Raw genomic sequence first — 144,179 nt, 5'->3', positions numbered from 1 at the left:
CGTGTCCACTGACTACCAGTTTCTTTCTTGGGGCTACCACTTTTCAAATTCGGTAGCCCAATTGGGCTACCAAAAATCCGGGATGAGACAGTGTTTACTCTAGGATGCGCGATTGCCCGCCTACTACACACACCCTTAAAATATTCTCCGAGGGCAAAAATCACCCTTTTCCTCACTGCCCATTGAATTTTTTTTATCATGGCCTGTGCGTGTATTGGACTGTGACATGCCAACTAGCTTGATGATACAAATAATAATCACCCTCCCATATATTTCGTTTAAAATTGTGCGTCCTTATATTTAAAGAACATTACCTTCTTCGGGTATGTCGGGGTGACGCGTTAAGCAACTTGCCGAAGCAACAATGCATTGTCTTTCCCGTTTGTTGCGTGATTTAATTAATTATTTTGCTCGTCCAATTTTTGATTATTACTCAGTAGTGATTATATTAACATATAAAGAAATAAATTCGTTGAATTGTTATGAAATGCAATATAGTTTCATCGTAAGAGAATGATTCCAAATGCATATTAAACACTTGATGCTGGAGAATATCCGCAATGCTTTGACCTGGGACAGAGTTCTTTGACCTGATAAACGCAAATTAACCAATCAAAATCGTGGATGATGCCAACGTGCTCATAGCTCATTTAAATAAGTTAATGTTATTGAACGCATCACAGAAGAGATTTGCCGATATTGTAGTACGATCTTTTGGCTTGGATTTAGATGGGAAAATCATCTACACAGAGTCTTTAACAAATGAACATTGGTCAACTTTCCAGTACTGAACTGTACGTGTATAGACTAATACATTTTATGCGATGTTTTGACAAACTACAAAGGCTGCCTTCTTTGTGTTGTATTTTGCTATACCATAATTACCTTTGTGTGATGTTATGCAATAAAGGTAAAATAAAAAATTATCAAAACAATATTATGTAATTAATCTATGTAGATGCACGGCAAGTGATTACAATGGATCACATAATTAATTTGCATATATTTTTTTACCAATACCCACAGAATATTATACTAAACAGTATATTTCATCATGTATTGATGCTATGTATTCATGAATTGTGTCTCCTTTCAATGTTTATTTTTATAATCTAGTGTTTCCATAATATGTTTTTCTATGCTGCACATTTATAGAAGCAATCTGCCAGGCTAAAATTAGCCAAATATCTTAAATGGAAGATGGATGAATTTGATGAGGAGCTCAATATGAGAGAATCCATTCTCTTAGATTATTACTATGACAACATAATCTTTGCCGTTAATCAGGGATTTCCATGGAGTCAAGTTTGTGAGATATTTCAACTGTCAAAGGAAATACACAAAGAAACCAAAGGTGAGTATGTATGTTGCATGTGCTAGGCCTATCATAGTTCCTCTACTATAAATGCATCCACTTCTTTGCTAGGCCTGATAAGGACTATCATAGTTTTTCTACTAGAAATGCACAAACTCCTTTGCTAGGCCTGACAATGACTATCATAGATCTTCTACTAGAAATGCACACACTTCTTTGCTAGGCCTGATAAGGACTGTCATAGTTCCTCTACTAAAAATGCACACACTTCTTTGCTAGGCCTGATAAGGACTATAACAGTTCCTCTACTAGAAATGCACACACTTCGTTGCTAGGCCTGATAAGGACTATCATAGTTCCTCTACTAGAAATGCACACACTTCTTTGCTAGGCCTGATAAGGACTGTCATATAGTTCCTCTACTAGAAATGCACACACTTCTTTGCTAGGCCTGATAAGGACTATCATAGTTCCTCTCCTAGAAATGCACACACTTCTTTGCTAGGCCTGATAAGGACTGTCATATAGTTCCTCTACTAGAAATGCACACACTTCTTTGCTAGGCCTGATAAGGACTATCATAGTTCCTCTCCTAGAAATGCACACACTTCTTTGCTAGGCCTGATAAGGACTGTCATAGTTCCTCTACTAGAAATGCACACACTTCTTTGCTAGGCCTGATAAGGACTATCATAATTCCTCTACTAGAAATGCACACACTTCTTTGCTAGGCCTGATAAGGACTGTCATAGTTCCTCTACTAGAAATGCACAAACTTCTTTGCTAGGCCTGATAATGACTGTCACAGTTCCTCTACTAGAAATGCACACACTTCTTTGCTAGGCCTGATAAGGATTATAACAGTTCCTCTACTAGAAATGCACACACTTCTTTGCTAGGCCTGATAAGGACTGTCACAGTTCTTCTACTAGAAATGCACACACTTCTTTGCTAGGCCTGATAAGGACTATCATAGTTCCTCTACTAGAAATGCACACACTGCTTTGCTAGGCCTGACAATGACTATCATAGTTCTTCTACTAGAAATGCACACACTTCTTTGCTAGGCCTGATAAGGACTGTCTTTGATTGGCCTGATAAGGACTATCATAGTTCCTCTACTAGAAATGCACACACTTCTTTGCTCGGCCTGATAAGGACTATCATAGTTCCTCTACTAGAAATGCACACATTTCTTTGCTAGACCTGATAGGGATTATCATAGTTCTTCTACTAGAAATGCACACACTTCGTTGCTAGGCCTGATAAGGACTGTCATAGTTCCTCTACTAGAAATGCACACACTTCTTTGCTAGGTCTGATAAGGACTGTCATAATTCCTCTACTGGAAATGCACACACTTCTTTGCTAGGTCTGATAATGACTGTCACAGTTCTTCTACTAGAAATGCACACACTTCTTTGCTAGGCCTGATAATGACTATAACAGTTCCTCTACTAGAAATGCACACACTTCTTTGCTAGGCCTGATAAGGACTATCATAGTTCCTCTACTAGAAATTCACACACTTCTTTGCTAGGTCTGATAAGGACTGTCATAGTTCCTCTACTAGAAATGCACACACTTCTTTGCTAGGCCTGATAAGGACTGTCACAGTTCCTCTACTAGAAATGCACACACTTCTTTGCTAGGCCTGACAAGGACTGTCATAGTTCCTCTACTAGAAATGCACACACTTCTTTGCTAGGCCTGATAAGGACTGTCATAGTTCCTCTACTAGAAATTCACACACTTCTTTGCTAGGTCTGATAAGGACTGTCATAATTCCTCTACTGGAAATGCACACACTTCTTTGCTAGGCCTGATAAGGACTATCATAGTTCCTCTACTAGAAATGCACACACTTCTTTGCTAGGTCTGATAAGGACTGTCATAGTTCCTCTACTAGAAATGCACACACTTCTTTGCTAGGTCTGATCATGGAAGGTACTAACGGAAGGAGCCACGACGCCAATCAAGTGGCCACTTAAGCCTCTTAACTGGCTTATTTCCTTTTGTTTCAACCCAAATTAATCCTGATAAGGCCATTGTCTAGCTCATCTTTGATGTCCATGATAGTTTGCGATTGTTTACACAAGTAACGAGTTAGCGGAGTATGATACAACCCCGCCATTTTTTTAATGTGACTATAAAATATATGCGCATTATGAAACTACGGTTATCACACATGCGCACTGGGTTTGTTTAGGTGTAAAAGGTCAAAATACGTATTTCACAACCGGAAATTCAACTGATGAATGTTTGACTTCACAAATTTCCCATGTTTTAAATATTAGCAACTGTAACTAGAACAAGATTTCGAGTGCATACAGCAACAATTCCTTAGGACTCCTAAGAAATATTATCACAGAGAAAGTGTCTAGGCATGCTCTTCTTTCGATACTATCTTTTCTGTTGGTGTTCGCCGATGTCCGGTGGTCAAAAATTTTGACAGGTTTGGGCGCCAAACCCACGCACTGACAATGGTACCATTGAATAATGCAATCGTCACAAGCAATCATTGATTAACTCTCATTACCATTACAAATACAAAATTCACGATATTTCATCAGAGTTTCTTCAATCAATGTTATATCTGACAATTTTCCATTAAGTTCGCCATTTTCAATATTGTACATGCAAGGTACGACTATCGCTTCCGAACATGCTCCGAATATTACCGAATGCTCGAGATTAGCATAACCCATTGTACGAAGGTGTTAAAAGCTAACAAGAACAATGTTTGTGAACAAACATTGACAAACGATCATGGGGTAAAGCTAAAACAATAGCGTCGTGGCTCCTTCCGTTAGTACCTTCCATGGTCTGATAATGACTATCATAGTTCCTCTACTAGATATGCACACACTTCTTGAAATTCATCAATTTATGCATTTACTACATGACATGAAAAGAAAGCAGAAATATAAACTTGTATTTTCCTCTTCGCTTACTTCTATACTCTGCTCTGATTCAAATCGCTGACCCATTTCAGTTTAGTTTACTATTTATCTAACAGGGACTCATTTAAGGTAGCGAGACTATTATTTGTGTTGAAAATTACGATTTTCACATTTATTTATTAATTGATGAAATGCACTATAAACTTTCATCTGATCAAGTCATCGTAACCTAGAATGTCATGTAAGTTGGTTAAAATGTTGATTTTCTGAAGGGAAGCAAGGCAACTTCAGTAGTGTTTTCCAAAATCAACAACACAGGTTTAATCTGTGTGCCTATACGCTTCAAAGATTAACTCAAGACAAAGCAATGTTAGGATGTGTTATCAGTAGCTGATTTGAGTGGTTTGTCTCCGCCCCTGTTTATTTCACAGATTAGTCATTTGCATATGAATGAATCAGACACAAGGTCACACAGCCACTGAAAAAAATCATTGATTTTGGTGTTTTCATCTGCCGATTTTATCGAATTGTAGCTATCCCATTCCTTTATTTTTTGGTTTCCAATAGCCTTACACATTTGGATGCCCCCTACACATGTTAAAACAGACCTTGAAGGAAAAACAAATCGTTTGTGCCGATAAACAAGCTTGAAAATCTTTGCTGTGACTTCATGGACGTTTTCTAGGAGTTTATGTTTTTCAAAATACAAGGTCTTTAACAAAAAATAACGTATACTTATTGTCATCGGATTAACACCAAATTTTCACAGCTTTAAGGTGACAATGAGAGGAACTTGAATGTGTCCAGACAAACTATTTCATGGATTATTTACCAATGTGTTGTGGTTTGAGTTGGGGGCAATGCGACTAAAACAGAAATTAAAATTCAGGACACTACTTTTCAAAACGCGCTGCTTGAATAAAACTGACCAGACACATTAAATTTACCAGACTATTGAACAACTAGGAAAAGTGAAAAAAAACCTTCTTATCACCAGCATAAATGCGTAATTATTTTTTTTACAAAAAAAATATTTTTTCACTTTTGATTAAGTAACGCACCGTAGAATGCAGATATGGGCATGGCAAACACATCTTTGAAAAGCTTGAAGTCTGGCGATTCCAAAAATATATACTTTCCTGGGTCTATTTGTAGTCGTTTGGTCATAATTAGAAGATGAAAACAAGTATGCAAATAATAGTTCTGCTACCTTAATTTACTGTTTCCAAGTACAACATATTCTGTCATTTGCCACTCCCACAATTAGATTACCATTTGCGTGGATGTATGTTGGGTTGTAATAGTAAGAAAGCAAAAACAGTGTAGTGTCATATTGTTTACTTAATCGAAAAAAAATTTTCCAATTGCTTAAAATATATAAACAAAATTCCAGATAGCTACAGATTATAATATTTTCTTTCATTTTTAAACATTTCCCTGCTTCTGATAATCAACTTTGCCATAGGAACCATACATGCAAGTGACAGGCTTTATGACCTTCCTGTCACAATAATGGTGTTAACCATTTTCTGTTATTGCCAATTGCCAAAATTATACATAATATTTGTTTTTAATCTCTTTTATAGGACTTGCATTACTAGATGCGATCAAGTTATACACCATCATTTCTCAGAAATACAGTTCTACAGTTGGTGAGAACAACTTGAAAATATTCACCACATATTTCTTCCAAACATTCATGCAACATTACAAATTGTATCAGTTCGTCTTCACCAATGAACGTGAGCCCATGATCACCCAGTACAAGTTACATGTTAACACTCCCTCAGAGTGTCTACCATTCAAGCAAGGAAAAGAATTCCTTGTATGGGACTATGAAAAAAAAATACATGATATGGAGGTGAAGGACAGGGAGAAAAAAGAGGAAATACTCAAGAAACGTGCAGATTTGTTTTCTCTCAAGGATCAAGTTCTGCAGGGTCCATTTCAAGAGGTGGATGCTGATACTACACTGGCAAGAGAGGTAAAATCAGACCCCCACTTGAATCTATTGTTTTATTAGCTCCGCTGTTGACTTTGTCGAGTGGAGCTTATCATATGAGTGATTGTCCATCGTCGTCTGTCGTCCGTCTCAATGTTTTACTTTTTTGACTTCTTCTTGAAAACTATAAGCCTGAATGCTTTGATACTTGGTGTATATGTACCTAGGGTAGACCCCTTTTAGATTTGTTCATTTCATGATGATATCTTCAATTCTCTAATTTTGGTGAATATTTTTGTAATTTTTAGTAAAAAGTGATATTTTCGACTTCTTGTTGAAAACCGCAGGTGCAATGGCTTTGATATTACATATATAGGTACTACATGTGGTCCTCTCTCAGATTTGTTCATTTTGTAATGATATCTGTAATTCTCTAATTTTGGTGAATATTTTTGTCATTTTTGGTAAAAAGTGATATTTTCGACTTCTTGTTGAAAACCGCAAGTGCAATGGCTTTGATATTACATATATAGGTACTACATGTGGTCCTCTCTTAGATTTGTTCAATTCATGATAATATCTTTAATTCTCTAATTTTGATGAATATTTTTGTAATTTTTGGTATAAAGTGATATTTTCGACTTCTTGTTAAAAACCGTAATCCAATTGCTTTGATATTACATATATAGGTACTACATGTGGACCTCTCTCAGATGTGTTCATTTTGTAATGATATCTTTAATTCTCTAATTTTGGTGAATATTTTTGTCATTTTTGGTAAAAAGTGATATTTTCGACTTCTTGTTGAAAACCGCAAGTCCAATTGCTTTGATATTATATATATAGGTACTACATGTGGTCCTCTCTCAGATTTGTTCAATTCATGATGATATCTTCAATCCTCTAATTTTGATGAATATTTTTGGTAAAATGTGATATTTTCGACTTCTTGTAAAAAAGCACAAGTCTGATTGATTTTATATATTACATATATAGGTACTACATGTGGTCCTCTTTTAGATTATTTAATTTTGTGGTGATATCTTCAAATATCTAATTTTGATGATAATTTTTGTCATTTTTGGTGAAAAGTGATATTTTTGAATTCTTGTTAAAAACAGCAAGTCTACATCTTGTTCATTTTCTAATGATATCTTTTGTTATTTAATTGAAATGTGCACTGCTAACAGTGGAGCTATCTCAGCCGACTGGCTGCTTGTATAAACTACCTTCTGTTACATTGATTATTAGAGACCATACCACAATTGCTCTAATACAAGCGAATCTCCCAAAACAATAACTGCATTTTGTACTGGACCATTCATATGCAACTAATTTTGTATAACCTTTCATCAACACATGCATGAATGATGTTATGTTCCAGCATACAATGTATGCAATTTTCAGCAAAAGTGCACTTTTAATAGAGCAAATTCTCTCAGAACCTTGGATTCTATCTCAGGAAATAATGATAATGAGACAGCTGTATCAGATTAGAGATTATCAGAATAAGCATTCGCATCGTACATGCAGTATTAAATCTTGGATAATACCGGTAAATACACTAAATACCGGTACACAAGATTCAACAATTTAAAAACATCCTTTTTCCACCGGACAAGCTCTATGACGGTTGTCACATGAAAATGTAATTGTCCAATAAATTTTAATCTGAGCCAATATTACAAATTACCAGTACTGTTGTATCTACATTAGACTGACAAAGTCAGGAATTCTTTTTTGTTTTACAAAAAAAAAATATAATTAATTGTCAATTTAGCCTTTTTAATGTGTTCGCGAAAACTAGCGTGACTGCAAATCAAATCCCGACTGGACGCATCTGCAGGCGATTCCCTGCGTTGGAGTGAAAACTGGAGTGGAATCACTCCGGTGATTATGCTAATTAAAAGTAGTGCAGCTATCTTATCTATGTTAATGCAGAGGTCTCAGCGATTTTGAAAGACTACTTATACATTTGTTGTATACATTGGACATTTAAATCCACTTGTTTTCAGTAAACATGGATGAAAGTATCGCCTTTGCACTGAGAAAGTTTAAATTATCTATCTGCGATCAAATCGAACCAACCTTTACCATGGAGGTAATGCTTTCACCCACCCACATGAATAATTAATAGCAGTCAAATGCCTGCAGATGCGTCCTGTCGGGATTTCTTTAGCGGTCAGGTTAGTTTTTGCGATCACGCTGAAAGGACTAAAAGAACAATTAATTATTTCTTTTTGTAAAACAAAAAAGAAGTCCTGACTTTGCCAGTCTATATCTACATGTACATCAGGGATTAAGTAGCAGTGTTTAAAACTGAACTTTTTTTCCTAGCAAAATAATACTGCACTACAAATATTGCACATGCATATTGGGTGTGAAAATACCCCAAAAATATGTTTGTGTTTGCCAAATCCAACACTATGTTTTGACATCACAATGCCACTATGACCTTTGTTTGTCCATTGTTTGATTTCATGCATAACACAAGATTTTGCAGTGAACTGAAAATGGTCTACTGGCTGCAAAGGTGGCAATTATAATCAGTGATGCATTCATTGATGCTATTTTGTGATTATCTATATTATATATTACATCAAATTGTAAAATACATTATTTCTTGTTTGTACATGTACGTAGGAGATTGAGAAGCTTATTGATGAAGCAACACTTGCACACTCAATGATAACGCAGAAGAACATAGAAACCAGGATAGAAGAGAAGCATGAATCCTTAGATTACATGTTTGAAAAGATGGCATTGCCACGACCAGCAGCGATGGGTCCTCCTCCAAGAATCAAGTCACCAACTAGGAGTTCTGCCAAGAGTAGGCAGAGTACTCGTGGTGGTAATAAGACAGCCCTGTCCGATAGTGTCAAGTCCCGGGCTCAATCTAAATCATCACTGCGTGGAAAGACACCAAAAACATAGATATAGTTGTGGAACAATGAAGTACATGGTCTTGCTTTTGAAAGCACTACTAAAACATCTGCTGCATGTGCAAATCTTTCTTCTAGCACCATGCTTTCAATAGCTTCTTTAAACTTCCGTGTGCAATTAACTGTAACATCTAAACTCACCATCCTGGTGGATCATCTTTATATTCAATAACTATTATCATGCACTAACAAAAAGACCTTGAATAAGTGCTCCATTGTTCCACAAGTAAGGTGTCTGCCTACTCCTAGGGATTTTCTAGTTTGTGACAAAGTATTTGGAAAAACTTAAGTTTAAGTGTGTGAAAGTCAAGTTATTTAATGAACCATACACTTTTAAAGTTTAATAACACCCATACTTTATGGCCATCTTCACAATATAACTGCTTTTTATAGTAGTCTCTGTTTCAGACAGTCAGAAATCAGGGACTATTACTTTGGTTTCTGTCTGTCCATTCAGACATGCTTCGACCGATCACATTAAAACTTAACACACAAACCATGTATTATGACTTACTTACGCATATCAGTTTTCGTTACCACTTTATCAAGACTGGCTAAATTCTGATACTTGTCTGGGGCTATTCCTTTGAGACAATATCATTTTTTAGCTCCGCTGTCAACGAAGTCGAGCGGAGCTTATAGTATTACTGATTGTCTGTCGTCGCCGTCGCCAACTTTACATTTTCAACTTCTTCTTAAAAACCACAAACTGTATAGCTGTGAAACTTTCTAGGAAGGTACCTTGGGTGGTTCTCTCTCAGATTTGTTCATTTCATGTGGATATGTTCAATTGTCTTATTTAGAGCGAATATTTGTGGTCAAAAATGCTATTTTCGACTTCTTCTTGAAAACCGCTAGACCAAATGCTTTGATACTTGGTATGTAGGTACCCTGGGTGGACCTCTCTCAGATTTGTTCATTTCGTGATGATATCTTCATTTCTCTAATTTTAATGAATATTCTTCACTTATATATCACCTGATTCAGGTGAAAGTTTGCAATATACTAATAGCATAGGTTTTGTATCTTAAATCTTATTTGTCACATTAACTGTCATTTTCTAAAATCCTAGAATAATTTCTCTCAGATGAACAGAGCTCTGTATCAAGATCATACGTACTGAGTTACAGATGCATGTCATTTTTTTTTTTCTGAGATGACTCGACGCATGATTTTGTTCAAACTCATGATTCTACACACTGGATTTTAGTTGCACATTACATTTTTTAGTGATTCAATCAAATATGCACAGCCAATTACAGTACATATTTGCCTGCAACGATTAACTGCATCTATTTAGCCGAGTGCATGTCTTGCACTTCTGGTGATGGAATTTGGCATTAAACACAGAATGAGGACTTTTCGGAATGTGAAATCAAGGCAAGTCATGTCATAGTTGCTCCCTTTTTGATACAATGTGATAGTACATGTAAGTAAACAAGTTTTTAAGGGATATAAAGTTGTGATTCAGTTAATTCACATACATATTGGTTTTTGACCTCACAAACTCTGAACAGCTCGATATGGTCAAATTTGAGGAAAGTCAGAAAATGTTGATAAAAACCAGTTGTAATTTATGTGTAAATAAAAAAAATTGATTTTTTTCTGTACCATTTTCGTGCGATACCAAACACTCTTCCAAGCAAGGTTTGGTTATTTATTGATTAGAAAGCCCAACAAAGAAATGTATTCAAATTAAAGCAACGACTTATGAACAAGAAAATCCCTCTTATCCCCCACCCTTTTAAGGTAGCGAGACTATTATTTGTGTTGAAAATTACGATTTTCACATTTATTTATTAATTGATGAAATGCACTATAAACTTTCATGTGATAAAGTCAACATAACATAGAATGTCATGTAAGTTGGTTAAAATGTAGATTTTCTGAAGGGAAGCAAGGCAGCCTCAGTAGTGTTTTCCAAAATCAACAACACGGGTTTAATCTGTGTGCCTATAAGTTTCAAAGATAAACTCAAGACAATGCAATGTTAGGATGTGTTATCAGTAGCTATCTGACACACAATGAGTGTTTCCAAACATTTGAGTGGTTTGTCTCCGCCCCTGTTTGTTTCACAGATTAGTCATTTGCATGTGAATGTGTCAGACACAAGGTCACACAGCCACTGAAAAAAATCATTGATTTTGGTGTTTTCATATGCCGAATTTATCCAATTATAGCTATCCCATTCCTTTATTTTTTTGGTTTCCAATAGCCTTACACATTTGGATGTCCCTACACATGTTAAAGCAGACCTTGATGGGAAAACAAATTGATTGTGCCGATAAACAAGCTTGAAAATCTTTGCTGTTACTTCATGGACGTTTTCTAGGAGTTTATGTTTTTCAAAATACAAGGTCTTTAACAAAAAATAACGTATACTTATTGTCGTCGGATTAACACCAAATTTTCACAGCTTTAAGGTGACAGTGAGAGGAACTTGAATGTGTCCAGACAAACTATTTCATGGATTATTTACCAATGTGTTGTGGTTTGAGTTGGGGGCAATGCGACTAAAACAGAAATTAAAATTCAGGACACTACTTTTCAAAACGCGCTGCTTGAATAAAACTGACCAGACACATTAAATTTACCAGACTATTGAACAACTAGGAAAAGTGAAAAAAATACTTCTTATCGCCAGCATAAATGCGTAATTATTTTTTTTACAGAAAAAGTAATTTTTCACCTTTGATTAAGTCAGGGGTCATAGAATGCAGATACGGGCATGGCAAACACACCTTTGTAAAGCTTGAAGTCTGGCGATTCTAAAAATATATACTTTCCTGGGTCTATTTGTAGTCATTTGGTCACAATTAGAAGATGAAAACAAGTATGCAAATAATAGTCCCGCTACCTTAAGCAATGCTGTGTTCCACTGCCCTTTTTACCCTGCACCTTCCCAAGGAAGATTATTTTAACCCTTTATGATGCCCCAAATCCTCTCAAATAATGTGATTGTACTGCTTTTGTGATACCCCACACCTTCCCCAGCAATGTTAGGTTGCACCGTCTTTCATACTACCTAATACTTTAAGCAATGTTAGGGTGTACTGCCCTTCATACTATCCATGACAACCTAAGAATTAGGTTACACTGTCCTTTGTGAGAATTTTTTAGATTTTCCCACAACATTGAGACTATAACATTCTCCAATGACACCTATTTTTTATTTCATTGGCATGGATCTATATTATGTGAAAGTAATTTTCAATTTGATTGGAACCATTTTAAAATACTACTTTAGGTGTGGAAATACACCCCTACCCTCTAAACTAGTCTTGGGCCTGCCTGCCTAATTTGCATAAAAATCAGTTGTTTCATTTCAAGCAAATAGCGACCTCACTTGTACAAGTATGACAGTCATTTACTTTTTTACTCCGGTATATACGGTGAAGAATTTTGACTGCTTTGTGAAAACTGTATGGAATTTTGCCTATTTTGTAAGGCACCGAAAATAAAAAATAGGTAAGTTGTTGTTTTTTAGGTTTTCCATTATCATCATGTAGTTTATTTGATCGTAATTTATAATTTATGTGATCGAGCTGTTTCGGAAGTAGATATAATGGTAGATTAGTACATATTAAACAAACAGTAATAATAAAAATAATTACCATCGTTTAAATTACTTGCCTCGGTGAGGTAACTATCAGACTCAGTCGAAATTGCATAGTAATGAACATTTTGGTGGAAACAAGCTTCAAATATCAATCGTGAAGTTATGCCAGCTTTGATTGGCTTGTTTTGAGTTGAGAGACGAAACAGCAGCTAATCAAAAAAAGTTGTTATAAATGAGCAACTTGTTATAAATCAGCCAAATGCAGTCCATTAATTGAAGACCTCATTGAATTAGTGTAGCCTGTGTTATTGGACAATAGTATACAGCAACGGTTGAAAAAAATGACGATTTATCATTAGCAAAATTGTTCGATCACGAGTTGTATAGGTCAACTCCAGTGTGTTGTTTCAGAACTGGAAGTATGCGATGAGTCATACTTTTCAAACATATTCTGCGATCATTTCAATGACAAGCTATGAGTTTGAGCGCAGTTTCTCTGCATTGATAAGGTTGAATACATATATGGGGCAAAAGAGATTAACATCTCTACCCTTACTCCACATTCATCGAGAAATCGATATTGATTGTGTTGTGGATACGTACGCAAAATTACATCAAAGGTGGATAACTTTTATGTATTGTGTGATATGCCAAAGTCTGCGTTATCAAAGTAGTGTGGGTCACCATACCCATATCAATAAAACGCAGAGAAGCTAGTTTGTTTTAGGGCATATTACTAATGTTTTTTATGGCAAGCGTATTTTCCAATATCTCACATTTTTTCTTGGTAACATATGATGAGAAAGAGAGATATATATAGTGCCTGACACGTTTTTGTCTTGGAAAATTGATAATATTTTTAGTGGGTTCATAGAAAGGAAACGTAGTCACTGTAGTCTATAGCGACCGCTGCTAAGATACCATTGAATGCATATTATTTTACCGTCCACCAGCAAACAGATTTACAGTGAACTAAAACATTTACCGGATTCGGCTGATACCCCGCCCTGGGCGATCTCATGGAGGATTTGATTTTTTTAACAAAAATGTGGACCAAAAGATCGCCCGGCCGTTCTTTTGGCAGCTATTACGAGGCCCATCTTGTCTGGGAAAAATACCCCTGCGTTGATAAAAATGGTCTAGAAAAAATAATGTTTCGCGTTGACCAAATATAATCATGCAAAGTATAAATTCAAAGTGTTTTAATACATTGGTGAGAGGTCGCATTTTACGTGAACAAGAACATGCACTAAGAAGGAAAAGCAAGTCAAAGTCGAAACTGGGTGCATCATGGACATGGCACAACACACGCTGCGACAACTGAGTGATCAGCAACATCATTTTGATACGCAGTTCTTCGCGAAACTTGCTGCGCGGCGATGCTGGAATCAAGTGTGTGTTGACCAAAGTTTGACCCCAAGTCACGCGCTGAACTGGCGCGTTACCTTAGCAACCTTTTTCTTTTGTGCTCCGCGCGTCGATCTAGTAAAATTGTTATTATACATCCGACGGTACAGCAATTATGCAACTCTGTACTGGCTTTGAATATATCAACGTCGTTTACTTCTAATTACGCAAATTATGTTTACAATTTTGTACCAGCTCTGAATATTTCAACTTTGTAATGTACTGCTTTCATGATAATTACGCAAATTCAAGTTAATTTTTACTATTGCTGACCCGGGGTATTGGGTCTGTGAATATTTCAATATTACCGACTTGATAATGTGTTGCATTCGTAATAATTACGCAAACATAAACATGGGCGCATTTAAATCATTAAAAATGATAGTAGTCTGGTATCCACGGAAAGTCGAGAAAATATTTTAAATACTTGTGATTCATCGATGTTCCAATGGTGACTTTTTTTTATTTGAAATGAATTGAACATGTAATATAAACCATACCATGCGTCAAATTAAATTTTACTATAATATAATAAACTCTGGACAGCGCAATTCGATCGCAATATTCACGTACATTTCGACTGAACTATAATAACCACGTGCGGCATTGGGCAATGACCTCCAGAGTTCACGCACTGATATTTAAATTCAGGCCATCCAGCTTGACGCAAATCAATATAGTTACTTGTCATGTGTTCAAAAAATCTTTCAACTCTCACAAAAACCATGAACGCGAAGAGTTAACTGAAAGGGAACCTTCTTTTTTGGACAAAAAACACGTCAGTACAAGATTATGTGTACAAGGTTAGCTTTATAGAACGTACACGACCGCTTAACTCTGTTTTTTAATAATCATGTCGTATGTAAAACGCGGGAGACATTTTAGTTTGCCTATTTCTTGTTTATCGCCTTTGTCTGGAATGCGATACAGACAAGGATTAAACATTACTGATAACAACCAAGAGGCTCGAACCAGTAAGGCTTGGATATTTTAAACTTCGTAAATAACATTCTTTTCAAGCGTAGACTTTATTCGAGTGAAATGTATTTTAACGAGTCATAATACGCAACATCAATTCGTAAACAGCATTGGTTTTATTGAAGTTTTAATGCTTTTCGACTTCACAGTGAATTATTTTAGCGTCATATTTGAAATAGCGCGCTCGAGACAAGATGTCGGACGGGAAAATTGGGGTCTGTAAAAATGTTTGTTGGTTCAGTCAGGCAATGTGTGGACCAAAACATCGCCCATGGGCGGGGTTTAGAATGGGCGGGGTATCAGCCGAATCCGGTACATACTATAAGAAAACTTGGTGGTATACTATTGAATAATGCATTTAATTTGTTTGATGCAATCATTGTGCCAGCTATTTGGTATGGTAGCGAGATACTGGGTACGAACATTCGGAGATCATCGAGAGGGTGCAGACAAACTTTTGCAGATATCTACTTGCTGTTAATAGTTTATTTATTTATTTATTTAATACAACCACAACAGCCATACAAGGCCGATTACAGTGGTGTGTTAGTAGACACATTTGTTAAATACAATGCAACAGTAAACAAAATTACAATTAGAAAATAATAGACTTAAGCTTCTGTTTTAAAATAGACAATCCCAGATTAAAAATTTCGCAGTTTATGTTTTATTAAAAAAAAAAACTAGGCAAACTACTTGTGGTTATATTTAAAGTATTGAACATGATTTCATATTGTGTGTTCACGTCCCAGCCAACTTGTCTATATACTAATTTACAAAAATTACACTGGACTCTTTCAATGCGTTTGATGGATACCATTCCATATAACGCTACAATAGTCAAGCCTGTTTCGAATATAAGAAAAATAAATAACCTTTAAGGTGTCAACATTCTTTATATTGTGACAAATACGTTTGATAAACCAGAGCATGTGATTAGAAATTTTTAGAATATTGTTAACGTGACTATGAAATGTTAATCTGGAGTCAATTATTACTCCTAAATCATTCTGCTCATTAATTAACCTTATCTAACTGAGTACTACCAATGGAATACAAAAAAATCATTGTACCACAGTGGTTGTACAAACAATGTAGCTGCGTTGGACGAATGTGGAAGGCTGCAATTACTGATATGGTGTGTTCATTTCAAGTGTTGTATCTCATATTGATTCAAATTGAACTAAAAATCGTGGATACCAGAAAACATGTTATATAATGCTTAAACGATTAGACGAGACCGGCAGACTTGGGCAACCTACATAAAAAAAATCTTCTGTTCAAATATGGTTTCGCATTGTCAGGTTTAAATAACAAGTTGGGAATACTGCAAATTTCTTAGAGATATTTACTTAAAGAATAAAAAATTGTTGTCAGCAAGAATGGCATATACCTCAATTTCACAATCATCCAGGCTGTGTACTTACAGAAAAATCAAAGTTGTATTAGAACCTGAGATACTGTATTAGCAAACAACTAAAGGCAAAGATATATACTGGAAAGTTTTCGCCATTTTTGCCATAAACTTAATATTGAGTTAGACAGACACACACAAATACCGTTAGATCAAATGATTTGTAGTTTTTGAATTTAGAGTGGTAGAAAATGAAATTCACTTTGTTTTTATATGTCCATTATATAATGCTCCAAGGGCTGATCGTTTGTCAAAAACACTATGCAATTATGCAAATACTGACAGTCAAAAGATCGTGTCATTGCTATGTGCGCTAACATCTGAAAAGAACAGAAAAAATCGTGAGAAGCATTCTACATTAAAATGCTTAGACAATAATGCTAAAATACGTCTAATCTTGTCTTTTTGTGTACAACAATTTGCAATTATAGGGTGTGCGTGTGTTTCTCTATGGGTGGGGTGGCTCAGGAACCCCTTTCTCTAAACATAGCAAAACTATTGAAACCTTGCCCGCAAGAGAATAGTTAATAAAACTGGTTAAGTTGAAACCAGGAATTAGCTAAATTCTTGAAATAGATAAATTTTATAACATAATTTTTATTTCTTACTACCAAATATCACTCTAAGCTATACATTTGGGGGAGGGGTGTTGATATTGTGATTTTCTGCTTCCATTGATTTTGTTTAGTTTTCTCTAGAATAGTGGTTGATCATTATGTCCTTCATAACAAGGTATTGTGGTAATACTTGATTGGTCACATTGTTTACAATGTCATAAACTTTGATGCAATGACTACACGAATTTCATGTAATGTTTCTTCACTAAAATAACCATTATGGGAATTTGAAATATACACTGGTTCATTATTACTAGAATGTGTGATGGGAAGTTCTAAAACAACTAAATGGTTCAAGTCTAACATTGTGATATGCACAATGTTTTGATTTATATGTGTTATTATAGATACCCATAAATATACTTTGTAAAGTATGGACTGGCATATTATTACTGTTTACGTCATATTGTAGTCTAAAATGTCAAAAAATAATCACAAGAAACTCATGGGCATCATTTTCCACAAGAGGATTAAATAATTCTGTACTTTAAATGTATTTCTCTAACCATGCTGCACTATTAAAACTGTTACCCAAATACATCTGGATTATAAATGATTCCCATTCAATATAACAAACAAGATGGTGATTTATTTTGTCTGCATTGCTGGGTTTTGGTATTAAGAATGTAGCTTGCAAATGCTTGAGTATGTATTAATACTTGTATAATAACATTTTGATAATATGCAAGTCCAAGGTTTTGTAAACCAGCACCAGGGAGTCCATTTATAACATCTATCGATCCAATCAGTACTCACACTATTCTTTTAACACAGATAAAACTGATTTAGTAATTGCATTACATTTGAATATATTTCACTTTGATGTGTTAGTCTGTCAAGTTTGTTCATAAAATTATCAACTTCATGAGTAACAACATCTGATTCTACATGATTACCTGACTGAGGCAATATTTCACTATTTACTTCAAGGTTTTGTTGTTCACTGTACCGTTGAGGTTGTGACTCGTATGCTCTTATTTCCTGCATGTATTTTATTTTGTGCGCCTTTTAGTCTAAAACTCTTTTCTTAAGTCAACGCATTCTAAATAATGATAATATTGAAACAAAGCATGAATGTCACAGACTCCGTTATTTAAATATAAAATACTCATATTAAAATAATACATGGAACATCTGCAAACAATTGAATTAATATGTACTCTATGTGAGTACAACTCATCATAAAAGGATTTCTCTTAATCTGATAACTTTCATTGACCCAGGTTCAAAATCTCAGAGTACACAAGTGAAACCAAACAACAATCTGAGTAAACCTTGATGTACCTTTAATAACAACTTGACTTCCTTGTTTATTCAGATCTTTGTATATTACCAGGACCTGGACGCAATGATCCCGAGACCCGCCGTAGGCGGCAGTATTTTTTTATGCGAGGTCAATTTTGGATCACCAGGTCATTCCTAAACGCGTAATTAGGCCGGGACTGACACGAGAATCAATTTTGGGTGCCAGAAATCAACCAAAGACGCTTATTTGGGTATAATTTGCGCTGTCAAAACAAAGTTCAGGTTAATAAAATAAAATAAGATTGACGACGTTTTCCCAGGAGAAAAAAGTGAATTATTTGTTGAAAATAGCGGAGAAAAAATTATACGCACAAATCGTGACGTCGACTCTACGCATGCAATACAGCGTCATAGAAATTGTCTACAGTACAGCTGCATATATACAGACAACAAGATATAATATTTTCGGCAATATGACCACTACCAAATTGGTTGTTGGTGGTGATACCTATCATTTTGGTCTTCGGTCAACACTTGTGTGCTTTTGCACCATGAGTCGTTTCATGCACACCATACCAGATTTATTCATGACACTCTGTTGACAACACTAATTTACCTCATTATAATGTTAATGTGCATAACCTGTGTTTATTTTCAATGAGAGGATGCTTGAATGCACGGCAGTGCTTTCAGCATCCTCTCGCCAGTTATTTACAATGTGCCTCAAGATTTAATTATGGAAAGTCCAATCATTTCCAAAGCATTATCTATTTCAACAATGTTCTTCCTATTGAACATTTCTCTTCTCAACACCTTACTCAAATCATTCATTACCTTTATATAATCCTTACCACTTACTTGTTTTTTATTTTCTTCCAGGCGTGATAATTCAACCAGCACCTGTACCTCCTGGTTAAACTTGACAATTATTTTTACTTTATTCTTACTCGAATGTTTTTTTAAACTTGTTGTTTATTGTTGGTTTAAATAAAAAATAAAAACTTTATAATTCCCTTGTTCATTACAGACAATTATTTTATTCACACTATTTTTACATGGTTGTCTTCCAACTAGTCATGCTAGTGATGTCTAATAGCAACTGGCCAAATTACAATCGAGTGGTGGGTCACAGTCAAGTACAAATAAGCCATTCACTGCCAAAGAACAAATATAATCATTCTTTCCGATCAAGTACTTTAACCTCCCCCTCTTGATTCAAATGACATAACCAAAAGACTTAAGACATCACCTACTTCCTATAACACACAACACCATATTCACATAATTGTTCATACATGTATACATTATCACAGCAAAATCAATTCCATAAATTTACCAATGGCTCAAGCAAATCATTTGCCCATATTAACTATAGCCTCTTTTGTAAGCCATCTAATACTTGTGGCTTGTGTTTCAATTACATAACGTTAGTCCCAAAATATCAGCTTCTATTATTTGAACACTCAGGAAAAACAGAATCCCATTCTCAAGGTCACGTTTTTATTGCGCTGGTCAAGCTAACTCTGGTTTCCACTGAGGTTGGTAATGGTATGATCCACCCGGATTAAATTGAATTGAAACAAAGAAGCGTCCGGCGTTGCTTGACCGGGATAGAGAGACAATACTTGTATTTACGGGTAAATACTAGTAAAAGACTTAGCCTCAATGTCCCAAACACTTCGACCTAACCATTTTATTTGTACAGGTAGCAAAAGTTTATTTGCTGATCAGTAATAACGTGATATTAATTTTTTGGTATTTAAACAGTTTTGTAATGAAGTAGGCCCCCGCAAAATCCTCATATATATATACAATTATATATATATATATACAATTATATATTCGTGTTGATGTATTATCTTGGAATTGTAGCAAATTTAACACCTCTCAGAGGTGCGACTACTTTTGAAACCTGCCATTGTTTTCATTTAACCGGCGGTGCGTGACACAAGAATTATGTGACCCTTCTGTGACCACCCGTTTTTACTGACTACAATTATAATTTTATGATTCTTTAATCGGAGACCACGGGTTCATACTAATTTTACCGAAACAAAAAAACATTTTTCACGTGTTATGTGGAGTGTGCTGGCTGGTCATGGCCGTTTATTAAATTATTGTGGTGTCACGTTTCCTGTGCAGTGTGAAAAGCAAAGATCGATTCTATGCAAACGACTGAACGAACTTTTTGATATAACACTTAAATGAATAATAAACAAAAAGCACTACATGTAAATAGTAGTTAAGGCTACTTTCATCAAACTGGCAAATGACTCCACCCCTCGCATACACCAGTTTTCCTGGCCTTTGTATTACCCCTCGCATAGGGCTTTTTTGCTACTCGCAAATGATAATTTTACCACTAGCATATGGCATATTTTACTACTTGCGACTCGCAACTTTGGTACTCGCATATGGCACTTTTTCTAGGTCGTACATACCTCACTAAAACCCTAACATTACAATCTAAGCTAATTATTTATTCTTGTCACACTTTTGGTATTTAATTTAGATTCGTGATTGGGTACACATAACATAGTGGTACATTATACGTGATTGGGCGATGCAAACCAGATGGCGTGTTGCCACTAGCGCATTGATTTTTGGAGCCACTTGGGACTATGGAATTAATTAACGTATTTAAACGTCACACATGCGTATAGTCGGATACTTTTGCCAGAGGTTGTTGTAGAGAGTACATCCTTGCTGTACGATCGTTGCCGTCAGTTTGGGAGTCTAGGTTCGAATCCTAGCAAAGCTGACGTGGAAGAAGTCTCAAAGGAACCGGTATACACGCCGCAACGTCGTCGCTTTATTAATAATTGTGTCGGACAATTATTTGTTATATTGTGAGCTTATTGAAACCAGTAACCAGTCATTTGTTATGTACGCTAGCGATATTGTTAATTTAATGTAACTTAGATCTGTTGAGTTGTGTCGACCACTCATTATATAATAATAATAACTTTATTACACTACTATGTCATCAGAGGGCGCAGTATGGTAAATAAAATACAAATCATAAGAAAAAAATACAGTAGCTAAACTATAAGATAAAATTAGAAATAAATAAAAGATGTTAAAAGCTTAATAGGAAAAACAAATTAATGATAGTTACAGGATTCTCCCTATGTAGAAGGTGATAGCTATCATATACCTGATTTCTGTTTTGCCTTATTTAGAAACTTTGCCAGGGGTATGAAGCACGTCATTATTTTAATAAAATTGTTTTATTTAGTTTATTTTTAATTCCTATTTCTTGAAACAGCTCCCCTCTTTCTTTATCGAGAAATTCACAATCTAGGATAAAATGTTGTTCGTCCTCAACTGAATTTGTATGACATTTTTTACAAAATCGTCATCCGCAGGAATCCGCAGTTGTCTGTCTCTTTCAATTTCTAAATTATGATCACTAAGCCTAAATTTACTCACAATTCTCCGAAGGCTGAAGTTTGTTATTTCCGTCAGGTATGTTTCTATTTTCAAAAACGATTTAAACAATTTATATGTTCTCATTTTATTGCCATCTTTACCATTTTTACTGTGAGGAGAATTTAAGCTTTCTTTCCATAATTTTTCATAATCTTTTGTGAGTTTTATTTTAACAACATTTGAGATTTGATCAATGTTATTCACTTTATGGTTTAATTTTATTGTTTTAAAGTCATTGTGGCCCATTATATTTTCAATGTATTTTATACAGCTAGAATTATTCTTAACTGCTTCATCGATAGCACATTTAAGTATATGGTTATCAGGTACCAATATTTAATTGCCAATGTTGATGCCTTTATTCTTATTGGCGTTCTGCCAAGTTCTCCTTTAATACCGATTACTGATGTAGTTTTACTTACACCAAGTATGAAACGATAAAATTGATTACAGGTTTGTTCAAGATTATTGTCATCTTTTAATAAATCACAAGCCCGGATTTCAGCCCCGTACATTAAAATTGGTGAAATTAGTTGGTCAAATAACTTTAAACACAGTGAAGGGGACACCATTTTGTGATTTAATATGGTTTGTCGTATAGAGAATAAAGCTTTCATTGCTTTGTTTTTAACATTAATAAATTTTCCATTTGGTGTGAATATAGTGCCCAAATAACAGAATTCGCCCACTGCTGTAATATTTTGGTTATTAATTGTGAAACTTTGATTGTTAAGAATTCTGTTGCCAGTATTAATAACCATCACTTTTGTTTTCTTTATGTTTACTACAAGGCTCCATTTTTCACAATAGTTGGCTAGTTTATTTAAACAATTTTGTAGACCTTCGGGAGTCTCAGACACCAATACTAAATCATCTGCATATTGGATACAATTTATATGTTTTTTACCAATCGAGACTGGGTCATCATCCTTTTTACCAAATAAATCGGGTAGGTCATTCAGAAATATATTAAAAAGTGTTGGTGAAATATTGCATCCTTGCTTAACACCACATGTCAAGTAGACTTAAAATTATTTGATACACCATTAGGAAATTTTACTTTGTAGTTTAAACCTGTATACATTGACTTCACAATATTATAAAAATTTCCATTGACCCCTAAGTTTTGCAATTTAAGAAATAATGCATCTCTCCAAACATGATAGAATGCCTTTCTGAAATCTATAAAACAACTGTACAAACGTTTTCGTTTACTGACATTTTCTTTAGTGCATAATGTTTTATTCACTATTGTTTTTAGTAGAAAAATTGCGTCAGTTGTTCTTCTCTGTTTTCTAAATCCAAATTGTAGTTCATTTAATAATTTATTGCTTTCTAAATAGGATGTCAGTCTGTTATTCATAATACTAGTAAATAGTTTTGATAAGCAACTTGATAACGCAATCGCTCTATAATTATTTGGGTCGGATTTGTTGCCAGATTTATGCAAAGAGACCAGTATTGTTGATTTCCAGCTTTCTGGGAATTTACATTGTGTTAAAATGGAATTAAATAACTTCAGTAAACATTGAACTAGCAGTTCATTGCTCACTTTAAGCATTTCATTCGCTATTCCGTCTTCAGCTGTTGATTTGTTATTTTTTAGTTTTTTAATTGCCATTGTTATTTTCTCAGTAATTGTTATTTTTGAATTCAATGTAGAGTTATAATGTTTTTCCTTTTCTTTTTCCAGTAATGTTTCCTCAAGATCTATATTTTTGACATTTATGTTATTATAAAGTTTACTGAAGTTATCTGTCAAAACACTACTTGTTAGAATGGGTTCTGTTTTGTTATTGTTTTGTGGACAACGTAACTTTTTAAGTACTGACCAATATTCATTCTGGTTTGTAACATCGAGCTGTTCCAGATGATTGATCATGGTTTTTTAAATTCTTTTTTCTTATCTCTAATTAATTTAATGTAGTGTTTTTTGGTTTTATGATAGTTCTGTCTAGCAAAATGATTGTTTGGATTTTTTTATAAAGATTTAGAAATATTAATTAGATCTCGTTTAACTTCACAACACGTCTTATCAAACCACTGCTGTTTAGGTCTTTTTGACTTTCTTGTTTTCTTTGTTATTTTTTTTAACAATTTTCAGCTGTATTAATTAATATATTTTTAATTGTTCAGTTGCTGAGTTAATATCTATATTATTCCCATTGTAATTCAAAAAATTCAATAGTTGTGATTTAGTACTTTGGTTTTGTAACTGTTTCTGATATTTAACTTTTGAGTCCTCATTCCAGATGTATTTTGGAGGAAGAGGAGTAAGTTTGTCGTTTTTTGCTTATTTTTTTTTTACATGATTTACTAATAACGAAAATCTGACAGGGCAATGATCTGACAAATAACTGACCTCATTTACTTTGAAACATTCTATTTGTTTATGGCATTCTACTGAGCTGATACAATAATCTACCGTACTTGAACCCATTGGGTGATGGTAAGTATAGTTGCCAATTAAATCACCTATTGTTCTACCATTATTAATTATTATATTATTATTTAAGCACATCTCTGTTAATTGTTTTCCAAATTTGTTAGAAACTTTATCTTGTGTGTGTCTATTTTTGAACTGATCTGGTGTATCTGGCAATGGTATATGAGAATTATCATCGAATGAAACATAATCTCCTAGGTTCCCTGTACGGCTATTGAAATCCCCCATAATTATCACCTCCCCCTGTTGGGAGAATCTTGTAATTTCCTTATCTAGTATGTCAAAGTAATCGTGATCCAAATGGTATACAGAGTTTTCAGGAGGAATATAAATACATCCCAAATAAATATCAAATTGCAGGGAAAAAACTCTTTGTGTAGCTTACACCATAAGAAATCATTAATTTCAGAATTAATTTTACTTAAACCGGCTTTCAATTCATTTTTAAATATTAAAGCCACACCCCCTGAATCCCTTCTTCTTTTTGGTGATTTTCTTTTCCTATCAGATCTAAAATTACTGTATCTATCGATATCCAATACATTACTACTACTACTAACACCTAACCAAGTTTCTTGTAAACATAAAATGTCAAATCTTTTCAAAATTGATAAAAAATCGACTTCTTCAGTCTTATCACCTAACCCATGAATGTTCCAACTACCAAATGTAAGATTGGAACTGCTAATTGGTAGAGTTTTAATTTTCATGCTGATTGTGAATACATAGGGTTGTAGGCCGAAACACAAAACAAATAAATTAGCATAACATTTTTTTTTTGTAAATGTATGTCATAGACATAATTACTACGAATACCATACCATAGTTTTATGTACTTTGAATGTTACTGATACATGTATAAAATAAATTTAGGTTTTTCTGCTATTTTTTTATATTACCATTCCTGTTGATACCGTGGTTGACTATGATATGGTTCCTATTTATACCAGCTATCTTGATGCAGATGAGAATGTTTGTTATATTTATTATCACTGGATCGTCATCATAATATATATTTGGATACTGCATGTCATTGTAATGTTCACTAGGATATCGTCCAGGATATCATTATATAGTATAGAATCATTTAATTTCTCCCTGTTTTAGTCAGGGGTACCCTGGTTAGGACATTGAATGTTTTACGTCCTGAATTTATTGATATGGGACAACGTGTTTGTAGTAGTTTCGTGTGTGTTAACATAGTATTGTGAATATTCAAATACGATAGTTTCATTGCATTTAATTGTATGCTCGTGCACGATTATGGATGGAGTAGCAGGACGAAGGTATTTCTGATCGAGCTTGGCGACAATTCTGAGCATGCTCCGTTGCTCTGTCAGTGCAGTAGGGGGAGGTAATTTAGGATGAAAATCTTGAAAAAGACCCACATAGGATTTTCTGATCTGGAAACAAAAATTACGGGCATATTCGGCAGTTGTTCATCAACCTACCAAGTTTCATCGATATTTGCTGCAGAATTTCTGAGACGTCACAAACGTACGGAAAATTTGAAATAAAAATTAATAGTCCGCCTTTCAGACGACTAATGACACTTATAGAATTGTGTAAAGTTAACTTAATGGTCTGGAAATTAGCAAATACTGCACAGTGAATAACAACTACTATATATGCCAACATGTAGTAGTAATTATTTTATGTGACTTACTAGTAGCTTCGCGGTAAGTGGGTTTCGTATTGGGTGCGTCTTGCGAGGAATAGGGCTTTGTCACAGTAACTGGTCCTTTCATCGTTGTTCATAATTAAAGTTTTATGTTTCTTTAACAACTTGCGCTATTCTGGGAATACCATTCTCAGAAGCTATTAACTTACTTTTATGGTTTGTACAGTTGCTCTGGCAGGAGTTCCAAAAGAAGGCCCATGCTTACATTACATTATCATTATGATCTTATTGGTATAAAATTAATAATCCCCATAACCGTTTTCCAATATAGATAAATTATAGTACGTAACAAATATATAACTCAGTCTATATATATATATATATATATATATATATATATATATCTGTTTAATTCGTTTAAAAGATTCCTCTCATTAGTAAATAGCTCCCTCACTCCACAATATTTAGAATGAGTGGTTGGTCAAAAGTTTGATGAGTCAGGTGCATCTATTGGCTAAGCTTGTTGTACATAGATGCAAATGAGTATAGGAACCATTAATGCTGTAGGGTGTACTGGGAGGGGTGGAGGATTTCATGTTTGAAATGACTGGTTGTAATGTGGTATCTCGTTGTTTTCAAGATGCAGCCTGATATTTGTTGCTTTCTTGGTTGTTCAATTGTGGCTAAAATGTGTGTGGTGGGTGGAAGATGTGTTTATTGTTTGTTGAGTCATTGTTTAGACACCCTGCAGCTTGAAATGGTATGGTCCAAATCCAAATTCGATATGGTGGTGTTGAATATCTGTGCGATATGGCAGTGTCATCTAAAAACCACGCATCAAAATGATTTCTGTTTATTTATTTACTGTTGTAGATCCTGAGAACTAGCCATTGAATATGATGTCGGGAATAAATGGTTTTCTGAACAAGCTTTATTAATTATTGCTGGCAATATTCCAGTATGACTGAATTGGGAGCAAATTGTGACACCAAATCTAGTCGTTGTATTGTTATGCTTCTAAAATATTTTTTTTTTAAATAAAATAAATTAAATAGAAATATTATGTGTATTTTTGTATGTGGAAACATGGCTTGCCCACTAAAAAATATAAAGATCAAAAGCTCTAATATGTAACAATTAAACTTTCTATTTAATTTTAATTAATATGTTAATTTGCGCAGCTTATAATGTATGCTCTTTGGTGCAGTGCATGATTAAACATAAAGCTCCTGATGAGTGAGGTACTTGTACCTTACGAAACAGTGCTGTCGAGTTTCAATATTCATGTAGTTGTGTATTAATTCCTCTATCACCGTATATATAAATTAAAGATACACTAACAAAAATGAAATATTAATTATTTCATTATATAACCTGCACAAAATTAAATCAATATTTTTCCTTGCTAGAATGATGTGTAACTTCATATGGGAATCCTGATAAAATTCACAGCTGGCGATTTAGAAATATCCGTATCAGGGATAGTCAACTTCTTGTGATTGTGATTACATAACGTTTTTATGTTCATGTGCTGCAAGTTACAGAGCACGTACCTAAGCGGCCGTCACTTGGCAAACAATTAAGCCAAGGCAAGGCAATTCTCCGTTTTTAAGCAATCTGGGAATTTCAAATTACTAAATGAAGTACAGGACGACGAAGCTGAACTATCCAAGAACCAACACATACCAAAAATCAAAGTCTCAAAAGTGAATATTCGACAGGTAGGTTGTACCGTCACTGATTGGAAAAAAAATCCTGTCCCAACACTTCCATTGCAACAGCCACAAACTGATTTTTGAATACTTTCGCCCCAAATTTATTACCTCCTACCAGTTTTGTAATAGCAGTGTTCAAATGATCATGCTTTTTATTTTGTCTACTTTGCGCACTGGTAAGAGATCACCGGCGCCGCAGAATACGTCCTACCTAGTAATAAACTAAGTGACTTCTAAAGACTGAATGGTTTTTGCGAACTTCGTATATGGGACCCATTTAGTTATAAACTTACGTTATAGCTTCACGTTCATGCCCTACCATGGAAACAGCCAAAAACACTTACTTGTCAATGTCAGACTGTTATATACAGCCCAGAACACGTCAGAATAGTAAAAAAAAAAAAGTCAGAAAATGTCAGTTGCCCGTGCCTTGAGAGCCGTTGAACCAAAACAATCTGTTACCCTTCGCCGCCCACAGCATCGATATGATTTTATATTGCATAGAAAAGAACACTAAATGCAGCTATCCCGGTCAGCAATCGAATGATCAATCTTCATGATTTATGCAACTGGTATTTCCATATATTTGCTTAATGGTCTGAACTTTAAAATTGTCAAGTTCGAGAATGTGTTTTTACGTACAGTGACGGAACATTCAACAACGTGTTATATGTGATTCGAACTTATTATATTTTATTTACTTTTCAAAAATCTTACTAACTTGTTAAATTTTATTTTATTTTTCTGTATTGATTAATATTCATATTGCTATATACTGAAAGAAATGTATATTTTTAAAGATACAATAAACAATTATTATTATATTATTCAACAACGTGTTGAACAGGAAGTCCATCTTGGGCTAGTGGCATTGTAAAACTTTAGAGAGTACAGGAAATGTTTCAGTAAAGAATTGTTATGCATATGAAAATCCTTTATTGGAACAGAACATGTTATATATTCCCCTAAAACAACGTTGCTATGTTTCTAGGCGTACAACGAATTCGAAACAAAAGAAATCGTCCGATCCAAACGACCTGCGTCCTTGAGAATCTAGTCTTATCGCCTTTGCCTTTCGAGCGAAAAAAGGTCGAGGCCAAAAACAGGATAGGTTATTTACCGTCCAAAGGTGATGTAATTTTATTGGGAGATTTTAATTCCAGAATTGGCAAAACTGATGATCTAATCAATGACAATAATAATAAACATTTACCAATGCCAAACGACTACATTAATGATCATTTTAAAACAAGGAAAAATATGGATATAAACTCTAAATCTAGTGTAAATAAATTTGGCAGGAAATTAATCGATATGTGCATGGAGTGTAATTTAATCATACTCAATGGTCGCACAATTGGAGACTGTTGGCAAATATACTGTTACACACCGAATGGTTGCAGTGCTATTGACTTTGGGATTATTTCAAAACATTTTTATAACTCTGTACAATACTTCAAAGTTCATGAGCTATCTAATATTTCGGATCACTGCCCTATCTCTTTGTCTTTAGCCATAAACCGATTCATCTATAATGCCCTGAAAAAAAATAATAACAAAAATAAATTGGATCCATTACCTGCAAAATATATCTGGGATGTGGATAAAAAAAAAAATTCTTGGCCTCTCTGCATTACAGTGAAACAAATGAAATTACGGAATTTCTCCTAAAACAATATAACAATGACTCGGAAACAGCTTCTTCAGATTTTGAAAAAAATCATATTATCTCTTACAGACCAAAATGTTAAAAAATCACTCCAAAGGGTTTTAAAAAGAAAAACAAAACAATACTAAAAAAGAAAAAATGGTTTGATAATGATTGCTTTGCGTAGAATTAAAAAATATTTCAAAATTACTACAGAAACACCCACTAGACCTGATTATTCATGGTAGATACTTCAAAACAAAAAAGCAATTCAAAAATTTAATCAGGAAAAAGAAACATGCCCTAAAACAGTTAAAACTGAATGAGCTTGAAAAGTCAAAAAGTGATACATCTAAATTTTGGAAAATACTGAATGATTTAAACAATGACAGTATAACACATTCAGATAATGAACCTATTTCACCTGAGGACTGGTTAATTTACTTTAAAAAACTGTTAAATAAAAACAATACTGTTCACTCTAATATGAAAACACATCCAGAGTTAGCGGGACCAGTGCAATACAAACGTGACCTTGATAATAGGATTGTGTTCAAATAATAGAAGCTGACATTTTTGGACTAACATTATGTAATTGAAACACAAAATATAAGTATTAGAGGGATTACAAAAGAGGCTATAGTTAATATGGGCAGATAATTTGCTGGAGCCATTGGTAACTTTATGTAATTGATTTTGCTGTGACAATGTAATACATGTATGAACAATTATGTGAATATGGGTGTTGTGTGTTATAGGAAGTAGGTGATGTCTTAAGTCTTTTGGTTGTCATTTGAATCAAGAGGGGGAGGTTAAAGTACTTGATCGGAAAGAATGATTATATTTGTTCTTTGGCAGTGAATGGCTTATTTGTACTTGACTGTGACCCACCCACCACTCGATTGTAATTTGGCCAGCTGCTATTAGACATCACTCAGCATGACTGGTTGGAAGACAACCATGTAAAAATAGTGTGAATAGAATAAATGTCTGTAATGAACAAGGAAAAAATAAAGTTTTTATTTTTTATCTTAACCATCAATATACAACAAGTTTACAACAAAATTCGAGTAAGAATAAAGTAAAAAGTTGAACCAATAGAAGATCAGGTGATGGTTGAATTATCTCGCCTGGAAGAAAATAAAAAAACAAGTGGTAAGGATTATATATTGTAATGAATGATTTGAGTAAGGTGTTGAGTAGAGGAATGTTCAATAGGAAGAACATTGTTGAAATGATTGGACTCTTGAAATCTTGAGGCACATTGTAAATAACTAGTGAGAGGATGCTGAAAGCACTACCGTTCATTCAAGCATCCTCTCAATGAAAACACAGGTTATGCACATTTACATTATAATGAGGTAAATTAGTGTTGTAAACGGAGTGTCATGATTAAATCTGGTATGATGTGCATGAAACGACTCATGGTGCAAAAGCAGATAAGTGTTGATGGAAGACTCAAATGATAGGTATCACCACAGTCCCTCAACACCTAGTTGGGAAACGCCTTTGTTCTAAGGTGTTAATCCCCCGATCGCTGGTAACAGTTGTGAGGGACTGTGGTATCACCACCGCCCAATTTGGTCATATTGCCGAAAATACTATATCTTGTTGTTTTCAATAAGTATATGTGCAGCAACAATAAACTGTACAAAACCAGTAGTTAACTGTTTACAAGACAGTATTATAGACCCATATCATGCAAAGTTACAGGGAGTTGTACACATATACCCCCTTACTTTTAGGCTATTGTATGTTCATCCAACTGTTCATTCAGAATGAATAAGAAATAAAGTAGGTGCAAAGAGACTATATGGAATGTAATTGTACTTCATAGAGTTATCAATGATGATATCAATTCCATCAGACTGATAGAACCGGTAAAAGTAATGAATTTATCGCATGGCAATGGTAATGTGTCATCTGACATATAACTGGAGTGAATTGACCATGTGCAAAAACAGCATTGTTGGTTTGCATAAGACAGCCCCCACACACATGCTATAAGGAGTAAACTTCTTGTATCACCAATGACAGGGCTGTAAATGAGTCAACATCAAACCAGAAACATAGAATGTAAATACATGGACCTGTTTGTACAGAATCCCAGTTCATCCCTCATTATTTATGTGGACCATGTTAAAAAGATCTCAAACCATTATGAGGCCAATGAAAAACAAATTTGGTGTTTCCAGTATAAGAGTAAAAAATATTGGGTAGTTAGGCAGGGATTTTATTATTTTAGATTTATTTTTTCCCCAACATGTTCAGTCTATATCAAATACAATCATTTTAAACAATTTTTTTTTACATGATATTACTATCAAATTTTGTTTATTTTAGAAAAAGGTAACTCATTTCCATAAAAATAAAATTAATAACAAATGACAACACATGTCATTGTTTAAGGTTGAGGTGAGTGGCATGAACTGTTGATCGGTGGCACCATTTCAAAAATGGCAGCTGGCAACAGAAAAACCTTCACTGATGTACATGTGTATGTAGTGAGCACAAGGAATTGGCCCCTATCAGTTTCTGCCTAATAAATGACAGTTATGTACATTCCTGCTGTGGCCATTTACCTACAATAGCAACATCACAAGCATGATAAAAGCCCCCTGATGTACACATTGCAGCTCTTGCTGTTTCTTGCATGTGACAACAATCCGTCTAAATCACAAGAAACTTGTAGTGAGCCAAACAATGATCATGAAAAAGTAAGAATGAATACAGCCAGCCATGCCAATGTGGTGAATCAAATGCAATTTCTTGCATGACTTTCTGCTCAATATTATACAGTGTGTATAATATATAGCCTATGCCGAATAATCAATGGTGTGGTCACAAATGATCATGAAGATTAATCATGATCACATACTTCATAGACACTATAACATTACATTAAAATGGACAAAGACTATAAATCATATCCATGCCCCTAGACATGGCTACATCCGAGGTCATCATTTTGCCAACGCCATTCTTGCATGTCATTGTTGCTGGTTGCATGGACTAGACTACTAATGTACAAGTATTTACATATATCGGCCTTAATTGGTTTTAGATGCTATTTTATTGAGATGCATAGCGACAACTGTGGCCGTGAAGGACCGGTAGGTTAGGTAATTGTTACTAGTCGCACCGTGCACACTGCACACACATCATATGAGTTCACAGGCCATAGGCCTAGTAAATCGCTGTCATCATTTATATACGATGCAATATTTATTTTTGGTCATTAGTTTCTCTGATTCATGACATCATGTGCCAATAAATCCTAAAAATTGGTTTTGCTAAGCGATGAGTCGTTTAGTACAAAACACTGAATGATCATAGCATGGTGTGCAGAGTTTTAGAGGTAAAGCAATTGTTAAGAATATATTAAAATTTGTGGAAAAGGACAAAGGGTCTTACCTTAGTACAATGTCTGTACGGCGTCCTGGGCTGGCTGGAAAAATAATCACGTCATCGAAAGATGCGTGTACGTGTACTGTAGACAATTTCCATGACGCTGCATTGCTTGCGTAGAGTCAACGTCACGATTTCTGCGTATCAATTTTTCTCCGCGTTTTTCAACAAATAATTCACTTTTTTCTCATGGGAAAACGTCGTTAATCTTATTTTATTAGCCTGAACTTTGTCTTGACAGCGCAAATTATACCCAAATAAACGTCTTTGGATGATTTCTGGCACCCAAAATTGATTCTCGACTCAGTCCTAATTACGCGTTTAGAAATGACCTGGTGATCCAAAATTGACCTCGAATGAAAATACTGCCGCCTACGGCGGGTCCCGGGATCATTGCGTCTAGAAACTTTAGAGAAAAATGTGGACGCAGTCAATACAGAATCTTTAAATGGTCCTATTCAAAAAAATGAAATTAAAAAAGCAATTAGCCAATTAAAAAATAATAAGTCATCAGCAGAAGACAAAATCAGTAATGAGGTTTTTAAATGCGGTGGTTATCACCTGTCAGACGCACTACAGAAACTTTTTAACATAGTGTTCATGTCTGGCAAATTTCCTGATTCTTGGAATACTAGTCTTATTGTACCCTTGCACAAATCTGGGTCAAAATTGAACCCTTCTAATTACAGGGGAATAGCAATTTCAAGTTGTTTAGGTAAATGATTTAATAGTATTTTAAACACAAGACTAGTTTCATATCTAGAAAAAAATAATATCCTCTCGAATAAACAATTTGGATTCAGGAAAAACTGTCGGACAACAGACAATCTGTTTATCCTGAAAACTATTATTAATAAATACCTCCATCAGAACAAGGAGATCATTCATCAAGCAAATGATAAAAATAAATCGAAAACATCAAATAAAATTTATGCCTGCTTTGTAGACCTCAAAAAAGCCTTTGATAGTGTTTGGCATGAAGGTCTTTTTTATAAATTGTTGAAAAATGGTGTAAACGGTAATATGTATGAAATTATAAAAGATATGTATGGTGATGTGAAATATAAGGTAAAAACAAGAAATGGTTTAACAGAATCATTTTGTTCAAATATCGGAGTAAAACAAGGATGCAACCTTAGCCCAAGTCTGTTTAATTTTATTTATTAATGACCTGTCTGATATTTTTGATAATGATCATTGTGACCCCACACTGCTACACAACACACCCATTAATTGCCTTCTTTATGCAGATGATATTGTGATTCTTTCAAAATCCAAAAAGGGATTACAAAACTGTTTGGATAAATTATCAGCCTACACATCAAAATGACAGTTGTCTGTCAACACAGATAAAACAAAAATAATGATATTCAATAAGTGTAACAGACTCCTTAACAAGGAAATGTTCTTTTATGAAGGAAAAGAAATCAATATAGTTAAAGATTTCAATTATCTTGGCTTAACTATGAGCCCAAATGGTAAATTTAAAGATGCCATGAAAAACCTGAAAAGAAAAGGAATAAAAGCTTTATTCTCATTAAAGACCAAAATTGGATCTGGTAATCTGGACGTGTCCATACTACTGTCACTATTTGATAAACTTATCAGACCAGTTATTGTGTATGGGAGTGACATTTGGGGAGAAGAAAGTTCTACAAAATCAATTGTAGAGGATGTTCAGCTTACATACTATCGGTACATTCTTGGTATCTCAAAAAATACACCAATCATGGCAATATATAGTGAATTGGGAAAATTACCTCTTGACTCTTTTATTAAGAAACAAATGATAAAATATGCCAATCGTATTGCAAATTCCACAAATACTCTACTTCAAGAAGCATACTATGTCAATAAAATTATTAAAAGTAAATGGTTTAAAAGACTTGATTTGATATTAAAAAATATAAACCATTCTTATCTTTTAAATGAAACAAATATTATCTCATTATCAAAACTAAAAACAATTGATGAGAAATTAAAAGAAGAGTTTACAACTGAGTGGAAAAATGAAATAAATAATGACAATAGGAAAAAATCAAATTCTAAAAATAAACTAAGAACCTACAAACTTTTTAAAACCAAAATTGAACAAGAAAACTACTTAACAATTATGAAAAACTGTGTGTAATTGTTAAGATAAGGTTCAGGGGTGGATAACAAGAGACGAACTGGTGTACACTATAACAGATGACTTTATTGAAACTCCTGCCGTGATGTGTCAAAACACCCACTTATATACACAAGTTTACATTCCTTGCATTTTGGCGGAAAGTGACTTTGGCCTTGTACATGATTGGGTAATAGGGAAACGAGCTGATAGGTAAATAACTATTAATGAGGTTGTTTTATTGGCTAAAATTAACGTACTATGATTGGCTAAATTATTTGTAAGCAGAATCCTAAATCGACATCAAGCTCGGCTAGTTATATTTCCGATATTTTTCCGGGCCGCGAAATAAAAGATAGCCATGTAAACGAAAATGAACAAAAAGTTGAACAAAGTAAACGATAGTTTGAAGTAAAATACGAAAGTAAATATATGCGAAGATAAAATACAATTCAGGATAGATATCGATTAAATGCGAGTAAATATAAAGTTCGAAAATTCGTAAAATCAACACAGTCACAAACTGTCACAATAAGCTAAGTATAAAATGATCGGTATATTCAGTTCATAGTTCATATGTCATTTATGTTCTGTATGCGTAGTCGGGCAATCGCAGCAGCGGTTGTAGCTGGTGTAAGGCGGGTAATTTCCGGTTTCAGTGGTCCGCGAAGGTTATCGTCGTCAGTAACTTCTTCAATGAAATTCCGCGCTTTGTGGTTCTTAATGATTCCATCATATGTTTGTAACAAATGCGGTGGAAGTTTACGAGTCATAGCGCGAGTGCGTTTCTCTGCAATACGAAAGTTAGTCGGCAGAGGAGAGTGGTCTTGTCTCCACGGTAACCCCGCAGTGTACCGTCCGTTTTCGATTATGAGATGATTATCTCTGTAATGTTCGAAGTCTGTGCTCATTACTGGAGGGTGGGAATTATCAGTGATGCCGATTGTCTCGAGCTTCCAGTAATCCTGGAGTTGATCGTTTACAACAGACGGATTAGTAGCAATGTGTAGAATAGTTGCGTCATTGGCAAATACACTTTTAGGTCTGTATCCTTGAATAGAACCGGAAAGCAAATATCCAAGTATGGACGATACAGCAGTTGGACCGGGTCCACGAACAATGTGGTCTCCCACGAAATTCCAGTAGTAATCTGCGCCAATGAGAATCGATATTTCAAAGGATTCGCTTCCTGAAATGGGGTGGGCTAAGTTCAAATTGCGTAGATGAGGTAATTCCAATAGGGACGAAGTGATCAAGTCCTTTGTGGGAGTGGAGATGTTTGGAACAACGAGTGCGGAAATGTTCTTTTTCTTTCCTGTAATGGTGTGAACTGAAAGCGTAGAGACATTAAACGATCTAGCACGTGAACCATTGTCACCAAACGTTGCTAAGTTAATGACTTCACATTTGTCAGTTTGTGCATTGAGTTTATCGGCGAAGTTTGTAGTTACGAAAGATCGCGTGGCCCCTTCATCGAACAATATCGTAGCCGTTGCAGTTTCGCTACCCGCGAATACTTCAGTTACGGCGGTTTTCAATAAAACTGGTCCATTATGCGATGCGGTATTCGCGGTAGTAGTAAAGTTCACGTGTGTTTGAGTTACTGGAGTAGTGGAGCTCTTGTCGTTACTAGTAGAGGTTCCCTTACATAGAGAAGTGTGATGTTTCCTCCTGCAGGCGCGACAACTGAATTTAGATTGGCAGTCCGTAACTTTGTGTTTACCGAGACAGTTGAAGCATAAACGATCGCGTTTTATTATCTCGAGGCATTTATTGTAGTCAGTCACAACTTTACAATGTATCGACGGATGGGCATCTTTGCAGTACGCACATACGATAGATTTAGTCGGTCTCGCCCGGATCGATTTCCGTGAAGTGACCGGGTCACTTCCCGTGTAGAATGCCGCAGTTACCGGGGTTTCTGTGTACAATTCGCGGTCATGAATATCGGCGGAGAATCCAGCTTGTAGAGCGTCCATCTCGTTATGGATGGCTTGACGAAGTTCGGGTAGATTCCATTCGTTATTTCCATGATCCCGCGCAATCTGTTTTCGTGTATTTGGCGGCAACTTTTCCATGACGATAGGTACGAGTAGATCGCCATAGGATTCTTCGGATTTTCCGAGCGAACTGAGCCCACGAATATAACTTTCTAAGGTGTCGTAAAAGTTTCGTAAGCTGTTGAAATCGCTAGATGGTTTAGGCATATCCCATAAAGCTTTCATGTAGGCACTTATTACTTTGTGTTTCTGTCCATATCTTTGTTCCAGTAGGTCGATTGCGTGATCATAGTTTTCATTTGTTAGTGTCAATCCTTCAATAGTGTGAGCGGCTTCGTCGGACAATTGAGCGTGTAGGTACTGAAACCTTTGAATCTTTTCGAGATTGGGATTGTTGTGAACTGCGGAATAAAATGCATCTCGAAAACTCACCCATTTCAGAACATCTCCGTTGAATGTTGGCAGCGATAACTTTGGTAGGTTTATGGTTCTGTTAGGTTGGGTGGATGAAGCGGCAATGGTGACTGCTGAACTGGTTGATGCAGCAGCGGGGACAGCAGGGCTTGTCGGTGGGCTTGTATCAGCTCGCGACTTTCTTTCGATAAATCGAGATAAAATATGTTTTTTCTCGTATATATCGGTCAGGTAATCGTCAGATTCGGTGATAGTCGCCTCCAAGCTGTTTTCTTCCGTCTGTTCGACTATTTGTTTGTCGAGGTTGATAAGACTTTCGTACTTCGATGAGATCAAGTTATGGATAGCAGTGAGTGAATCTAACGCACCTTCAATGTTGTCTTGGGGGAAAACGTTGACGTTTTCGTCAGCCTTTTTCAGGAGCTTCGTCATCTGTCCACGATGCGCTGAGCGAGTTCCCTTCAGTTTGGAAAGAGTTGGTCGTTCGGTCATCTTGAATCCTGGTCTCGGCACCAAAACAATGTGTGTAATTGTTAAGATAAGGTTCAGGGGTGGATAACAAGAGACGAACTGGTGTACACTATAACAGATGACTTTATTGAAACTCCTGCCGTGATGTGTCAAAACACCCACTTATATACACAAGTTTACATTCCTTGCATTTTGGCGGAAAGTGACTTTGGCCTTGTACATTATTGGGTAATAGGGAAACGAGCTGATAGGGTATAACTATTAATGAGGTTGTTTTATTGGCTAAAATTAACGTACTATGATTGGCTAAATTATTTGTAAGCAGAATTCTAAATCGACATCAAGCTCGGCTAGTTATATTTCCGATAAAAACAATGAACTTCGCAAATCCTTAACAAAATTTAGACTTGGCAACCACTGTCTGAAAATTGAAACAGGCCGGCATATAGGTTTGGATTTTAAAGACAGAGTCTGCAATATGTGCGACAATGGCCATGTTGAAGATGAACAACATTTTGTCATAAATTGTCCTCATTACAACGAAATAAGATCAAAACTTTACATTGTAGCTAATAAATGTATACCAAATTTTGACAAATTTAGTAATGAAAATAAATTCATATCATTACTAAGTAACGAGAAAGTGTCAATTCCTTTAGCGCAATATTTAAAAAACTGTTTTAATACAAGACAGCAGCACCTACATAAACTAAGCCAGTAACACATTCCTCGTATACAAATTTATCTTTCTTTTTTTTAATGCTTTTTTGTTCCCTTACTTTTTATGTAGTTATTTTTCTTTTACTAATATTTGATTTGTAACCCTTTTCATCCCCTCCAGGGGATGTTGTGTGTTAATAAATAAATAATAAAAAAAAAAAATACCAAATCCAAAATTTAGCGTGAATACCTGCTACCTCGATTAGATTAAGTAATCAAAGGTAAACACCGTGTTTATGCTATGAGAAAGTGCAGATCTTGAACGTATACTTTAGTGGAAATACATTTTTGCCTATCACGGTGAACACAATTTAATGCGAGTGAATTTCCCTAGTTGTAAGCGGTGTCCAATATGGCGACCAAGGGGAAAAACATTGTTATGCAAATTAGCTTTAGTTGAAAATTTGTCGGAGTTTTCTCGTCAACAGCTACGGGAATTTGAACAAAAATGTTATCGGCAAGACTCAGAATACGACAGTGACAGCCACTGAAACGTTATTGAAGGCAAATGAACACGCCAGGCAAAAAAAGACTGTTTCGAGTTGTGGCATACAATGGAAGCACATACCATTTTGACTCTTGAGGGGAATGGAAATCAGTTGATTTGAGGGTGTCGCAATAAGCGAGGGATTAAATCGTTTTTATGCTACGAAAAAATAGAAGACCTTGAACGTACTTTTTGTACTTTAGTACAACGTCATTTTTGTTTGATTACCTAACGTTTTTAGGTTCATTTGCTGCAAGTTACAGAGCACATACCTAAGCGATCGTCCCTCAGCAAATAATGAAGCAAAGGTATTTTCGATGTCGAAATCGCGAAACTCTCCCTTTATACGCAAACTGGGAAGTTCGAACAACTAAACGAAGTAAAGGACGACGAAGACGAAATATCCAAGAACCAAATTCCAAATTTCATATTTTGAATTTTGTTCCATTTTGAAGTTAGTCATTTGTGAACTAAACGGTTTGCTATTAGCTTTCAACAATTTTTAAAATAACTTTTCATCAGTGTTGTGGAGTAGAGCTTCGAGTGCCGATCACAATGTCAAAATATAACAGTTCAGTTTAGACATGGCCATACATGGACACCGTTTTTTATTAATGGAACAAGCTGGAACTGGCAAGACTAAAACTCTAATTGAACTAATCAGGAATTTGAGGAAGACCAAAAAAGTTCAAGTTACAGCTAGCACAGGCATGGCTGCAAGTCAGTAATTTTGTATTATCCAAGAAACGTATCGAACGATTTCTTTTATTTCCAATTCGTTGTACGCCTAGAAACATGGCAACATTGTTTTGTGAATATATAACATGTTCTGTTCCAATAAAGGATTTTGATATGCATAAAAATTCCTTACTGAAACATTTTCTGTACAATGCCACTAGCCAAAGATGGACTTCCTGTTCAATACGTTGTTAAATGTTTGAGTGTCACTGTACGTAAAAACACACTCTCGAACTTGACAATTGTAAAGTTCATACCATTGAGCAAATAGATCTAGATGGAAATACCAGTTGCACAAATCATGAAGATTGATGATTCAATTGCTGACCGAGATAGTTGCATTTAGTGTTCTTTTTTATGCAACATAATTAGCCTTATAATTTACTTCACGCATGTGCAGTGGCGTTTAACTTGACATTCAGTCAGTTGGTCACTGAGATTTGCGGCGTGAGCATCGCTTTGAAACCACTGAGGGATGACAACCCATTCAGTATTTCCCATCTACTTTCCACGTTTATGAATTCACTTTCAGTAAGATGATACTAATATTTGAAACGTATTTTGCAGAAAATTTGGTGTAAACATTGTATATTTTGTTAACTGATAAAATACGAATAGGAGCGTGTACGCCACGTGTACCCATTGTTTGTACGAAACAATATTGAAAGCCTATTTCACCTGTTCATCATGGTAATTATTTACTCAGGATACATAAACTTATTATGAATTGTTCATTTTTCTTATTGTATTTGCGTAATATTTATGTATATATTTGTGGAATTGTAGTTGTTTTTCTGAACGAGAACGGGTCCGAGTTTGTGGCAACAAGAAGTCGAAAATATCACTTTCTACCAAAAATGACAAAAATATTCACCAAAATTAGAGAATTGAAGATATCATTACAAAATGAACAAATCTGAGAGAGATCCACATGTAGTACCTATATATATAATATCAAAGCAATTGGACTTGCGGTTTTCAACAAGAAGTCGAAAATATCACATTTTACCAAAAATATTCATCAAAATTAGAGGATTGAAGATATCATCACGAAATGAACAAATCTGAGAAAGGTCTACATGTAGTATCTATATATGTAATATCAAAGCAATTGAACTTTTGGTTTTTAACAAGAAGTCGAAAATATCACTATTTTACCAAAAATTACAAAAATATTCACCAAAATTAGAGATTTGAAGATATTATCACAAAATGAACAAATCTGTGAGAGGTCCACATGTAGTACCTATATATGTAATATCAAAGCAATCAGACTTGCTGTTTTTAACAAGAAGTCGAAAATATCATTTTTTACCAAAAGTGACAAAAATATTCACTAAAATTAGAGAATTGAAGATATCACGAAATGAACAAATCTGAGAATGGTCTACATTTAGTATCTATATATGTAATATCAAAGCAATTGAACTATTGGTTTTTAACAAGAAGTCGAAAATATCACTTTTTACCAAAAATGACAAAAATATTCACCAAAATTAGAGAATTGAAGATATCATCATGAAATGAACAAATCTGAGAGGTCTGCCCAAGGTACATATACACCAAGTATCAAAGCATTCAGGCTTGTAATTTTCAAGAAGAAGTGGAAAAAGTAAAACATTGACACAGACGACGACGGACAATCACTCACATGATAAGTTCTGCTCGACAAAGTCGACAGCGGAGCTAAAAATCCCCAGCACCAGGGGATGTGTCTTTGAATGGATAATATGAAACAAAGAAATAGGCATGTTAGCTGCCAGGTACTTATGTTGCTATGCGTGTATTTAGGTATTACAATCAGATTGACGAAGTATTACTAATATCTAATGGAAACAAGTCATTGTCAATGACACGTCCCCATTCCGTTCATATTTGAGTGACATATACATTCAAAGCAGATCATGACCGAAATGCACCTGCATATGTACAACACATTGTACTAAATCTGAACAAAATCCATCCATGCATAACTGAGATCCGGTTCCGTAATTGTGAAATTACGTGATTTTGATGCATTTTCAGCCTTAAAATGGCCATCATTCAGCTATTGTTAAGCGGATCATGAAACAAATGCACATATCTATTTGTGTGTGAAGTTTGAACTTGATCAATCCAGACATGTCTTGGATACGGATCCAGAACTGAATTTTTTAAAACAAAATGAACGCCAGTCGGCCATTTCGAACTTGATCTGAAAAAAAAAAATGACGTGCATCAAGGTCCTATTATGTTTAATGTATGTACCAAATTTGAACATAATCCGTCCGTGCATAACTGAGATCCGGGTTCGGAATGGTGAAAATGTGTGATTTCAATGCATTTTCGGCCTTAAAGCAGTCGCCATTTGGCTATCGTTAATGAGATCATGAAACAAATGCACATACATATTTGTGACATGATGTACCTTGTGTGTGTGAAGTTTGAACTTGATCAATCCAGACATGTCTCGGATACGGATCCAGAACTGAATTCTTTAAACAAAATGGCTGCCAGTCTGCCATTTCGAACTTGATCCGAAAAAAAAAAAAGACGTGCATCAAGGTCCTATTATGTTTAATGTATGTACCAAATTTGAACAAAATCCATCTATGCATAACTGAGATCCGGGTCCGGAATGGTGAAAATGTGCGATTTCAATGCATTTTCGGCCTTAAAGCGGTCGCCATTTGGCTATCGTTAATGAGATCATGAAACAAATACACATACATATTTGTGACATGATGTACCTTGTGTGTGTGAAGTTTGAACTCGATCAGTCCAAGCATGTCTCAGATACGAATCCAGAACTGAATTCTTTAAAACAAAATGGCCGCCAGTCGGCCATTTCGAACTTGATCCGAAAAAAAAAAAAAGACGTGCATCAAGGTCCTATTATGTTTAATGTATGTACCAAATTTGAACAAAATCCGTCTGTGCATAACTGAGATCCAGGTTCGGAATGGTGAAAATGTGCAATTTCAATGCATTTTCGGCCTTAAAGCGGTCGCCATTTGGCTATCGTTAATGAGATCATGAAACAAATGCACATACATATTTGTGACATGATGTACCTTGTGTGTGTGAAGTTTGAACTTGATCAGTCCAAGCATGTCTCAGATACGAATCCAGAACTGAATTCTTTAAAACAAAATGGCCGCCAGTCGGCCATTTCGAACTTGATCCGGAAAAAAAAAAAGACGTGCATCAAGGTCCTATTATGTTTAATGTATGTACCAAATTTGAACAAAATCCGTCTGTGCATAACTGAGATCCGGGTTCGGAATGGTGAAAATGTGCGATTTCAATGCATTTTCGGCCTTAAAGCGGTCGCCATTTGGCTATCGTTAATGAGATCATGAAACAAATGCACATACATATTTGTGCATGATGTACCTTGTGTGTGTGAAGTTTGAACTCGATCAGTCCAAGCATGTCTCAGATACGAATCCAGAACTGAATTCTTTAAAACAAAATGGCCGCCAGTCGACCATTTCAAACCTGATCCAAAAAAAAAATGACGTGCATCAAGGTCCTATTATGTTTAATGTATGTACCAAATTTGAACGAAATCCGTCCATGCATAACTGAGATCTGGGTTCAGAATGGTGAAAATGTGTTATTTTGATGCATTTTCGGCCTTAAAATGGCCGCTATTCGGCTATCGTTAATCAGATCATGAAAAAAATGCATGTGCATATGTCCCATATAATGAGTGATGTACGAGTGAAGTTTGAACTTAATCGGTCCCTGCATGTTCGAGATACAGGTGATCACGGACGGACGGACGGACGGATGCACACAGGGCAAAACATAAGTCCCCATTTTCGGACTACGTCCGAACGGGGACTAACAAGTAGCCTTTCAGCTGAGATAGCTCTGCTGTTAGCAATGCACGTTTCAAAAAAAAGAACTGAAGATATCAGTAGAAAATTAACAAATCTGAGAGAGGTCTACCTGTAGTATCTATATGTATAATGTCAAAGCAACAATCGGACTTGAGGTTTTATAACAAGAAGTAAAAAATATCACTTTTTTCCAAAAATGATCATCAAAATTAGAGATTGGAAGATATCAGCATGTTATGAACAAATCTGAGAGAGGTCCGCCTGAGATACTTGTATGCTCGTATGTATAATATCAAAGCAATCAGACATGACAACAAGAAGTCAAGAGAGTAAATGTTTACACGGACAATCACTCAAATGTTAAGCTCGGCTCGACAAAGTCAACAGTGGAACTTAAAAGCTACCAAGAAAAAATTTACCAAGCACTTGCGTGTTGCCACTATTGCTATACAAAACTCCAATCTAATTGCTAGTTCTTCCTGAACGTAGGGAGTTTCAGCCACCACCTTGGCGGCCACACAAGTTTTATATTTTATCAATTAAACTCCTGTATTCATAACTCACCATATGGCAGATAGATTGTACAGTGAAGCAATTAGTACCAGGTAGGACACTGCTATTACAAAACTGGTAGGAGGTAATGTATTTGGGGCGAAAGTATTCAAAAATCAGTTTTTGGCTGTTGCAATGGCAGTGGTGGGCCAGGATTTTTTTTTAATTAGTGACGGTACGACCTACCTGTGAAGTATGAACAAAATCAGCCGAGCCAAAAAAATCACAGAGGAGTTAAAAGACGTGAAAACACTGGAAATCACACACACACAGACAAACACACAAAACGACAAAAGTATAAGGGCAATTCTAGCAGAGCAGATTGGCAATAATTAATATTTCATTTTTGTTAGTGTATCTTTAATTTTATTTATTTATTAAAATATGTACACATTATATCTAATTGGGGTGGAAATTGCCAAGCCAATTTATAAAATTATAAACAAATATTTTCGTAAATAACACTGACCGTGAAATACGCCCTTGAGAAGTGTTACTGACGAAATATTTTATATTGCAATTTCTTTCAATTTTAATTAGTTGTATTGCAATGCATTAGTAATAATGTAAATATATATATATACTTTTCTTTATTTCATTGTTGAGACCGAGTTATATATTTGTTACGTACTACAATTTATCTATATTGGAAAACGGTTTTGGGGATTTTTAATTTCAATAAACAATATTCAACTATCCTTTGCAACACCAATAAGATCATAATGATAATGTTGCTTGGTTTTTGAAACTACGGGCATTATCAGAGCATGGGTCTTATTTTAGAACTCCTGCCAGAGCAACTCCACAAATCAAAAGGGCAAATTAATAGCTTCAAAGGATGGTATTCCCAGAATAGCTTTGTTAGAGAAACATAAAAATTTAATTATCAACAAGGATGAAAGAACCAGTTACTGAGACAAAGCCCTACTCCCCGCGAGACCCACCAATACGAAACCCAATTACCACGAAAGCCACTCTATGCGAATCTACTAGTTTATATCATATATAAATTTGAAACTGATCGTGCAAAAATTACTTTAGTTATCACACCCACAACGCCACCAAAATCTTTCCCTTACTGTAACCTTTGTTTACACTACACTACACTACGGGCAAGGCAAAAATGCACGTTTCACATCAAATATCATTGTTTTCGAACCCCACTATTTTTAATTGTTATTTTGTTTGCAAGAAATTAAGAATAAGGATATCCAAGAAATTTCATTCATGCATGCTAACCTCAGCTCTCACACTCAATGATTTACGTTGGTTTAATTCGAATAAAAAAACTGTCAATTACAAATTTTTTCCTTCATGGAATGCTCATCGTAGAGCAAGGGCGGTAGACAAAAGTGTTGGATCAGTGATACATTCATTGAAAATGACACAGTCCCCGTTAAATTAAGTTCTCTTTGTGCTCGTCATATTAAAGCAGAGGGTTGTCGCGAGCGTGTCTTTGAAACTTGAGTTCCAAGTGGTGTATACAAGATTGTTTATTTACATCAAAACACGTGTTCCGTGTAGTAGTAATATGGCCAAAAATAAAAACGGCCGTTATTCGGCAATCTTTGATCTGATTATGAAACACACTGATATGTATGATGTGCCAAATACGAATAAAAATGTTACATAAATTGTGGAAATATAGTAGTAAGGTTAAAAAGTCAGATGGCTGTCAATCGACCATCCTTGACCAGATTTTGAAACAATGACAACTGACAGAGCACGTCCAAGATACAACATTTTCAAAAAACAAGATGGCTGCCAGTCGGCCATTTTGAATCGAATTGCTAAACCACAGCATGTGCATAAGTTCCACATAAGGTACTAGGCAGATGCAAAGAATGAACGGAATTGGCCTACTAGATTCTGAAATACGACTTTGGACAGACTGAGGGACGGACACATGGACAGACTCAGGAACTCGTAGACGGTCAGGGACATGTATCCTAACATGTATGATCTATGTACTAAATTTGAATGAAAACTGACAAAGCATGTTCAAAATAAGACATTTTCAAAAAACAAGATGGTCAGCCATTTTTGATCCAATTGTGAAATAAATCGTCGTGAACATGTATCCTAACATGTTTAATCTATGTACCACGTTTGAATGAAAACTGATAAAGCATGTCCAAAATAGTTGCGCTGCGTAGAAACTAGCTATATCAAGTATTGTTCAGAAATGAAAAAAAATCTATTTTAATACAGCATTCTAACCAAATGCACCATTATGTAATAATTATAAAGGGACGCCCATTTGAAATCATTGAGGATGGCTGAAAAGTTTGTGAAAACAAAAAGTTAAACATTAAATATGAAAATTACATGCAGGTTCTGTAGGGCGACAAGAAAAGAAATTTGGAGAAAAAAATAAGTTGAAAGTTGAGGCTGAAAACAGAAACATCCTTGCAAGATATTATTGGAATTTCTAGATTTATAAATCATTTATAATTTTATTTATTCACAGTCAAATGCAATAAAAATATATCATTTGTTTTTAAAACCCCAATAAATAAACAAGGATGAACTTAATGATTACGCATGTACACTTAATGTGCCATTAAAACACTATGAACACAACATGTACGCTAGGGGGTCATCTTCAACACTGCCCGATTACCTCGTGCAGGGTTCCACAGTCAACAAACTTGTAACAGCAATAGTGCACAAGTCAGACTCACTAAATACTCTGTCACCTCTGCTCAAGGTCCCCTAGGCAAATAGCAAGCCTTCAAACTTATTAGTTTATCAGGACTTTAATATTAGCGAGGCACTGTTACCTTAAATTTTATTCCAAGTAAAACAAAGTACACAGTTGTTGAAATGATATTCTTACTAACTAATATTCTTAATAAAACTCATTGAAATAATAAAAAGTATATTTTTTATTATGCCCTTTTAAACTTCTAGGGCGAAAGTTCAGCTTATCAGGTTGACCATGTTGGAAATGACATGAAAACTAGGCTGATCAACAAATGGTTTTATGCAAATTTGGCAGGCAGGCGCAAGACTGTACAATTTTGCATTCGACGAATCACACACAAAGTTTTGACGTCACTATGGTGCTATGACCTTTGTTTGTCTTGTTTTTACATTTGCAAAACGCAGCATCCCTATAGGACATATTTTGACCACAGACAACGTTTGAACTTTCACACATATATTTTATTCCTGTTATAACAGAGACATTTACTGAATGACAAATGTTACATGGGTCAAGGTAAAAGTTAATAATGAAATATTCATTGTGCAGGGGGGACTAGAAACAAACATTGATGGATGGCCGAAGAATATTCTTGTATACAATGTAAACAGAGAGGAATATTTCCAGTCCCCCCTCCCAACAAAAGAAAAATACTGGTATTCGTACTATGTTGTTGGGATGCAGTAACTGCATCAAGAGTTCAGGAGCTGGGTGATTAAGATGCATGTACTGTATTTGCTAGCAAGGGTTGGGGTTCTGCTATAATCTAAAACTCAACTTCAAAATCAAAATAATGAGGATCAAAATGATGTATTCTAATGTAACCATCTTCACCACCACTGCAAAAACTGAAATAAAAAAAAAAGGAGTTACAGTAAGCAGGTAGCGAATGGAAAGAAGCATTATCACATCAGACAACACAGTAGCGTGGGCTTGTCACAGTACCATGGGCAATGGTGGGATTGTCACAGTAGCTTGGGCATTGGTGGGATTGTCACAGTAGCTTGGGCATTGGTGGGCTTGTCACAGTAGCATGGGCATTGATGGGCTTGTCACAGTAGCATGGGCATTGGGTGGGCTTGTCACGGTACCATGGGCATTGGGTGGGCTTGTCACGGTAGCATGGGCATTGGGTGCGCTTGTCACGGTAGCATGGGCATTGGTGGGCTTGTCACAGTACCATGGGCATTGGTGAGCTTGTCACGGGAGAATTAGCATTGGTGAGCTTGCCACAGTAGCATGGGCATTGGTGAGCTTGTCGAAGTAGCATGGGCATTGATGGGGTTGTCACAGTACCATGGGCATTGGTGAGCTTGCCACAGTACCATGGGCATTGGTGAGCTTGCCACAGTACCATGGGCATTGGTGAGCTTGCCACAGTACCATGGGCATTGGTGGGCTTGTCACAGTAGCATGGGAATTGGTGGGCTTGTCGAAGTAGCATGGGCATTAGTGAGCTTGTCACAGTAGCATGGGCATTGGTGGGCTTGTCACAGTAGCATGGGCATTAGTGAGCTTGTCACAGTAGCATGGGCATTAGTGAGCTTGTCACAGTAGCATGGACATTGGTGAGCTTGCCACAGTACCATGGGCATTGGTAAGCTTGCCACAGTACCATGGGCATTGGTGGGCTTGTCGAAGTAGCATGGGCATTGGTAAACTTGTCGAAGTAGCATGGGCATTGGTGGGCTTGTCGAAGTAGCATGGGCATTGGTGGGCTTGTCACAGTAGCATGGGCATTGGTGGGCTTGTCACAGTAGCATGGGCATTGGTGGGCTTGTCACAGTGGCATTGGCAATGGTGGGCTTGTCACAGTGGCATTGGCAATGGTGGGCTCGTCACAGTAGCATGAGCATTGGTGAACTTGTCACAGTAGCATGGGCATTGGTGAGCTTGTCACAGTAGCATGGGCATTGGTGGGTTTATCACAGTAGCATGGGCATTGGTGAGCTTGTCACAGTAGCATGGGCATTGGTGGGCTTGTCACAGTACCATGGACATTGGTGGGCTTGTCACAGTAGCATGGGCATTGGTGTGCTTGTCACAGTAGCATGGGCATTGGATGAGCTTGTCATAGTAGCATGGGCATTGGTGGGCTTGTCACAGTAGCATGGGAATTGGTGGGCTTGTCACAGTAGCATGGGAATTGGTGGGCATGTCACAGTAGCATGGGAATTGGTGGGCATGTCACAGTAGCATGGGAATTGGTGGGCATGTCACAGTAGCATGGGAATTGGTGGGCATGTCACAGTAGCATGGGAATTGGTGGGCATGTCACAGTAGCATGGGAATTGGTGGGCATGTCATAGTAGCATGGGAATTGGTGGGCATGTCACAGTAGCATGGGAATTGGTGGGCTTGTCACAGTAGCATGGGAATTGGTGAGCCTGTCACAGTAGCATGGGCATTGGTGGGCTTGTCACAGTAGCATGGGAATTGGTGGGCATGTCACAGTAGCATGGGAATTGGTGGGCTTGTCACAGTAGCATGGGAATTGGTGGGCATGTCATAGTAGCATGGGAATTGGTGAGCTTGTCACAGTAGCATGGGCATTGGTGAGCCTGTCACAGTAGCATGGGAATTGGTGAGCTTGTCACAGTAGCATGGGAATTGGTGGGCTTGTCACAGTAGCATGGGAATTGGTGAGCCTGTCACAGTAGCATGGGCTTGTCACAGTAGCATGGGAATTGGTGGGCTTGTCACAGTAGCATGGGAATTGGTGGGCATGTCATAGTAGCATGGGAATTGGTGAGCTTGTCATAGTAGCATGGGCATTGGTGGGCATGTCACAGTAGCATGGGCATTGGTGGGCATGTCATAGTAGCATGGGAATTGGTGGGCATGTCACAGTAGCATGGGAATTGGTGGGCTTGTCACAGTAGCATGGGAATTGGTGAGCTTGTCACAGTAGCATGGGAATTGGTGAGCCTGTCACAGTAGCATGGGTTTGTCACAGTAGCATGGGAATTGGTGGGCTTGTCACAGTAGCATGGGTTTGTCACAGTAGCATGGGAATTGGTGGGCTTGTCACAGTAGCATGGGTTTGTCACAGTAGCATGGGAATTGGTGGGCTTGTCACAGTAGCATGGGAATTGGTGGGCATGTCATAGTAGCATGGGAATTGGTGGGCATGTCATAGTAGCATGGGAATTGGTGGGCATGTCATAGTAGCATGGGAATTGGTGGGCATGTCACAGTAGCATGGGAATTGGTGGGCATGTCACAGTAGCATGGGCATTGGTGGGCTTGTCACAGTAGCATGGGAATTGGTGAGCTTGTCACAGTAGCATGGGAATTGGTGAGCCTGTCACAGTAGCATGGGCTTGTCGCAGTAGCATGGGAATTGGTGGGCTTGTCACAGTAGCATGGGAATTGGTGGGCATGTCATAGTAGCATGGGAATTGGTGAACCTGTCACAGTAGCATGGGCATTGGTGGGCTTGTCACAGTAGCATGGGAATTGGTGGGCTTGTCACAGTAGCATGGGAATTGGTGAGCTTGTCACAGTAGCATGGGCATTGGTGGGCAGGTCACAGTAGCATGGGCATTGGTGAGCCTGTCACAGTAGCATGGGCATTGGTGGGCTTGTCACAGTAGCATGGGCATTGGTGGGCTTGTCACAGTAGCATGGGCATTGGTGGGCTTGTCACAGTAGCATGGGCATTGGTGGGATTGTCACAGTAGCATGGGAATTGGTGGGCTTGTCACAGTAGCATGGGCATTGGGTAAGCTTGTCACAGTAGCATGGGCATTGGTGGGCAGGTCACAGTAGCATGGGAATTGGTGGGCATGTCATAGTAGCATGGGAATTGGTGAACCTGTCACAGTAGCATGGGCATTGGTGGGCTTGTCACAGTAGCATGGGAATTGGTGGGCTTGTCACAGTAGCATGGGAATTGGTGGGCATGTCACAGTAGCATGGGAATTGGTGGGCATGTCACAGTAGCATGGGAATTGGTGAGCTTGTCACAGTAGCATGGGCATTGGTGGGCAGGTCACAGTAGCATGGGCATTGGTGAGCCTGTCACAGTAGCATGGGCATTGGTGGGCTTGTCACAGTAGCATGGGCATTGGTGGGCTTGTCACAGTAGCATGGGCATTGGTGGGCTTGTCACAGTAGCATGGGCATTGGTGGGATTGTCACAGTAGCATGGGAATTGGTGGGCATGTCACAGTAGCATGGGCATTGGTGGGCATGTCACAGTAGCATGGGCATTGGTGGGCTTGTCACAGTAGCATGGGCATTGGTGGGCATGTCATAGTAGCATGGGAATTGGTGGGCTTGTCATAGTAGCATGGGAATTGGTGAGCTTGTCATAGTAGCATGGGAATTGGTGGGCATGTCACAGTAGCATGGGAATTGGTGAGCTTGTCACAGTAGCATGGGCATTGGTGAGCCTGTCACAGTAGCATGGGAATTGGTGAGCCTGTCACAGTAGCATGGGCTTGTCACAGTAGCATGGGAATTGGTGGGCTTGTCACAGTAGCATGGGAATTGGTGAGCTTGTCATAGTAGCATGGGAATTGGTGGGCATGTCACAGTAGCATGGGAATTGGTGAGCTTGTCACAGTAGCATGGGCATTGGTGAGCCTGTCACAGTAGCATGGGAATTGGTGAGCCTGTCACAGTAGCATGGGCTTGTCACAGTAGCATGGGAATTGGTGGGCTTGTCACAGTAGCATGGGAATTGGTGGGCATGTCATAGTAGCATGGGAATTGGTGGGCATGTCATAGTAGCATGGGAATTGGTGGGCATGTCATAGTAGCATGGGAATTGGTGGGCATGTCACATTAGCATGGGAATTGGTGGGCATGTCACAGTAGCATGGGCATTGGTGGGCTTGTCACAGTAGCATGGGAATTGGTGAGCTTGTCACAGTAGCATGGGAATTGGTGAGCCTGTCACAGTAGCATGGGCTTGTCACAGTAGCATGGGAATTGGTGGGCTTGTCACAGTAGCATGGGAATTGGTGGGCATGTCATAGTAGCATGGGAATTGGTGAACCTGTCACAGTAGCATGGGCATTGGTGGGCTTGTCACAGTAGCATGGGAATTGGTGGGCTTGTCACAGTAGCATGGGAATTGGTGGGCATGTCACAGTAGCATGGGAATTGGTGGGCATGTCACAGTAGCATGGGAATTGGTGAGCTTGTCACAGTAGCATGGGCATTGGTGGGCAGGTCACAGTAGCATGGGCATTGGCGAGCCTGTCACAGTAGCATGGGCATTGGTGGGCTTGTCACAGTAGCATGGGCATTGGTGGGCTTGTCACAGTAGCATGGGCATTGGTGGGCTTGTCACAGTAGCATGGGAATTGGTGGGATTGTCACAGTAGCATGGGAATTGGTGGGCTTGTCACAGTAGCATGGGCATTGGGTAAGCTTGTCACAGTAGCATGGGCATTGGTGGGCAGGTCACAGTAGCATGGGAATTGGTGGGCATGTCATAGTAGCATGGGAATTGGTGAACCTGTCACAGTAGCATGGGCATTGGTGGGCTTGTCACAGTAGCATGGGAATTGGTGGGCTTGTCACAGTAGCATGGGAATTGGTGGGCATGTCACAGTAGCATGGGAATTGGTGGGCATGTCACAGTAGCATGGGAATTGGTGAGCTTGTCACAGTAGCATGGGCATTGGTGGGCAGGTCACAGTAGCATGGGCATTGGTGAGCCTGTCACAGTAGCATGGGCATTGGTGGGCTTGTCACAGTAGCATGGGCATTGGTGGGCTTGTCACAGTAGCATGGGCATTGGTGGGCTTGTCACAGTAGCATGGGCATTGGTGGGATTGTCACAGTAGCATGGGAATTGGTGGGCATGTCACAGTAGCATGGGCATTGGTGGGCATGTCACAGTAGCATGGGCATTGGTGGGCTTGTCACAGTAGCATGGGCATTGGTGGGCATGTCATAGTAGCATGGGAATTGGTGGGCTTGTCATAGTAGCATGGGAATTGGTGAGCTTGTCATAGTAGCATGGGAATTGGTGGGCATGTCACAGTAGCATGGGAATTGGTGAGCTTGTCACAGTAGCATGGGCATTGGTGAGCCTGTCACAGTAGCATGGGAATTGGTGAGCCTGTCACAGTAGCATGGGCTTGTCACAGTAGCATGGGAATTGGTGGGCTTGTCACAGTAGCATGGGAATTGGTGAGCTTGTCATAGTAGCATGGGAATTGGTGGGCATGTCACAGTAGCATGGGAATTGGTGAGCTTGTCACAGTAGCATGGGCATTGGTGAGCCTGTCACAGTAGCATGGGAATTGGTGAGCCTGTCACAGTAGCATGGGCTTGTCACAGTAGCATGGGAATTGGTGGGCTTGTCACAGTAGCATGGGAATTGGTGTGCTTGTCACAGTAGCATGGGCATTGGTGGGCTTGTCACAGTAGCATGGGAATTGGTGAGCTTGTCACAGTAGCATGGGAATTGGTGGGCTTGTCACAGTAGCATGGGAATTGGTGTGCTTGTCACAGTAGCATGGGCATTGGTGGGCATGTCATAGTAGCATGGGAATTGGTGTGCTTGTCACAGTAGCATGGGCATTGGTGGGCTTGTCACAGTAGCATGGGAATTGGTGGGCTTGTCACAGTAGCATGGGAATTGGTGGGCTTGTCACAGTAGCATGGGAATTGGTGTGCTTGTCACAGTAGCATGGGAATTGGTGGGCTTGTCATAGTAGCATGGGAATTGGTGGGCATGTCATAGTAGCATGGGAATTGGTGGGCTTGTCACAGTAGCATGGGAATTGGTGGGCATGTCACAGTAGCATGGGAATTGGTGAGCTTGTCATAGTAGCATGGGAATTGGTGAGCTTGTCACAGTAGCATGGGCATTGGTGAGCTTGTCACAGTAGCATGGGCTTGTCACAGTAGCATGGGAATTGGTGAGCCTGTCACAGTAGCATGGGCTTGTCACAGTAGCATGGGAATTGGTGGGCTTGTCACAGTAGCATGGGAATTGGTGGGCATGTCATAGTAGCATGGGAATTGGTGGGCATGTCATAGTAGCATGGGAATTGGTGGGCATGTCACAGTAGCATGGGAATTGGTGGGCTTGTCACAGTAGCATGGGAATTGGTGAGCTTGTCACAGTAGCATGGGAATTGGTGAGCCTGTCACAGTAGCATGGGCTTGTCACAGTAGCATGGGAATTGGTGGGCTTGTCACAGTAGCATGGGAATTGGTGGGCATGTCATAGTAGCATGGGAATTGGTGAACCTGTCACAGTAGCATGGGCATTGGTGGGCTTGTCACAGTAGCATGGGAATTGGTGGGCTTGTCACAGTAGCATGGGAATTGGTGGGCATGTCACAGTAGCATGGGAATTGGTGGGCATGTCACAGTAGCATGGGAATTGGTGAGCTTGTCACAGTAGCATGGGCATTGGTGGGCAGGTCACAGTAGCATGGGCATTGGTGAGCCTGTCACAGTAGCATGGGCATTGGTGGGCTTGTCACAGTAGCATGGGCATTGGTGGGCTTGTCACAGTAGCATGGGCATTGGTGGGCTTGTCACAGTAGCATGGGCATTGGTGGGATTGTCACAGTAGCATGGGAATTGGTGGGCATGTCACAGTAGCATGGGCATTGGTGGGCATGTCACAGTAGCATGGGCATTGGTGGGCTTGTCACAGTAGCATGGGAATTGGTGGGCTTGTCACAGTAGCATGGGCATTGGTGGGCATGTCATAGTAGCATGGGAATTGGTGAGCTTGTCACAGTAGCATGGGCATTGGTGGGCATGTCACAGTAGCATGGGCATTGGTGGGCTTGTCACAGTAGCATGGGCATTGGTGGGCATGTCACAGTAGCATGGGCATTGGTGGGCTTGTCACAGTAGCATGGGAATTGGTGGGCCTGTCACAGTAGCATGGGCATTGGTGGGCATGTCATAGTAGCATGGGAATTGGTGAGCCTGTCACAGTAGCATGGGAATTGGTGAGCCTGTCACAGTAGCATGGGCATTGGTGGGATTGTCACAGTAGCATGGGAATTGGTGAGCTTGTCACAGTAGCATGGGAATTGGTGTGCTTGTCACAGTAGCATGGGCATTGGTGGGCCTGTCACAGTAGCATGGGCATTGGTGGGATTGTCACAGTAGCATGGGCATTGGTGTGCTTGTCACAGTAGCATGGGAATTGGTGGGCATGTCACAGTAGCATGGGCATTGGTGTGCTTGTCACAGTAGCATGGGCATTGGTGTGCTTGTCACAGTAGCATGGGCATTGGTGGGCCTGTCACAGTAGCATGGGCATTGGTGTGCTTGTCACAGTAGCATGGGCATTGGTGGGCTTGTCACAGTAGCATGGGAATTGGTGGGCTTGTCACAGTAGCATGGGAATTGGTGGGCATGTCACAGTAGCATGGGCATTGGTGTGCTTGTCACAGTAGCATGGGCATTGGTGTGCTTTCCACAGTAGCATGGGAATTGGTGGGCATGTCACAGTAGCATGGGCACTGGTGTGCTTTCCACAGTAGCATGGAAATTAGTGAGCTTGTCACAGTAGCATGGGCATTGGTGGGATTGTCACAGTAGCATGGGCATTGGGTAAGCTTGTCACAGTAGCATGGGCATTGGTGGGCTTGTCACAGTAGCATGGGCATTGGTGGGATTGTCACAGTAGCATGGGCATTGGTGGGATTGTCACAGTAGCATGGGCATTGGGTAAGCTTGTCACAGTAGCATGGGCATTGGGTAAGCTTGTCACAGTAGCATGGGCATTGGGTAAGCTTGTCACAGTAGCATGGGCATTGGTGGGCTTGTCACAGTAGCATGGGAATTGGTGGGCTTGTCACAGTAGCATGGGAATTGGTGGGCATGTCACAGTAGCATGGGCATTGGTGAGCTTGTCACAGTAGCATGAGCATTGGTGAGCCTGTCACAGTAGCATGGGCATTGGTGAGCTTGTCACAGTAGCATGGGCATTGGTGGGCATGTCACAGTAGCATGGGAATTGGTGGGCATGTCACAGTAGCATGGGAATTGGTGAGCCTGTCACAGTAGCATGGGCATTGGTGAGCTTGTCACAGTAGCATGGGCATTGGTGGGCATGTCACAGTAGCATGGGCATTGGTGGGCATGTCACAGTAGCATGGGAATTGGTGGGCATGTCATAGTAGCATGGGCATTGCTGGGCAGGTCACAGTAGCATGGGAATTGGTGAGCTTGTCACAGTAGCATGGGCATTGGTGGGCATGTCACAGTAGCATGGGAATTGGTGGGCATGTCACAGTAGCATGGGAATCGGTGTGCTTTCCACAGTAGCATGGGCATTGGTGAGCTTGTCACAGTAGCATGGGCATTGGTGGGCTTGTCACAGTAGCATGGGCTTGTCACAGTAGCATGGGAATTGGTGGGCTTGTCACAGTAGCATGGGAATTGGTGAGCTTGTCATAGTAGCATGGGAATTGGTGGGCATGTCACAGTAGCATGGGAATTGGTGAGCTTGTCACAGTAGCATGGGCATTGGTGAGCCTGTCACAGTAGCATGGGAATTGGTGAGCCTGTCACAGTAGCATGGGCTTGTCACAGTAGCATGGGAATTGGTGGGCTTGTCACAGTAGCATGGGAATTGGTGTGCTTGTCACAGTAGCATGGGCATTGGTGGGCTTGTCACAGTAGCATGGGAATTGGTGAGCTTGTCACAGTAGCATGGGAATTGGTGGGCTTGTCACAGTAGCATGGGAATTGGTGTGCTTGTCACAGTAGCATGGGCATTGGTGGGCATGTCATAGTAGCATGGGAATTGGTGTGCTTGTCACAGTAGCATGGGCATTGGTGGGCTTGTCACAGTAGCATGGGAATTGGTGGGCTTGTCACAGTAGCATGGGAATTGGTGGGCTTGTCACAGTAGCATGGGAATTGGTGTGCTTGTCACAGTAGCATGGGAATTGGTGGGCTTGTCATAGTAGCATGGGAATTGGTGGGCATGTCATAGTAGCATGGGAATTGGTGGGCTTGTCACAGTAGCATGGGAATTGGTGGGCATGTCACAGTAGCATGGGAATTGGTGAGCTTGTCATAGTAGCATGGGAATTGGTGAGCTTGTCACAGTAGCATGGGCATTGGTGAGCTTGTCACAGTAGCATGGGCTTGTCACAGTAGCATGGGAATTGGTGAGCCTGTCACAGTAGCATGGGCTTGTCACAGTAGCATGGGAATTGGTGGGCTTGTCACAGTAGCATGGGAATTGGTGGGCATGTCATAGTAGCATGGGAATTGGTGGGCATGTCATAGTAGCATGGGAATTGGTGGGCATGTCACAGTAGCATGGGAATTGGTGGGCTTGTCACAGTAGCATGGGAATTGGTGAGCTTGTCACAGTAGCATGGGAATTGGTGAGCCTGTCACAGTAGCATGGGCTTGTCACAGTAGCATGGGAATTGGTGGGCTTGTCACAGTAGCATGGGAATTGGTGGGCATGTCATAGTAGCATGGGAATTGGTGAACCTGTCACAGTAGCATGGGCATTGGTGGGCTTGTCACAGTAGCATGGGAATTGGTGGGCTTGTCACAGTAGCATGGGAATTGGTGGGCATGTCACAGTAGCATGGGAATTGGTGGGCATGTCACAGTAGCATGGGAATTGGTGAGCTTGTCACAGTAGCATGGGCATTGGTGGGCAGGTCACAGTAGCATGGGCATTGGTGAGCCTGTCACAGTAGCATGGGCATTGGTGGGCTTGTCACAGTAGCATGGGCATTGGTGGGCTTGTCACAGTAGCATGGGCATTGGTGGGCTTGTCACAGTAGCATGGGCATTGGTGGGATTGTCACAGTAGCATGGGAATTGGTGGGCATGTCACAGTAGCATGGGCATTGGTGGGCATGTCACAGTAGCATGGGCATTGGTGGGCTTGTCACAGTAGCATGGGAATTGGTGGGCTTGTCACAGTAGCATGGGCATTGGTGGGCATGTCATAGTAGCATGGGAATTGGTGAGCTTGTCACAGTAGCATGGGCATTGGTGGGCATGTCACAGTAGCATGGGCATTGGTGGGCTTGTCACAGTAGCATGGGCATTGGTGGGCATGTCACAGTAGCATGGGCATTGGTGGGCTTGTCACAGTAGCATGGGAATTGGTGGGCCTGTCACAGTAGCATGGGCATTGGTGGGCATGTCATAGTAGCATGGGAATTGGTGAGCCTGTCACAGTAGCATGGGAATTGGTGAGCCTGTCACAGTAGCATGGGCATTGGTGGGATTGTCACAGTAGCATGGGAATTGGTGAGCTTGTCACAGTAGCATGGGAATTGGTGTGCTTGTCACAGTAGCATGGGCATTGGTGGGCCTGTCACAGTAGCATGGGCATTGGTGGGATTGTCACAGTAGCATGGGCATTGGTGTGCTTGTCACAGTAGCATGGGAATTGGTGGGCATGTCACAGTAGCATGGGCATTGGTGTGCTTGTCACAGTAGCATGGGCATTGGTGTGCTTGTCACAGTAGCATGGGCATTGGTGGGCCTGTCACAGTAGCATGGGCATTGGTGTGCTTGTCACAGTAGCATGGGCATTGGTGGGCTTGTCACAGTAGCATGGGAATTGGTGGGCTTGTCACAGTAGCATGGGAATTGGTGGGCATGTCACAGTAGCATGGGCATTGGTGTGCTTGTCACAGTAGCATGGGCATTGGTGTGCTTTCCACAGTAGCATGGGAATTGGTGGGCATGTCACAGTAGCATGGGCACTGGTGTGCTTTCCACAGTAGCATGGAAATTAGTGAGCTTGTCACAGTAGCATGGGCATTGGTGGGATTGTCACAGTAGCATGGGCATTGGGTAAGCTTGTCACAGTAGCATGGGCATTGGTGGGCTTGTCACAGTAGCATGGGCATTGGTGGGATTGTCACAGTAGCATGGGCATTGGTGGGATTGTCACAGTAGCATGGGCATTGGGTAAGCTTGTCACAGTAGCATGGGCATTGGGTAAGCTTGTCACAGTAGCATGGGCATTGGGTAAGCTTGTCACAGTAGCATGGGCATTGGTGGGCTTGTCACAGTAGCATGGGAATTGGTGGGCTTGTCACAGTAGCATGGGAATTGGTGGGCATGTCACAGTAGCATGGGCATTGGTGAGCTTGTCACAGTAGCATGAGCATTGGTGAGCCTGTCACAGTAGCATGGGCATTGGTGAGCTTGTCACAGTAGCATGGGCATTGGTGGGCATGTCACAGTAGCATGGGAATTGGTGGGCATGTCACAGTAGCATGGGAATTGGTGAGCCTGTCACAGTAGCATGGGCATTGGTGAGCTTGTCACAGTAGCATGGGCATTGGTGGGCATGTCACAGTAGCATGGGCATTGGTGGGCATGTCACAGTAGCATGGGAATTGGTGGGCATGTCATAGTAGCATGGGCATTGCTGGGCAGGTCACAGTAGCATGGGAATTGGTGAGCTTGTCACAGTAGCATGGGCATTGGTGGGCATGTCACAGTAGCATGGGAATTGGTGGGCATGTCACAGTAGCATGGGAATCGGTGTGCTTTCCACAGTAGCATGGGCATTGGTGAGCTTGTCACAGTAGCATGGGCATTGGTGGGCTTGTCACAGTAGCATGGGCATTGGTGGGCATGTCACAGTAGCATGGGAATTGGTGGGCATGTCACAGTAGCATGGGAATTGGTGAGCCTGTCACAGTAGCATGGGCATTGGTGAGCTTGTCGAAGTAGCATGGGCATTGGTGGGCTTGTCACAGTAGCATGGGAATTGGTGAGCTTGTAACAGTAGCATGGGCATTGGTGGGCATGTCACAGTAGCATGGGAATTGGTGGGCATGTCACAGTAGCATGGGAATTGGTGAGCCTGTCACAGTAGCATGGGCATTGGTGAGCTTGTCACAGTAGCATGGGCATTGGTGGGCATGTCACAGTAGCATGGGCATTGGTGGGCATGTCACAGTAGCATGGGAATTGGTGGGCATGTCATAGTAGCATGGGCATTGCTGGGCAGGTCACAGTAGCATGGGAATTGGTGAGCTTGTCACAGTAGCATGGGCATTGGTGGGCATGTCACAGTAGCATGGGAATTGGTGGGCATGTCACAGTAGCATGGGAATCGGTGTGCTTTCCACAGTAGCATGGGCATTGGTGAGCTTGTCGAAGTAGCATGGGCATTGGTGGGCTTGTCACAGTAGCATGGGAATTGGTGGGCTTGTCACAGTAGCATGGGCATTGGTGGGCATGTCATAGTAGCATGGGCATTGCTGGGCAGGTCACAGTAGCATGGGAATTGGTGAGCTTGTCACAGTAGCATGGGCATTGGTGGGCAGGTCACAGTAGCATGGGAATTGGTGAGCCTGTCACAGTAGCATGGGAATTGGTGAGCCTGTCACAGTAGCATGGGCATTGGTGAGCTTGTCACAGTAGCATGGGCATTGGTGGGCAGGTCACAGTAGCATGGGAATTGGTGAGCCTGTCACAGTAGCATGGGAATTGGTGAGCCTGTCACAGTAGCATGGGCATTGGTGAGCTTGTCACAGTAGCATGGGCATTGGTGGGCTTGTCACAGTAGCATGGGAATTGGTGGGCTTGTCACAGTAGCATGGGCATTGGTGTGCTTTCCACAGTAGCATGGGAATTGGTGAGCTTGTCACAATAGCATGGGCATTGGTGGGCTTGTCACAGTAGCATGGGAATTGGTGGGCATGTCATAGTAGCATGGGCATTGCTGGGCAGGTCACAGTAGCATGGGAATTGGTGAGCTTGTCACAGTAGCATGGGCATTGGTGGGCATGTCACAGTAGCATGGGAATTGGTGGGCATGTCACAGTAGCATGGGAATCGGTGTGCTTTCCACAGTAGCATGGGCATTGGTGAGCTTGTCACAGTAGCATGGGCATTGGTGGGCTTGTCACAGTAGCATGGGCATTGGTGGGCATGTCACAGTAGCATGGGAATTGGTGGGCATGTCACAGTAGCATGGGAATTGGTGAGCCTGTCACAGTAGCATGGGCATTGGTGAGCTTGTCGAAGTAGCATGGGCATTGGTGGGCTTGTCACAGTAGCATGGGAATTGGTGAGCTTGTCACAGTAGCATGGGCATTGGTGGGCATGTCACAGTAGCATGGGAATTGGTGGGCATGTCACAGTAGCATGGGAATTGGTGAGCCTGTCACAGTAGCATGGGCATTGGTGAGCTTGTCACAGTAGCATGGGCATTGGTGGGCATGTCACAGTAGCATGGGCATTGGTGGGCATGTCACAGTAGCATGGGAATTGGTGGGCATGTCATAGTAGCATGGGCATTGCTGGGCAGGTCACAGTAGCATGGGAATTGGTGAGCTTGTCACAGTAGCATGGGCATTGGTGGGCATGTCACAGTAGCATGGGAATTGGTGGGCATGTCACAGTAGCATGGGAATCGGTGTGCTTTCCACAGTAGCATGGGCATTGGTGAGCTTGTCACAGTAGCATGGGCATTGGTGGGCTTGTCACAGTAGCATGGGCATTGGTGGGCATGTCACAGTAGCATGGGAATTGGTGGGCATGTCACAGTAGCATGGGAATTGGTGAGCCTGTCACAGTAGCATGGGCATTGGTGAGCTTGTCGAAGTAGCATGGGCATTGGTGGGCTTGTCACAGTAGCATGGGAATTGGTGGGCTTGTCACAGTAGCATGGGCATTGGTGGGCATGTCATAGTAGCATGGGCATTGCTGGGCAGGTCACAGTAGCATGGGAATTGGTGAGCTTGTCACAGTAGCATGGGAATTGGTGAGCTTGTCACAGTAGCATGGGCATTGGTGGGCAGGTCACAGTAGCATGGGAATTGGTGAGCCTGTCACAGTAGCATGGGAATTGGTGAGCCTGTCACAGTAGCATGGGCATTGGTGAGCTTGTCACAGTAGCATGGGCATTGGTGGGCAGGTCACAGTAGCATGGGAATTGGTGAGCCTGTCACAGTAGCATGGGCATTGGTGAGCTTGTCACAGTAGCATGGGCATTGGTGGGCTTGTCACAGTAGCATGGGAATTGGTGGGCTTGTCACAGTAGCATGGGCATTGGTGTGCTTTCCACAGTAGCATGGGAATTGGTGAGCTTGTCACAGTAGCATGGGCATTGGTGGGCTTGTCACAGTAGCATGGGAATTGGTGGGCATGTCATAGTAGCATGGGCATTGCTGGGCAGGTCACAGTAGCATGGGAATTGGTGAGCTTGTCACAGTAGCATGGGCATTGGTGGGCATGTCACAGTAGCATGGGAATTGGTGGGCATGTCACAGTAGCATGGGAATCGGTGTGCTTTCCACAGTAGCATGGGCATTGGTGAGCTTGTCACAGTAGCATGGGCATTGGTGGGCTTGTCACAGTAGCATGGGCATTGGTGGGCATGTCACAGTAGCATGGGAATTGGTGGGCATGTCACAGTAGCATGGGAATTGGTGAGCCTGTCACAGTAGCATGGGCATTGGTGAGCTTGTCGAAGTAGCATGGGCATTGGTGGGCTTGTCACAGTAGCATGGGAATTGGTGAGCTTGTCACAGTAGCATGGGCATTGGTGGGCATGTCACAGTAGCATGGGAATTGGTGGGCATGTCACAGTAGCATGGGAATTGGTGAGCCTGTCACAGTAGCATGGGCATTGGTGAGCTTGTCACAGTAGCATGGGCATTGGTGGGCATGTCACAGTAGCATGGGCATTGGTGGGCATGTCACAGTAGCATGGGAATTGGTGGGCATGTCATAGTAGCATGGGCATTGCTGGGCAGGTCACAGTAGCATGGGAATTGGTGAGCTTGTCACAGTAGCATGGGCATTGGTGGGCATGTCACAGTAGCATGGGAATTGGTGGGCATGTCACAGTAGCATGGGAATCGGTGTGCTTTCCACAGTAGCATGGGCATTGGTGAGCTTGTCACAGTAGCATGGGCATTGGTGGGCTTGTCACAGTAGCATGGGCATTGGTGGGCATGTCACAGTAGCATGGGAATTGGTGGGCATGTCACAGTAGCATGGGAATTGGTGAGCCTGTCACAGTAGCATGGGCATTGGTGAGCTTGTCGAAGTAGCATGGGCATTGGTGGGCTTGTCACAGTAGCATGGGAATTGGTGGGCTTGTCACAGTAGCATGGGCATTGGTGGGCATGTCATAGTAGCATGGGCATTGCTGGGCAGGTCACAGTAGCATGGGAATTGGTGAGCTTGTCACAGTAGCATGGGCATTGGTGGGCAGGTCACAGTAGCATGGGAATTGGTGAGCCTGTCACAGTAGCATGGGAATTGGTGAGCCTGTCACAGTAGCATGGGCATTGGTGAGCTTGTCACAGTAGCATGGGCATTGGTGGGCAGGTCACAGTAGCATGGGAATTGGTGAGCCTGTCACAGTAGCATGGGAATTGGTGAGCCTGTCACAGTAGCATGGGCATTGGTGAGCTTGTCACAGTAGCATGGGAATTGGTGGGCTTGTCACAGTAGCATGGGCATTGGTGTGCTTTCCACAGTAGCATGGGAATTGGTGAGCTTGTCACAGTAGCATGGGCATTGGTGGGCTTGTCACAGTAGCATGGGAATTGGTGAGCCTGTCACAGTAGCATGGGCATTGGTGAGCTTGTCGAAGTAGCATGGGCATTGGTGGGCTTGTCACAGTAGCATGGGAATTGGTGAGCTTGTCACAGTAGCATGGGCATTGGTGGGCATGTCACAGTAGCATGGGAATTGGTGGGCATGTCACAGTAGCATGGGAATTGGTGAGCCTGTCACAGTAGCATGGGCATTGGTGAGCTTGTCACAGTAGCATGGGCATTGGTGGGCATGTCACAGTAGCATGGGCATTGGTGGGCATGTCACAGTAGCATGGGAATTGGTGGGCATGTCATAGTAGCATGGGCATTGCTGGGCAGGTCACAGTAGCATGGGAATTGGTGAGCTTGTCACAGTAGCATGGGCATTGGTGGGCATGTCACAGTAGCATGGGAATTGGTGGGCATGTCACAGTAGCATGGGAATCGGTGTGCTTTCCACAGTAGCATGGGCATTGGTGAGCTTGTCACAGTAGCATGGGCATTGGTGGGCTTGTCACAGTAGCATGGGCATTGGTGGGCATGTCACAGTAGCATGGGAATTGGTGGGCATGTCACAGTAGCATGGGAATTGGTGAGCCTGTCACAGTAGCATGGGCATTGGTGAGCTTGTCGAAGTAGCATGGGCATTGGTGGGCTTGTCACAGTAGCATGGGAATTGGTGGGCTTGTCACAGTAGCATGGGCATTGGTGGGCATGTCATAGTAGCATGGGCATTGCTGGGCAGGTCACAGTAGCATGGGAATTGGTGAGCTTGTCACAGTAGCATGGGCATTGGTGGGCAGGTCACAGTAGCATGGGAATTGGTGAGCCTGTCACAGTAGCATGGGAATTGGTGAGCCTGTCACAGTAGCATGGGCATTGGTGAGCTTGTCACAGTAGCATGGGCATTGGTGGGCAGGTCACAGTAGCATGGGAATTGGTGAGCCTGTCACAGTAGCATGGGAATTGGTGAGCCTGTCACAGTAGCATGGGCATTGGTGAGCTTGTCACAGTAGCATGGGAATTGGTGGGCTTGTCACAGTAGCATGGGCATTGGTGTGCTTTCCACAGTAGCATGGGAATTGGTGAGCTTGTCACAGTAGCATGGGCATTGGTGGGCTTGTCACAGTAGCATGGGAATTGGTGGGCTTGTCACAGTAGCATGGGCATTGGTGTGCTTTCCACAGTAGCATGGGAATTGGTGAGCTTGTCACAGTAGCATGGGCATTGGTGTGCTTGTCACAGTAGCATGGGCATTGGTGGGCCTGTCACAGTAGCATGGGCATTGGTGGGCCTGTCACAGTAGCATGGGAATTGGTGGGCTTGTCACAGTAGCATGGGAATTGGTGGGCATGTCATAGTAGCATGGGCATTGGTGGGCATGTCACAGTAGCATGGGCATTGGTGGGCATGTCACAGTAGCATGGGCATCGGTGTGCTTTCCACAGTAGCATGGGAATTGGTGAGCTTGTCACAGTAGCATGGGAATTGGTGGGCATGTCACAGTAGCATGGGCATTGGTGTGCTTGTCACAGTAGCATGGGCATTGGTGAGCTTGTCACAGTAGCATGGGCATTGGTGAGCTTGTCACAGTAGCATGGGCATTGGATGAGCTTGTCACAGTAGCATGGGCATTGGTGAGCTTGTCACAGTAGCATGGGCATTGGTGGGCATGTCACAGTAGCATGGGAATTGGTGGGCATGTCACAGTAGCATGGGAATTGGTGAGCCTGTCACAGTAGCATGGGCATTGGTGAGCTTGTCGAAGTAGCATGGGCATTGGTGGGCTTGTCACAGTAGCATGGGAATTGGTGAGCTTGTCACAGTAGCATGGGCATTGGTGGGCATGTCACAGTAGCATGGGAATTGGTGGGCATGTCACAGTAGCATGGGAATTGGTGAGCCTGTCACAGTAGCATGGGCATTGGTGAGCTTGTCACAGTAGCATGGGCATTGGTGGGCATGTCACAGTAGCATGGGCATTGGTGGGCATGTCACAGTAGCATGGGAATTGGTGGGCATGTCATAGTAGCATGGGCATTGCTGGGCAGGTCACAGTAGCATGGGAATTGGTGAGCTTGTCACAGTAGCATGGGCATTGGTGGGCATGTCACAGTAGCATGGGAATTGGTGGGCATGTCACAGTAGCATGGGAATCGGTGTGCTTTCCACAGTAGCATGGGCATTGGTGAGCTTGTCACAGTAGCATGGGCATTGGTGGGCTTGTCACAGTAGCATGGGCATTGGTGGGCATGTCACAGTAGCATGGGAATTGGTGGGCATGTCACAGTAGCATGGGAATTGGTGAGCCTGTCACAGTAGCATGGGCATTGGTGAGCTTGTCGAAGTAGCATGGGCATTGGTGGGCTTGTCACAGTAGCATGGGAATTGGTGGGCTTGTCACAGTAGCATGGGCATTGGTGGGCATGTCATAGTAGCATGGGCATTGCTGGGCAGGTCACAGTAGCATGGGAATTGGTGAGCTTGTCACAGTAGCATGGGCATTGGTGGGCAGGTCACAGTAGCATGGGAATTGGTGAGCCTGTCACAGTAGCATGGGAATTGGTGAGCCTGTCACAGTAGCATGGGCATTGGTGAGCTTGTCACAGTAGCATGGGCATTGGTGGGCAGGTCACAGTAGCATGGGAATTGGTGAGCCTGTCACAGTAGCATGGGAATTGGTGAGCCTGTCACAGTAGCATGGGCATTGGTGAGCTTGTCACAGTAGCATGGGAATTGGTGGGCTTGTCACAGTAGCATGGGCATTGGTGTGCTTTCCACAGTAGCATGGGAATTGGTGAGCTTGTCACAGTAGCATGGGCATTGGTGGGCTTGTCACAGTAGCATGGGAATTGGTGGGCTTGTCACAGTAGCATGGGCATTGGTGTGCTTTCCACAGTAGCATGGGAATTGGTGAGCTTGTCACAGTAGCATGGGCATTGGTGTGCTTGTCACAGTAGCATGGGCATTGGTGGGCCTGTCACAGTAGCATGGGCATTGGTGGGCCTGTCACAGTAGCATGGGAATTGGTGGGCTTGTCACAGTAGCATGGGAATTGGTGGGCATGTCATAGTAGCATGGGCATTGGTGGGCATGTCACAGTAGCATGGGCATTGGTGGGCATGTCACAGTAGCATGGGCATCGGTGTGCTTTCCACAGTAGCATGGGAATTGGTGAGCTTGTCACAGTAGCATGGGAATTGGTGGGCATGTCACAGTAGCATGGGCAGTGGTGTGCTTTCCACAGTAGCATGGGAATTGGTGGGCATGTCACAGTAGCATGGGCAGTGGTGTGCTTGCCACAGTAGCATGGGAATTGGTGGGCATGTCACAGTAGCATGGGAATTGGTGAGCTTGTCACAGTAGCATGGGAATTGGTGAGCTTGTCACAGTAGCATGGGAATTGGTGGGCATGTCACAGTAGCATGGGCATTGGTGTGCTTGTCACAGTAGCATGGGCATTGGTGAGCTTGTCACAGTAGCATGGGCATTGGTGAGCTTGTCACAGTAGCATGGGCACTGGATGAGCTTGTCACAGTAGCATGGGCATTGGTGAGCTTGTCACAGTAGCATGGGCATTGGTGTGCTTGTCACAGTAGCATGGGAATTGGTGGGCATGTCACAGTAGCATGGGCATTGGTGGGCATGTCACAGTAGCATGGGCAGTGGTGTGCTTGCCACAGTAGTATGGGAATTGGTGAGCTTGTCACAGTAGCATGGGAATTGGTGAGCTTGTCACAGTAGCATGGGCAGTGGTGTGCTTGCCACAGTAGCATGGGAATTGGTGAGCTTGTCACAGTAGCATGGGAATTGGTGAGCTTGTCACAGTAGCATGGGAATTGGTGGGCATGTCACAGTAGCATGGGCATTGGTGTGCTTGTCACAGTAGCATGGGCATTGGTGAGCTTGTCACAGTAGCATGGGCATTGGTGAGCTTGTCACAGTAGCATGGGCATTGGATGAGCTTGTCACAGTAGCATGGGCATTGGTGAGCTTGTCACAGTAGCATGGGCATTGGTGTGCTTGTCACAGTAGCATGGGAATTGGTGGGCATGTCACAGTAGCATGGGCATTGGTGGGCATGTCACAGTAGCATGGGCAGTGGTGTGCTTGCCACAGTAGTATGGGAATTGGTGAGCTTGTCACAGTAGCATGGGAATTGGTGGGCATGTCACAGTAGCATGGGAATTGGTGAGCTTGTCACAGTAGCATGGGCATTGGTGAGCTTGTCACAGTAGCATGGGCATTGGTGGGCTTGTCACAGTAGCATGGGAATTGGTGGGCTTGTCACAGTAGCATGGGCATTGGTGGGCTTGTCACAGTAGCATGGGCATTGGTGGGCTTGTCACAGTAGCATGGGAATTGGTGGGCATGTCACAGTAGCATGGGCATTGGTGTGCTTTCCACAGTAGCATGGGCATTGGTGGGCTTGTCACAGTAGCATGGGCATTGGTGTGCTTGTCACAGTAGCATGGGCATTGGTGGGCCTGTCACAGTAGCATGGGCATTGGTGGGCTTGTCACAGTAGCATGGGCATTGGTGGGCTTGTCACAGTAGCATGGGAATTGGTGAGCTTGTCACAGTAGCATGGGCATTGGTGTGCTTGTCACAGTAGCATGGGCATTGGTGGGCTTGTCACAGTAGCATGGGCATTGGTGGGCTTGTCACAGTAGCATGGGCATTGGTGGGCATGTCACAGTAGCATGGGCATTGGTGTGCTTGTCACAATAGCATGGGCATTGGTGAACTTGTCACAGTAGCATGGGCATTGGTGTGCTTTCCACAGTAGTATGGGAATTGGTGTGCTTTCCACAGTAGCATGGGCATCGGTGTGCTTTCCACAGTAGCATGGGCATCGGTGTGCTTTCCACAGTAGCATGGGCATCGGTGTGCTTTCCACAGTAGCATGGGAATTGGTGGGCTTGTCACAGTAGCATGGGAATTGGTGGGCATGTCACAGTAGCATGGGCATTGGTGTGCTTTCCACAGTAGTATGGGAATTGGTGTGCTTTCCACAGTAGCATGGGCATCGGTGTGCTTTCCACAGTAGTATGGGAATTGGTGTGCTTTCCACAGTAGCATGGGCATCGGTGTGCTTTCCACAGTAGCATGGGCATCGGTGTGCTTTCCACAGTAGCATGGGAATTGGTGGGCTTGTCACAGTAGCATGGGAATTGGTGGGCATGTCACAGTAGCATGGGCATTGGGTAAGCTTGTCACAGTAGCATGGGCATTGGTGGGCCTGTCACAGTAGCATGGGAATTGGTGTGCTTGTCACAGTAGCATGGGCATTGGTGGGCTTGTCACAGTAGCATGGGCATTGGTGGGAATAACACAGAAGCATGGGCATTGGTGCGCATAACACAGTAGCATGGGCATTGGTGGGCCTGTCACAGTAGCATGGGCATTGGTGGGAATAACACAGAAGCATGGGCATTGGTGCGCATAACACAGTAGCATGGGCATTGGTTTGCTTGCCACAGTAGCATGGGCATTGGTGAGCTTGTCACAGTAGCATCGGCATTGGTGAGCTTGTCACAGTAGCATGGTGTTACGTTTGAGTTTATTTTATGTATTTATTATTTGTGTAATTTGTAGTTGGGGTTTCATTGAAATGCCATATACAGTACTCATTTCGCCCAACCTCCCGCCCGCTTCCGGATTTCGATCGCTTTTTTTTCGCTCGCTTTGTTCAATTTGACCGCGCAATTTCTGCTTTTTTTTCGACCGCGCAAATCTGGAAGTATCCGCTCGTGCAATCGCTCGCTCGCCTGACAGCGCAACCGCCTGCATTTACAGTTCATTACCTACTGTTTCATGTAGCATGGGCATTGGTGGGCTTGTCACAGTAGCATGGGCATTGGTGGGCTTGTCACAGTAGCATGGGCATTGGTGGGCATGTCACAGTAGCATGGGCATTGGTGTGCTTGTCACAATAGCATGGGCATTGGTGAACTTGTCACAGTAGCATGGGCATTGGTGTGCTTTCCACAGTAGTATGGGAATTGGTGTGCTTTCCACAGTAGCATGGGCATCGGTGTGCTTTCCACAGTAGCATGGGCATCGGTGTGCTTTCCACAGTAGCATGGGCATCGGTGTGCTTTCCACAGTAGCATGGGAATTGGTGGGCTTGTCACAGTAGCATGGGAATTGGTGGGCATGTCACAGTAGCATGGGCATTGGTGTGCTTTCCACAGTAGTATGGGAATTGGTGTGCTTTCCACAGTAGCATGGGCATCGGTGTGCTTTCCACAGTAGTATGGGAATTGGTGTGCTTTCCACAGTAGCATGGGCATCGGTGTGCTTTCCACAGTAGCATGGGCATCGGTGTGCTTTCCACAGTAGCATGGGAATTGGTGGGCTTGTCACAGTAGCATGGGAATTGGTGGGCATGTCACAGTAGCATGGGCATTGGGTAAGCTTGTCACAGTAGCATGGGCATTGGTGGGCCTGTCACAGTAGCATGGGAATTGGTGTGCTTGTCACAGTAGCATGGGCATTGGTGGGCTTGTCACAGTAGCATGGGCATTGGTGGGAATAACACAGAAGCATGGGCATTGGTGCGCATAACACAGTAGCATGGGCATTGGTGGGCCTGTCACAGTAGCATGGGCATTGGTGGGAATAACACAGAAGCATGGGCATTGGTGCGCATAACACAGTAGCATGGGCATTGGTTTGCTTGCCACAGTAGCATGGGCATTGGTGAGCTTGTCACAGTAGCATCGGCATTGGTGAGCTTGTCACAGTAGCATGGTGTTACGTTTGAGTTTATTTTATGTATTTATTATTTGTGTAATTTGTAGTTGGGGTTTCATTGAAATGCCATATACAGTACTCATTTCGCCCAACCTCCCGCCCGCTTCCGGATTTCGATCGCTTTTTTTTCGCTCGCTTTGTTCAATTTGACCGCGCAATTTCTGCTTTTTTTTCGACCGCGCAAATCTGGAAGTATCCGCTCGTGCAATCGCTCGCTCGCCTGACAGCGCAACCGCCTGCATTTACAGTTCATTACCTACTGTTTCATGTAGAAGTGTATCATTTTTGTTTTTTTGATGTTAAAATAAGAATAAATACAATCAAAAATTTATAGAAAAAATATGAAAAAATACGGTGGATCACACGGCCATATACGAACCACACCGAGGTCACGACTCGGTTAGCCTTGCTCAACTGGTTCGTAACCAGTCTTGTGATTGGTTCTTGACAAATGCTGAACAGGCCACGCCTCCAACGATGTCGTGCGTTTGGACTAACCGTTAGGAATTCCCAAATGGAGTAAATTTGTGTAGTTTTCTTGATTTATTCTGCAGATATCGGTAAAATGTAGGTAAGGCTTTGGCGAAATTCGTCTGTTTTTTCGAGTTTAAAAAATGTGAGCTGGCTGGAGCCTTCATCCCTTGTCTATTTCTTACACTAGATACCAGCCGATATACCCCCCCCCCCCCCCCCCCCCCCCGCTCATAGAGACTGCGTATTACAGTTGATTATAGTTCCTGGGCTCCCTGTGGTTACAAACACTATCGTACCTGAATCCCGATTAATTCATAAATATGAATCGATAAGGGTCAATTTCCTGCAATCCTTCAAGATTAAATTTGCCTCCGAAAATCTTTCTAACGATGACCTGGAAGATTGCCATGATTGAGTGCCACCATTTCTGTTTATTCAGTATAATAATACAAATGTTCACCCCAACAGAGGTGGACATACAGTTTTAGCGACCCAAAGAGCAAATTATCAATCGAGGCGAAGCACTACGATAAAGACTTTCCGTTCCCAATAAATAATAATAAAAAAAAACTTCTCGTTCCCGACATTATGAAATTCTTTCGTTTTGGGGGAAAAACCCTGGAAAAAAACAAACTGATTTTGACAAGATAATTTAGAAATTGATATTAAGAATAATTCATAATGAAATGTATTCCATATGTACCCATAATTTTTTTTCATAATTACTGATTACACACGAATATTCCAGAAAACAATAATTTGCTATATTATCTATATTTGTGCCTTTTATTTGTCTTGAATCGTGACTGAATAGAGCTGGATGAAATTACAAACTATGTAGTGTGTTCGACAACTCATGTATGAACAACAATTTTAATAAATATGATTTTACTTGGTAAAATTACTGTATTTTTCTACATAAAAACAAAAGAATTTCACATTGTCTTTATAATCATAGCGTTGTTGGTAATAGTTGAAAATGATACATCCACGTGAACCTGCTTATGTGAGATCGAAGGAGTCTCTGTTTTCAACAGCCGTATACATCTAACTGCGTCATCGCTAAGTTTCCTTGGTGGACCACGAGCTCTGTTCCTTGTTTGCATGTTATCATGTTCACACAATCGCAGACATTATTTGTAAGGATGCCCTTTGAAATGGCACATTTTCTCGATGTTTTAGCGAGGACTCCGCGGGTATATGGCTTGTTCTCACATCAGCATAATTTTCTTCGAGTTCACTCATCGCTTTCCCACATGCACTTCTCGTTCTTTGCTGCTAGCTTTTTTTGCACTCTAATATGTTGTTATTTTTGTCTTTCTAAACATCAAGTTCATTTTTGACATTCAACGAGATCGCTTGAATTTTGAATTTGATGACAGTTCGAATTTATCCACTTTTACAGTGATCAACATTGCGTTCGAGTAGAGTTACTAGTAATTACAAGCCTGATTTAGATTTTTCTTGCGGTGTTTTTCGTCAATGTATTTAATATAAGTGCTTTGGGAAATAACATAATTATATTGCGTGAGTGAAAGAGTTTGGTGAGACTGTCACAACACCTTTTATTTATTTCCAGCGCGCGTGGTCGGCGCCTCTGATTGCGTTTATTTTGTATTTTTGTTTTCAAAATGTATCACTGGCTGCGTTTGTTTTGTTTTCCTCAACAAATTAACTGTTCCGAGATCTCTTGCATTTTTCGTCCGGCTGCTGCCAATCCAATAATTCGTCGCCGCATGTACTCAGACAAGCGATTAATCGTCACAGTCATTATACTAGTAGTTTAAGTCCAATTGATTTTTAGAAATTCAGCTATGCGATAATTATATGTGCAGTTTTGTTTTGCGCACCCAGACACGAGCAAAAGTTAACCAATAGATTTTCTGAACTACAGCATTCGTATTACTTATGCAAATTGAGTAAGGGTCACAGTTCGACTTGCGTAGCAAACGTTACAATATGTCAGGGTGATTTGAAGGCGTCTTTATTCCAAAAAAGAAAAGCAATAGGCGTTGTGTTTTGAATCATCATTAAAACCTAAATTTATTACGAATAAAAACTTTATACATACAGTTTATACATACAATGTACGATCATTATTACTCCAGTGGTCGGTTGGCAAGCGGACGATGTTTCTGAAGCCAGCCATAGCAGGAGCGAGCGAGCGAGCGAACAAAAGCGAACGCGAGCGATCGGAATAAAAGCGGTCGATTTCCGGTCGGAAAGCAGCGAGCGGTCGGAAATTAAGCGATCGGAAAAAAAGCGATAAAAGCGGGAGGTTGGGCGGAATGAGTACTGTAAATCATGTCCCTGTTTCAGATTGCGTCTGACAGGGACTAGTGAGGTATGTAACCATCAGACTTGTACAACTTTGTACCACAAGGATTGAACCTGTCAGAATGGTACCCTCTTAATACATACCTTTTTCCATCTGGACTGAATACTACACTATTGATTGGTCCAAAATGACCTTTAACCCTGCCAAATTCTTCTTCAAATACAAGATGAAAGAATCTGGCATCAAATTTCCCTATTCTTGTTGATGTTGTTGTCACATCCATCGCTTCCTGTCCACCACCTAACACAACCTGCAAAACAAACAGTAACTTCAGGGTAAAAGTTGTTACAATACAGGCTTAACCCTTTGCGCCCCAATGCGGCCATATACGGCCGCTTATTTCTGACCAAAGATAACCCAATTCGGCCGTAAAAGGCCACCCGTTAATGCACTGTCAAAATCCCAATGCGGCCGTAAACGGCCGGTATTTCATAGATTGAAACAGAAGTTGATTCTGATCTCCCATGATCTTTGCATGAAAAAATAAATTGTTGATGAAAATAATTAGAAATACAGGTACGTTCAGACTGAAAATTATATACGAATTGTCCTCGTACTTTTCTTGTACAACGGGTTTTTCGGACGGTGTCTGTGAAGAGCTGTGACAATTTGCATAAATAAACAAACACAGCAGCATGTTTGGTGAAAGTTCATTTATTCTACCGCAGTTTTTATCCAAAATAAACGCATAATACATATAAAATTTATATTCATCTGAACTGGAAACATTATTTAAATAAATTACCTATATAAAATGTTGTTTTTCCTTGTCGGCGAGTTTTTAATGTCGAAAAATCAGACTGTCATCGCAATCAGACTTGCGTGCCAGCAGAGGTCAACACGTGAAAATTGCCGTAGTCGCTGGTTCCGTAAAAAAGGCATCGCAGTTTCGTTGCTATTTTTCACTGCAAGTCCTTATTTCGCCTCTGTTGTATTTCCACTGGATATCCATGTATTTTTTTCATTCACAGTGTTCAAATATCGCTTTAAAATGGGGGTTTTAAACGGGAATATCCAATGACCTCTGTAGGCCAAACGACACTGTCATCAATTACCGTTGGTTTGAATATTTAAACACGATCACTGTGTCGTTGCCCCGGCAATTCCCGCCCTACTGTTCCATATGTATATTCCTAATAAAGAATCCTGCCAAATAAGGAATACTTCTTCCGAATATATGAATAAATTACACACTAATTTGACTGTGGCGGGAATATGCAAGGTTTTTCAGTGGTTGTCAGACACGATCATTCAGTTGACCTCCACTGCGTATTTGCATTTGTTTGTAAACACAGCTGACTTGTAATCGAACGAATTAAATTCCTGTAGAGTATTTTTGGATTTTTTATGCAATTATTCACAACTATTTGTGTGATACGTTTAAAGTTTTAACTCAGTGATGAATTTCCAAACTGTGAGCGAACAGCAGACTGCGGGCCCCAGTACCGGGATGCCACAACAACCGGCCGACTCGGAGCTGTCATCGCAAACTGATCGTGACGCAATTCTGAGATTTTTCGATGAGTCTGATTCAGACACTGAGTTTGAAGGCTTTACAGTGGAAGAAATAGACGAAGGGAGATTGAGATGTGAATTGCTATGTCAAAATACCAACTGTGGCAGTGGCAGTGACATCGATTCTAATGAACTGTTAGACTTGCTGAATGCCGATGCCGACAGTGACTCGGACTCTGATGCCGATGACATCGCCGATACACCAAACATCTGGTCAAATGAAAGGACCGACGTGAACATTCCAGCACATGACGACCAGTTTTCAGGACCAAGACATGGTGTTTGTTTCGACGGGGAACCACTGGATTTTTTTAAATTATATTTTACGGACGATTTTTTGGATTTGTTGGTCGGGGAAACAAATAAATACGCCAGATATAGACAGGAAGTTACCGGGCACGTAGACCGGCATTGGTATGAAACGGACAGAGATGAAATGAGTGCCTATTTCGGTGTTATCATAAATTAGAAACCAAGTGAATTGTAAATAAAATGTGGGTTTTTTTTTTTAAATGAAATGAAACTACAGTGTCCTAGTCTTCTTTTCCCTGTGTACATGTCAACCTACCTGGCTCACACTGAATTGGTAAAAAGTTTTGGGTAATGGGAGTACAAATATGCAAATTAGTAATGGGCCCTGCAACATTGTTGCAACAAAGTATCTATGGTGTGCAAAGGGTTAAATGATGCCAAGGTAAATCAAAACATTGAATTTAGTAAATATATCTATCTGCTACATTAAACTGAAAAGTATTTTGTTATCTTTTCCCATTTTGCAAAGTGGGTATTGATAACTGGATAAGCAACAAGGTATCACCTACCATAGTTTATTTCACCCTTAGCAAAAATTGCCTATACTGACAATATCTCTTGCCACACTGTTTAGTACTTACATGGTCTCTAATTGGTGAAATTGATGCTGAATTAACAGGACGCTCTGTCTTGTATGTTTTCAGATGTTTAAAACTTTGTGTATCAAAAAGCTGCAATGATAACCAAATATGGAAACAGTAAATTTACACATACATGTTTGCAATGCACTCCGTACAATACATTACTTCTGTTTAAACTAACAATAGGTTTGGTGTATGCATGATGTATTATGCTGCAACCAACTACTATATCATCAGGTCAAACCCACACAACTTCTCCTTCATTTCCATATTCACAATTAATGCTATTCAGATATGTTGTATGGTTTGTACATTGTTTACCTTAGCTGTAGTATCTTTAGATGCAGTTGCAATCATAGTGAGGTCTTTATATGGCTGAATATCATTGATTTGTTTAGCATGTTCCCTCACACACACAAGCTGCTCACCATTCTGAAATGACAAATGATAATAACAATAGTGGTGTCTGATGTGCAATAATGTCAACATACTTGGTCCAGAAGGTAATTGGAATGTCTGGTATGTCATAATGTCAACATACTTGGTCCAGAAAGTAATTGGAATGTCTGGTATGTCATAATGTCAACATACTTGGTCCAGAAAGTAATTGGGATGTCTGGTGTGACATAATGTTGACATATTTGTTACAGAAAGTAATTGGGATGTCTGGTATGTCATCATGTCAACATACTTGGTCCAGAAAGTAATTGGGATGTCTGGTATGTCATAATGTCAACATACTTGGTCCAGAAAGTAATTGGAATGTCTGGTATGCCATAATGTCAACATACTTGGTCCAGAAAGTAATACGGATGTCTGGTATGCCATAATGTCAACATACTTGGTCCAGAAAGTAATACGGATGTCTGGTATGTCATAATGTCAACATACTTGGTCCAGAAAGTAATTGGAATGTCTGGTATGCCATAATGTCAACATACTTGGTCCAGAAAGTAATTAGGATGTCTGGTATGCCATGTCAACATACTTGGTTCAGAAAGTAATATGGATGTCCGGTATGCCATAATGTCAACATACTTGGTCCAGAAAGTAATTAGGATGTCTGGTATGCCATAATGTCAACATACTTGGTCCAGAAAGTAATACGGATGTCTGGTATGCTAAAATGTCAACATACTTGATCCAGAAAGTAATTAGGATGTCTGGTGTGACACAATGTCAACATTTTGTGTTACAGAAAGTAATTGGGATGTCTGGTATGTAATATTGTCAACGTACTTGGTCCAGAAGGTAATCAGGATGTCTGGTATGCTGTGATGTCTAGAAAGTAATTGGAATATCTGGTGTGCAGGCAAATTATGTAATTACATTATTTCTATATGCCATATTAGTATTTATAAGAATTATAAGATTAGGGTATGCAAGTTCATGACATATGCAATGAAGAACAGAAACGTGTTTACTTAGTCACAGGAAATGCGTTATGGTAGCAAAATTGCAAGAGAACCTACATTTCTATAGATCCTTATTAAAACAATTAGTTTGTCTGAGAAAACTGATTTGTGTTCATCTCTAGCCATGTCTATTTTGGTAGTGCTACATGTAATTTGCAAATTGTGTGATACTAAATACATATGCAGCGATAATCTTGTTCAATTTTGTTTATGCAATTGAACATTTCCAAGCATCTACTGCTTTCTGTAACACTATTGGTAAGGGCTACATTTGACACACGAAATAGGGTCACTTTTGAACATTCACAAATCAAGGAGATCATTTCTTCATTACATGTTATTGTACATGATTAGAAAGATTACTACATGTCAAAACTGACTGATATGTTTCATTGAAGTCATTGTTGAAAGATATGCAACTTTCCCATTGAAATTAATTTACAATGTGCATAACCAGCAGCTGTACATTAATCTACAGCTGAGTGTACATTAGTGGATATTCCAATAACTGCAAGATCCTGTGAGATACCCTGACAACAGTGGCCATCCATGTGACACAGGTCAAGCTTTGGTTCAAAATGCATCCTAGCATAACATTGTGTGTTGTTTGTTGTCCTAATTTCAACGCTTGAAATGAGTTTGTTTTATTGTTCTTTTTACGTTTATATTATGGATGATGTCAACAAACTTAAAGTGCCACGGCGCAAGAGCCTTTTAAGTAAATTTGAATTTCACGCCCCTTGTAATGGATGGTATCAGGTCTAGATCTGACGATGTCAAATCCGTTGCCTTCGATAAAGTGCAGCAAACAAACATACTCGACTGGCTTAGCGCCCATGCTCGGTTGAGCACCCACACCCCACTTTTGAGACATTGCAAAATGCCTTGAATTTGACTGGTCTGTGATCATTTTACATGATATTCTGGGTTTGGATCATTTTCCACTTAATGTGATCTGTGATTTGGAATGTTGCCAACGTTTTGATTTTGCATCTACTCATTATAGTAATTCCACCAGTGTTGACTGGTGTGGTGTAAGTGACAATTTGCTTACTGAATACACCATTTCAACGCACAGGTGTTTGGCTTCAATTGATATTTCTGCCGATGCTCTTGTTTGTAGGGACACTGATTGTAAGAACACCACACATTTAAATACCATTGATAATTTATAGAATGATATCACAGAAATTCTATGTGAGGTGGCCAAGGACTGCATTCCCTTCAATGCAAAATCAAAGAAAGCTTAGAAAGAACTCCCATGTGCTGAGAGTATTGGAGACACATTAAATATAATTCGAAATTACTTAGCTGAAAACTAATTATGCAAATCAGAAAATTAATATGACCAGATTTGAGTGTAAAACTAATGAGGTCTGCGCAATGTAACAGAAAATCTATGTCTCCAAGTTTAATTGAAATGTGATTAGAACCAAAAAATTATGAATTATTATGCTTATTAGGGAATTAATATGAACAGATTTTTACCCCAAACTAATTAGGTTTGTACATTGTCCTAGAGCATCTTTGTACTAAGTTTCATTGAAATGGAATAATTAGTACCGTGAAAACTCCAAAATTTCGACCCCTCTAAAAATTCGAACGCCTATTTATTTGCCGGGTTTCGGTGTTTTATTTACCTCCAAATTTTCGACTCCACTAAAAATTGACGACTCATTCTTATTCGAAAATTGCGCCCAGTTTTAGTTTTCCCCCAAACGAAAAAAAACCCAATGTGAGCGTTCAAACGGGACCTTCCTCAAAGGCATGAATCCGGGTTTCTGATTGACTGAGAGATTTTTATTTTATTGGTAACGAAAATATATTCTAAATAAACGAAGTTTCAAATAAAAACGAACACAAAAATCTCGGCATGCTGCGTTTCTGAATTGTTGATTATTACTGTACTCAGTAGTGATTATAATAATGTACACAAAATAAATTTGTTGAATGGTTATGAAATACAAATAAAAGTCAACTTAGTAAGCGAATGATTCCGGTCTCGTATAAACGTTTGATGCTGTAGGATATCCGCCATGTTCTCTTAGGTCAAATAGGTCAAATCGCTAATTAACCAATCAAAAGGCTGGATGATGCCAACGTGTTCAAATTACCATAGCTTATTTAAATATGTTAATGTTATTGAACGCAATGCGGAAGAGATTGATGTTGTAGTACGATATTTTGGCTTGGATTTCGATGCGAAAACGGCATGATTTTTTTTTAAATAAAAAAATTAGTTGTTTTTAAAAAATAAACTGGTCATCTGAAGAATAATTTAACATTGTTCACAGTGATAACAGCTCATTCTCGAAAGGAAGCTTACCCGCTCACGCTAGTCACGATAAAAATCATACACGTGTACTCTTGAATAGAGGCTTTGCAGTGACGTCACAAAAATCACTAGGCCGCCATGTTGGATTACAAACAAACCATACGCAACGAAAGCCACGGGGAGGGTGTGGGGTTCTGTTATTATTACATATGTTCCATAGGAAACTTTTGTAAGGGATAATCATGATAATATGCTTGAAATGAAATCAAATTACTATCCGTATATGAAGTAAGTAGATTTAACCTACCACTGACGAAATGATCAGAGCAGGCACGAATGTATGGAAGATTTGACTATTATGTACTGCAGTTTATTTTGATTCGTCCCTGAAATCAAAATCGGTATTTCCACAACCCATATGCAAATGAGGTCCGAGAGCAAACAAAGTAGTCCCTTCAGGAGTACAGTTTTTCGGAATAAACAATATTTAGAAGTACGATATTTTCCCCTTGGGGTACATGAATATACTTGCCGAGTGACATGAAATTTGAACAACAGTAATGGTACTTTTAGGCAGTCACTTATTTTGGCCCAAACTAATTTGCATATCACCCATGCAATAATGTTTTCGGTATTTTCACGGTCGATATGCAAATGAACATGGTATTTTCATTGGCTACCGAACTATTTTTATTTTGTAAACACATTTTCGTTTGCTATTTTTATCCAGTTCAAATCGTTCAACAACATTTTTGGCATGTCAGGTGTACATCATATGGAATACTACGATTGGGAGAACTTAATGTGTGTTGACCACCTGGAAACTGAGTTTTATAAACCTTGAAGGGCTCTCAGAAGATCCACCAGCAGTAAAATCAGCGCTTACTATGGAGCCGGAACCATCAGCATCGAGATACCAGGTTTCTGCTGGCGACGTTGCGGCGTTACTCAGTTCCAAATAAAAATTACCAACGCCAAAAGAGCAACATTTTAACCGGTAATCAAGACTCAGTCAATCCACGACCAGCAAGCAACATCACACACGAAGGTGTAGCGTGCAGCCACAGTCCCTCAACGAAGGACTGTGGTGCAGCTAAGCGACAACCGCTGTCGACGAAAGTCATCCCGTCTGTAGAGTACCGCAGTTGCACGGCATGTTTGCCAATGCACAATTCTGTGGCGGAACTTTTAACTTCAACATAAACTGTGTATCATAGTCGTCCAGTTCAAGTTCTGGTTCTGCCGTGGTCCCAACTAAACGTCAACGAGTTATTTATTCGGACAGTGACTCAGATTAGACGTCTGATTATTTTAATTTCAAACAAACAGTGACACGCGTTCTCCGGGCGCGTTCTACACTGACACGCGCTGCTAGGACGTAACACTTATATTGGAACGTATTAATGGGCAATGGGATTCCCCGACCTAAATTCCATCCCGGTTTGCACGTTCTTTCTTTAATACGAAATAATCAAGTATGGAACATATGTAATAATAACAGAACCACAAATTTCGACGTTCTTTCAAAATTTCTTCAGTCTTTTCACCCTGATTACAAATAACTGTCGGTAGCCTGAAGAATGATTTATCATTGTCTCGATTTCCGCGGTTGCTGCAGTTGACAATAGCACAGAAATTCACCATTATTCCGCACAAAACATGGACAAACCACAGGATATCAAGCTGACAGTGTATTGTTGTCATGGTTTCCATGATTGCATTTGTACTCCAAGATGGCGGATCACGTGTTTCGTGACGTCATGTGGGAAGCCTCTATAGACAGACGTCAATGACTACGGTAAAACTTAGACTCTATTTTAGCCGGCAGGATTGATTGAAATGTCCGAAAAATGACGCCAAAATACACCTTAAAAGTCCCATTTTATTTTCTTAAATCCCATTTTATTTTTTAATCCAAGGGCGAATTTACGGCAGAATTTGGTCCCTCAAATAAGGGACACGTGAGCTTTGATTCTAACCGGATACATTGCACTGGGTCGGGGAGATCGTTTGCTAAACTTCCATGCATCTTTTGTCCAATGGGTACCTGTACTTCGAACATTCGCAAGTTTTCCTAGGTAGTGCGAGACAGCTTTGTCTTTTGACCTATTAGTTTTGTGCTGACCTCTTCTCCGCGTCTTGATGTTTTGTTTTGCTTGTCATGATACTCACTGATTGATGACTTTGTTTAGATTTTGAGTTACAACTCGGCCACGACCTTTGCTATTACCGTGAAACATGAGGAAGTTTACGTCAATTTTTTAAAACTAGCGCCGAAGGCGCATATTAGTTTTTATGTTTATATAAGAGATTGCATACTTACCTTTGGTTAATGAAATTTTAATTTCATAAACAAATGGGATAATTGCCAATTATCATATAATACTGGTTAAATAAAATCGAAATAACAGTGGATAGCTCCCGTAGGGGGCGTCCTTCCCCTGTCATCTGATTTGCATACTTCCAGATCTTTTTGACCACGATATTGATTCGTAGCTATTTATCTGGGGTGGTTTTGGGTGGGAAGGTAAGTATGCAATCTCTTATATAAACATAAAAACTAATATGCGCCTTCGGCGCTAGTTTTAAAAGTTTATTACAGAGTATTGCATACTAACCCCTTTGGTTAATGAAATTTTAATTTCATAAACAAATGGGACAGATTACCAGAGAATATCTCTTGGCAGATAAATACTACCCCACCTGATTATGGAATTGAAAAAATTCCATCCCCCCAACTGTATAACTCCCGCTAACTGAATAATTCTTGCAGTTGCGGAAAGTTACATGCCCTATTGTTTCGTTACAACTTGGCCTGTCACTAGGTAGCCTAACGAGTGTAGGCCCTGTGACTCGGCCGCTAGGTCTTTCAGGTAATAAGAGAGAAAAGTGTTGCTAGTTTTCCAGGACCCGGCTGCTAGCACCTGGGCTAAAGAAGCTCCGCTAGCAAATGCCAGTGTATTACCTATGCCTCTTAAGTCATGCATCTTGGCAGTGACTTTGCCTGCCTCTGTGCTCAAATACTTATCACTATAAGCGTGGTAAACTGTCTCTTTTACCCATCTCGCTAACATGAATTTCGACGCCGCTGAGCTTTGTTTACCTTTTTGGTAACAAACGAACATCGACCTTTGACCCCTTCTGACCCCGGAAGTACGTTTCTTATAATAAGCTAGCGCACGTACCGGACAAAGAATTCTGTCTTGTTTTTCATTGGAAATATTGCTCAGTGCCGGGATAACGATCGGAGTCGCCGTCTCGTGCAGTTTCTGATTTTTTCCTCTGAATTTTACTGATGTCATTAAAATCGCTTTATCGGGATAAAACACAGTAAAATTGTCTTCAAATGACAGAGCGTGTATTTCGCTAACTCGCCTCCCTGAAGCGAGTGCTAGTAGAAAAACAGTCTTTTTCGTCCAGTCCTGTAGTGACGCCAATTCCTTCGGTTCGTATGGGAATTGTCGTAGCGCTTCAAGGCTTACTGACAAGCTCCATGCAGGCGCTTTGTACCTCTCAATGGGGCCCGCCTGTGTAATAAAGCCCTTGAACAGATCGGAGATTGTCGGGTCATCCGAAATGTTTTTGTCTAGGCTTAGTTTGAGTACAGAGTTGATCGCCGATTTATAGTTTTCTACTGTCCCCGGTTTCAACTTTTTTTCGTTGATCAAATAAGAAAAAAACTCCGCTACTTGGGGCAAAGAGGGATAGAGTGGATGTATATCCCCTGCAAGACACCAATTACGAAATTTTTCCCAGTGGTATTGATACAATTCATTTGAGGAATCCCTAAGCCCGGCCGTCGTTGTTTGCGACACTTGGCTTGAAAACCCTTGCGCAATTCTAAATTGCTGGATAGTTTCCACACGTGAAGTTGGTACAGCTCCGGGTTGGTTGGTGTATAACCGCCGGGTTGTGTCAACGTGATTTCTTGTGGCAGGCTTCTCGGATGGTCGGTTAGCAGAGACAGCAGTAACGGAAACCAAGTCTGAGACGGCCAGTTCGGTGCCACTAGAATCATGTGCGAGTTCTCCGATTGTTCCAGTTTTTGTAACGTTCGGTGGATCAATGGAAATGGTGGGAATGCGTAACTGAACATTCCGCCCCACTCCATCTGAAGTGCGTCCCACGTCAGTGACTGTTTGTCCGGATAACGCGTCACAAAAACGGGACGTTTTTTGTTTTCCGGTGTTGCAAACAGATCTACCTGGGGTTCCCCCCACATGTCGAACACTAGGTTTACTGCCGTCTGTGACAGCTCCCATTCTGTGTCGTCGTAGGGTTTCCCCCGGGATAGCGAGTCCGCTACACCATTTTGGACTACCGGTATATGTTTGCACATCAGCTCGACTTTGTTTTGTGCACACCACTTTAGCACTGCTACAGCATGGTCGTTTAACGACTGTGATTTCGTTCCCCCTTCCTTGTTGAGGTAAGCTACTACAGTCTGATTGTCGGATCTTATTAACACGGCCCGGTTTTTTACCACTTTTTTGAAGGATTGCAGGGAGAACTGCACCGCTAGCATTTCCAGTCGGTTTATGTGAAATTTCCTTTGTTTTTCGTTCCACTGACCGTGTGCAATCCCGTCCATGCAGTGCCCTCCCCAGCCCGTCATGGATGCATCCGTCACCAACGTTACTGTCGGTTTCGCCTTGTCCATGGGAATTCCCGCCGTGAGGTTCTTGAGGTTGCCCCACCACGGAAGTGATTCCAGAAAGGCCGGTGTGAACAGTACCGGTTTTTCGTATTTTATCCCGTCCTTTGATAGTCGCATTTTTAACTGTGCGTCTAACACTAGGCGTTGGATCGGTCTGGACTGTAGCGCCGCTCTCGGTACTAAGCCCCTCATCGAAGTTAACATCCCCACTAGTCGCATTACCTGGCGTAGTGTGGCTTGTTTTTGTTTTAGAAATGATTGTATCATTTTTTGTACATTGTCGATTCTGTGCTGGGCTGGTCGGATCATGCCTTTCTCCGCATCCAGTTCCATGCCCAGAAAGACTATTTTCTGCGTCGGTATTAATTCTGATTTTTCCATATTTATCAGAAAACCTAGCTTTAACAGTAGACTGACAGTCCGCTCGGTTGATTGACAAATCAGGTTCCGATTTTGACTTTTTATCAGCCAGTCGTCTAAGTAGGGGTTGACGTCTGCTGCGTTCTTGTGCAGTAACGCCACCACTGTGCGTAGAACTTTTGTAAACAGAAGTGGGGCTGACGTCAGGCCGAAAGGTAGGACGGTGTACTGATACGTTACACCGTTCACCACGAATCGTAACAAGCGCCTGCTTTCTGTGTGTATTGGTATGTGCAGGTAAGCATCGGTCAAGTCGAGGGACGTCATCCAGTCCCCTTTTTGAATTGACGCTCGCACTAGTGCCGGAGTTAACATTTTGAACGTTTCTTTCTTCACAAATTTGTTCAACTCCTTTAAATCCAGCACCAGCCTGTACCCACCGTTGGATTTCTTGACGGGAAATAACCTCGAGATGAAAGAATTTTTCGGGTTTTGTACCCGCTGAATTACCTTTTTTTCGAGTAGTATTTCCACGCTTTCTTTCAGTATTGTTGACTGAGTAGAGCCCGGTTTCCCCGAAATACATGTTCTTTTTTTGCATTTCGGTTCTTTTATCAACGGTATTCGATACCCGTGTGTTATTATCGATATCACATACGGATCGTTTATAGTTTCTTTCCACCGGGGAATACATTTCTGCAGACGCAGTGCCACCGGCGTCGAGGGACTCACCAACCCTCGGTCGCTTGTGGCGGTATACATTGACATCGCCGATTTCTCCATTTCCCCCTGGAGTGAATGCGGCGTTATATCCCCGTTTAACGTCCTTCCCCCCCTTTTTTTCCAACCTGGAGGGGAGTAGGGACTCTGCCTTACGGGTTTCTGTTTTTTCACCGGTCGATGCGTCATTCTCCCTAGGTCCACGCATTCGGCCGGTTGTTTGTTTATACGATCGCCCACCGACCTGAGGTGCGGCCGACCGTGTTTTTGTTGTGCACGATTGAGTTCCCGCCATCCTGGGCACTGAACAAAATCGCTTAATGCACGATGTTTTGCACGACTTGGTTCCCGCCGACCTGGGCACTGAACCGAATCGTTTAATGCAAGTGGTATATGTGTAAGGGGATCTGTGGTTTGATTTGTTTGACAAAAATACTCGGAGACTTGAGTAATATTTGACATGTTTAATCGCACCTTGTTTTGATACATTACCATATTTGCTGACGTATAGTCAGGAAGACTTTTTAGTGTTACCAGTCTGTTTCGAGAATTGTTTATTCTGTCGCTGCTGGTTTTCACTTTTTCCTTTTGCCTGATTCGGGTTTGCCTTTGCGTTTCCCTTGGGCTGACCCGTAGTAGCTTGGTTAACTGGCTTCGCCTTGGTCGCGATGCTCTGTTTGTTATTAGCGGCTTGCTTGGCTTTAAAGGCGCCTTCGATCATCACACGGTTAACTTTTGCCGCTGCTTTCTCATTCAACTTAGAATTCACAGCGCTGAGTTTTCCGTCGAATAATTTGGTCCCTCTGAAATCGATCGTCGCCAATTCGTTCTTGATTTCAGCGTTGGCGGCTGTCTTTAGCATAGCGGACCAAACTGCTGCACGGCGAGAGTGTTGAATAGTCGCTCGTAACTGGAGGTGACTCTGTATTATGTCAGCGTCGACGACGTTAGTCGCGACCAACAGCGGCTCTAATGTGCTAAACAGTTCATCCTTGGTGATGTTGCCTGTTTTGAATTTCGCTAACTGAATTTGTGTAGTAGTAGTGAACAATTCTCTATGGCTTAATGCAAGAGAAGTGTCCCAAACGTTGTTTTCCAATCTACATAGCGTTGACTGGGACAGGCAATACGGGATGTAAACTTGTGGTTTGCCGAGTGGATGTTTCGTTATACTTCCTTCGGCGACCATTTCCCGGACGCATGGCTCCAGTTCTGGTGGTTGTACGCCGAGAGGTCGTTCGTGCAGGCTGGCGTCGGTACCGACCGGTGTTTTCCACTCATCAGCGGGCGGTATGACTTTTTGGTAGCGTCTGCTCCAATCGTCCCGGTTAGTCCCCAAGAAGTCGTCCTTGGTGGCTGTAGCGGTTTTCTCGGTAACTTCACGATCCCATTTGCCTCCTCCGATCACGCGTTGTGTTATAGCAGCGCCCTGTGTCAGTCGGGGAGACCATGGTAGCATTGCTGAAGTCGCAAAAGTGTCCTTTTTCGGCAGTGTAGACAAACCGATCGAGAAACGTGGGGCGTCCGCCATCGGTGGAATCGGTAGAGGTAAGATTTTCTTGACCATAACCGCACCTTTCGTGATAGCATCGGAGCGGATTTTGAATTCGGGGTCCTCCTTGTCGGTACCACTCGCTGTTGTGGTTTTCGACGAGCCGGCCTCCCCCGCGTTGCTTGTAGCATCTTCAGTAGAAAAAATCACGCCTGCCTCAGCCAGTGAGTCTTCAACATTTTCTCGCACCACTGTTGTGTAGGATTTTTTCTTTTCCGCCTGGAGAGCGCTGACACTCCATGCTTTTGGTGGTACCTCTTCGTCTACTGGGTTTTCCAAAACTTTAATTTTTCTGGTCAGTAGATCCACCTTGTTCTGTAAATGAGCTATAACACTTTGCTCATTGTCAGTCTCCTTTGGACGTTTTTGGCTGGGTTCGTCTGCCAATAGTTCGTCCTCAGCGTTGGTAGGTACCGATGAAACCGAAGACTCCTCCAAATGACGTTTTTTGGATTTCTTCTTTCCTGATTTTCCCGTTGACTTGCGTAGGCGGGAATCCCAGTTCCAAGTTTCTATCAGCCAGGCGAGGCAAACACCGCAGTTGATGTGCCCATTACATTTTCTGCCACATGGAATGCAAATACGGTGATCATCGTAAGTGAGCATCGATATATGGCACTCTTCACACTTTCGTCCGAAAGTGTTTGAATCCGAAGTGCTGGGATGAACGGTGTTCAACTCTCCGGTATCCATATTTTCCGCCATCTTGAAACTGAAGGTGGGCTTTTGAGTTTCGTTACTAAAACTACAATTTTTTACTCAAGGTGACTAAGTACGAAGTTCTTGACGTCCACAAGAGCTTCCTGACACACTAATAGTTCGGTGGCTGTGTTGATGGGTGGTAACAATGTATTTCCACCGCAAAAACAATGATATTTTGGCAAGCCCAAATTTCAACCGTGAATCAATCTCGTGGTTAAAAATGGAAGTATGCAAATCAGATGACAGGGGAAGGACGCCCCCTACGGGAGCTATCCACTGTTATTTCGATTTTATTTAACCAGTATTATATGATAATTGGCAATTATCCCATTTGTTTATGAAATTAAAATTTCATTAACCAAAGGGGTTAGTATGCAATACTCTGTAATAAACGATGGACATTGCATTTTTTAAAAACTAATGAAGCACACTGTCTATCATCCCCATTTTTTTTTGCTGATTTCTATTCTGAAAAATTCGACCGTCCGAAAATGCACCTTAATTTTGACTCTAAAAACACGTCACATTTCTAACACCAATTATTTAAAACCGGTCGAAATTTTGGAGTTTTTACGGTACTTTAGATATCAGTGTGAAAGCTTAAAATTGGTTAATTATGCAAATTAGGTAATTAATATGTACAGATTTTAACCCACAATTATTCAGGTCTGTCTATTGTCCTACAGCATCCATGTACATTCATTGATATGTGATGTATAGTACCTGAGATATCAGTGTGAAAGTTGGTTAATTATGCAAATTAGGTGATTAATATGCACAAATATTTACCGGAAACTAATTGGGTCTGCATAATTCTAGATTCATTGAAATGTGATGATTAGTACTTTAGATATCAGTAGAAAAGCTGAAAATTAATTATGCAAATTAGGTAATTAATATGCACAATTATTTACCCTAAAACTAATCAGGTCTCGGCATAGTCCTAAAGGATCTATGTACCAAGTTTCATTGAAATGCGATGATTAGTACTTGAGATACCCGTGGAAAAGCTGAAAATTAACTAATTATGCAAATTAGGTGATTAATATGCACAAATATTTATCGAAAACAATCAATCTCTGCATAGTCCTCGAGTATGTAAGTACCAAGTTTCATTGAAATGTAATGCTAACTACTTATATCAAATGCTGAAAATTAATTAATTATGCAAATTAGGTAATTAATATGTACTGATATTACCATAAAAACTAATCAGGTCTCTGCATAGTCCTAAAGGATCTATGTACCAAGTTTCATTGAAATGTGATGATTAGTACTTGAGATATCAGTGGAAAAACCGAAAATTGACTAATCATTATGCAAATTAGGTAATTATTACCAGAAACTAATCAAAACCTAGCATTAGTTCAGAGCATCTATGTACCAAGTTTCATCAAAATCCAATGAGTGGTTGTTTAGATATCAGTGGAAGTCATGGAACCACTAAAAAATAGCTAATTATCATGCAAATTAGATAATTAATATGCACGGATTTTTACCAAAAATTAATCAAATCTGCGCATATGTTCAGAGCATCTATGTACCAAGTTTCATCAAAATCCAATGAGTGGTTCTTTAGATATCAGTGGAACAGTCATAGAACAGCTAAAAATTAGCTAATTATCATGCAAATTAGGTAATTAACGAGCATGGATTTTTACCAAAACCTAATCAAATCTGCGCATTGGCCCAGAGCATCTATGCACCAAGTTTCATCAAAAACCGATGTATGGTTCTTGAGATAGCAGTGGAACAGTCGGACACACATACACACACACACATACACACATACAGACACACTAACTGCAAAGACTCCCATTTTGTGCTTCGCACATGGGAGTCAAAAAACAGAAAGGTGTGTGCCTGGTTGGAATGATAATGTGAAAGAGTATCATACTATAGCACGCAATGCTTTCCTTTTATGGCGTGAAAATAGAAGTCCTCGTCATGGTTCGTTTTTTGAGTTGATGAAAAAAACACAAGCAAAATTTAAACATGCATTAAGACTTTATAGGAAAAATGAAATTCAAGCGAAAGCTGATGAGCTCGCGACCAATTATGCGAGTAAGAACCCGAGAAATTTTTGGAAGAAAGTAAATTCATACAGTACAGTTCTCGCGGAAGCTTTGGCTTCACTTCAGCTTCACCTTCGCTTCAGCATCGCATCATTATGGCATTGTTATGGCTTCAGCATCGCTTCAATGTCGCGACATTAAAAAGTTAGGCGATTATCGCTTCGCTTCATTGTGGCCTCATTATGGCGACAATGTGGCATCAGCATCGCTTCATCAAACAAAGAAGTACTGTACTCATTTCCTCCAAACCTCTTGACCGCTTCCGCTTTTGACCGGTCAATTTCCGTTTTATTTTCGACCGTGCAAAAATTCGGACTACTAAAAATTTTCTGGTTTTCATAGATCACGGTTACTAGTTTAGTAACCGTGCGTAGATGTTGAACAACCGTCAAAAGTTCAAATACTTTTTGTTTTAACTATCTATAATTATATGCACGCAATCTGACCCTTTGACCTAGATTTGGCTTGGATTGAATATTTTATTTTAGACAATATTCCGACGTGACGCACTGCTACAAAATGTATTCAACAGAAGTACAACATGGTTGTCTGGGTTTCTTTTCCTGATTGTGTTGAGTTTACGATTTGTATAATTATTGTTATTTCCCCCAAGGAGAACACAAGCCGAAGGACCATGAAGCTAAATAGAATTCCCACGCATTTCACTGAGTGAAAGAAAATATTTCTAAGGCTAAAATAAAAATGACCTACTATTACACCTCTTTGTGTATTTGTCAATTTTGTATATATTTGATATGACCGTATGATCGTAAATACCTAGAAAAATCTCGTCTTTCGTTAATAATTTCATTTGTTTGAAATGTCTACCGACCGTAATTTGTTTCTCCAAACGGTCCCGACGTCCGTCACTCAACACAGTCAGCATTTATTTATCGCAGTTCATGGGGATCATGTCTCGTAATTTGCGGGCTGTGCAACCAAATAATTAAACAAGTACTATTTATTGTATTTTTGTTTTACCTCGCGAAACTACAACAGAGCGTAGAGTTGTCGCGGTTAAATAGTCGCCTTGAAATCGATGGAACTTCAACTACTAGTATCCATTTCTCACCTTGAAATAAAAAAAAAAATCGAAGAGCATCGGGGGATATATTATTAACCAGTCTTACGAATCGCTAGCTTTATTTTATTCGAATTCATAAAATTCACGAGTTTTCGACATTTGTTGGCAACTTCCGCGCTAAAATGGTTGAAAATGTGGGTGTGGTTTTCTCGCAAAGTCCTGTTGATAATACGGACAAATATGGTTCTGTGACCCAGATCGTGCTCCGATCAGGTGACTCTCAGCCAATCAATGATGTTGTAACAAAACATATTTAACGCAAATTGAAGGGTCGTCGTACCATCCAATCTCCATCGTCGATTCACAATTTTTTGTTTGTGCTGTGACAGGCTTTGCAATTATTCACTGAAAAACATCGGTATATTTTGACAAACGGATGGGATTTTACCTCAGTTCAAAAAAAGAAAAAAAAAAAACAGGGCTGAGATACAAATCAATTTTGCAAGTTGGGAAATAAGGTAAACCAGCCTGGGGTCGACGATTTTCAGTACCGAAGGACTTCCGTGTGAATCATGATTTTCAAATTGTTCATCGGCTGGTCACCAAATATTTACGGCCACACTAAATGGACACGTTTTTTTCTGAAGCCCAATAAATTATTTCTGCATGTCAAGCGCTATTCGATTTTTTACAGGGCATGTGGCTCGTTTTCATTCGAAAATATATTTGTGAGAATACTTTTAAAGTACGTATAGACTGAGCTCAGATCACTGATCGTGACTTAACTTTGAGAATTGGTTGTCAAATTTTACCAGACCGACGCCACCACAACCATCCAATCATATGTTGGAAATGTACGCACTTGTTTTGGAACTTTGTATCAAGATGACTGGCGACGACGCCGACGCACCAGGCGGCGTACGTGTGTATTGCATGTTTTAGTAGTCCGGGCATGGGGTCGGACTCGGCTAAAACTAAACGAAACATAGAAAAATACCACCGAAATGAGGAATCTGAATCTGCTCTTCTAGCAGCAAATAAAATGAGCGAAAAAAGGTAAATTTTATGAGAAGAACAGTCTCACTTCGTATACAGCAAATTGTGTTGTATCAGAACTGACGATTGCATCTGTGATTTGAATTTATCACGATTTTCCTTCCAGTCAATATGAAACTCGTCACCTTGCCGATTGTAATGTACTTCGCAAAGTTTTTGGTGCCCAATACTCGCAACACTAAAATAATTAAACAAGATATCTTTTTAAAATGTCATTTTACTCTTGATCATATTATTTTATTCGCCTTGAATTTCAAATCGATTACATATCGAACTTCTGTACATGTTTTTGTCTACTACCCTTCTGCGTGCAAATAATGAGGTCATACTCATGTCACAATACTTTGAAGCTGATGCCATGTTGATGCCATGAGACTGCGAAGCTGAGGCCACGATGATGCCACAAAATAGCGAGGCGAACACAGCTTCAATTTTCAATGACGCGAAGCTGATGCCACAATGATGCGATGCTGAGGCGACAATGAAGCCATGCGTAGGCGACAATGATGCCACAAAAGCCAAAGCTTCCGCGAGAACTGTACTGTATAATAAGGTACCTCCTCAGTAGTTGGGTGTAATGGAAAAGATGATATTACTGATATGTGGCGTAGTCATTATGCAGACTTACTTTCATCTGTTAAAGATAACCAGAATGAATCTTACATGCATGTCAGATCTAGTATTTCTAATATTATATATGAACAAGACATGAATATTGAACCATTTGAAATTCAAAGTGCAATGAATAAATTGACCCTAGGTAAATCAGTTGCACCTGATGGCATCACAGCTGAACACTTGAAATATGCAGATCAGCGTTTGTGTGTGTTATTTTCCTTGTTGTTTTCAATGTGCCATGTACATGGCCTTTTACCTAATGTATGCTTGATACAATTCTTGTGCCCATTATAAAAGATAAAACGGGTGATGCTACAGATACAAATAATTACAGACCAATTGCGCTTGCTACATCTATCTCTAAAGTGTATGAACTGATTATTTTGTCTCGATGTGAAACTTTTCTTACAACTACTGATCATCAGTTTGGTTTCAAACAGAGTCACTCTACTGATATGTGTATTTTTGTATTGAAAGAGATTGTAAATTTTTATAAAACTCATAACAGTCCAGTTTTCCTCTGCTTTTTAGATGCTTCTAAAGCTTTCGATATGATTAATCAGTGGACCCTGTTTCGTAAGCTTTTTGGCAGGAATACGCCTGTGTTTCTAGTCCGAGTACTTTTATTCTGGTATAGAAACCAGGAATTCTCTGTGAGATAGGGACCATCTATGTCTTTCCCTGTTTTAAATGGTGTCAGACAAGGGGGAATATTATCTAGTCTTTTTGCGACTGAGAAAATTGGTTGTTTTGTAAGTGGGCAATGTAAGAATCACCTATTTTATGCTGATGACATTGTATTACTTTGTCCGTCAGTTAAAGGTCTTATAAGACTAGTTGGCATTTGCTGTATTTATTTCTGTATCAAACAGAATTATTTTTAATTCTAAAAAGTATGTATGTATTTCTATGGTACCTCCTCGTTGTAGAATTAGACAAATTCCATGCATATTTTTGAATGGTGTTGCAGTGCGATTTGACGACAAGCACACCTATTTGGGTGTGGTCATTAATAAACATAGAGCTTATAGTGATGATATTAATAGACAAATGAAAAGTTTTTACGCTAGAGCAAACTGGTTTATTTGAAGATTTGCTTACTGCTCTTCAAAAATAAAAATTAAATTGTTTCAGAATTACTGTATGACTATGTACTGCTCCCATTTGTGGTCTATACATACTAAAGGGCAGATTAATCAAGTTTGTGTTGCATATAATAATGCATTTAGAATTTTACTGAAACTTGGCAAGAGGGATATTACAGTACAGTTCTCGCGGAAGCTTTGGCTTTTGTGGCATCATTGTCGCCTACGCATGGCTTCATTGTCGCCTCAGCATCGCATCATTGTGGCATCAGCTTCGCGTCATTGAAAATTGAAGCTGTGTTCGCCTCGCTATTTTGTGGCATCATCGTGGCCTCAGCTTCGCAGTCTCATGGCATCAACATGGCATCAGCTTCAACTTATTGTGACATGAGTATGACCTCATTATTTGCACGCAGAAGGGCAGTAGACAAAAACATGTACAGAAGTTCGATATGTAATCGATTTGAAATTCAAGGCGAATAAAATAATATGATCAAGAGTAAAATGACATTTTAAAAAGATATCTTGTTTAATTATTTTAGTGTTGCGAGTATTGGGCACCAAAAACTTTGCGAAGTACATTACAATCGGCAAGGTGACGAGTTTCATATTGACTGGAAGGAAAATCGTGATAAATTCAAATCACACGATGCAATCGTCGTTCTGATACAACACAATTTGCTGTATACGAAGTGAAACTGTTCTTGTTATAAAATTTACCTTTTTTCGCTCATTTTATTTGCTGCTAGAAGAGCAGATTCAGATTCCTCATTTCGGTGGTATTTTTCTGTGTCTCGTTTAGTTTTAGCCGAGTCCGACCCCATGCCCGGACTACTAAAACATGCAATACACACGTACGCCGCCTGATGCGTCGGCGTCGTCGCCAGTCATCTTGATACAAAGTTTCAAAACAAGTGCGTACATTTCCAACATATGATTGGATGGTTGTGGTGGCGTCGGTCTGGTAAAATTTGACAACCAATTCTCAAAATTAAGTCACGATCAGTGATCTGAGCTCGATCTATACGTACTTTAAAAGTATTCTCACAAACATATTTTTGAATGAAAACGAGCCACATGCCCTGTAAAAAATCGAATAGCGCTTGACATGCAGAAATAATTTATTGGGCTTCAGAAAAAAACGTGTCCATTTAGTGTGGCCGTAAATATTTGGTGACCAGCCAAACAATTTGAAAATCATGATTCACACGGAAGTCCTTCGATACTGAAAATCATCGACCCCAGTCTGGTTTACCTTATTTCCCAAACTTGCAAAACTGATTTGTATCCCAGCCCTGTTTTTTTTTTCTTTTTTTGAACTGAGGTAAAATCCCATCCGTTTGTCAAAATATACCGATGTTTTTCAGTGAATAATTGCGAAGCCTGTCACAGCACAAGAAAAACTATGTGAATCGACGATGGAGATTGGATGGTACGACAACCCTTCAATTTGCGTTAAATATGTTTTGTTACAATATCACGAAGCACGACCTGGGTCACAGATCCATATTTGTCCGTATTGTCAACAGGACTTTGCGAGAAAACCACACCCACATTTTCAACCATTTTAGCGCGGAAGTTGCCAACAAATGTCGAAAACTCGTGAATTTTATGAATTCGAATAAAATAAAGCTAGCGATTCGTAAGACTGGTTAATAATAAAAACCCCGATGCTCTTCGATTTTTTTATTTCAAGGTGAGAAATGGATACTAGTAGTTGAAGTTCCATCGATTTCAAGGCGACTATTTAACCGCGACAACTCTACGCTCTGTTGTAGTTTCGCGAGGTAAAACAAAAATACAATAAATAGTACTTGTTTAATTATTTGGTTGTACAGCCCGCAAATTACGGGGCATGATCCCCATGAATTGCGATAAATAAATGCTGATTGTGTTGAATGACGGATGTCGGGACCGTTTGGAGAAACAAATTACGGTCGGTAGACATTTTAAAATAAATGAAATTATTAACGAAAGACGAGATTTTTCTAGGTATTTACGATCATACGGTCATACCAAATATATTCAAAATTGACAAATACACAAAGAGGTGTAATAGTAGGTCATTTTTATTTTAGCCTTAGAAATATTTTCTTTCACTCAGTCCACGTCCATGCGTGGGAATTCTATTTAGCTTCATGGTCCTTCGGCTTGTCTTCTGCTTGGGGGGAAACAACAATAATTATACAAATCGTAAACTCAACACAATCAGGAAAAGAAACCCAGACAACCGTATTGTACTTCTGTTGAATACATTTTGTAGCAGTGCGTCACGTCGGAATGTTGTCTAAAATAAAATATTCAATCCCAGCCAAATCTAGGTCAAAGGGTCAGATTGCGTGCATATAATTATAGATAGTTAAAACAAAATGTATTTGAACTTTTGACGGTTGTTCAACATCTATGCACGGTTACTAAACTAGTAACCGTGATCTATGAAAACCAGAAAATTTTTAGTAGTCCGAATTTTTGCACGGTCGAAAATAAAACGGAAATTGACCGGTCAAAAGCGGAAGCGGTCAAGAGGTTTGGGGGAAATGAGTACAGTACTTCTTTGTTTGATGAAGCGATGCTGATGCCACATTGTCGCCATAATGAGGCCACAATGAAGCGAAGCGATAATCTTCTAACTTTTTAATGTCGCGACATTGAAGCGATGCTGAAGCCATAACAATGCCATAATGATGCGATGCTGAAGCGAAGGTGAAGCTGAAGTGAAGCCAAAGCTTCCGCGAGAACTGTACTGTAGTATGACTCAAACCCTTGTACATAATCGTGTCACTACTTTTGAAGCTCTTCGTAGAAGAGAAATGGCGAATAATGCAATAATTACAGCTATTTATAGCCCAGATGTAATGAAATGTAGTACGCTTTTGAGTACTTGGCTGAGCCATGTTTTTTAACATATTTATTATGTACATTTCCTTGGTATTTATTCTTATTTTTCTGTAACTTTGGTTATGTTTATACGAGCTAGTACTCGAAATGAAGTAGAGTATTATTATTGCTTAACGAATACTGGTTATCGTTATATATGATACAGCGTGGATATCAACCACCGAGAATATATGTGAATGTGTGGATATGGTAACCATGTGTAAACTACGCTTTGTCATTGACCTGTTAAGAAAAGTGAAAGGCAGTATTAAATACTTCATACCATATTTACCTATCAAAAATTGTAAGTTACAAGTTTTTGAAAACATTATTTGCCAAAATCAATTCCAACAGATCGTACTTCAACATTGATAATTAACTTTCGCATTGCGTTACCAGAAAGTCTTTGTGGATTTCCGAAGAATTGGGTTGGTACAACACAACATTCTGATTGATTAATAACAGACTTGAAGGCCCAGGAACACCGTAAAACTCTAAAATTCCGACCAGTTTAAATAATCAGGTTTTTTTTTGAATTTTTAGATTCATGAAACCACCCAAAACTCTAAAGTGGACAACATTTTGGAGGAAATATTGGTCGTTTTGGAATAACATGGGAAGCTTTTTGGGTTTCTTAAAAAGCAATATACATGTATGTATGCAATAACGTGCGATACGTGCTCAGCTAGGGGTCACGACCTACATGACCTAATTTACACAAGAGTGAAAAAAAAAACAAGCACGTGACGGCGTATAAATAAAATTTACTAATAAGTTATAAACCTTAGAAAAGATTACATTTTGGGCGGTCAATGAAATTTGTAAATGTCCTTTTTTACAGTAGTCTTACAGTTATTGATAGAGTGCCACTGTCATTACAGTATCTGCAGTTATTGATAGAGTGCCACTGTCATTACAGTATCTGCAGTTATTGATAGAGTGCCACTGTCATTACAGTATCTGCAGTTATTGATAGAGTGCCACTGTCATTACAGTATCTGCAGTTATTGATAGAGTGCCACTATCATTACAGTATCTGCAGTTATTGATAGAGTGCCACTGTCATTACAGTATCTGCAGTTATTGATAGAGTGCCCCTGTCATTACAGTATCTGCAGTTATTGATAGAGTGCCACTGTCATTACAGTATCTGCAGTTATTGATAGAGTGCCACTGTCATTACAGTATCTGCAGTTATTGATAGAGTGCCACTGTCATTACAGTATTTGCAGTTATTGATAGAGTGCCACTGTCATTACAGTATCTGCAGTTATTGATAGAGTGCCACTGTCATTACAGTATCTGCAGTTATTGATAGAGTGCCACTGTCATTACAGTATCTGCAGTTATTGATAGAGTGCCACTGTCATTACAGTATCTGCAGTTATTGATAGAGTGCCACTGTCATTACAGTATCTGCAGTTATTGATAGAGTGCCACTGTCATTACAGTATCTGCAGTTATTGATAGAGTGCCACTGTCATTACAGTAGCTAATAAATAAATAAAACTTTCTTGTTGGTATAAATTCATCATGATGTAAGGGGTGATCTCAAATTGAAACATGCGGGTCAAACCTACGAAAACCCAAACTGCCCTAAAGCGCCCGAACAAAACCCAGTTTTGCGGTTTGGAAGTTTAAACAATAGACAGTGCGATTCAGGACAACCGCACAAATTTGCATAAAAACTGCAGTTCGAACCGATCTCATTCACACCTCATTCAAGCTGTTGTTTATTTTTAGAATTGACAGAGTTTACATTGCTTTTTGAAGACTAGATAGTTGTTTCTAAAATGTGTTGATTTATTGGTGTACAGTAGTCATTTTACCGTGTGCCTTGCTTAAAAAACACTCTTATGTATTGGTGAACAGCGTGCTGAATAAATTGTTTTGTTTTGATAAACTGTTATGCTCGAGTCGCAAATTGCGCAGAGGACGTGAATCAGACTTTTCATTGGGCTTGATAATTGATATGTGTCTCTGACAGCTAATAAGTATCAAAAGACGAACATTTGTTGATACAAAATTGCACTTGAGACTACTGTGTTCAAGCCTTTACTACTGTTGCGCGTTCAATTTTCAAACAGTTCTTTCAGGAGTGCAGCATCGCAAAATCCGGAAAAACAAATGCAGCGTACGCCATGAAAATTTATTTTGATTTGCTGCACATCGGTTATTTGCAGTTTTTCTTATTCAATTTCCAGTGACACGAAGTATCAAAACAGAAAATTACATTAAATGGACTCGCGCTGATTATTTACGGCTATTCATCTGCAGACGAGACTACTTATAAAAAACGAACCCTGACCTCTGAAAATACCTTATTCATAGAGTGCCTTGTACCTAAGACCGTCTCCCAAGGCGACACAGTGCACGTTGTGATATAGCAATCGATGCATGCTGGGTGACAAGGGGGAAATTCTGATTGAGGTAACCAAGATGGCTGCATTGAGTTGCATGATTTTCTGCGGTGTTTAAAACAACACCTCGCTGCCTACTTCGCCCTCAGTCCCTCAAGGCACTGTGCTTCGATGTATTTTCTAAAATAATCGTTTATTTTTAATTAACCAGGGGTTCGAAATGTGTGCATTTTGTCACAGAAAAGTAAGATATCAGCAACGGTAAATACCCGTAATTTCCCCGCAATGCCGTCAGCTGAAATGTTATGGTGTCGTAGCGCCGGAGTCGTAGCATTAGCCCCGACTTTAGTTTTGACACAGTGATAGAGGGACTGTGGTTTTCAGATGCCTTCGTAGAAAATGTTGCCATTATCGATTTAATACTTTCATCATATTTTGATAACTGTCTTCTTTGTTCTCTGTTGTTTGTTTTCAGTGGCGGTGTTAATGGGCAGTTAATCCGGAAGTAAGGTTCAAACCTACTACTAATTTGCATATTGTAGGTCTAGTAGGTCTGAATAGGGCAGGCTGGGTTAACCCAGGTTAACCCAGGTCTGACCCAGGTGTTTGAATATGAGATCATCCCTAAATCATTGAAAAAAATGCAACTTTATTTTATTTAAAACAATAAACACTGATTGTAACAATATCTCTTTTTGGAGGATGTGGTGGATGTCGAACCACAGTGCCTCCACAAACAGCCTGTTCGTTGTGTTCTTTTTTTAACTCCATGCTGCCATCTAGTGCATTGGATATGCGGATTAGCGGGCGGATGTGTACCACTCCATCCCAAATGTGTGAGACTGGTATTACCGGACGCTGTCTTTTGAAAAATTACTCCGGTGACATTGTGATTTTGGCGGTGTCAACATGGGGGGAAAATAAACTGCTTCAAAATAAGCAAACCGGGTAGTCAAATAAGTGTTAAAGTTGGGAGCTTGGCCGATGTAAAACGTACTCCGGGAAACAACAGCTCCCTGCGGGGACATTCTGCTTACATTCGAGAAACTTCTGTACTCCTAGTAATAATCATACTGTACTCTTCGGTTGCCCACGTCTGTAAATTTTGGCTTATTTTATTTTGTTGTAGGCCTACACGTCACACAGTCACATTTATTGTAAACACCTCACTGGAGCCCCATGGTGACACAAGTCAAGCGTCTAAGCAATCACAGAACCAGATTCACGCAATGGGGGCTGTCCTTTGCTTTATTGTTTTATTTTTTTGCTTTTTGTTTTTCTCAATGACCTGCAAAAACGTTGCGTCCGTTTTTATTCTGGATCAACTTTTTTAAGAGCAAATACAAACTGTGTTGGTTATTCGAATAAACCTTTTTTCAAAAGCAAATACAAACTCTGATGTTGTTTTTATTAAATAATAAATTTCATAGAGATAACAATAAATACATGTGACTTTAAATGTTATTTTAGTTCATGCAAATTACGTTGAAGCAAACCTGACCTCGCTCACACTCGACGAGTACAGAAACCCGTAATCGAACAGGATTGGTGCGAATTACCAAGATTTCCGGGACATGAAAGTTTGTTCGAATTTTCAGAGTTTCGGGGAGGGTCGAAATTTCGGAGGTCGCAAAACTACGGAAACCAGACCAAAACACAGGTGGCCGAATTTCTAGAGCGGCTGAATTTCTAGAGTTTTTACGGTACTATAAATACGCTTCTAAACAATAGGGATCAATGTCACATGACGTTGGGCTGCTGAAACAGGTTGGAGTTTAATCTCCAAAAACATTTACACAGTTCCTAATGTTTTTCTCATTATCACTTGTCATGTTTTAATGATATGAATACTGTGTTTAGTATTGTTTAACGTTACTGTTACTTGGTGATAAAGAGTGTATTCTGGAAATAGTGCAGCATATGATGGTAAATGAAACAGGAATGTGACTTGAACCAGACCAATAATGTTACATGTGAGTCAGTACAAATTAAATTACTGGCTTTTTCGTGGCTTTTTTTACAGTTGTTTAAGAAAAATGGTAAATTCATGCCGTAACTGTGCCCATGTGCTGGCTCATAGCTAAATCGTGATAATTTTTTTCTTCTCTAAACGTGACAACTAAATCTAGCCTTTACAGTCACGCTAACAGTATGAGGACAAATGACTAAACATATTTATTTTAGATAATACAAGTTCCAACAGACCTTGTAAATTCGGGTGGTACGTAATTAATATTGTAATAGTTTCTTTTTTGGTGACCATTTCTATTTCTTCATTCAATGACGTCACAATTTCGTAATATCTCCCTCAATCTGTTGCACGGTAATTTAAAATTGTCATCTGCACTCTCACTGATGCTCGGGCATGTGCCCACCCCTAAAAATACACATTTTTCTGAGTGTGGACACACTAAGGGATTGGTCAGTTACTTTGGCCTAGGGGGGGTCGGCAGATTCCATTTTGCCAGCTGTAAATCTCAGTTGACCCACCCCCTATCAAATAAAAAAAAGTGGGTGAACCCCCCACATTATATTTTAAAACTTAAAACATGCTGACCCCCTAAAAAACAAAGAAACATTAACAGTTTTGGCTCTGACATGATTACAAAATGTATTATATGTGCATTGAAAATATCGTTGTTTGCCATAATTTTTTAGCGTTTGCATTTAATAGACCTTAGGAGGGGAGGGAAGCATAAAGCCAAAAAATGACTACAGAAAAGGCTGCAGGAAGGAGGGAAATCTATGCTGCTAAAGATAGTAAATAAAAGCAAAGCTGTGGAGTACTTACTCGATAATCGCCCTTATAAGATAGGAAAAGAGGATTTGAATCTAGGCAGTTTGAACTCTTTGAAAACTAAGTTGGATTTAAAATATCTTTTATATCTTATAGACCAGGAAAGCTTTACACCCGAAGCACAGTCTGTGCTTATGAAAACAAAGGAAACTTTGATTTTTGCTTAAAATTTGTGTTGGATTTTGGTATTTTACAGAGCAAAATATGCATATTTAAAAGTTAAAAAAACAAAAAAACTATTTATTTATTTTTTCATCATTTATTTTAATTTATATATCAGCATTTTCACAAATTTAACTTTTGTTGATTTGCTGAACAAAAACTGTCACTGCTCTTTGTACTAATTGCTGTGTTGTCTTTCCATCTCCTGTTATAATTGGATAAATCCAGTAAATATCTTATAGTGACTTCAGACTTTAAATAAAATAATCTGATATCAGCAGCACATGGACTTGGGATGTGTTTAAAACTTAACTGTATAATTGGGGTTCTAGCCGCATTGCATAATCTGTTATTTGGCAACTTTAACCTCAAAATATTTAGCCTATAATATTTCTTGCATCAACAAATTTATAGGCAATATAGGTAATAGTTATTATTAAGAACACATTTGTACGATTAACTTTTTTATCGTTTGTTCTGAAATAAAATTTTTAAAAATATATGCATGAGCGCGTGTGTGAATTCTGGAAAACATGATATCAAAAACAGGGTGACCCACCCTATTCGCACAATCAAAAACAGGGTAACCCCCCCTACTGATCCACCGACCCCCCCTAGGACGAAGTAACTGACCAATCCCTAACATGGTTGAGTCAAGTGTCGGGCGTGTTTTTTATTCGGGAAACACCATTTAGGTAATCCTTTAGATGAAATCCAGAATCAAATAATGGCGCTGCCACCGCCACTTGGGGGAAACCTTGACCTGTGTCACGTGATCAAAATGATATGAATGACAGAAATTAGACACGCACCTTTGGATCCCACTGACACAGTGCACCATCTTCATGGCCAGTTATAACACAGTCATCTAGTGGACCCCATATAGCACTTGTTACCTTAGGTCTGTCAATTGTTATTGTTGTGGCAGCGTCTCCATTCCCTGAAGAACAAAAAGTATGGCTTGATTCAGAACTGCAAACTTTTCAAGATTATTGAATAACATTGTTTACGAATGACTTGGTAATTACAGTAATTATTACTGTGTTCAACGGATGAATACTTCATAGTTCTGTACAGACTGTGTGTATTACTGTGTTCAAAGGGTCAATACTTCATAGTTCTGGCCACACCGTGTGTATTACTGTGTTCAAAGGGTCAATACTTCATAGTTGTGGCCCCACTATGTGTATTACTGTGTTCAATGGGTCAATACTTCATAGTTCTGGCCACACCGTGTGTGTTACTGTGTTCAAAGGGTCAATACTTCATAGTTCTGGCCACACTATGTGTATTACTGTGTTCAAAGGGTCAATACTTCATAGTTCTGACCACACTATGTGTGTTACTGTGTTCAAAGGGTCAATACTTCATAGTTCTGGCCACACCGTGTGTATTACTGTGTTCAAAGGGTCAATACTTCATAGTTGTGGCCCCACTATGTGTATTACTGTGTTCAACGGTTCAATACTTCATAGTTGTGGCCACACTATGTGTATTACTGTGTTCAAAGGGTCAATACTTCATAGTTGTGGCCACACTATGTGTGTTACTGTGTTCAAAGGGTCAATACTTCATAGTTGTGGCCACACTATGTGTGTTACTGTGTTCAAAGGGTCAATACTTCATAGTTGTGGCCACACTATGTGTGTTACTGTGTTCAAAGGGTCAATACTTCCTAGTTCTGGCCACACTATGTGTATTACTGTGTTCAAAGGGTCAATAATTCATAGTTCTGACCACACTATGTGTGTTACTGTGTTCAAAGGGTCAATACTTCATAGTTGTGGCCCCACTATGTGTATTACTGTGTTCAAAGGGTAACTACTTCATAGTTCTGTACAAACTGTGTGTGTTACTGTGTTCAAAGGGTTAATACTTCATAGTTCTGGCCAGACTGTGTATTACTGTGTTCAAAGTGTCAATACTTCATAGTTCTGACCACACTATGTGTGTTACTATGTTCAAAGGGTCAATACTTCATAGTTCTGTACAAACTGTGTGTGTTACTGTGTTCAAAGGGTTAATACTTCATAGTTCTGACCACACTATATGTGTTACCGTGTTCGAAGGGTCAATACTTCATAGTTCTTTCCAGACTCTGTGTGTTACTGTGTTCAAAGGGTCAATACTTCATAGTTCTGTACAGACTGTGTGTATTACTGTGTTCAAAGGGTCAATACTTCATAGTTCTGGCCACACTGTGTGTATTACTGTGTTCAAAGGGTCAATACTTCATAGTTCTGACCACACTATATGTGTTACTGTGTTCAAAGGGTCAATACTTCATAGTTGTGGCCACACTATGTGTGTTACTGTGTTCAAAGGGTCAATACTTCCTAGTTCTGGCCACACTATGTGTATTACTGTGTTCAAAGGGTCAATAATTCATAGTTCTGACCACACTATGTGTGTTACTGTGTTCAAAGGGTCAATACTTCATAGTTGTGGCCACACTATGTGTGTTACTGTGTTCAAAGGGTCAATACTTCATAGTTGTGGCCCCACTATGTGTATTACTGTGTTCAAAGGGTAACTACTTCATAGTTCTGTACAAACTGTGTGTGTTACTGTGTTCAAAGGGTTAATACTTCATAGTTCTGGCCAGACTGTGTATTACTGTGTTCAAAGTGTCAATACTTCATAGTTCTGACCACACTATGTGTGTTACTATGTTCAAAGGGTCAATACTTCATAGTTCTGTACAAACTGTGTGTGTTACTGTGTTCAAAGGGTTAATACTTCATAGTTCTGACCACACTATATGTGTTACCGTGTTCGAAGGGTCAATACTTCATAGTTCTTTCCAGACTCTGTGTGTTACTGTGTTCAAAGGGTCAATACTTCATAGTTCTGTACAGACTGTGTGTATTACTGTGTTCAAAGGGTCAATACTTCATAGTTCTGGCCACACTGTGTGTATTACTGTGTTCAAAGGGTCAATACTTCATAGTTCTGACCACACTATATGTGTTACCGTGTTCGAAGGGTCAATACTTCATAGTTCTATCCAGACTGTGTGTGTTACTGTGTTCAAAGGGTCAATACTTCATAGTTCTGTACAGACTGTGTGTATTACTGTGTTCAAAGGGTCAATACTTCATAGTTCGGTACAGACTGTGTATATTACTGTGTTCAAAGGGTCAATACTTCATAGTTCTGGCCACACTGTGTGTATTACTGTGTTCAAAGGGTCAATACTTCATAGTTCTGGCCACACTGTGTGTATTACTGTGTTCAAAGGGTCAATACTTCATAGTTCTGACCAGAATGTGTATATTACTGTGTTTAATACTCACTCATCTGTTGTGGATCCCGGACATCGTAAAATAACATTTTACATCCATAACCCATCTGTTTGTCAGTTGTAAACATCAGGTGCTGACCAGAAAATGAAAATCCACATGTCCTTACTGCTGTATTTGTGTCTATTTTACCAAGCTGCCTTCCTACAGTAAATTATATACAAATAAATCTGAAAATGTAAAACCCCTAAGGTAATCACTACTTCTTATAAAAGAAAAAATGGTGTGCTCTTGTGGGTCCCTCATCAGGACACTATTTTGGAGATCAAGGTGTGCTACCGCTGTGTTATAAATAACCCCTAATTGGGTACCGAGACTACCAATCAATATGCCGTTTCAATGGTGAAATAAATTTCAATAGAAATTGCAACCCGAAGACACTACTAGTTAATATATGAGCCCATGCAAGTCCACTGAGTGAAAAGCCGCTAGTACGATCTAATGAATTTCAGAACAGGACAAGGGGATATCACAACATTGGTTGAAAACAGCAATCCGGCGTTAGAAATCTGATTATCCCTGATCTACTTTCTCCTACCATGGAAACAACAAGAACATATTTATCAACCTCTAATTTATCCTGTGAATCCCAGTTTTAATTTTTACTGGAGGACCTTTCTGGTTAATGTAGTGATCACTAAGTGACTATGTGCTCCTGATATTCCACTCCTACATGTAGTCTGCATCATGGTATAACTTGTATTCATTTTCACTTTGAGACAGAGTACCACTCTGCATTTTGTAATAAGCAAAAATAAACACAAACCAGCTAATTTATACTCAGTTGTATGAATTTATTTTTATGCCAAAAATCCCATGCTAAGACGCAGAGTTGGTCTTGCACATTATACAAATTATTTCTGAATCTAACAATAAGCCCACATTCTCACCTGTTTCACAGTCCCACACTCTGCATGTATTATCTGCAGCACCTGTCACAACTGTAGTTGTATCCCCTAGCGACCACAAGGTAAGGAGAATGTACACATCAAGTAATACATGTATATTCTCATTCTCATACTTTGGAGTTAATTATATGCAAATTAGTTCAAAATTATTTATTTCTATGCAAATCAGCTTTGCTCATTCAACCATTAATTTATTTTTTTATTTCATGTACGGAATATTTACGGAATGCAAGGTTCGCAGTCGGTGATTTATATGTTCTCAAAATATTCCGCGTTCATGAAATACAATGCGCTTTACGAAGAGCATGGAGTGGAATTCAAGAAAAAATGCTAGCCATCAGCAAAATATGCAATGTTTTCAAAAGATACGCCATTAAAAATTGATAAAGTGGAAAAGTATGTGGAAGAGATAAAATATGTATTCAATTACATAAATAAATACTCATGGTAAACTAATCTGGAAGCCATGTTTGATGTTTTTGACCGCTTTTCAAATTCAGTACATGAACTGCTATAGAATGCACTGTTCCCCTGATGGGTGGGTCCACCTGAAGCCCCTTGTGGAAAACACAACTGTAAATAGTGAATGTATGGCACGTTTACATTTGTAGTTCAAAGATGAGTATGTTCTCACAAAAATTAACAAGCAGTCTGTCCGCTGAAATAGCTCCGCTGTAAGCAATGCACATTGCTTTTCACCAAAAATAGAGAATTGAAGGTTTCATTACAAAATGAACAAATTTGAGAGAGCTCCACATGTAGTACCTATATATGTAATATCAAAGCAAGTGGACTTGCGGTTTTTAACAAGAAGTTGAAAATATTACTTTTTACCAAAAATGACAAAAATATTCACCAAAATTAGAGAATTGAAGATAACATCATGAAATGAACAAATCTAAGAGAGGTCTACCCAAGGTACATATACACCAAGTATCACAGCATTCAGGCTTGTATTTTTCAAGAAGAAGTCGAAAAAGTAAAAAGTTGACACGGACGAAGGCGGACGCCAACAGACAATCACTCATATGATAAGCTCCACTCGACAGCGGAGCTAAAAAAATAATGATTTGCACATTGTCAGAATTCTACTGAAAGGATACATGATGCATCCACACACCATACTGCACCAGTGTGACCTTCAAAGGTTCCTAACCTCTCACCATTCAGTGAATACCATACATTTGGATGGTGGTCTTTGGCAACTGAGAATAACAGGTCACCTTCTCTATTGTACTTGACTTGGGTTACAGAACGTTCATGTCCATGAAGAAGTATAGGCCTCTGTAATTAATGGAATAAAATTCAGCTGATTACAGAAAACAGTGTGCATAATACGCAATTTGAGCAGACACTAATGAGCAGTTTACCAATTTACTGAAAATAGACATAAAGGCACAGCATGTTGTAGCATGTGAAATGTGAGACACTGGTTATTCAAGCACATTTGAGTTGAGCAGATTTCTAGTTTGAACAAAAGTTCCCAAACACAAGTTGTTTCTAGGGACTAAAAAGTAATAAACTAGGGGGCAAACCAGGAGGCAAACGTAAATCGAAGACAAACCATAAAGTGGTTGAATCGCCAGCTGCCGACAAAGCAGATGCCGAAGAAACGGAAGTTGGTCACGCTGAAATACAACGTGCCGTCAAAGATGTGATACAATTTTTGCAAGACAATGTTTGCGATTCGGAATCGTCGACATCCGCCACAACTGCCAACGCAGAAAAGCAGGGGCCTGAACATATCGACCCAGTGAGTACGCAACAAAACGTCGATGTCACCAAAGAAATGGTACAAGAAAATGTATGCGATACAGAACAATCAACACTTGCGGGTTTATTTAACAAACTATTAAATCAAAGAAAGCTTAGAAAGAACTCCCATGTGCTGAGAGTATTGGAGACACATTAAATATAATTCGAAATTACTTAGCTGAAAACTAATTATGCAAATCAGAAAATTAATATGACCAGATTTGAGTGTAAAACTAATGAGGTCTGCGCAATGTAACAGAAAATCTATGTCTCCAAGTTTAATTGAAATGTGATTAGAACCAAAAAATTATGAATTATTATGCTTATTAGGGAATTAATATGAACAGATTTTTACCCCAAACTAATTAGGTTTGTACATTGTCCTAGAGCATCTTTGTACTAAGTTTCATTGAAATGGAATAATTAGCACCGTGAAAACTCCAAAATTTCGACCCCTCTAAAAATTTGACCGCCTATTTATTTGCCGGGTTTCGGTGTTTTATTTACCTCCAAATTTTCGACTCCACTAAAAATTGCCGACTCATTCTTATTCGAAAATTGCGACCAGTTTTAGTTTTCCCCCAAACGAAAAAAAGAACGATGTGAGCGTTCAAACGGGACCTTCCTCAAAGGCATGAATCCGGGTTTCTGATTGACTGAGAGATTTTTATTTTATTGGTAACGAAAATATATTCTAAATAAACGAAGTTTCAAATAAAAACGAACACAAAAATCTCGGCATGCTGCGTTTCTGAATTGTTGATTATTACTGTACTCAGTAGTGATTATAATAATGTACACAAAATAAATTTGTTGAATGGTTATGAAATACAAATAAAAGTCAACTTAGTTTCATCGTAAGCGAATGATTCCGGTCTCGTATAAACGTTTGATGCTGTAGGATATCCGCCATGTTCTCTTAGGTCAAATAGGTCAAATCGCTAATTAACCAATCAAAAAGCTGGATGATGCGAAAACGGCATGATTTTTTTTAAATAAAAAAATTAGTTGTTTTTAAAAAATAAACTGGTCATCTGAAGAATAATTTAACATTGTTCACAGTGATAACAGCTCATTCTCGAAAGGAAGCTTACCCGCTCACGCTAGTCACGATAAAAATCATACACGTGTACTCTTGAATAGACAGACGTCAATGACTACGGTAAAACTTAGACTCTATTTTAGCCGGCAGGATTGATTGAAATGTCCGAAAAATGACGCCAAAATACACCTTAAAAGTCCCATTTTATTTTCCTAAATCCCATTATATTTTTTAATCCAAGGGCGAATTTACGGCAGAATTTGGTCCCTCAAATCACCGGTACGGTGCTCAAATAAGGGACACGTGAGCTTTGATTCTAACCGGATACATTGCACTGGGTCGGGGAGATCGTTTGCTAAACTTCCATGTATCTTTTGTCCAATGGGTACCTGTACTTCGAACATTCGCAAGTTTTCCTAGGTAGTGCGAGACAGCTTTGTCTTTTGACCTATTAGTTTTGTGCTGACCTCTTCTCCACGTCTTGATGTTTTGTTTTGCTTGTCATAATACTCACTGATTGATGACTTTGTTTAGATTTTGAGTTACAACTCGGCCACGACCTTTGCTTTTACCGTGAAACATGAGGAAGTTTACGTCAATTGACGGACATTGCATTTTTTAAAAACTAATGAAGCACACTGTCTATCATCCCCATTTTTTTTTGCTGATTTCTATTCTGAAAAATTCGACCGTCCGAAAATGCACCTTAATTTTGACTCTAAAAACACGTCACATTTCTAACACAAATTATTTAAAACCAGTCGAAATTTTGGAGTTTTTACGGTACTTTAGATATCAGTGTGAAAGATTAAAATTGGTTAATTATGCAAATTAGGTAATTAATATGTACAGATTTTAACCCACAATTATTCAGGTCTGTCTATTGTCCTACAGCATCCATGTACATTCATTGATATGTGATGTATAGTACCTGAGATATCAGTGTGAAAGTTGGTTAATTATGCAAATTAGGTGATTAATATGCACAAATATTTACCGGAAACTAATTGGGTCTGCATAATTCTAGATTCATTGAAATATGATGATTAGTACTTTAGATATCAGTAGAAAAGCTGAAAATTAATTATGCAAATTAGGTAATTAATATGCACAATTATTTACCCTAAAACTAATCAGGTCTCTGCATAGTCCTAAAGGATCTATGTACCAAGTTTCATTGAAATGCGATGATTAGTACTTGAGATACCCGTGGAAAAGCTGAAAATTAACTAATTATGCAAATTAGGTGATTAATATGCACAAATATTTATCGAAAACAATCAATCTCTGCATAGTCCTTGAGTATGTAAGTACCAAGTTTCATTGAAATGTAATGCTAACTACTTATATCAAATGCTGAAAATTAATTAATTATGCAAATTAGGTAATTAATATGTACTGATATTACCATAAAAACTATCAGATCTGTGCAGTGTCGTATGACATCTATGTACCAAGTTTCATTGAAATGTGATGATTAGTACTTGAGATATCAGTGGAAAAACCGAAAATTGACTAATCATTATGCAAATTAGGTAATTAGTATCCACGGATTATTACCAAAAACTAATCAAAACCTAGCATTAGTTCAGAGCATCTATGTACCAAGTTTCATCAAAATCCAATGAGTGGTTGTTTAGATATCAGTGGAACAGTCATGGAACCACTAAAAAATAGCTAATTATCATGCAAATTAGGTAATTAATATGCACGGATTTTTACCAAAAATTAATCAAATCTGCGCATATGTTCAGAGCATCTATGTACCAAGTTTCATCAAAATCCAATGAGTGGTTCTTTAGATATCAGTGGAACAGTCATAGAACAGCTAAAAATTAGCTAATTATCATGCAAATTAGGTAATTAACGAGCATGGATTTTTACCAAAACCTAATCAAATCTGCGCATTGGCCCAGAGCATCTATGCACCAAGTTTCATCAAAAACCGATGTATGGTTCTTGAGATAGCAGTGGAACAGTCGGACACACATACACACATACACACACACATACACACATACACACACACACACATACACACATACACACATACACACATACAGACACACTAACTGCAAAGACTCCCATTTTGTGCTTCGCACATGGGAGTCAAAAACGTGTTGTGTATGCACACGCATCGCCAATGGACACACGTGATGATGAACTTGTATTGGACGAAAAAACAGGTGAACAAAATACCAGATGACATCATAGTTGCAAATGACGACGATACAGATTCAGAAATCGATGAAAATCAAGCTGAGAATGACGATTTTTTAGAGCAACGTTACCCACCTGTACTCAATAGCGACATTGAAATTGAATCAGACACAGAAATTAGTGCTACATTCAATTATGTTGCCTCTGGCACTGGTGAATGGAGAATGGCAACGGAGGAAGACGGCGATATATTTACTATTCCAGTTTTTGAACACGAACCTGGACCAACTTTCGAACTGCCTTCATATGCTCGTGAGGTGGAATATTTCTACAAATTTATCCCACCAGAACTGATAGAACTGGCTTCCATCGAGACCAATAAATACGCCAAATATCATCAAAAACACATTGCAAAAAAATTAAATGCCCGCTGGCGTAATACAAATTTCAGTGAAATGCAAGCATTCTTTGGTGTGATGATATGTATGGGTGTTGATCACAAATCAGCAATCGACGATTATTGGTCGAGTGACCCCTTTCTGCAGAATATGGGAATTGCGTCAGTAATGACTCAGGCCAGATTTCAAATGCTAATGCGTTATTTTCATTTAGCTGATCCAGTTAATGACCCACGGCGGGATCCTGACATTGAACGTCGTCGTCAACAATCGGAGGCTGACCCGTTGTATAAAATCAACCCGTGGCTGAAACCCGTACTCGAAAATTGGCAGCGATACTACCAGATGGGACAGGAAATTTCGATTGATGAGGGTATGATTAGATTCAAGGGACGGTCCAAGTTTAAGCAGAGATTGCCCCACAAACCCGACCGTGATGGCTTCAAAATATGGCAGGTGTGCGACTCGACAACGTCCTACATTGCAAACTTTGAACCATATTTGGGGATGAAATATAAAACTACAATTGAGGGGAGAAGGAAAGAAACTGGGACAATCAAGAAGACAACACACTGGTTGCTACAGCCCTTCACAGAAAAAAACCATATTCTTTTCTGTGATTCGCTTTTTACGTCAGTTAACACAGCCCTTGAATTACAAGACAAAAAAGTGTACATGGTCAGTAGTTTTAGCAGACGAAACCGGAAAACCATGCCTCTGCAATTAATTCCTGAGAGAAAAAGCAAGAAGCTGAAATTGAAAATTGGTGAAATGAAAGCAGCAACTAGACCGAACGACACTATCAATATTACTGCATACCAGGATGACAGCGCGCAAATATTGATTTTAAATACAGTCTATCCCCCACAGGCTACGTCGGCAGAAGCAGTAGATGACGAGAGACGCGTGCCTGTATCGTTACAATGTTACAGACATCACATGGGTGGCATGGATCGTTCTAACCAAAGGCGAAAATACTATCACACGGGCAGAAAAAACAATCGTTGGTGGATCTACATGGCCTGTTAACTCATAGATGTTGCATTGGTCAATGTTTATGAATGTTTCAAGGCATTGAATCGCATGAATAAAGTAACTCACAAATTCTTCAATATCCGCACAGGTAAACAACTGATTGGTGGACACTCGAGTAGAATTCAAAAATCCATAAGAGAAGTTGGCTCTCTTCCAAGTAACACGTCATTTATTCGTATTATCAGAAACATCGAAAGGATGCCCAATTTGTAAAGTTCACCTTCATGCGGGCGAATGTTTCGCTGCTTTTCATCACAACATGGCACTGAGGGGAAAACGCACCGTGGGAACACAAACACGAAGTACGGAAGAGCAGCTCTCGACATCAGGCAGACGCATGGGAGCAGCCTGCCAGGGTGGACGACTGAGAAAGGCGTACAACAAATAAATTTGGGACTTATTACAGCGTCACGAACTGTACAATAGTTTAAGTTGGTGAAAATACGTTATCGTTAATTTAGTTTCATGCTCACTCGGTATTTATACGTTTTAATGTCGGGATAGTTCATCGGGTCTAGTCGGTGGAAATACGTTTCTGCGCGAGTATATATACACGCCAAGTCCCTGCAGTTACGTTCTAGCTAGTACGTTTTATTTCAAGTCGTTAAATATACGTTGAAATATTTAGTTAGTTAATCAGGTCATGTCGGTGAATATACGTTGCCGTGTGAAGGTAACCCCGATCAAGTCGTTGCAGTTACGTTCTCGTTCGTTTTAGTTTCAGTTTGAGTCGTTAAATATACGTTGCAAGTGTGGGCTTACTCGTACGGTCAAGTCGGTTAATATACGTTAGAGCTTGAATATAACATCAGTTAAGTCACGGAAAGTACGTTGTAATATGTTACACATGTAGTTCAAGTCGTTGAATGCACGTTGCAATTAGAAATGTATGCTGACAGATCGAGTACATCAAACACGTTTCCCCCCGTATGTGTGCCAAATATCCCTATATTCGAACTTGCATTCATGTAGTGACCTTGTACTTGCTTGTAATGTGTTTTCAATTAAGCAATATTTATTTCAATGTTTAACATGTGTTTATTGAGACTGTACAAAGGGCAAAACATCGTTACTTAACGACAGTAAAAAATGTGTATTGAAATAAAACTGATTTTTTTTATACGAGAAATTGTTGTCCATGGTGGTAATGAAGTGTGTATGCGAACAGATTGCAAAAAATGTGAAAACTGAGGTCGATACAGTCTGTTAACTATGGCCTATTTTTGCAAAAATGTCTGGCAGGATAGCATGCACAGATGCTGGCTACTGTAGTGCATTGAATCATGACCGTTTTTCACCGACTTAATCTGATAGCATGAAACTCCCCTGACCGGAAGAGGGTTACCGTTAAAATCCTATTATAAGCCGCATACCTAATAGAAACCGCACCCCTGATTTTGGCTTCAGTATTGAAGAGTTCTCAACAAAAATTGAAAACATGAAAAGTACCTATTACTCACCGCACCCCCAATTCAACAAGACCGTGACTGACATTGTTTCAACCAGCTGGTACATTGTTCCTAATCCTATTCATTTGTTTCGACAACATGCCTAAAAATATTCACACCTCTTTATTGTTCAGTAGTGTTAGGATGTCAAACACGCAGTGAAACTGCTTTTGTTCTTGCGACAACTTTCGTCAATACTCCTTATGAATACGTCCGTGTGTCGCAAGTTTTCGACAATGAGCTGTTATCACCGAAAAACTGTTAACTTCTTTTTCAATGATCAGTTTATCTTTCAAAAACAACTAATTTCTTGATTTAAAAAAAAAGTCATGTCGTTTTCCCATGGAAATCAAAGCCAAAAGATCGCACTACATTATCGGTAAATCACTTTCGTGTTTCGTTCACCATGAAGTCGGTGACCTGTTATTAACATATTTAAATGAACTAAGGTGGTGAACTGAGGTGAACACGTGGGCACCATCCAGCATTTTGATTGGTTAATTAGCGACTTGACCTATCCGGTCAAGTAACGTCTCGTGTGCATTCAAACTACATGGCGGATGTCGTATCGTACATGTCGTATCGATCGTTTACACGTGACCAAAATAATTCACTTACGGTGAAACTAAGTTGAATTTTACTTGCATTTCATAACAATTCAACGAATTTATTTTTCGTGGGTTATTATAATCACTACTGAGTAATAATCAACAATTTCAACACTTCGAAAACAAGTAAGTTATTCACTTGTGAGCCGAAGCATGGCCGGATTGCGTTAGCGTACCCATGGTACGGTACTTTTTTAGTGCCGTACCATGATCATTTTTCTACTAAGCAATGCACTAATGTTTGTTTTTATTTGAAACTCGTGTCAGAATATACTTTCTGTTACGAAGAAAATTAAAAAAAATAAATGCATATTACATTAAATATACTGAGTATTTTTTTCATGGAAAGTTTTTTTTATGACGTGACGCTTATCACTCTTCCCCAAAAACTAAATTGGAGGTACGCTTATATTCAAAAGGTTGTACGGTGTATTGTTTGTTTTGTGCAAGTGATGTGGGAAAAAACGACCACACCCATTTAGTGATTGCAATATGTATGTAATAGAAACCGCACCCCGAACTTGAGCTGTTGATCCCAATTTTTTATTTGATACATTGTAATATAAACCGCGGTTTATAATAGGATTTTAACGGTAAGTCAGTTACCGGTAGTTTCATTTGGTTTCTTCTTTTCTTGTTTTTACAGGAATTCGCACATTGTTTTTATGCAAGTATTTTGTTGATTGTTAGTTCATTTTCAAAATATAGTGTTTTTACTGGAATAACTGAGCACCAAAGACCATGTTCAAATGCAATACAGCATTTAAGATGTTTCATTTGCAGTGTAGTTTTTTGTTAGCTATAACTATAATGTAAAATCGTCTCAATCAACATAATTAAAAGAAAAATACAGGCAGTGATCAGCGCACCTTTGAGTTTGCAAGTGATTCACTGCAGTTGGAAATCGTTTTATTTCTGTGTTTGTCTAATTCTTTGTAATATCGAAAAATGATGTATTTGCCGATTTCAGTTAATAGAAGGATTAAGACTAGTTCTAGATCATTTCTAATCTGGATCTGGCTTTTGCTTGCAATTGTTTACTACTTGCTTGTTACCTTTTCATTGAATAATTGACTACAGAAAACAAATACTGCAAGATATCATCTAAATTTTAATTCAATTATAAATTATGCATTATTATAATTTGATTAATATTGATGACCTATGTAGACTGCATTTTCTTCAGGACCTGGTGGTGGAAAATGAGCACGAACGCAACTAACAGCACAAGCAGAAAGAACTACACGGACACTTTTTCCTAAAAAACCCCAACACCATCTTGCAAGCTGACGATAGGCAGTATGTCGATATCTCTCATGGTCAGGACCATCAAATGAGGTGTCATATTGCTGCCTGTATTGAAACCAGGCAGTTTGTAGCACACATTTGTTCAAACTAACACATTGGAAGCCTGAATGTTGCGTGATGCATTGCAATCTTTCTTTTAAACCAAATTCAAACACTGCTTCTAAACACTTGCCATCAACAACAGTGATCTCCCTACAGCATACACATTCCTTTACTGTAGGCAATATTTGGCATCGTCCACCACAATTACACCTAAATAAAAACACATTTGGTTTTAATTCAATGTTTATTACAGTTCGTTTGTTTGTTGTTTTTTAACAATTATCAAGAAAAGGGGGCGTATACATGTATTACAATGATTGTATTTCATAGCTATTGTAGCTAATGACAATATATAATGGTTGACAAATTACAAAATTCAATATTACTTTAGCAAATAAGTATTTAAAGGTATCGTGCTAGTAGTTTTTTTGTCGAATTTCACGAGTTATTCCCTGTTTATTTAGCAGGCAAGATTAGATTCCAAATGCATGAAGGAAAAAAATGAATAGAATTGGTACAATAACACATGTACATTGCACGCGTATAATCAGTGATAGAGGGACTGTGGTATAACGCTAGGAGTACCCAAATATGACTTGTTATATTTATCAGTGATTAGTGTTGACAAAATGAACGATTCAACTTCAAATAAAATTCATGATTTCGAGACACATGAATAGTGAACAATGTTTTAGAAGCGATAAAGACTAAAATAGCATAGCTCTGAGATCGTAGCATTTGGTTTCACTACAAGGCATCTCAACGTTCAGTTTAATTTTCGTAAATGAAAACGTTTGGTGCTCAGCTAGTTGTGGCGATCTAAGAAAAAAAGGCACCTAGCCATATCTGCGATAAAAACTTGATAATCAATTTTGATTAATCTAGAAATCAAAGCATGCGGTGGAATTCACCGGTTTTGTTACGTACCAATCTAAATTATCGAGTCGAGTACTCAAGGTTTCTTCGACATGTTGGGCACTACGATCGTCCCGAACGTTGACTTCTGCCAACGACTCATACATGTACGGCCTTATGATCGTAGACTTATCAAACAAAGTTAACGAATTATCTGAAATGTCGGAATCATTGGTAGCAGCGCTTCTTACATCTGAATGTTCCGCCATGTTTCAACTAAAGAACTTCTCCTTGTGACGTCACGACACGTTGAAAGTTCGATGGCCTAGTCTTGAAACGTGTTCGGAATTCTTCGGAAAAGACTCACAAAGAGCCGGTTTTCGGCAATATCTCAAAAGTAATTTCTTTCCGAATGTCATATAAACTTAAGGAAAAAACGTCTCTGCTTATAATGTATATTTTTTCTGTAAATTTTATCTGTATACAAGCACTTGCAACTTACACTTTAAGATCATCTCATTTGCATAACAAATGGTAGCCATTTTGTGGGGTTTCCAGGTTGCAACACAGGCACTCGGAATGTTTCTTGGATAATAAAAAATGACCTAAAATAGGGTCAGCATAGTTAATCAGTAGCCGGTACATACGCCTACCACTCATATAATAACGCAAGGTAGGAAAGTGACACCATGACATCGAAATTTCCCGAAAACAACACAATTTTAGAAATTATATTTCGATTCGCTTCACACCACTCAAGCATGATATCGGTAAAAACTATCGATTGACTTATATTACCTTTATTCGAACTAAAACGGGTTAAATCCTGTGGAAATCGAAACACCAGAGTAAAACTAGAATATCCTCAACGCAAATATTTTGAAGCAGAGACCCGAGCATGCACAGTTCCCAAACATTTATGCACGTACTGCGTCATCAAAAACCGTTGCTGATATATTGCAAACTATTAGCTCAATTTTTATTTTTTCAGGAAAATTCAATTTAAAAATACAACATACAACAATACAATATTTAAATTTTGAGGCGATGCACTTGCTATGCCTATTATATTGATCATTCATTCAGGTTGATGAGTCCGGGTGATGAGTACAATTTATAATAATACATTCAACCTATAACTGAATAAACTTGGTCTCTGATGGAATATACAAAATCACTATTTGGTCTATAATGGGATATGATTTTTGAGGTGAAAATAGTCTATGACACCCTTACCAAACTAAAAGGCCAGTGCCTCCCCCCGGGAATCACAGCCTATACCATCATGGAGCTCCATGATACCATACACGTGGTTATGCATGTCTGACTTTCAGTAGGTATACTTGTCAACTACAATATTACAATCAAATAAGTTATTGCTAGAAATAAACACCGTCTTTGTCAAAAAATAGTAAAATATAAAAACAAAGTCGAATACTCACCATATTGGACAAAAGTAAACGATGTTACGAAATTACAAACTCAATTCTTGCACCTGCGCAGTCATTACCATTTCAACCTCGTTCACCAAATACAATTTCTAAAATAATATAAGTAGATTGCCAAAAATATTGACAATCAATGGGATGCGATACTTCTACAAATTAAATTATTAGATTATCTTTTTCTGTATACTTGTAAATTTATATGCCGCATATTTGTTCAAAATGTACCATTTATTCATAATTGTAATTGTAAACGAGGATACAAAACCTCAAAAGATGGCGGCGCCCATGACATTTCTGTCAGTAAAATAAATGTCTATAACATTCAGTATGTAGAGATATGGAAGGTGAGTTGTTCGTATGTCAGTTTACTGAAGCTGTGATACTAGTACTAATGTTTGTGGCAGCAGATCGTACCAACCTCGCAGTTCACAGTCGATTCTCAGACAGCAAGTCCGAGATTTGCATTTAAAGCGCCATCTAGCCCTGCGTACAGTGCTGTGTGTACGGGGACGCGTTCGGTTGATAGATGTCCCCACCACAGCCCTGCGAACTTCCATAGACAAAGTCCGGGACTTTGAAAAATATAACTTTTTTAATGAAATAATATGCCCAGGTACCAAAAATGATGATCGGTTACCAGATATATCCAGAACTCCCAGTTCGGAGTCCAATTGTGGATGAAATCGGCTACTTTGCCCTAAAAACAAACGCATTCTCTCGCGCGAATGAAATTAAAAATGGCGGCGTTTGGTGGATAATTCCTCCGGTACCTACGCGTTTACAATTTGTCCGTCTTTACTAGTCGTTTTTTTAAAGACATTTCAGTTTCAGATAACTTTATAATGGTTGTTACCGATAACTATCGTCATTTCAACCGATTTCGGCTGGGAAACTACTTATTTTTAACTTGCGCACCAATTACGGTGCGCTCCCGGACTTTGTCTATGGAGGTACGCAGGACTGTGGTGGGGACATCTATCAACTGAACGCGTCCCCGTACACACAGCACTGTACGCAGGGCTAAGCGCCATCATGCTACTTGTTTTTTTTTTGTTGGTTAATTATTATTATTATTATTATTATTATTATTATAGTGAAATATGTTTGAAAATTTAGAGTAGTAACAAATTCCCACTTCCGGTCCGGTTAGATATTTGGTATGTGTGGGTTGGTTTCAGCTTCGTCTCCTGTACTTCGTTTAGTAATTCGGACTTCCCAGATTGCGTAAAAATGGATAGTTTCGCGATTTTGACACGGAAAATGACTGAACTTAAGTTAAATCATTTGCTGAGGGACGCCCGCTTAGGTATTTGCACTTTAACTTAATTGTAGCACATGAACCGGGGGTGGTCGATTCGTCCCAAATCACATTCGTCCCAAGTCGATTCGTCTCAAGTTAATTCGTCCTAAAGTCGATTCGTCCCACAAAATGATTCGTCCCAAAGTCGATTCGTCCCTCAAGTCGATTCGTCAGATTTAAGGTTAGCCCACTACTAACTTGCCAAATAAACACAAAAAATCCAAACAACGAACTGTTCACGTACATGTCATGCACTGGCATGCGTAATTGTTCGTTATGCCATTTTGTTTTTGCCGAAGTCATATACAAATACCGGTACACCTTACACGCAACGTAGAGTTATTACACTGTAGTTAATAAATACAAATACACCTTACATGCAACGTAGAGTTATTAGTTAATAAATACAAATACACCTTACATGCAAGATGCAACGTAGAGTTATTAGTTAATAAATACAAATACACCTTACATGCAACGTAGAGTTATTAGTTAATAAATACAAATACACCGTACATGCAACATAGTTATTAGTTAATAAATACAAATACACCGTACACGCAACATACAAGTTATTAGTTAATAAATACAAATACACCGTACATGCAACGTAGAGTTATTAGTTAATAAATACAAATACATCGTACATGCAACGTAGAGTTATTAGTTAATAAATACAAATACACCTCACATGCAACGTAGTTATTAGTTAATAAATACAAATACACCGTACATGCAACATAGAGTTATTAGTTAATAAATAAATACAAATACATTGTACATGCAACGTAGAGTTATTAGTTAATAAATACAAATACACCTCACATGCAACGTAGAGTTATTAGTTAATAAATACAAATACACCTTACATGCAACGTAGAGTTATTAGTTAATAAATACAAATACACCGTACATGCAACGTAGAGTTATTAGTTAATAAATACAAATACACCTTACACGCAATGTAGAGTTATTAGTTAATAAATACAATTACACCGTACATGCAACGTAGAGTTATTAGTTAATAAATACAAATACACCTTACATGCAACGTACAAGATATTAGTTAATAAATACAAATACACTGTACATGCAACGTAGAGTTATTAGTTAATAAATACAAATACACCTTACATGCAACGTAGAGTTATTAGTTAATAAATACAAATACACCGTACATGCAACGTAGAGTTATTAGTTAATAAATACAAATACACCGTACATGCAACGTAGAGATATTAGTTAATAAATACAAATACACCTCACATGCAACGTAGAGTTGTTAGTTAATAAATACAAATACACCTCACATGCAACGTAGAGTTATTAGTTAATAAATACAAATACACCTTACATGCAACGTAGAGTTATTAGTTAATAAATACAAATACACCATACATGCAATGTAGAGTTATTAGTTAATAAATACAAATACACCTTACATGCAACGTACAAGTTATTAGTTAATAAATAAATAAATACACCGTACACGCAACGTACAAGATATTAGTTAATAAATACAAATACACCTTACATGCAACGTAGAGTTATTAGTTAATAAATAAATACAAATACATTGTACATGCAACATAGAGTTATTAGTTAATAAATACAAATACACCTCACATGCAACGTAGAGTTAATAGTTAATAAATACAAATACACCTTACATGCAACGTAGAGTTATTAGTTAATAAATACAAATACACCGTACATGCAACGTAGAGTTATTAGTTAATAAATACAAATACACCTTACACGCAATGTAGAGTTATTAGTTAATAAATACAAATACACCGTACATGCAACGTAGAGTTATTAGTTAATAAATACAAATACACCTTACATGCAACGTACAAGATATTAGTTAATAAATACAAATACACTGTACATGCAACGTAGAGTTATTAGTTAATAAATACAAATACACCTTACATGCAACGTAGTTATTAGTTAATAAATACAAATACACCGTACATGCAACGTAGAGTTATTAGTTAATAAATACAAATACACCGTACATGCAACGTAGAGTTATTAGTTAATAAATACAAATACACCTCACATGCAACGTAGAGTTATTAGTTAATAAATACAAATACACCGTACATGCAACGTAGAGTCATTAGTTAATAAATACAAATACACCTTGCACGCAATGTAGAGTTATTAGTTAATAAATACAAATACACCGTACATGCAACGTAGAGTTATTAGTTAATAAATACAAATACACCTAACATGCAACGTACAAATTATCAGTTAATAAATATATAAATACACCGTACACGCAACGTACAAGATATTAGTTAATAAATACAAATACACCTTACATGCAACGTAGAGTTATTAGTTAATAAATAAATACAAATACACCTTGCACGCAACGTAGAGTTATTAGTTAATAAATACAAATACACCTTACATGCAACGTAGAGTTATTAGTTAATAAATAAATACAAATACACCTTGCACGCAACGTAGAGTTATTAGTTAATAAATACAAATGCACCTTACATGCAATGTACAAGTTATTAGTTAATAAATACAAATACACTGTACATGCAATGTACAAGTTATTAGTTAATAAATAAATACAAATACACCTTGCACACAACGTAGAGTTATTAGTTAATAAATACAAATGCACCTTACATGCAATGTACAAGTTATTAGTTAATAAATACAAATGCACCGTACATGCAACGTAGAGTTATTAGTTAATAAATACAAATACACCTTACATGCAACGTAGAGTTATTAGTTAATTAATACAAATACATCGTACATGCAACATAGAGTTATTAGTTAATAAATACAAATACACCTTGCACGCAATGTAGAGTTGTTAGTTAATAATTAAATACAAATACACTGTACACGCAACGTGGAGTTATTAGTTAGCGTGTCAGTAACAGTTGGCATAGAAATTGACCCTGCTCAAGATCGTAATGCTGACCAAAAATTTAAAAAAATGGACGAATGTGAATTGAGATGAATGTGAAATAGGACGAATGTGAAGTGGGATGAATTGACTGTGAATCCATGAACTTAAAAGCGTTAGGCAATCAAAAAAAAAATGACGTTGTACTGAAGTACATTCAAGGTCTTTTTTTTCCCCACGCTTATTGAAATAAACCAACCACAAATTATCGAAACAACAACTATACTAATTAAACGACAAAGAAATCAAGAAATTTAGTTTGGAAGTTGAACAAATACGGTATATAAATTATACTGGATACATACATGTAGGGGCTGATGATAACCAAATTAACAATAACAGAAGGAATAAACTCAGAACGTACAAACATTTCAAAAATTAATTTATTTTAGAAAATTACGTGAGCAACCATTAACTAAAAATTGAAACAGGGAGCTATACCAAACCAAAAACCGAAGTAAAAAAAATAATCTGCGAATTGTGTTTAAATAACAAAGTACAAGATGAGTACCATCTTATTATTAAATGCCCCTTTTATGAAAAATAGCATTATAAACTTTATGAATAGGATAGGATATTGTATTTGGCACATACACAATACAGAGCTAGTGTAAAGTCTAAAATACACAAACAAAATAAGCTAAAACAATTCTAAAACATGAAAAACAAATTCCCTAATTTTGTCATGGATACATCTGAAAAGGCTTCATTACAGTAATACAAAGATGACAGAATCTGTCTTCTCTTTCAATGCCTCTATGTCGACCTTTTTCGACTGGTATCTGATTGGCTGAAATCCTGAATTCTAAATTTCCTGTTCTTGGTGTTTTCTAAATACTGTTCAAATTTAATACATGTACAAGATTTAAAAATTCTATAAGTGCAAAGTTTGTTATCTGTTTTGGTGATTTCCTTCCATTTACTAAAGTAAATGTTTTCCATTTTTTCTTTGAACATCTCACCAAAGTCATTCTGATTAAGGTCATCAACTGTAAACTGTGTAACTTGTAGTAGTTGTTTGACGTAGATATACCATGAATCACATCTACTAGACTTGCTAAAGTTAAAAAATTAATATGCAATTTCTCAATGAGCATTTTATCACTAAATAATTTGGAAAGAAACTTGTCATTGGTAATTACAAGTCTGTTATTTCCTGTGCCATGAAATAAATTGAACATAAAACTACCCCAGATATCGGACCAGTAAAGCATAATTGGTTTTACTAATGAGTCAAATAATTTGCCTGCTAACCGCACAGAGTAACAATCATTGTTATCTCATAACATTCTATAAATTATGAAAAGTGCTTTGCGTGCTTTGTCATATAACCGAGCAATACCCACATCAAACTTCCCATTACAATGAAAGATAATTCCTAAATAGTTAAAGGAGTCAACACAATCAAGTTGAATACCATTAAAATAAAACTGAAAAGTTTTACCCAAATTTTTACCAAAGCTGTTGAAGATCATGACATTTGATTTTTTAATGTTAACCTTAAGGTTCCATTTTTGACAATAATTTTCAATGCCATTAATACCACTGTAACCTTTCATGACTAGTTGATAGAAGTAACAGGTCATCGGCATAAAGGATAATTTAATTTTAGATCATTCAGGTCAACAGGGTCAAGATTATTAACTTTGTCACAAATATCATTGACAAAGATGTTAAACAAATAGATGTTGAATATGAGTGACTACAACAAATTTATGTGTTCTAGTAATAACCATTTTAATTCCTTCTGAGGAATTTTAAGTGTTTCAATAAACATTATTAACCTTTTCACAATTTCTCTAGCTATCGCTGTGGTAATTCAGATAACTATAACATTTGAAATGTTCGTCATGATATTAACAACAACATGCATTACATTGCGTTTTTAAGTCACGTGCCATAAATTGCGTTTTTTGAGAGTCTTTCAAATTGCATTCAACGACTGCTCATGACAAACGTGTAATTAGCGTAACACGTTTTTTGTTCTTTGCCACCTGTTTCAGTGGCAGCGGCACAGGGGGGACGTCGACCCTTCAAAATCAAGCTGAAACCCTTTGGTCAGAAAAATTTGCCTCTCAAAATGCAGGAAATAGCATTTCAGTAGGTCTAAATTTCAAAATATTTCCGGCGGAGCATGTCCCTGGACTCCCTTGTAAGGTTGCGCCTTCAGCACAAGGTTGGTGAGCAGATCTCGCACACCCATGCACAATTTTGTGTCAATCTGATAGTTATCAATACTCGGCTGCCTGTCACTATTAGTCCAGTCAATTTATGGTTTGACCCATCACAAATTGCAACAGAAATAATTTCTTGCAATACATTCCGGGGAAGTGCCTAGATTGACATACTAAAAGTCTAGGAAAATATAGGCTTCCAAAATATACCTAATTTGCATATATTCAAAATGGTCGTTTGGTACATTTTTACAACATGCAAAATATAACTATTAGGACAAATCTTTAATTCTAGCCGACATTTTTTTGATATTCAAGTTGCTGCAATATGGTTTGGTGTGTGTGAATGTATGTGATTGTGAAACATTTGATTGAATAACAATCCATTTGCCTAAAATTGTAAATTGTATCATTTAAATGTGCAACCTCGAGTGGCCCCTCAGAGTCTGTTCCCCCCTCCATGGGTTGAGGAGGGAACATCGATCCTAGTGACCCAATGGAATATTTTGACCAGTTAGTCCGAAACAATCCACACACAGAGAGCAGAGTGGCGACCCTAAACCTTCGAGTTGTGGCCAGCCCACTGGAACGCCGCAAGCACTCTGAAGCATCAATGGCAAAACGCACCAGTCTCCTAGACCAGCAGACACAGCCAGTGGTGGGACACCACATCGCTAAGCGGAATATCCTGCAGTGTTATCTGGCTCTCGTGGGTGGCAGGGGCTGCCTCTGTACAGTGGAATGCGGTTTTGGCTGTTTTCACTGGGAACACCACCGCCTAAACCTCCCCCACCTCTTCGTTTTTGAGGATGGATGAAGCAGTCTTGATACTTCAGGATCCCACTAACCAGTTGGTACAGGTGAGACCCACGAGCCAGTTTGGCTTCTGCCAAGGGTAAGCGGTAAGGCCCCAAGACGAGAAAACGTAACGACTAAAGTCAGCATCCACTGGCCAGAAGTAGCCAGTAACGAGGATGGAATAATGGTGACGTGCCCCCCAGGTAAAAGGGTCCAGGTGGTGGTCTCCCCCCTCTTCCTGTGAGGACGCCTACCCAGCTCACAGGGGAAGCAGGTTTGGGGGAGGAGCATACATGTATGTTCGGTCGGAGGCAGAGTTGGAATCTATCGACTTCTACAGGTCTCATGGGGTCTCAGTGGGGGAGAGATCACCCTGATGTGGAACCGCCAAACCAAGACATCTCTGTCGCACTGATTGTGCCGGTTTGGAGGCAGGGCGTAACCAATCCCTGGACTCTTCAGGTGGCAATACATGGTTACAAGATCCCACTGCAATCTCCACCCCCTGGCACCAGCCCCCATTCAGGGCACTACCAGGGGACCCCACAAAGTGGGAGCGATGTAACGACACTCCTGGGCCAGGGCCAGGGACACTTAATCGAACCCTGTGGACCCACATGGACGTTTACGCCTTTCTCCTTTCCAGCTATTCACCGGGTATTAGAGAAACTTTGACAGGAGCGCATCTGCACTTTGACGCCAGCACTTGAATTTCTATTGAGGATAGTGAGATGCAACTGCTCCACAGACTGTCGCAGTCTCAGATGTACCTGCAAAAAGCACAACCTTGAATGTTCTGCAGTTTGTGGTGAATGTCGAGGATCTGGATGCACAGATGTAGTTCAGATATCTGATGAAGATAGCAATGACGATTAGCAATTACATTAATCAAACAATAAACTTTTGGACAGAAATATAACTATTTAATACATTTTTTTAAATCAAAAATATAGTTTATAGAGTTGAAAATTAACGTTTAAATGGTCTATTATGTATATACATGTACATGTACATGTAGTATAGCAGATTTATAGATCAAACCAAGGTGTTTCATTCTTCTCGTTTTTCTTTACTCAGGAAACCATTTATTTACATCTTTTCTGTACTGTACGATTCTTTTTAAAATATTCTAGCATCTTAAACTTATTACTTATGCCACATAGAAGAGAAGCCGGAAGAGAAGTTACATTAAATAATTATATTATCACGGCCATATTGGATTTATGCTAATTTTCATCTACCCAATCAACACATTTGGCACTCTCATACCTTCTCCGACTCAAAACAGTATCATAGCATCATGAATTGTTAAAATACCTCATCTAGAATTAAAGATATGTTCAAATAGTTATATTTCCATGTTGTAAAAATGTGCAAATCATTTTGAATATATGCAAATTAGGTATATTTCGGAAGCCTAGATTATCCTAGACTTCTACTATGTCAATCTAGATACCTTTCTGGAAAGCACTGTGAAGAAATTATTTCTGTTGCAATTTGTAAAGGGTTGACTGGACTATATGTCAATTCTATCAATCAGATATTTCAAATATACTTCTCCAAATTCAGCTCCAGATAATTTTTTGGATTCATTGGACCTCACAGAATTTAATCCTAAAGAGAATGGAACACACTTATTCTAATTGTTATATCTTAAAGTAAAAAAATACCATACTCAATCTTCTCCACATAAACTAATTCATTACCTGCATAGCTACTTATAAAGTACCTTATACACATTTTCTCTTCTCATTTAGTTGGGAGCAGATCATTTCATTTTTAAAAATTCTTTCCAATAACTTAACATTATATACAAATAATCATGCAATATTGCTATTTAACTGATTTATTTAGCATATGGCCAAGAATTCTGCTCATGACAAGACTTAGTTATATAGTGTATCTATTAATTTATCGCTCGGGACACAGCTATTACAGCTGTGAACGTTCAAATCAAACCGATTGCCTTGCCATATTTATCAAACAAAAATTCACATTTTCTTCTCTAATATACATCATTCATTGTTTACAGATTAAAGCAAATGTCGTCTGAAAATTCACAGCACTGAAGTGTCATTGGGCCATTCCAGTTTATATCTGCCCTGCCCCCCCCCCCCCCCCCCCATTGATGAGTTTGTGTGTTTAGTTCATACAGGGTATAATTTCCATGGGTGTATAAGTCATACAAAGTTGTATTTCCAAATCACCATTCACCATACAGTATAGGAAATCCAAAACTATATTTCCTACTTCTGGTGTTGATGAGTTCTTTTGTGCCACCATACAGAGTAGGATTTCCAAATATAACTCATCATATGCTAATTTACCAAGTTAAAAATTTTATATTTGATAATGGAAATCCAAACTAGTCCTGATTCACGGTGTTGATGAGCTCATTCGTGCTACCATACAGAGCACGATTTCCAAATATAACTCTCGTCATATGATGCCAATTTTCCAAGTTCAAACTCCAACTGCGGTAAAGGGGGGGACATCATATTAGTCACAGAATTAGCATTTTAAAACAAGCGGCCTGTCAGCTGAGATAGCTCTGCTGTTATCAATACACATTTCAATTGAAGAACTGAAGATACATGTATCATTAGAAAATGAACAATATGTATAGTATCAAAGCAATCGGACTTGCTGTTTTCAACATGAAGACAAAAATATCACTTTTTACAAAAAATGACAAAAATATTCACCAAAATTAGAGAATTGAAGGTATCATCATGAAATGAACAAATCTGAGAGAGGTCCACATATAGTACCTATATATGTAATATCAAAGAAATCGAGCTTGCAGATTTTAACAAGAAGTCGAAAATATCACTTTGTACCAAAAATGACAAAAATATTCACCAAAATTAGAGAATTAAAGATATGATCATGAAATGAATAATCTAAGAGAGGTCTACCCAAGGTCTACATATACATATACACCAAGTATCAATGCATTCAGGCTTGTGGTTTTCAAGAAGACACGAACGACACTGACGGACAATCACTCATATGATAAGCTCCGCTCGACAAAGTCGACAGCGGAGCTAAAAACGATGCTCACATCACCCACAAATTAAAACGTGTGTGCGCGGGGGACTATCAGATTGTCTGTAAGTTAGGCAAGCTTGACAAGGCCAGGGGTACATCACCAGTGGCGGATCTATTTCAATTTGTTTTTATAATATAAAAAAATCATTAACTTAGTCTGGTGATTTTAAAGTTTGGAAACCCCCCCCCCCCCCCCAATAAAATAATCCTGTATCCGCCCCTGATCACATAACGTTACACAAATACAATATACAGGGTTGCCATTCAAAATATTCCATAAATTTGTTATTGTTAAACCTAATAAACAATGACTGCTGAAACATTTGTAATCACGCTGTCCTCATGTTTAAAAATAATCCTCGCAGATAGGCAAAATTAAACATCAGTTACGACTCAAACTTTAATTTCAATATGACTGGGAGTCAAACATATATTAATCGTAATATTTTCGCACATTAAATTTTGTTGAAAAAAGTTTTTTGTTTGAGAGCATGTTTTATCAATCAAAACAACCTTTAATGAATGTATTCAAAAGAAATATTTAATAAATTCTATCATATTCACAGCAAAGATACTTGGGGTGGTCTCTGTTAGATTTTGTCAAAATATGCAAATCTGAATTTTTAGTGAATATTTTTGGGAAAAAAATGTTATTTTTGACATCTAGTCCAAACCTGCAAGTCTAATTGCTTTCATATTTGCAGCAAATATACTTGAAGTAGTCTTCTGTCAGATTTATTAAAAAAATAGAGATAGCTTCACCAAATGAACAACTTTAAGAGAACTTTGTACATGTGTCTAAATTGTTTGTACATGTCTGACTTTTTGGAGAAGAAGTCGAAAAGATGAATTTTACAAACAAATTCACTAAAAAAAGAGTTTTGCATACAATGTCATTTTGACACAAATTTTACTTTGATTAAGAATCAGCCCAAGTACCTTTGGTGCAAATATGAAAGCTTTTGGTCAAGCGGTTCTAGAAAAGAAGATGAACAGTAAAGTTGGATGCGGATGATCAGTTATACCATGAGCTCTAAGTCATCTTCGATGACAATAGAGATAAAAATTGTCTACAGGACTAGCAAAATCGGAAAGAAAATCAAACGGGCGGTTCACCGCGTTCATCTGCGGCCACTGCCCAAGTTTCAAATAAACGTACCGATACTTTCTTATTTTGGATCGTATATTTATTTATTTTTTTAAATTAAAAAAAAAAAATTGTTTTAAATAAAAAATCATGCAGTTTCCCCATAGAAATCAAAGCCAAAAGATGGCACTACATCAGTAAATCTCTAACGTGTTGCATTCACCATGAAGTCGCTGAACTGTCATTAACATATTTAAATGAGCTATGGTAATTTGAACACATTGGCACCATCCATTCAGGTCACTCACGTGTTTTGAATAACATTGTGGAAATCGTATCGCAATTACTACTGAGTAATAATCAACAATTGCAACACATAATAAGTAAGGTATTCACTTGTGAAATTCATGACCGGATTGCGTACCATGATTATTTGCTACTAAGCAATACATTCATGTTTTTTAGCTCTGCTGTCGACTTTGTTGAGCGGAGCTTATCATATGAGTGATTGTTCGTCGTCGTCCATGTCAATGTTTTACTTTTTCGACTTCTTCTTGAAAACTACAAGCCTGAATGCTTTGATACTTGGTGTATATGTACCTTGGGTAGACCTCTCTCAGATTTGTTCATTTGTTCATTTCATGATGATATCTTCAATTCTCTAATTTTGGTGAATATTTTTGTCATTTTTGGTAAAAAGTGATATTTTCGACTTCTTGTTAAAAACCGCAAGTCCAATTGCTTTGATATTACATATATAGGTACTACATGTGGACCTCTCTCAGATTTGTTCATTTCATGATCATATCTTCAATTCTCTAATTTTGGTGAATATCTTTGTCATTTTTGGTAAAAAGTGATATTTTCGACTTCTTGTTAAAAACCACAAGTCTAATTGCTTTGATATTACATATATAGGTACTACATGTGGACCACTTTCAGATTTGTTCATTTTGTAATGATATCTTTAATTCTCTAATTTTGGTGAATATTTTTGTCATTTTTGGTAAAAAGTGATATTTTTTTCTTGTTAAAAACCACAATCATTTATGGTGAAAAATGATATTTTTGAATTCTTGTTGAAAACAGCAAGTCCCATTGCATTGATACTATCCATATTGTTCATTTTCTAATGATATCTTCTGTTCTTTAATTGAAATGTGCATCGCTAACAGTGGAACTATCTCAGCCGAGAGGCTGCTTGTTTATCCAATACTTTACCAACAAAATTAAAAAAATTAATGTATATTATACTGAGTAATTTTTTTTTATAATGTGAAGTTTTTTTGATTGACTGTAATTTTTCAAAATTTCATGACGCCTATTGTAAAACCTAATTAAGGCCTTTCACTCCCGTGACGTCTTAATTAGAGTGCGCCTATTTAAAAGATTATACGGTATCTTGCTTTTCGTCAGCCACGAATGTCACACTAGAGGAACTTTATCGATGAAGCCGACCAGCCCGTGCATTGTTATCAACACACAGTGACATGCAAATCGAGAAAACTTGTCCTTATAACTGATCAAATTTTGTGGAATACATCATCATTGTAGTGATTGGTTTGCTGTTTGACTATATCTCGCGGCCTGACAAACAAAGATTTGTATATTTCTAGAAATGCATCATTTGTTGTATATTTGTATTCCTATTACAGGGAACATTAAAAAGTTTGCATATACACCAGTAAGAGCACATTTTAGAAGCAAAGGAACAATTTACCAGTCATTTTGGAAATTTTTCGGGGGATATGTTTATTCCGTGGGGTATGTTTATTTGGGTTTGAAGATTTGTCCGTGGGGTATGTTTATTTGGGACTTGAGAGTGTAGATGCGCATGGAAAAGGTGAGGCGCAGTGTTGTATATATGCACACTCTGCGTGTACGTGCAAATTTGACTAGCACGTGGCATTCTAATCATAACCTGCGTGCAAACCAGAAGTTCGCTGAGTTGGAACAAAAGAAATGTACGCGCAAATATCAGACTTGTGGGCGTGTGGGCTTGCATGTGGCTATCTAATTATAAATGCCAATGAAATATGGAAGTATTAAGTATGTTGAGAATACAGCGAAATCATTGCAAGAAGTTGCACTAGTCTTCACTCCATATTGATTAACATGCACCACCCATTTGGTTAAAGATCCTTATTGATACAATATTATACATAAGCTTTGGTAAGCTTCCAATTATTATTTCAGTCAAACACGAAATACAACACAGTGGTCCGCTTTACTCATTCTTAATTGTGGAGATGAATGAATTTTAGCTGTACGTAAAATGTACGTGTATCAAATATGATACTAGCCGTGGTTTCGCGGCATTTTGGGTCCGGGAAGGTATTTTGCTTCGTCTATCAGTTATATATACATCGTCGGTATACTGTATACCGACGATGTATATATAACTGATAGACGAAGCAAAATACCTTCCCGGACCCAAAACGCCGCGAAACGACGGCTAATATGATACACATCCACTCGTTTGATTTGACAGTGTTTCATGCCTGTCATTCGCAGAAACATTTATCACCGCGCCACTTTTTTGCCTTGCAGTATTAACAGTATATACTAGTTCGAGTGGCCTGTTAAATCATTTACAACTGATTTGTTTCAGGCTTGTTGGCGAAACAAGACTTGTTAAAATAAACAACTTCGGTTCTATAGCTACCGGGCTGGTATAGCGCGAACAAGCATGTGGGGAAAGCTGGCGCAAAATACTTGTAGTTGCAAACGCTGAGAACTTCAAAACACCGGACGCGGTATGCCTTTGATGTGAGGTCGTTTGAGACGACGTAGTTGGACTATTCCATTGTGGAGTATATGCGTACATGAAATAATAAAGTGTACAATAACAATGAATAAAACCTTGTTTGATAAACTCGGCGAATAGAGGAATGTATATTTATCGCAACAACAATAGTATTCTACGACTTCCACGATATCGAATATAAAAACTTTTCAACAATGCAAACAGAATATTGCTGAAATAAAATAATCATCATCAAATCTATGTCAAAAGGTCAAGTTGCGTGAATACAATTTTAACGAAGGACGCGCTCCCTGGACGCGCTGGTAAGGGAAGTGACTCCTGAAAACTGAATGTTGTTTGCGAACTATCACTTGGAGAACGCAACATCAGTGCATTGGGCAAATGAATCAACAGCCATCTCTGCATGTTTTCGGTGTGATTATGGAAGAGATTGTTTACTTATTTATTTTTTTACGGTGCAGGCAGCTATTTTGCACCTCTTTGCGATTTTTCCCAGATTTTCGGTGTTGGCAAATACGTTAACAACTCCGAAAAGTTCGACTGCTGATACTTATTTATACGGACGCAACTTATAATAAAGAATAAACCAATGTGTTGGGGCAAATAAGTCATGTGTATACTCTTGATTCATTCCTTTCAAAGAGTCTGACTTGTATCTTTCAGTTTTTCTCAACTTTTATTGGCACCCATGAACTGGAATAGTTCACATTCAAATTTAAAACTCGACTCAACATCTAGCTATTACATCGAACATTACAACACTTGTATACATTTTATTATAATATTTTATATCTTCATATGTTATTGGCATTAAATGCGTCCATGTTTATGTTTGCGTGATTAGGTGCCGTACGCGAACGCCGGTTCGAGTCACGCACGCAGTACGTGTTTACTATAATTAGACATAGTCTTTACCTTGCCGTTTATTCGGTGTTATTTGCTTATTTTATGTTTGCGTAATTGTTACGAATGCAACGCATTGTCAAGTTGGTTAGATATCAATATTCACAGACCCAATACGTTGAGTTTGCGTAATTATTATGAAAGCAATTAGAACTATTCAGAGCAGGTACAATATTGTAAACAAATTTGCCTAAATAGAAAAGCAGCGCACTAAGTAAACGATTTTGAAATATTCAAAGCCAGTACAGAGTTGCGTAATTACAGTGCCGTGAGATATAATAACAATTTCACTAGATCGACGCGCGGAGCACGAAAGAAAAAGGTTGCTAAGGTAACGCGCCAGTTCTGCGCGTGACTTGGAGGTCAAACTTCGGCCAACACACACTTGATGTCAGCATCGCCTGAATCAAGTTTCGCAAATACGTACTTGAAGTTCATTTGCGCTCCAAAATGATGTCGCAGCATATTTTGTAATCCATGATACACCCCGTTTCGACTTTGGCTTGCTTTTCCTTCTTAGTGCATGTTCTTGTTCACGTAAAATGCGATCTCTCACCAATGTATTAAAACACTTTGAATTTATACTTTGCGTGATTATGGTCTACGCGAAACATTAATCTTTGTAAACATTTTCTTAGACTATGCATGATGTATATTCACATAATCATGCAATCATATTTTATATTATGTTGATTTCTATGTCTTTCTGGATCCTTTGTGCTTTCATTTCATTTTCGCGTACTTTTCCTTTGTTCTAACTTGTATTTTATTGCCACACGCAAGTCTGGTTTGCGCGAAGATTATGATTAGAATGCCACGCGAAAGTCTGATTTACGCGTACGCGCTGAGTGGCATATATAAAACTGCGCCTCACCTTTTCCACGCGCAACTAACATACATGACGACTGTGGTCAACTGGCATCATGGAATCTATGCATACATTTGCATAAAATGTGATCACCATTGTTTGATTTCCTAATCTCCCCTAAAGCTGAATAAATAAAACACGGTATGTAAAAAGTGTTATTTTGGCCAGTGAGCACACAAGAAAATTCTTATTATATGTGCAGTGGTATAATATTCTAAATATTTGAGCAACCTGTCTTACAACATGCAGTGGTTTTGCTAAGGTAGGGAAACAATTTGGAAGAAACATGTAAAATATTCATATCCTATCCTTACGTCTATTTCGGGGGGGGGGTCAGGTGAAATGGCTGTAGAACTGCTGTAACATTTACCTGCTTACTGCCCTTAAAAAAAACACTGGTCTGGTGCATATACCGTACTAGTATTGAAGTCATGAAATTGTTTACTTCCTTAGTCTTTGTGATGTTATAATGATTTCAGAGTGTCTACAATGTCAATAAAATGTTTAAAAGTCTTACTATGAAGACTATAACATTATATGACATTAGTAACATCACAAACGAAGCAATATAACAATGATATTAATATTATATGCACATACTATTTCATATACCACTCTTAAACCAAAAGGCGGTGTATATTATTACCCATGCCTGCCACAAATTAAGTGTGTTAACTAGTTACAAATATTTCATCAAATACAATGTAGTATCATTTATGTGTTTTATAACAGTCTTAATTAAACACAGTTATGATAACCATGGAGTATTTGATGTGTGGCTAGCCTGTGGCTCCTGCAGGAGATAGTTTGCAATTTATTTCATGATACATGTAACAAATTGGTGGATTAAAAAATATACCTGTCAGACAGATTCAATCATCTTTTCCTTCATCTTTTTCCTAAGTTTAAACTTAAAAACAGATTCCCATTTGATATAGTGGCAGCTAAACTTGAGTTCAAAGATATAGCTTAAATACTGCCATAGCTTGCCTTTTTGCCATACAATGTTGGAAATCTAACCTCATCAACTGCTATGTAAAGATAATTATTAGACCCATTCTGTTGAGTGGCCATCCTTATCTAATTTCAGTAATACATATTTCATACTGGCCAAATTGTGTTACCATATACAATCAGAATTCCAAGTTTTTTTAGTCATACAGTGCTGGAAATCCAACCTCATCAACCGGTATGTGGCGAGATAAACTAGGCCACATTTAGGAAAAAATTTTCCATACACGTCTGGATTTCCAGATTCTGTTTCTCCATATACAGTAGGAATTCCGGGGTATTTTCCCCATCATACAGTGCTGGAAATCCGACCTCATCAACAGGGGGGGTGCAGATATAAACTGGAATGGCCCATTGATGGAATATTTTATATTGCAATTTCTTTCAATTTTAATGTTGTATTGAAGTTCATAATAAATTCCATTGTATATCCTATTTTGCTCAGTCTGTTGCCAACATTTAGAATTTGCCAACAAAGAAGTAAAAGTAGACTTGCATACAGTCTCTTGTTCATTTTTTGGTGTTTTTTCAAAAATTAAAATATCATTAGAATGTGTAAATGGCAAAATCTGGGTTATCGTGAAATAAACAAGTTTCGCCATTTATACACTTCCATATTTTATTTTATTGGAGAAAAACACACCAAAAAAATAAACATGAAACTGTATGCAAGTTTAATGTAGAAGGTATTTTCTGTTGCATATCTCACCTGCATTTTTTAGTATGGGTAGTTGTGTCACATTCCAAAATGTTTCCTTTATCCTAATATTGTTCTTGCTTGTGGAATATATCTGGGACTGGATTCTTACAGCTTTGTAGGTTTTGTCTGCCATGTATATCATTCTGTTAATTTTTTTATTATTTTTATTTTTATTATGTGGTTTGCAGATCCTGATTTCCTGAATATAATTAGTTGCTTTTTATTTGTGTTTACTTGTAATCCCCAATCATTTGTGTATTTATGAAGATAATCTATTGCATTTTGTAGTCTTTAATGAGAAGTTGATATCAGAGCAATATCATTTACTGATACATACAATATAGGCTGTAGATAGTCATTAAGTTCTGGTACATTTGTTTCAATTTCTGTAAGTTTTGTGATGAAGTCATTTATGGAGATATTGAACAAGGTTGGACTCATAGAACAATTTTGCTTAACTCCATTCAGTTATTACATCACACATGAAAGTGGCCACCTTTGCCCTGGAATGGGAGACATGATGAAATTTTTAGCCCAGCCACACAATGAAGGAAGCCAAAGGCGAGATGAACAGATTGATGGTGGGATAGCAAAATAGAACAATCGAATCATAGCAAACTATGATCGAATGGGGAACAAAGGAATTCTAAGAAACGGAGTAACACTACGTGTTAAATGCAAAATAAAAATGATTGGCTGAACAATGTTGATCAAAGAAATTCATGCATGTAGCTCAGTGCATTTACAAAAGTAGATTTGAAACTCCACAAATCTCCACAGAACAATTTATTGATGTATTGTTTTTATTATCCCTGCTAATCAAAAACAAATATAATTCCAGTTTATACCAAATTTTAAAAAGAAATGGATAGAAAAAATGTAATATGAATTTTTTTAGATATTACATCAATATTAAGATTCATTTCAATAATAAATATGACTTTTTCACTATGTAAATTTTTGCCATTTCCCAGGACATCTTATTTCACAAAAAAATTTCCATACTCCTACATCTTATTGGGATTGACACATGATGAAAACATGAAGTAAAAAACATGCAATTTTTAATTACAACATGAGTGTTTAATATTGATCCCATATAACATATACAGCACATGTAAAATACATTTGTTGCTCTATTAGCACATACACTTACATAAATGACAAAATAAATCATATTTTACTGATTGAGAATCAAATGCAGTTGATGGTTCATTTGTGAATCTGATGGAGAGGTCCATCTAATATGGTATTCAATGCAAACAAACCAACATGCATAATTTAAAGCTAATAATTATACCTAGTATAATAATTATTTATCATCGTGATTGTAGGTAATATTTACAATGCAGTTTGGTTGACAGTTGTAGCATGTCTATGGGGATCAACTAACCCTCTTATAAAGAGAGGAAGCTCTGGTATTGAACATATCAATTCTTCAAATGCTGTTTGCCAGTTTTTTAGTGAAATCAAGTTCCTAATAACAAACTGGAAGGTAGGTAATTATATCACTAATCATAAAGTCTATCCATCATCATATCAACTCTGTAACTTTGATTTTACTTCTGATTTCAGGTAGGTAATTATATCACTAATCATAAAGTCTATCCATCATCATATCATCTCTGTAACTTTGATTTTACTTCTGATTTCAGGTAGGTACTTATATCACTAATCATAAAGTCTATCCATCATCATATCATCTCTGTAACTTTGATTTTACTTCTGATTTCAGTACATTGTACCATTTTTAATCAATCAAAGTGGTTCTGTTGTCTATTACTTGACACTAGCATCTGCAGGTAAGCCTCAAGATAAAAATTTAATTCTTTCTAAAATCAAGCCCAAGCAACATGGTTTATGATTGTCATAATTGCCTGAAATGTCACACCTTGGATCTGGCACCATCATTGACCATGTGTGGGTTACAATCAATAAGTTTTCCAGCAACCAAAATCTAAACATGTTTGTACATGATTACATGTATATTCGATTGCCAGACTAAAAACCAGTTCTTAGCTAAAACCAAATTCTAAACCATGGTTATTAACTACAGGTGATTCACATTTAATTATGTTTGATCATTATTAACTATGATAAAATATAATACCATCGTTGAATTGGTAGTTTGGGCTGGTTAGAGTGTCTTCCTGTATAATGTTGCACAGTGGCTAATTGTTGATTAAATTACAGATTTAACCCTGGCAGTACCAATCACTAATTCCCTTACGTTCATCTTCACAACAATAACTGGTAAGCTTTTGGGAGAGAAGTTCGGCAATAAAGGTACGATTTAAGTATGCATGTAGTAATATAATTTATGATGTCGATGGGTTTTGTAATCTGTGAAATTGGATTTATTCTCCCATTATCTATTATATATCAAGCAGTTACACAAGCCATTCATCATCTAATACCACCAAAGTGTGTTACTTCTCAAGTTGGTATCTTCCCTCCAATGATAACACCAGCTAGAGTTCCGGATACAGATTGCTTACATATTCGTGTCAAGCAAATTATGATTAACTCAACAATGTGTGTTTCCCAACAATGCAGGGGACCAGTACATTTGCAGCCCCAAGTCCCAAGGCATGTAGTCAAATGCAAAAAACTAAAGCTGTCTTGGCAGTTACTGCCATATTGTACACCAAAACAACAACATTGCCAGCCAGGTTGCTTACTGTTTGTGTCTGAATTTTGATATGTGATTGGTGTAGTAGTAGTGTCAAGCCAGGGGTGGTAGGGATGGCAAAATGTATCCTAAAATTAGCCATTGATTAATAGCCTTTTTAGTTTGACAGTAATCTACTCGTCTCTGTATCAGTTTCTAAATCTCCTTGGATTATGCAACACATTGTGTTAGATGGCCCATAAATGAATTAAATTCATGAATGAACTGTTGCAGTTCTATAACATACCAAAGGCACAGCTAATTTCCTCAACAAAGCCTCAACTACATGTAGTAATTAATTACTGCATTTACAGGCACTGTTTGAGACCTAAGTTATTAGGTGTACTGGAATCTTGTAAGTTTAGGAGTTGTGTTGATTAATTACGCTTCCATTTCTATAGAATAAAGTTTCATTGTGCTTCTGAATTGTGGTTGCAGATTCTTTCTTAAGAGACACAATCCAATGTTTCACAGAATTTATATTATGGAATAGATAGTAATTTTTGGTTCCCAACCATGTATTACTCTTCTAATTTACATGGTGAAAATGTAGATTAATGACCAACAATATGTTCTGTATCCTATATTAAAAATTTTACTAAGTCATCAATAATAGGATAATAAATCCATGAATGTTTCACAGATTAAATCTGTAGTCATTCTACTGTGAACTGTTTTATTTTAGCTGCAATTTTATGATTTTCCCTGACCCCCTGGTTTACAGTATTCCTTAAGTATATAAACTGTGTTTTTTTTTAGTTAGTGCCAGATGGCACTTGATACTCTTGTTTGTGAAAGAATGTAACTTTGAACACATTGGAAACATTCATTAAAAATTATAGGGTACCAGTACTAAAATGTGCCTTGGCAAGTTTTTTAATAAATTATGCCAAGAAAACCCAACTTTATAGTAGGGACTATTTTGTCTCATTTGCAGTTAATACCAATATTATTCAGTAAACTTGAATACTGTAGTACATATGTAATATATTATAAATGTATGTGCTAATCTTCCAAACATTTTTTTTTTACTCCTGTGTGCGAAGCACAAAAATGGGAGTCTTTGAAGTTAGTGTGTGTGTGTCTGTTCCACTGATATCTCAAGAATCATACATTGATCTTTGATGAAACTTGGTGCATAGATGCTCTGAAGTAATGCGCAGATTTGATTAGTTTTGGGTAAAAATCTGTGCAATATTAATTACCTAATTTGCACAATGATTAATACATTTTTGGCTTTTCCACTGATATTTCAAGTACTAATCATCACATTTCAATGACACTTGGTACATAGATATCATAGAACACTGCGCACAGACCTGATAGTTTTTAGGTTAATATCAGTACATATTAATTACTTAATTTGCATAATAATTTGTTTTCAGCTTTTGATATTTCAAGTAGTAATCATCACATTTCAATTAAATTTGGTACATAGATGTCATAGGACACTGCACAGACCTGATTGTTTTAGTGTAATATCAGTACATATTAATTACCTAATTTGCATAATTAATTATATTTCAGCTTTTGATATTTCAAGTAGTAACCATCATATTTCAATGAAACTTGGTACATAGATGTCATATGACCCTGCACAGACCTGATAGTTTTTAGGGTAATATCAATACATATTAATTACCTAATTTGCATAATTAATTAATTTTCAGCTTTTGATATTTCAAGTAGTAATCATCACATTTCAATGAAACTTGGTACATCGTTACTTAAGGACTGTGCAGAGACCTGATTAGTTTTGGGGTAAATATTTATGCATATTAATCACAAGTTAATTTTTTCCATGAATGTTCCACTGATATATAAAGAACCACTAATTGGATTTTAATGAAACTTTTATAGAGTATTCATCATCACATTTCAATGAACCTAGGACTATGCAGAGACTTAATTGGATTTTGGTAAATATTTATGCTTATTAATCACCTAATTAAAAGAATTAACACTGATATCTCAATTACTGATATCAATTATTTTGGGTTGAAATTTGTTCATATTAATTCTCTAATAATAATTCATAGTTTTTTTGTTCTAATCACATTTCAATGAAACTTGGTACATAGATATTACATTAGTATTACACTCAAATCTGTTCATATCAGTTACCTGATTTACATAATTAGTTTTCAGCTATTCCATCAATATCTCAAGTATAAGTAATTTTTAATTAATTTTTAATGTGTCTTCAATAATCTCAGCACACGGGAGTTCTTTCTAAGCTTTCTTTGATTTTTCTTTGCTCTTAATTCATGCAATCTCTGTATTAAATATCGTGGAAAATAATTTTAATAACTACATGTATTACAGGTTCAGCCAGCTCTGGACCAGTATGAGTGTATTACATGACATCAAAATGAATTCTCTGCAATGTTTTTACATTTTAGATACGTATATTGGAATGTTGTTCATCGTGATTGGTGTTACACTATGTGTACTGGATAAAGCACTGGCAAATCAAGAGTAACGACAATATATACAGTGATTCATTCTTGTCAAAAACATGACCTAAGAAAAATATATCTTGCATTCATGAAAAAAAAAATATCAAAGTGTGCTTTTTCAATCTTTTGATAACACAATATTTGCATAATATGATTATGCAAATATATTTAAAATATTCTTACTGGTCATTGTATGTTTTTCTATTTCTCATAAATGTGAAAATAACATTGTCTCTTAACTTCTTGAAAGTCATCATAAATAATGGTAAAATCTAGTGCCTGATAAACAACAAATTATTAATCATATTTAATCTTTGAATGAAAAATATTGAAATAAAAAAGGCACTGTTATATGCAAGTCAATAACATACACATGTACATTGTAAGCTTAAATAGAGTACATGATACTTCACATTGAATTAGATACCAGACATGATTAGGAGTATGTGCGAATAATGTTAAGATCACCTTTTGAAATAAATATGTGATGAATTGATTGTGTTTTAATGCTATGTGGACTTTTTACTTAATAAGTAATAATTTCAAACTGTTGAATACCTAATTTAGTCACCAATTTTTTAAGCAAATATTATGAAATATAATGCACATATGGACAAGTTTATACATATAAGCTGTATTATAAATGCTTTCATGTGATGGATAAAGCTTACTATATACTTTCACCTTCTTGCCCCTCTTGTTTTCTATATAGATTGTAAACTGTCCCAAATTTTCACAAGTACTAAATTTAATTTCAAAGTTTGAAGACGTGTCTAATTTGTCGTACCTGTAAGTATACTTATGTGTAAACTAATCCACTCTATTATTTTTAAGATTTCATGAAACAAATATTACTGTTTGCCATAACATTTTCATTTTCCAATAAATTATACTGTATAAGGTTTAACAAGTTTCAATAAAATCAAAAGCATTTGTAGACATTCTGGGCATGCGATTCCATGCATATTATTTTGTATGACAATTAGCTAAGTTTTAGCTCTTCCATGACTATTCCTCTGATATTTAAAGATTCACTCATTTGATTTTGATGAAACTTCATGGATCGATGTTCTGGGACAATGCACAGACCTGATTGGTTTTTGGGTGAAAATCCATGCATATTAATTACCAAATTTGCATAATCAGTCAATTTTCAGCTTTTCCATTGATATCTAAAGTATAAATCATCACATTACAATGAAACTTGGTACACAGATGTGATAGGACAATGCACAGACCTGATAAGTTATGGGGCAATATTTGTGTATATGAATTACCTGGTGGTTGGGTTGGCCGTTATTTCTTCATATCTGACAGTGTCAGAACTAATTAACTGAAACATTAACGATAGGGGCTACACATGATGGATCTACAGATACAACGATTCTGGGATGAAACCCAGAACCTCAGACAGACGGACCTTGTAGAGACCTTTCTACAAGGAGGGGCGACCTCAACCGGCTCACTCATGGCCATTTTGCAACTGGGCCTGACTAGGGCGTCCCCAGGCATCGCTTCTCAGACCCCATGTGGTGGAAAATGGAAGTAAAAGAGATGGGTTCCCAATAATGATACATTGAGTTATGTAGTAACCACAGAAACTTGATAATTATAGTTGCCTAAGTTGTTCCATGCAGGTAACAGCCATGATTGCTCTGGTCCCAGACAAGGACTTTGTACCATAGTGGTAGAAGAAATACTAGCCCAGTTGTTATTTGTGTTCACGTTGGTATAGAGTATGAGTTCCACTTTGTGCTACTTTGTCCTCATCGGCCTTTAATAGTTAATGCACTTCACGAAGCTCATCACGAAATGGGCAGTGGCCTCATTTGCTGAACAAGTACAGAAACTTGGAATAGTTCCTATGTATTCCCAACACTTATGTACTGTCGAGCAATAACACAGTGAATGTTTTGCCATGAAATGGAAGTGATTCTGGCTGTTTATTATTTGTGTTCATGTCCATTGAACTGAGTCGATATGTTCCTGTTCGTCAGGTTTTCTTTGTTTTCATATGAAAGTGCCGCTTATTGTATGATAAAAAACTTCCATAAAATATGATTGGACAATTGCAGTAATTTTGTTGACGACTCATTACTTTGAAATTTGTATCAAGTACAATATATGACTTGTATAGCGCCAAACACAATTTCTAGATAGGGTTAAACATTGCAACCTTAAAGTTGGCAACCAATGTAAAAACAAATATGAAATGACGTTCTCATCGCCCACGATGCTTTCATTTCCTTTGAATGTCAATTCCAATGATCTGCATGGTTTTGTTCTTGGGAGAATCGTCATAAGGCAAATCCTGTCACATATACCGATTGTCTTTCAACTGCCTTTATTAATATAAACTAATTTATCCTGACTTTATTAACGCTTTAGAGACCATACCACAAAGATATTTATTCTTAAACTGTTCTTCTTTGGCCATACATGTACTTGAAACTTTTTAAAGTGGCTTGAATCGCATTTGTCTATTCGCTCACAGAGAACTGTTTTTCAAAATGATGTTCTGTTTTATCTGTTGTGCCTCAGGGTCCATTACTGGTCCCTTGCGTTTTATCGTGTATATAAACCATCTTTTAATTATTTAATGCCGATGATTTAAAACTTCATAATTTAATTTCTGACTGTGAACTGTAATTGCAGAGTTGTCTCGTGGTGTTCAATATGGAAGCTTAATATTGATAAATGTTGCTTCATTGCATTCACAAAGAAGCGTATTTTCAATTATTCATTTTGAGTCAGATACGGACATGAGAGTTGTGCTTTGCAGCTCTGTGGACTCTTCTTTTTGTAAATGTAAGATTTTTAAAATTCAAGATTTAAGCACTATACCTCTTCAAATTATACAGATTTGTGCACAACTGGCAATTTGCCAACTTTATTCATAAACAAGAATATTGCGAAAGTTTGTTTATGAAGACTACGCCTGTGGGATAAAATCGCGTTGCCGCATCATTTTTCAATTTCCCTTAAGCTGAACTAAATTAATAAACATAATAAATATGAAGTAGAAAAAGGACACGTACAGTGTATTTGTATCTTAGCAGATATATTAAATGTTCCAGCGGGGGGGGCGATGAGGGGAGCTTGTCTTGTTCTGTATTGTAATTCTATGTTTATTTCTTGTCAATACTTACTGAGCTCCCACTATACATGATGTGCTGTAAAAATGTGTTACTTTTCCCTAAACATTCTCTAGATATGGGCCGACAAAATAATGCTATTTCGGCCACATTTGGAGAAAACGTTTCGGAAATGACGTCATGTTTTACTAAAACCTCGATTTTTCCTAGAACTAGGTCGATGTTTTGAATTTGGGTGGCCGAGCCTGTCATTTTTTCGAGCATCCCGACTCATCATATTGTCGGACAGCTGTACATTGCCATCATAACATTGGCAACACAACTAAGCAGTTATCAACTGAGGGTAGTTTGGTAATACGGGTATGGCTAATGCGTCGGAGTAGACGAAGGGTAAATCGGTATCGCTGATATGTCTGTATAGACTGGAGATACGTTAGTATCGCTTATTTGTTTTCTTTACCTCGTTATTTCTTTTATTGTGAAAGTTCAGATTTCGAGCGTCAACAGAGCTGTTATACCAATACCAGTCTGCAAGATCTCACAATTGTTTCGTTCTTTACACATTGTTGAAACGTTTCCATTTCCATGTTTATTTTATCAGTGATGCATTATACCCGCAGTGTTATTTTCGTAGACCCCTCACCGACCACTGGTGTACAGTTCACAACACAAGTGTTGACTTGCAGTTTGTTTTCCCCAAATAATCACTTTAATGGCAATACTTGTAATACGAAACATACGTTGTTACAGTTGCAAAGACTGGTCACATGACCATGTTATTCATGTTCATGATTTATACCCAATATCACTTGGAATACAAAATAATGTGTGGACATAAGAGTGATTTGTTACACACAAAACAACGTTCGCGAGAATCGGGAGTATATACAAGTGATGAAAATGAATGTTTATGGTTTCTTGGACAAGCAGGAAGTGCGATTCGTTTTCTATTTCGTGAGCATCACATACTACGGAACTACTGATTAGTTGCTCTCTGTCAAGAACATGTAATCCATATATATATATATCCCATGAGCGGATTTAGGGGGAGGCACGCGGAAAATTTTTTACAAACCCAACCCTCCGGAGGTGCTTCAAGTTCGGTCACGTCAATTGGAGCGCGCCCCTTACCGAATTTTCAGAATCCGCCAGTGAATCCTGTTCCGTGACACACCCTCAATATTCCAACAGTCTGCACTAATTGAAAAAAAATC

General features: G+C 38.7%; 4 protein-coding genes and 1 long non-coding RNA gene across 7 annotated transcripts in view; 2 read left to right on the top strand and 3 right to left on the bottom strand.

Annotated features, from left to right (window-relative positions):
• LOC100378269 (uncharacterized protein C8orf74 homolog) overlaps nucleotides 1-9,298 on the top strand; it is a 12,042-nt gene extending 2,744 nt beyond the window's left edge. The window contains exons 2-4 of the mRNA XM_006816580.3: nucleotides 1,156-1,354; nucleotides 5,805-6,202; nucleotides 8,804-9,298. Of these exons, the coding sequence (XP_006816643.3) occupies nucleotides 1,156-1,354; nucleotides 5,805-6,202; nucleotides 8,804-9,094 (888 nt within the window). The 3' untranslated portion in view covers nucleotides 9,095-9,298. The remainder of the gene's footprint in view (nucleotides 1-1,155; nucleotides 1,355-5,804; nucleotides 6,203-8,803) is intronic.
• Nucleotides 9,299-30,187: 20,889 nt separating this feature from the next.
• Nucleotides 30,188-32,680, bottom strand: LOC146732313 (uncharacterized). Its single transcript, XR_014927098.1, has 2 exons — nucleotides 32,599-32,680; nucleotides 30,188-30,314 (listed from the first exon to the last, which is right to left on the bottom strand). It is a non-coding gene; the product is annotated as an uncharacterized LOC146732313 (long non-coding RNA).
• A 2,594-nt stretch (nucleotides 32,681-35,274) lies between these two features.
• LOC102809940 (uncharacterized) lies at nucleotides 35,275-37,608 on the bottom strand. The gene has a single exon (XM_006814584.2). It carries the CDS (start codon nucleotides 37,606-37,608, stop codon nucleotides 35,275-35,277), a length of 2,334 nt encoding a protein of 777 aa, XP_006814647.2.
• A 9,449-nt stretch (nucleotides 37,609-47,057) lies between these two features.
• Nucleotides 47,058-117,210, bottom strand: LOC100369369 (eukaryotic translation initiation factor 3 subunit I-like). Its single transcript, XM_085492670.1, has 9 exons — nucleotides 117,132-117,210; nucleotides 106,142-106,322; nucleotides 105,021-105,086; nucleotides 104,125-104,274; nucleotides 101,641-101,768; nucleotides 75,415-75,525; nucleotides 75,094-75,183; nucleotides 72,769-72,935; nucleotides 47,058-47,466 (listed from the first exon to the last, which is right to left on the bottom strand). The coding sequence occupies exons 1-9, from the start codon at nucleotides 117,132-117,134 to the stop codon at nucleotides 47,385-47,387; spliced, it is 978 nt and encodes a 325-aa protein (XP_085348796.1). The 5' UTR covers nucleotides 117,135-117,210; the 3' UTR covers nucleotides 47,058-47,384.
• A 181-nt stretch (nucleotides 117,211-117,391) lies between these two features.
• On the top strand, nucleotides 117,392-140,818 carry LOC102800900 (transmembrane protein 234 homolog). Of its 3 annotated transcripts, none has more exons than XM_078013039.1 (6): nucleotides 117,392-117,481; nucleotides 135,209-135,301; nucleotides 136,075-136,235; nucleotides 136,476-136,542; nucleotides 136,934-137,026; nucleotides 139,814-140,818. In XM_078013039.1, the coding sequence occupies exons 2-6, from the start codon at nucleotides 135,286-135,288 to the stop codon at nucleotides 139,891-139,893; spliced, it is 417 nt and encodes a 138-aa protein (XP_077869165.1). In that variant the 5' UTR covers nucleotides 117,392-117,481; nucleotides 135,209-135,285; the 3' UTR covers nucleotides 139,894-140,818. The 3 variants fall into 3 exon arrangements, with proteins under 3 accessions (XP_077869165.1, XP_077869164.1, XP_006812332.1); XM_078013038.1 differs by having other exon boundaries at nucleotides 135,209-135,321; XM_006812269.2 differs by lacking the exon at nucleotides 135,209-135,301.
• The last annotated feature ends 3,361 nt before the right edge of the window (nucleotides 140,819-144,179 follow it).

The sequence above is a fragment of the Saccoglossus kowalevskii genome, chromosome 18 (genome assembly GCF_978046115.1).
Source record: "Saccoglossus kowalevskii chromosome 18, keSacKowa6.1, whole genome shotgun sequence".
Classification (NCBI taxonomy): domain Eukaryota; kingdom Metazoa; phylum Hemichordata; class Enteropneusta; family Harrimaniidae; genus Saccoglossus; species Saccoglossus kowalevskii.
Note: the sequence above shows the minus strand (reverse complement) of the source record. Positions and strands in the feature narration are given on the sequence as shown.

Excerpts from the sequence above, each read along its gene's own strand:
- LOC102809940 (XM_006814584.2), bottom strand. The coding sequence starts at position 37,608 with ATGACCGAACGACCAACTCTTTCCAAACTGAAGGGAACTCGCTCAGCG.
- LOC100369369 (XM_085492670.1), bottom strand. Across the intron at positions 75,184-75,414 it reads CTAAAGATACTACAGCTAAG|CTTTTTGATACACAAAGTTT; the intron begins GTAAACAATGTA and ends TTATCATTGCAG. Across the intron at positions 47,467-72,768 it reads TTCAGTCCAGATGGAAAAAG|TTTTTGCAGTGGTGGTGAAG; the intron begins GTATGTATTAAG and ends TTTTTATTTCAG.
- LOC102800900 (XM_078013038.1), top strand. The coding sequence starts at position 135,249 with ATGGGAGACATGATGAAATTTTTAGCCCAGCCACACAATGAAGGAAGC. Across the intron at positions 136,543-136,933 it reads CTTGACACTAGCATCTGCAG|ATTTAACCCTGGCAGTACCA; the intron begins GTAAGCCTCAAG and ends ATTAAATTACAG. Across the intron at positions 137,027-139,813 it reads AGAGAAGTTCGGCAATAAAG|ATACGTATATTGGAATGTTG; the intron begins GTACGATTTAAG and ends TTTACATTTTAG.